Source organism: Xenopus laevis, chromosome 8L (assembly GCF_017654675.1).
Source record: "Xenopus laevis strain J_2021 chromosome 8L, Xenopus_laevis_v10.1, whole genome shotgun sequence".
NCBI classification, from domain to species: domain Eukaryota; kingdom Metazoa; phylum Chordata; class Amphibia; order Anura; family Pipidae; genus Xenopus; species Xenopus laevis.
Window position 1 is genome coordinate 130,074,938 of NC_054385.1, and position 131,622 is coordinate 130,206,559.

General features: G+C 39.0%; 3 protein-coding genes across 7 annotated transcripts; all 3 read right to left on the reverse strand.

The window, feature by feature from the left end:
* Nucleotides 1-1,986: 1,986 nt before the first annotated feature.
* Nucleotides 1,987-24,293, reverse strand: XB5897271.L (type I TM-receptor XFL1.5 L homeolog). Of its 3 annotated transcripts, none has more exons than XM_041573691.1 (15): nucleotides 24,133-24,293; nucleotides 22,899-22,916; nucleotides 21,069-21,329; nucleotides 17,164-17,424; nucleotides 14,310-14,591; nucleotides 12,436-12,717; nucleotides 9,508-9,798; nucleotides 8,524-8,793; nucleotides 7,333-7,644; nucleotides 7,062-7,202; nucleotides 5,272-5,299; nucleotides 4,509-4,579; nucleotides 3,630-3,701; nucleotides 3,170-3,195; nucleotides 1,987-2,426 (listed from the first exon to the last, which is right to left on the reverse strand). In XM_041573691.1, exons 1-15 carry the CDS (start codon nucleotides 24,161-24,163, stop codon nucleotides 2,334-2,336), a joined length of 2,439 nt encoding a protein of 812 aa, XP_041429625.1. In that variant the 5' UTR covers nucleotides 24,164-24,293; the 3' UTR covers nucleotides 1,987-2,333. The 3 variants fall into 3 exon arrangements, with proteins under 3 accessions (XP_041429625.1, XP_041429624.1, XP_018086498.2); XM_041573690.1 differs by having other exon boundaries at nucleotides 22,899-22,919; XM_018231009.2 differs by lacking the exon at nucleotides 12,436-12,717 and having other exon boundaries at nucleotides 22,899-22,919.
* A 15,305-nt stretch (nucleotides 24,294-39,598) lies between these two features.
* On the reverse strand, nucleotides 39,599-89,025 carry LOC100174808. Its single transcript, XM_041574000.1, has 17 exons — nucleotides 88,917-89,025; nucleotides 84,309-84,332; nucleotides 83,378-83,638; nucleotides 78,035-78,295; nucleotides 76,822-77,112; nucleotides 76,243-76,533; nucleotides 75,761-76,051; nucleotides 72,160-72,282; nucleotides 71,418-71,445; nucleotides 70,917-71,002; nucleotides 68,485-68,547; nucleotides 66,664-66,689; nucleotides 65,431-65,536; nucleotides 45,610-45,867; nucleotides 44,017-44,307; nucleotides 43,468-43,842; nucleotides 39,599-40,202 (listed from the first exon to the last, which is right to left on the reverse strand). Exons 1-17 carry the CDS (start codon nucleotides 88,975-88,977, stop codon nucleotides 39,844-39,846), a joined length of 3,195 nt encoding a protein of 1,064 aa, XP_041429934.1. The 5' UTR covers nucleotides 88,978-89,025; the 3' UTR covers nucleotides 39,599-39,843.
* A 1,280-nt stretch (nucleotides 89,026-90,305) lies between these two features.
* On the reverse strand, nucleotides 90,306-121,503 carry LOC121397242 (Fc receptor-like B). Of its 3 annotated transcripts, none has more exons than XM_041573709.1 (9): nucleotides 121,240-121,503; nucleotides 117,647-117,664; nucleotides 116,447-116,713; nucleotides 113,403-113,663; nucleotides 109,420-109,701; nucleotides 103,860-103,958; nucleotides 100,380-100,520; nucleotides 95,840-96,118; nucleotides 90,306-91,298 (listed from the first exon to the last, which is right to left on the reverse strand). In XM_041573709.1, exons 1-9 carry the CDS (start codon nucleotides 121,271-121,273, stop codon nucleotides 91,294-91,296), a joined length of 1,386 nt encoding a protein of 461 aa, XP_041429643.1. In that variant the 5' UTR covers nucleotides 121,274-121,503; the 3' UTR covers nucleotides 90,306-91,293. The 3 variants fall into 3 exon arrangements, with proteins under 3 accessions (XP_041429643.1, XP_041429642.1, XP_041429644.1); XM_041573708.1 differs by having other exon boundaries at nucleotides 117,647-117,667; XM_041573710.1 differs by lacking the exon at nucleotides 103,860-103,958 and having other exon boundaries at nucleotides 117,647-117,667.
* Between the last annotated feature and the right edge of the window lie 10,119 nt (nucleotides 121,504-131,622).

Genomic DNA, 131,622 nt, shown 5'->3' on the forward strand with positions numbered 1-131,622 from the left:
TGTTTGCCCAGTGTGTTCTTCAAACAACTGCCACCTAGCTGTGTGAGCTTTTTCACATTCTGTCTAAATATCAATAATAATACCGTCTCCAGAAACACCACCTGAGTGACGTTTTCCAAGCAGCAATAATATATTCCGTATCCACTGCTGTAGTGTATACGTTGCCCTTGCAGGCATTGTTTGCCCAGTCTTTAACCAAGTGCCACCTAGCTGTGTGAGCTTTTTCACATTCCGTGTCCAGAAACATCACCTGAGTGACGTAGTGTGATTTCTGCCCTTTACAGCACAAAACGCAGCGCTGTGTCAACAATGTATTTTTCAGATACATTTTTGCCCTTGATCCCCCTCTGGCATGCCACTGTCCAGGTTGTTGCACCCTTTAAACAACTTTAAAATCATTTTTCTGGCCAGAAATGTCTTTTCTAGCTTTTAAAATTCGCCTTCCCATTAAAGTCTATGGGGTTTGCGACGTTCGCGAACCATTCGCATTTTTGACGCAAGTTCGCGAATATGTTCACGAACATTTTTTCCGCCGTTCGCTACATCCCTATTACTTGTGAGAGTTGCATAAATAGAGGTGTGAAGTTTTGTGAAACCGCTAAGGTAACGATGTTAGAACCAAAAAGAAAAGATCCACAGCACACCCTGGCTTCTCCTATTACGATGGTCCATTGCACTGTAGGAGGGAATGGCACCCTCCAATATACTAATAGGCAAAAATTAACCGCACACACGACACGATGCAAGTTGAAAAACTCCTGCGTGTTTATTGAGTTGTAATGTTGTACAATAAACAAGGGTTTCCCCACTTGCATTATGTCCTGTGTGCCGGTTATTTTTGCCTATAAAGTTGTTAGAAGAGCATTGTATGTAGCATACAGGTGATGTTGAAGTCCCCTTCCTCTGTTTAGGGATGTTTTCTCCACCTTAACATGAAAAAGCCTCTGTAATACCTCGTTCAGACTAACTGTCTTCCCTGTCCAAAATGTGAACACTGAATAGTGTATATTTGAATAGTTACACTGCACCATTGTGATTGGATTAGTGGAAGAGTTTATATGCCGAGGATTCCCACACCAGTCAGTTGAACTGAAGAAGCTGCTCGGATGAGTAGTGAAACATCTTCAATGATTAATCAGCAAGTCCAGTTGCTCTAGATTTACTTCTACTAGATATACCACGATCTGGATGAATGAAAACCTTCATAGATACCCAGTATGTACTGCACATCTTGCCCTCAGTTTCAGCAAATTCTATCTGCAGTTAAGTGACCCTCTTCAAATTAAATAAGCACCTTACTGGCTCCCGTGTCACCTCCCTGTTTACCTGGCCTTTAATATTTGGCTGACAATTGGGCAGATATTTATCAGGCATGTTTGAAACTCTTGTAGGGTAAGATAGGATGATGGGGTCTCCATAGGCCCTTAGTCTGATCCAAGATGATCAGGTCAGCAATATTTTCCCCAGCACATGGGTGGCCAAACTAGGCAGAAATCTGTTCATTTTGTAACCTTGTCAAATGAGTATAACTCAAGGGTCATGGTCAGCTTTACTGGTGTTGTAGGTACCACTCCTCTTACCCTCTAACTAAAATATAGCGTGTGGTTGTGGTTCTTTCTTCCTGCTTGTATTCATTCACAGAGTATAGACTCGCATGTTGCATATCTGAGTTATCTGAATATATATATATATATATATATATATATATATATATATATATATATATATATATATATATATATATATATATATAAAGGAGTTTCAACAAATACACGAAAGAGGAAACCACTGCTTCCTGTTCAATGTCAGACAATGTTATTTCAATAACCACAAATGGAATCAGGTTTCTGTTAAAGGGCCCCTATAGCTTCATATGTAATAATGTTTGGAATCATGTAATGTAAATATTATATAGTATGAATTAAGAAACACTGAAAATGGTCATTATTTTATGTTGTCTGTGACGGTACAGTAACTACAATTGCGGCACAAATAAGAAAACTTTATTATAATATCAGAGGAGACAGTTCACATGCCTACATGTTGGAGTTCTGATTTCATTAGAAAAAGACATGATATGGGTACTCAAGTACAGTATTCAACATTCTTCTTCCAGCTAAAGGAACTTAACAACATTTTTAGTTTTTAATTAGGATACTGGTGGTTCCTATCCCTGTAGTAATAATGTGTCTGACTTATTGGCACCATTAGCAACAACTTCAAAGAAGTGTCTTCTTGTGAACTAATGAGTAACTGTTCAGTAAGTGTCCATAGACAAGTATTCACAAATACGTCACTATTTAATAATCCATTCATAGACTTCATTACTGACGTTACTTGGCATTGAAGTTCTCATAGACGATAGACTTGGGTCCCCCTTGAATGGCAGAACTCTTCACAACAGCGTATGTAACAGAGCCTTCACCCTAAATAAATCACAAAGAAATAGCATAGGCATCAACAGCATAAAATCACCAATCAATTAATCATCCATACTCCACACAGTCAGGCAGGGAGAGTCAGGGCAGGAAGAGGCTTGTCCTGTTTGATGATTTAATCTATGGTTACTTACTCTGTACCTACTGCACATCTTGCCCTCAGTCTAAGCAAATTCTATCTGTACTTAAGTGACGCCCTCCAAACTAAATAAGATGATTATTGGCTCACGTGTCACCCCCATGTTTACCTGGTCTTCAATATTTTGCTGAGAACTGGACAGATATTTATCAGGCTTGATAATATCAGATCAGCCCTATTTTCCTCAGCACATGGCTGGGCCAAATCTGTTCATTTTGTAACCTTGCCAAATGCATATAACTCAAGGGTCATGGTCACCTTTACTGGTGGTGTAGGTACCACAAAGAACTATCATAGACATCAACAGCACAAAATGACCAAACAATTAATCGTCAATAATACAAGGAAGGAAGAGTTGGAGGACGCTTGTCTTATTTGATTTAACTTGCAGACCTGATACTGATGAAAAGTAAAGGCAACACTGTAGGATTTACTTTTTTGGGTTAAAAAAATAGTAGCTATCCCCTAAGTCCTTTCAATAAACAAGGAAGACAAAGCTAGTAGCCAATCAATCTCACTCTTCCTTTATTAGTTCCTTGACTTAAAGACCCGCCTATGCTTCCATATTCATTTTCAAGATTTAAAGACTCACTTGTTCACTGGTGGGAACAGATGGACCTGAAAAATACAAATGGCATGGTTTAGTTTCTCTACACATACAGTATATTACAGTTTCAGCTTGTTCCTATAAGCAATTTGTAATGTTATAAGTTTTAGAGAATGTTGTGCTTCTGTAGGGGGTAAATAAGCAAATTTGTCTTCTTCCTTTCTCTCACAAAGACTAACCCTGTCCTATTTTATGGCTCAGATTAAAGGTATCCAAATGCACAGACTTTCAGCATGAACTGAAGTCAAACAGCAAGAAAGCCCAAACCTGCGACATGGACCACGTTCTTTTCGGCTGCGTATTTTATCGAGAAGAAAAACGCAGAATCTATGACCTATGGGTAAGCAGAGCAAACAAATTCCTAAAGTTCCTTTACTGATGCACTGTATGTATAGGGGCAATGGTGCTTCCTAAACACGCTGTAATGTATTAGACTGGTACTGACCTTTTGGAGTGGGTTTGATATCTATGTAGGTGTAACACACATCCTTTTCATTTGCAGGGTCTTCCATTGGTGCTAAAATATAATACAGACTGTTACATAATTTGACTAAACCAAGTTTTCAAGAAAACACTTGCAAGTTTTATTCTGCAAATGTGCTACGTTTCGGGGTCAGACCCCTTTGTCAAGCATGCAAGGGTATAGCCCTACATTTGCTTGCCTTGAGTGCCAGTGTTTTCTTGGATCATTTGTTGTGGAGGGTGCCGCTCCCTCCAACACTGTACACCAGGCGCTGAATATCCGAAGGCCTGGGTGTGCGAGCGGGCTACATTACTAAACCAAGTTTATCATAACTGTTGTGTGCCCGAAGTTGCCCCCTATCTAACAATTCAACTGCCAACAGGAGACACTTTTCAGCCTCTGCTTGAACCTGGGGATCTTGATATATATGAGCAATACCCACTGGTTGGGCCACATTTCTCTATTTCTGTGTTTCTATACTGTCACGGAGATGTTTGTCTGTATCTAACCAGCCATTAAACTGAAAATAGTCACTTTATTTTGGACTCAAAAAAGTCAGCAACGTTTTTAGCTCAACTAGTATTCTGTGTAAAGGAATAACAGGTTTCTTTTCCTTGCTATCTACTCGGCCCCAGCCCCCTCCCCTCATCCACTTGCATCCCCTCGCCAGCTCACATATATATATATATATATATATATATATATATATATATATATATATATATATATATATATATATATATACACCCACTTCCTGGCTGCTCTTCTACCTAAGCCTACATTTCCCCCCAGTTGCGGGGGTTTGCCTCCTCTGCTTCCTCTATTATTACCCCACTCATTAGACATACTGTATTCACTGACCATCAATGTACTGGTTCTGCTCCCAACTGGAATCTCTGTCCATTTCCTGGTGTCTTGCTGTTTCTTGTTGTCTTGAAAAAATTGATATATTTGAAATTTAATTTGTTTTATCACAACCAGTGCTAAACCCAAAGGAATAGTTTACTCCCTACTGTATGGATGTTGACGAATATATCATAAAGTATCTTTTAAAGCAACAAATCATGGGGTAGAGATGACATGAAAAACTAGTCCAAGCAAAGCTTTGATTTTCGGATGGTTGCCAAGCAACCTTTTTTTAAGGTTTGTCTGTTGCCATAAGAGTCATCACTGTCAAGGCTGTTATAGGGAGTCCAATAAATTGAGCAGCCTAAAAGAATATTTTGACCTTCTTGCTCCAGTTTATTTCAAAGCAATATCTTGTCCCCAAGATATTGGGGTATCATAAAGGACTTAGTCCACTTGCCAGTGGCTAGGGACCTAAGGATTCCAGTTGTGGCCTTGGATATTTCTAATATGGTTTCCAGAAATAATTTGAAGAAACTTGAGTCCTGTTCTTTGGTTGGGTCAGAACATTCAGCTCTATGGGTCTTAGTATAAAAGTGAATTAAATCCTACTTAACTAACCAAGTATTTAGTATATACTGTGCATACATGGCACCAAAATCTACAATACTCAACCCCTAAACCCCATCTCCCCAGCCACCCCCTCTAATTGCTCTTTAGTAGATAAGTAGAGTAGGCAAAAAACAATGATAATGAATGAAAATATGCATTTACTCACCTAGCTGGAGTATTACTACATGAACCACCTGAAAGAGCAATAAAATGTAATTGTACCTTTCTAGGAGCTCACAACAGTATTCAGGCAACAAATGAGTTCCAGAATGATCACAACATCGAAAAGCATAGATTCACATTGTCTTAAATCTCCTTATTACCATACAAATATAAAAATTAAAGGGAAACAGTGCCACATTCCAATTCAGGGTTAACCCCAAATGTTTTCTAGCCTAAATGCCCAGGAAAACATGTGTTGGTGAGGTTATTCCTCTTAAAAACATTATTTGTGTGCATAATTGTGTATATATGAATTAGAGTAAGGTCACCATGGTTGTACTAATGAGAAAAACGTATCTATTCCTCCCTATGAAACAGAACCCCAAAGTAGAAAAATTGATGAAGATGAAAATGTTAGAACCTTCAGGATTGTTGACACTATTACATTCAAGCTAGGTACAGTAGTGCAACTCAAGGAATTTAGTACTGGATAGTTCAGGAATTTACCAATCAGTTAAATTCTGATGAAATAAGACAATAGAATATACTTCAGAAAAGTAGTCCATATAATTAGCGAGAGATTATTATTACTTATATTTTTCCTTTACAAGTGGTAATAAGAGGCATGAAAGTGGTGATAACGTCGTATAAAATTAGAACTACCAGGAATACCCAGTTAGAGTCGTGCAGTGGGTCGGGTACCCCCGGAATACCTGCAATGGACTAGGCCAGAATATACCTCATGTGCCTACAGTGGGTACCCAATCCACTGCAGTGGGGTGGGCTACAGATGACCATTCCAAGGATAACAAGTGAAAATCGAAGTTTCCTAATAAAAAAAGCCATTGGAGTGGCATCATTTCCAGATGGGTTTGGCATGGGTCAGTATGTAGACATGGTCAGCTGGTAATCCATGAGGTTGAAAAGTTGGTTAATCGGGTCTATGTCAGGCTGAGGGTTGGGTTGGGCATGGGTCTAAAAAACAGACCTGCACAGTCTCTACACCCAGTTACTTTTTATCTGAATTACTGCTAACATCACTGAGGCATTTCTCTCTGTGGTACCTTTAGCTTTTATACTTTTACTTATGGGATGATATCATGGTTTTACCACTTTTAATATATTTAATGTGCTTATATTGTTTTGCTGGTCATTATAGTCATCCATTTATATCCAATTGGCTAGTACATATAGATACTGTACGTTTGTTCTTTCTAGACATTGGGTCAGTTGACCCACTACAGTCTACTAAATATCTTCCAGCACCATTGAACCATTTGCTGTTACGTTTTTGCCATGGATTTGGCATAACATGCAAGAGTCATGCGATTTTTACTTCATCTTTAGTAGGGGGAAGGACCATTCAATGTATAAACCATTCATGGTTTTAAAGTGTTATGGGTTCCATACCTTACATGAAAGCTAAATGTAACACTGAGCTAGACACAAGCTAGACATGACCTAGACAAGTGGATCAAAGCACTTGAGAAGCACTGACTATCCAAACATTTTTTGTTAAGGAGATATCTCCTGCTGATCTACAATCTAATTGGAATGGCTGAAATATATCTCCAGCAATCACAGTCAAATAAGCATTCATGGGATATATCCAGAAACCTAAAGGAATCGCTAGAGCTCCATCTATACTTGTGCAGGGATATTACACATTGTTTCTGGAATATTATCTAGATGTTTAGCTCAAATGATCTAACATGTCCCACTAAATCACTTCATTTACATAACATAGATCATTGTCCCTTCTTTTTTACATCTTGGATAATGATTGACTATTACCTGGGCTTGGTGGGCAAAAGTGGCAGAAGAAGAAAGATAAGGAAGTTGCATTACTGAACTTGTAGAGAAGAAGAGCCATGACAACGACGAGTATCGGCAATGCCAAAGTGATTCCTATGCCCATCACTGCATAGCTCCTCTCTATGAAAAAAAAGTACACAACGTTAGTAATTAGGTCAGGTAGCCTGTAACATGTTTTAGATGTAATGCAACGGAATAGTAGATGAGAGTAAATTATATGTAAAAAGTCATGTAACTCAGTTGGCCCCACCTGTAATAGTTATGGTGACGATGTGGCTTTTTGCGATGAATGTCTTGTTGTGAGGCAGCTGGTTACTGGCCTGACACTGGTATATCCCTGCATGATGCTGCTGCACAGGATCTACACAGAGTATCTTCTCGGATTCATACTCAACCTGATACAATCCCGAGACATGAAAATTTTCTACTTTCTCATTATTGTAAAACCAGAGGAATGATGGATTGGTGCCCTTTGCCACAGAACAGGTCAAACACAGGCTGTGTTCCATCATGACCTCAAGAACATCTATTCCAGGACTAATGGTGGCATTTTCCACCGGTTCTGTTAAAAAAACAATACTGTTATTTTGACAAGCAATCAGTATGTAGAGTATAGAATTACGTTTTTCCTGTATTTTGTTTTAATGCACACAGATGTGTTTATTGACCCCATTTGTTCAACATATGTGGGGGATAAGACATGACTTCCCCCGTTTTGCCTGTGGCATCACCAAACTCGGTTACAGGCAGCGGAGTTACTTGTTTGGAATCCCCAGAGTAGTCTGGGAAAAAGAGGAGGATACAGTAAGAGCCTGGATTTGGAGTCAAATTCAAGGGTTGCCAAGGAGCAGCTACTGAGTCCCAAAAGGTAGTGCTCTAAATGCTCTTGGGAAGGAACATGCCATTTGAACTGAACTGTGTCTTGTGTTATCCCTTCCGGAGTTGATTGGGACTGTGATTATAAAAGTCCTGTGTTAGTTAGACAGTCAGTGGGATATCTACTAGTGAATTAGACAGGTCCCCACATGTCCCCAGTGCAGGAGTGTTTTGTGTACTGTGTGTTTCATTCTTTTACAGTTTCTATATAAACTGTAAAACTCTAAGTTGGTTACAATTGTGTGGTCTATTTTCCTAGTGGAACTCCTCTGAGGTGTAATTCCTCACTGTCCACTAGATGGAGGCACTGCACTGTAAAACACAGTTCCCAGTATCTTTCATGCAAAGAGGCTTAGGTCACCTGATCGCCATAGCAATTGCACCAAAATAGAGAGTGTACCAACAAAGGGTTACACATACTTGCCCCAAAGCACGCTTCTTGTACTTCCATTTAGTTGTGCCAAGCAGGCATTACAGTAAGATATAGTCCTGCTTTTAATTACAGTATCTCTCAATTTATACAGTTGTCATGAATTACTGTATGCAGGTGGTTGGAGGCCCTTACCCATCACAAACAAAGTGACTCCTTCACTCTTAGGACTGAAGACATTATTCTGCACTACACAGATAAAGGGACCAGCCATGGTGAGAGAAGTGATGGTCACATTGAATTGTGCTGCTGCTTTCTGGTCTCCTTTGATGCTTCCTAAGAAATCCTCCATGTGATAAAACTGATATTCCTTGGGGAAGAAGCGACTCTTGGACTCACAGAGAAGAACCACTATATCACCCACAGCAACTTCTTTAAGACTTACTGTCAGCAGGGGTAGTCTGACTGTAACGAAGGAAGAGAAGACTGAGATGTGATATCTAATATTATGATATTTTATATATATATATATAGGGATGTAGCGAACTGCCGTTTATGTGTTCGCGAACGCCGTTCGCGAACACCGGCAAAAAATGCGAACAGTTCGCGAACTGTTCGCGAACTTCGAACATCCGAAAATCGTTCGATTCGAACGATCGAAGGATTTTAATCGTTCGATCGAACGATTTAAGCTATTCGATCGAATGATTTCATTCAATCCAATGGCTTTGATCGTTCGATTCGAACGAAAATCCTTCGATTTTAGCGATCGAATGGTCGAATGGTCGAACGATTTTTGACGCGAACGCCTATTGGCGAACGTCGCGCGACGTTTGCGAACATTCGGCGGACGCGAACAGTCGAAGTTCGCGCGAACTAGTTCGCCGGCGAACAGTTCGCTACATCCCTATATATATATATATATATATATATATATATATATATACTGTATATATATATTACAGCTGTAAATAAAAATATAACTGCTTGAAAAGTAAGATAAAATAAAATGTAACAGCAATGCAATACTTTATTTAATAAGGTTACAATTTGCAGGGCTAGGAGAGTAGCTAAAGCACTTTAGGAGTTAATTTACTAATTAAAATCAGCACAGTAATCAGCAAAGTTAGTTAGGTATAAAATATATCAGAGACGATAACAAAAAGTCAATTTTCTTACCACTGACAGATATCTTGATTTTTGTGCTTCTGATGGAATCCTGAGTATATTCTCTAGTAACAATGCATTGATATTCCTCACTGTAATCTTCAGGTACAGCTTCCACCACAAAATGTTGCTCTTTAGAACGTGCCGTCTTCCCTTCACAGTGCAATTCATTGTGTTTACACCATGAAAATGTCAATGAATCAGCCACTTTGTCCACAGAACAAAATACCTCCAACTTCTCTCCTGCATAAATCTGCCCTTGGGGTGGTTCAAGTCTCACTGTGACCTTGGAAGCTTGTTGAGCTAGATAAAAAGCATAAACATATAGAAGTGATATAGACGTTCTATAATAATGAGACTATTTGTAGAATCATTTGTTGATTTAGTATGATCGCTTGTCTGGATATCTATTAACAATACAATGAAGAGTATAAGCCACATTGCAGAATCAGTTCCAACATCATTTGACAGGTTGACTTTGGTTTATAATTCTTTCTACAGGAGCTGGTAATAGTCATAAAGAAATTGCAGTTTACTGTAACGCTCTGAAACTCTCTGAGACATGGCACGTCTTAATATATTACATGTTCCTTGGTTCTTCTAGAAAATGGTTGTTTGTTGTATGGGACCTGTTATCCAGAATGCTCGGGACCCGGGGGTTTCCAGATAATGGATCTTTCTGTAATTTGGTTCTTTATACCTTAAGTCTACTAGTAAATCAAATAAATATTAAATTAAACCCAATAGGCTGGTTTTGCTTCCAATAAGGATTAATTATATCTTAGTTGGGATCAAGTACAAGTGACTGTTTTATTATTACAGAGAAAAAGGAAATCATTTTTACAAATTTAGATTATTTGGATAAAATGGAGTCTATGGGGGATGGGCTTTTGTAATTTGGAGCTTTCTGGAAAAACAGGTTTCCTGATAACAGATCCCATACCTGTACTCAACTACCAACAGAGATATGCAATAGTATGCTTACACATGCCAAAAGAACTGTAAACAAAATGAGACTCCTATAATTAATATGGTCACATGACAAAGGGTTATATGACTATATGAGCCTCATGATTGGCCATTTATTATGAAGCTAGGTTCCAAAAATGTGTTCTACCTAAAAATCAGGGCTGCAGAGGTGTTTTGCATATTATATATATGGGCAGGAGGTTGTATTGTAGTATTAATCTGCACAAAGGTGGAAATGTGATACATTTTCTTTAGTCCAAGACACACACATGTCTTATAGATGATTCATAAAGCGTTTTACAATGCTGTAAAGAAAATGCAAAGACTAAGTACAAGAAGGGTCACACAACTTCAGAAATATCCAGCAAAGTACAATCTTAGGGGTTTCATTTTTCACGTATGCTGTTAATAAATAGAAGTTGTTTAAATTCTTGATTTATGGAATTTCTCTTTAAAGGGATACTGTCATGGGAAAAACTGTTTTCTTTTTCAAAATGCATCAGAAATCCATTTCTCAAAAGAACAAACAGTTTTTTTTTTATTTAATTTTGAAATCTGACATGGGGCTAGACATATTGTCAGTTTCCCAGCTGCCCCCAGTCATGTGCCTTGTGCTTTCATAAACTTCAGTCACTCTTTACTGCTATACTGCAAGTTGGAGGGATATCACCCCCCCAGCAGCCTAACAACAGAACAATTGGAAGGTAACCAGATAGCAACTCCCTATCACAAGATAACAGCTGCCTGGTAGAGCTAAGAACAGCGCTCAATAGTAAAAACCAGGTACCACTGAGACACATTCAGTTACACTGAGTAAGAGAAACATCAGGCTGCCAAAAATCAGTTCAAACCTAAAGTGCTGGCTCTTTCTGAAATCACATGACCAGGCAAAATGACCTGAGATGCACCTACACACCAATATTACAACTAAATACACTTGTTGGTTCAGGAATGAAATTTTATATTGTAGACTGAATTATTTGCAGTGTAAACCGTGTCATTTAGAAATAAAAACGACATCATAAAAATCATGTCAGAATCCCTTTAAGGATCACTTATCTCGAAAGCCTAATTAGTCATGGAAAAAAAGGTGCAATAAGAGTTTATTGTTTAATTCAAAGTTCCAAAATGGAGAGACGTGTCCACAATTAATAATACATTGTATTTATGCCCAGACAAATAAATATCTTATAGCTGATTCATAAAGAGTTCACAATACTGTAAAGGAAATACAAAGACTAAATACATAAAAAAAAACAAATATTCAGCAAATTACATTCTTTTTCCATGGATGTTGTTAATAAAGAGAAGATGAATTAAAAAAAGTAAATTGTCCATTCTTGTGTTCAAGAACTTGCGCTCATAGACACTCACATGGGAAAGGGTGCAATGTTCAAAAGCATATTTGTCACAGTCTTTTTGCACCCTTCCAAAATATTTATATATGAGCCCTATAGAGATTCTAAAATGTTTTGGGCAGAAATTTTACTGTATCAGAAATACTATAATAATATAATGCAGTTCTCTTCAGTCGAGCTTGTTCTACATTTTAAGTGATTATAATCAAATAATAATATTCTTCAGAGATTTTTTAAAAATTATCTGTATTATAAATCCTCCATAGGTTCATGGGGGTTCCTCCAAAAATGGCATTGTTTAAAATAAATAGAGTTCACTCTATAATAATTTGTCTCCAATTAAGGGGCCAGTTATTGATCAGTGTTGAGTGATTTGAATTTTTTAAGTTTTTGTTTTATGCTAATTGCACAGTACATTTCCAAAATGTGGAAGACCTAACTCCATCAGTAGCTTAATTCATTCTGTGTTAACCTACAGTATATTGTTAAAGTGCTATTCTGTGTTAACTTACGGTATATTGTTAAAGTGCTATTAGGGTTAGTGTTAGTGCTTTGCAGTTTTAACACTCATTATGAGCTTTGCTTTTTGGATCAGGTGCAAAGTTTTGCTCACCTGCCACCTGGATATTGATCTCATTGCTCCTCTTCTGCACAGTATTGCTTTTTGTTCTAACCTCACAGCTATATTTCCCAGAATTCCCCAGCTCAACAGAGGAGACGCCGTATTGTTTGGATAAACTGAATCCCATCACATTGTGGCCATTTCTGTAGAAAGCAAACTGCAGCTCTGTAGTCTCTCTGTGTGGGCTGAGCTTTGTGTCACATGTTATGCTCATGTGATCTCCTTCTGTCAGGGGATTTTTATTCACTTTCATCACTGGTCTGGAGAACAGCTCTAGAACCAGAACAGTGTTGTCAAATAGCAATGTTTATTGATGTTACAGTGTTTAGAAAAGCATGATATATCCCTTATTTCTAATTAATTTCTTCATACTACCACTGGGTGGAGGAAGCAATTAAACTGAAAAGCAGATTTCACTGAAACTAGCCCTCTTAGCATTCTCTACATACAGTAAATTCCCCTAATAAAAGAAAATAGCTTCCATAGACTTCTTCACAGGATGACCCGGGAAAGAAAAAGGCAGTTAAAGGAGAAGGAAAGGCTTGGTGCACTTGGGGGTGCCAAATGTTAGGCTTGTATTGACTTACCTGAAACCCCAGGGCTAGTGCTCCTATCAGCAGAAAACTGCACCGGCCCAGGGTTATACCAGTGAGCACCACGGAGCGACCCTCTTCCGACTTCCTCTTTCTTCAAATTTCTCGGGGAAAACGCATGCGCAGTTGTATAAAATAGCAGACTTTTTCCGGCTTCTACTGCTCATGCACAGCCACGCAAAGAAAGAAGAAGCCTGAAGAAGATCGATCGGTGGTGCTCACTGGTATAACCCCGGGCCGGTGCAGTTTTCTGCTGATAGGAGCACCAGCCCTGGGATTTCAGGTAAGTCAATACAAGCACTTGGGGGTACCTAACATTTGGCACCCCCAAGTGCACCAAACCTTTCCTTCTCCTTTAAGAGAGACCTCGTTGTTGTGTTTATAACATTGGTACTTGGAACTGGTACGCTCCAAGCCTTTGCTCTAAGAAGTAAGCCTGGCACACTTTGATGTGAAAAACCAAGGCAGACTTTTATTTAGCAGCTTCTCACAGGTTCATAGGGGCAGACTGGAGGCAACTGACCAGCAATTCAATTACCCTAAAAGTCTTCTAAGAGGATCCTCTCTAATCCTCACATGGACACACAGCATTCTTCTTATGAAGCTTACCCCTGTTATGTGGAATTATGACACTGTACTAGTAGAGCCATTGAGGGGGCCTCTACTCCAAGTAAAGATGTACATGTACTTCTTTGTGGTGTACAGCATACAGTGCCTAACTTTCTCACTACAGCCCATAGGTTCTCTACTAACCTCCAACTGAGTGCTCCAATTCCCTAATCGACTAGAGTTCTACCCTCAAATACTCAATGCTCGTTGGGACTCAAGCTGTTCTTGTTTGCTACCATATCTACCTCTCACTTCTACAGTGATCTGGTAACAATCTTCTCTCTCTATCTCTATATAATCCTAGCAAGGGCCTGGTACCCACCTGATCTCACTTGTCTGTTGATGATGTTAGGCCAAAGTAGTGTGTGGCCCTTGCACTTCCTTATATACAGTAGGCTCCTGAAGGTAATCCCACCTCTAAGCCAACTGGACTGTCTGTTTGAACTCAATATAGCCTGAACTATTTACATTTTGAAATGAAATTATTTCACCTCCTTACATATTTACAGTTAGGCACACCCATGCCACTCCCATCCAAACAAAAACATGCATCTTAAAAGGGTTTTAAGTATGCTTAAATTTTGAATTAAATGAGGAATTATATTAACAACAGTTACATTTCCTTTTAAATCAACTAGCCTATAAGTGTGAAGCTTTGCTTACCTGTCACCTGGATATTGATCTCGTTGCTCCTCTTCTCCACAGTCTGTTTTTTTGTTCTAACCTCACAGGTATATTTCCCAGAATCCCCCAGCTGAACAGAGGAGACATCGTATTCATTGGAAAAACTGAATCCCTGCACATTGTGCCCATTTCTGTAGAAAACAAACTGCAGCTCTGTAGTCGCTCTGCGTGGGCTGAGCTTTGTGTCACATGTTATGGTCATGTGATCTCCTTCTGTTGGGTGATTTAGATTCACTTCCATCACTGGTTTGGAGAACAGCTCTAGAACCAGAACAATGTTTAAAATAATGCAAGTTTAGAATAATAAGTGCAATTTTGGACACAAGTTACTGTTTTTCAACTATATCACAGCATATTTTTCTATAAATCCAGTGTAATTGCGGCCATTGAGTTGTGATGCAATTGCACCCAATGCATCAGAACATATCCAATTGCATTCAGGTTTTATTGCAAATTGGTTATACATTGCATTATAGTTGCATAAGTCTTGATGGATGGGTGCATAAACAACTAAGTGCAGAAGTGCATATAAATTAAAATACCTTAATACATTACATCAATATGCAATCTGTAGTCTGTCCATTTTTGAGCACCCACAGTTGAGGGTGCATTGGTAAATGGACCCCTTAGTTTTCATGAAACTGACAGTTTACACATAAAATATCGATATTCAACAGCAGTGATGTTGTATTGGCTAGGTGCTTGGATTCAGACAAATACAAATCCTGCAGAAAAAGACTCAGAATCAGTTGAATCCCAAACCAAAACCAGGATTTGGCACATCTCTATATGTAATTAATAAATAATTCAAGCAACTGTAGGGGACAAGAGGAATCCTTCCTCTGTTTTTCTGCCTGTGAAATCATCCAGCCCAGTTACATGCTGGAGAGCAATCCGATTGGCTGGGCACCCCACTGCATCCTTGAGAGAGAGGGTGTGCCTGATTTTGGAGCCAAATGTGCGGGGGTCTACCAGAGAGCTGAACAGAGCCAGCACGAGTAGCTGTAAGACTGTCAAGTATGGAGAAGCTGTTAAATCTGTTGAATCTGTGGAGGTACAGATTGAGCCCAGACTGTTCCCTGCCAAGCTGCTAGAGACTCAGAAGGAGAAAGGTGCCACTGGTGAGATTGATCCTGCTGCAGAGATGCCTATAATCTCCAGTGTGATTACTTCTGAGAGCACCCCGGTGAGTGAGACACCCAATACTAGCAAGGATACAAGCGTGGGGCCCCAAAGTGAAGACAAGTCTTGTATATTTACCTGCTACATGGGAGCTGCTGCTAAATTCCAAAGGGAGAGGTTTTTTTTTTTAAATGGTAGCACTACCTGGGAAATTAGAGCTCTGGGGAAGTGACATTTCAGCTGAACTGTGTGGTTATTAACCCCTTCTGGAGGATTTGATATTAAAAAAGGACTGTGCTGGAGCAACAGTTAAGTACCTTATAGTGATTTAGGTAGTGTCCCACGTGTCCCCAGTGTAGGAGTGCATGGTGTATTAGTTTGCCCAAGTTTTACTGCAGTTTATATAAAGTTTATATTTGTTTCATTTGCAAACTGTGTCTGTTTTATTATTCCTAATGGAATCCCCCTGCGGTGTTTTCCTCAGTGTTCACTAGGTGGAGGCACTGCACTGTAATTCCCAGTTCCCAGTACTTTTTATATGCAAAGGGGACTCGGGGCCCCTGGATTGCCAAGGGTAAGTTGTTATTAGAAGAGGCAGTAACCAAATTAGGGTTATACAACTTTAAAAATACATAATACAAAGTTCAAAATGTGTCTGTCCACTGTGTCATTACTGATGTAATGCTCTGCATTTCTAATTATTACTATCAAAAACAATGTCTACTAGAAAATCGTGTAAACATTAAATAAATCCAATAGGCTGTTTTTGCTTCCAATAAGGATTAATTATATCTTAGTTGGGATCAAGTACAAGGTTCTGTTTTATTATTAAACAGAAAAAGGAAATCATTTTTTAAAAATTGGATTATTTTGGTAAAACTGAGACAATCTTTCCTTAGTTCGGAGCTTCCTGGATAAAGGGTTTCCGGATCACGGATGCTATACCTGTATATGATCAAGCATTCAGTTCAAATTCTGTGGCTTATGTGACCAATTATAACTCCAGTGGCTTAACTATAGAGGAAGTAGAGGATGGACTTGGGAACATGAGGGTCCTAGGGTTCAGAGCTGTGGGAGGGAGCAGCTTTGGACCCCTCAAATATTTTTGTGCATTGGGCTCCACCAAAGTATTTTTTACTTTTTTTGTGTGTGTGGGGGGGAGGTCAGCAATCTCTTATTATGCCAATACATACCTGCACTGCATCTTCTCTTGGAAGGGACATTAGTCCTGCAGTAATGCTGACCATAAATATATATATAGCATTGTGCCATGGTGATGGATCCAAATATTTACATTCAAAAGGAAAAAATATACAAAATACTGATGTTTTGGTTCTATGTCCCAGTACAATTACACTGCCCTTTCCCAGCCCGCTCTCCTCTATGCTGGAGGGGATATGGCAATTTGGACACCCTTCATGTATTTTCAGGTTTTGCCCAGTTATCAAAATTTGCAAAGCAGGCTGTTATTATTAAACTTTTTCATAACGATTCCTTCTTACCAGATCAACCTCTAAACAGAATTTGAGGCACAAACTCTGGTTAACCCTATCCTCACAGCTGACACACTTAGCAATGGCGTGAGCAGATTTCTAACTTACAATCAGGGTCAAGCAGAAACAATGGAGCAATAGGAAGAGATGACAAAAACAAAAGAAACAAAACAACAACGTGAAGAGTGAGAACTACCCAAAAATGTCATCCAAGTTACCTCTTACAAAAATATATTCTTCACTAGCATAATTATAATATATGACACCGTCCTTCACTTGTCGGGTGCATCTGTACAAACCACTCGTTGCCATGTTTGCTCTTCCAACCAGAAAATCGGCATCAGAGGGAGAGGATCCTATAACCTTATTGTCCTTGTACAACACAGCGTCTCTGGCAGAATACCCAGGATACCCTGCACAGGACACATATAATTCATCCCCTTCAAATACAAACGCTGGTACTTTCAGTGCGAGCCAACCTGAAAGCAAAAGACACATTGCAAATGCTGGATTGTCATGTACATTGTGGACCTTACTTTTAGAAAACACTGAATTACATTTCATTTGGAGCGTTTGAAAGGTTTTCAATTCAATAACATGTAGGGGGTTATTTATCAAAATATGAATTCTTCAGATTTTTTAAATAGACCAAACTGGAATCCATGATTTGCCCTTATTTATTATTCAAAAAGTACAAATTAATCGGTTCAGGGTAAAACCAGAAAAAGTCGTCCAAAAAATCACTTTGCACTATTCTTTTGGGCTTCATCCCTAAATTGTATGATTTTTTCCTGTTTTTGAAATGATCAGATTTTCAGGCTAAACCCAATGCAGACTTCCAAAATAGGATAAGGACATCTCCCATTGACTTATATACAACTTCGGCAGGTCTGAGACTTTTTGCAGCCTCGGGGTATAATAAATCTCCAAAAATTTGAATTCTTTTTCCACTAAAAATTTTCAATATTTTATACTAAAAAATGTTTTGAGTTTTTAGCATTCAGACTTTAAATAACCCCCTAAATAAAACTGCCTTCTAATAAAGCATGAAAATAAAATCCTCAACCAAACATTTCTTTTCCATTTGCAACAATCACACTCGTGCTGTGAGTCACTGACAGATTTCTTATGTGATTTCTCAACACGATGCAGCAATATTGAAATGTATTGCTTTTTTTGGACAAAAAAATTCCAGTTTTCATTTTCTCATTCTTCCAAAGAGTAGCTCAATGAGGTGGTGGTATTGACTGTATATTAAAGGGATACTGTCATGGGAAATTTTTTTTTCAAAATGAATCAGTTAATAGTGCTGCTCCAACAGAATTCTGCACTGAAATCCATTTCTCAAAAAGAGCAAACAGATTTTTTTATATTCAATTTTGAAATCTGACATGGGGCTAGACATTTTGTCAATTTCCCAGCTGCCCCAAGTCAAGTGACTTGTGCTCTGATAAACTTCAATCACTCTTTACTGCTGTACTGCAAGTTAGAGTGATATCACCCCCTCCCTTTTTCCCCAAGAAGGAGAAAATCAGTTCAAACGTAATACCTAGGGGCCCATTTACTAACAATCTAATTTCGTTTTTTTACCAGGAATCTCTAAAAATTTTTGGTTTTCCTATTTTTTTTAAAACCGTTAAAAAAACCTCTAGTACAGAACTTTGCTGAATTAAAGTTGTTGAGGTCCTATAGAAGTCAATGGGAGCTGCCCTGATCCTATTGGACCATTTAAATCAAATCTGACTTTTAGAGGCCCATTTATCAAAGGTCAAATTTCGAATTTATGTGATTTTTTTAAAAAATTTGAATATACTCATAATGACACTGGGAGGTTATTTAAGAGAAAATTTGAATGTCTAATATTAGTGAAGTATAAGGCACACTTCCACTATATTCACAAAATAAAGTCTATATTCACCTCACTGTTTTTGCATGATATGTGGCTGCTGATTCATGTTCACATGAGTTTTACTGGTTAAAGGGATACTGTCATGGGAAAATTCTTTTTTTTAAAAATGAATCAGTTAATAGTGCTGCTCCAGCAGACTTCTGCACCGAAATCCATTTCTCAAAAGAGCAAACAGGTTTTTTATATTCAATTTTGAAATCTGACATGGGGTTAGACATTTTGTTAATTTCCCAGCTGCCCCTGGTCATGTGACTTGTGCCTGCACTTTAGGAGAGAAATGCTTTCTGGCAGGCTGCTGGTTTTCCTTCTCAATGTAACTGAAGGAGTCTCAGTGGGACATGGGTTTTTACTATTGAGTGTTGTTCTTAGATCTACCAGGCAGCTTTTATCTTGTCTTAGGGAGCTGTTATCTGGTTACATTCCCATTGTTCTTTTGTTTGGCTGCTGGGGGGGAAGGGAGGGGCGATATCACTCCAACTTGCAGTACAGCAGTAAAGAGAGACTGAAATTTATCAGAGCACAAGTCACATGACTTGGGGCAGCTGGGAAATTGACAAAATGTCTAGCCCCATGTCAGATTTCAAAATTGAATATAAAAAAATCTGTTTGCTCTTTTGAGAAATGGATTTCAGTGCAGAATTCTGCTGGAGCAGCACTATTAACTGATTCATTTTGAAAAAATGTTTTTTCCCATGACAGTATCCCTTTAAGGTTCTGTGTGATGTAACCTTTCCTGATTGGACAAGGCTTTGTGTGTTGTATCCTATTCTGATTGGTCATCACCCTTACAAAAAGTTTGTACAGGGGTGGGATGATTAGCCTATGAGTAAGTGCCTATTTGGCACAAAATGCGTTACACATGTCCTAATAAACCTTTTTTTTCTTTCATAAATATTCTTGCTGCTGCTGCAGTGAGTCCTTTTCACCTATTTTGAGATTTTCAAAGAAAAAGTGTTTCAAAAAGGTGGTGTATCCTTTTTAAAAAGCTCTTTCATTTGTTATGGCTGTAAGCTTAGCTTATAAAAGTGTCTTCCTTATCCTCAAAGAACAGACCTACGTCCATGAAAACAGTCCTATCTGCTTATGGCTGCACTATTCTCATGGGTGGGGGGTGGTATTAAGGTAGCTCCCCTTCCACCTCCTACCATTTGCCTAACTTATACAACATTCAGTTTATGAAATTTGCATTGGATGAAAAAAACTAGAAAGATGCAGAGCAAAGCCTCCGCTCAGGCAGACCCTGGACACACATGCTTTTTAAATGGGAAAAAAAGGGGAACAATTTTCCCTTTTAATAACTGCCCCCCATGTCTACTTATGATAGGTGGACCTGGAAAGAAAAGAGACTAAGGTAAGAAAAATGAGAGAGGAAAAAGAACGTAGTTGAGGAGAAAAAGAAACCTCCACATAATTGGGATGGTTCATATGGAAATATTACCCCTTCATTAAACTGTTTCTTTACCTTTTTACTTTTGTTAAATTATCAGTTTATCTGCTGTTATTTATTCATAGTGATGGGCGAATAAATTCGCCAGGCACAAATTTGAGGCGAATTCCCGTGTTTCGCCGCCGGTGAATAAATTCGTGAATCTCTCGTGAAAATTCTTCAGTGAAAATTCGCCTGCGGCAAATTCAATTTTTCACTATTTTTTCGTGAAAACGTTCAAATTGGTCAATTTTTTTGCAAAAAGGTTCGAATTGCTTGATTTTGCATGAAAACATCCAAATTTCACAAATTTTTTGTGAAAACGTCCAAATTTCAAAATTTTTTTGTGAAAACGTCCAAATTTCACAAATTTTTCGTCAAAATGGGCGAATATCATGAATTTTTAGTGAACTTTCCTTTTTCACGATTTTTCACGAATTTTGAGGGGAAATTCGCAATTTTTTTGGCGAAGCGAAACGGGAGAGATTCGCCCATGACTATTCATTGATGAGAAAACGGAATACATTGGGCCAGATTCAATTCAGTGAGAAAAAGTTATCTCCTGGTTTATCACAAGAAAAGTCTTGGACAAAATTTAATTCGATGAGTAAAAACTTTTCACCTTAGACTTCAATAGAGTTTTCACATGATAAACAGTGAAATACATTTTTCTGAATTGAATTGCATCTCAAATTGGATCTTGTCCATGTGTTTTCATGTGATAAACCTTTTTCTCACTGAATTGAATCTGGCCCAATGGATCCTATAAACAAGAAGACAACACTTACCGTGACTGACTTGGAGTCTGACAGCTTCACTCTTATTGCCTTTACTGATTTGGCACTGATACCTTCCTCCATATTTCACTATGGGGTTGTCAATTTTAAAACTCTTTTGATACATACGGATGAAATTGTTGTCTTTGTACCAATAATAGCTCTGGTCTCTTGGTTCAGGGGGATCCACATTGCAGGTGAGAGTTACAGATTCCTTGGTGAATACAGTGGCCCAATTTGGATCAAAGCTCACAAAGGGTATAGAGGAATCTCCTGAATAAGGAACAAAAAAGGTCTACAGTATGCCTCTGCACAATCTCAATTTACTTCTATAACACAGACCGTAGAGGCTGATTTACTAAAAGGCTAAGTGACTCTACAGGCCCACATTTGTGGAGAGGCCACAATGGCCCGGGCCTAGGGCAGCACGATTTTAGGTGGCGGCATGCTGCCCAGCCGCAATCCAAGGGAGCACTGGGGACTCCTGTACACATCATCCCCAGTGCTCCATTGCATGCGCACGCAGGGGCAGGGGCGGTGTGAGCGTGGGAGTCGGCACTAGGACCCAGTGGCTTCAGGGCACCACAGCCCGAAATCCAGGGCCTTGGCCGTCGCTAGAGAAAATTATCCCATCTGCTGGGACACCGGCAATTTAGTAACAGGCGTAAAGGACAATTCGCTAGTATTAGAGTACATCGCTAGCAAATTTTCCTGTCCTATCGAGAGGCAAATTTTCGTTCAGGCGAACGACCGTTACTCCACAAATTCACTAAAGTGCAAATTCTACAGAACAGAACCTCTTAGACCTGGCGAACTGATAAGATGAAGCAACATCCTCCCCAATCTTATGTCAGTGACATCATATCCTGTATGCCCGAAAGTCATAAAAGTTCTAAACAACGCTGGCGTTTTTTCATATTTTAAAGCGGCATTATCTTTAAAAGATGTAACTATTATTTTTTACACTTTGAGGGGCATGCCACATTTGTTTTAGGGTGAGCTCAGGTCTAGGACATTAGAGGATCTCTTTTGTCTTTATTTTGCTTCCTTGGACACGTGTAATAATAAGTGGCCACTTCAAGCATTTGCATCTCTGCCCTATTCAAATTGACCTTAGCGTAAGAGTTCTAACAAAGTTTCAATCATCATGAAATGCTCGCGTTGACGAAATTTACTTTAGCGAAACTTCACCAGGGGTCCACTGCGGAGACACAACTTTGCATTTTAGTGAACTGCCATAGTGGCGCGAAGTGTAGCGAAGCCTTCGCAGGTGAATATTTGCCCTTTAGTGAATTGCTTCTACATATAAACATTTTAGTGAAATCAATGGCAGTTTGAAAGACAAAAAATCTTTGGTCCAGGGCTGTTAATTACAGAACATACAAGGCATCATGGGAATTGGAGAATTGGCTGGAGGCAAACTGACTAGTGCTACATTGTCTGAATAGTCACATATTGGGAACCAGCAGTGCAGCAAATGATAAAAGACAAAAAAAAAAAACCTGCTTTAGAAATTACTGAGCTGAATAGAGATTACATTTAAAAATAGCTCTACAAATCATTGAACAACTGTCATTTATGCATATTGAATAGTGATTAAGAATGAAATGGGCAATATATATACAGTATATGCTAAAACATTTTTTTTGAGCTAACACCAATTTCAAAGAGAATCTGAAAAATGAGAACATTTTGGCATGAATACATCCATCTTATTGTGGGGCATTTATTATAAAAACCCACACGCTGCAATGGCTGTTCAGCACAGGCTGTTCCCGGAGTAAATAAGAAGCACAAGGAATCCACACAACTCGATTAGAAGACATTTCTGACAGCACTTACCTTGATTTTCTGTAATACCTGCTGTGAAATGAAACAAAGAAAAACATATCTGTACCACATAATTTATAAATCAATACTATAATAATTTTCCCACAAAAAAGGCTACAGATCAAAAAAAAACAGTGGGGTAACAGTCACCCTGCTAAAGTTCCAGGGTTACCCAGGGCACGAATAAGCACTCACCCCAAATCTCCCCCTAACTGACCTTCAGACTGGGCCCCCTTAGCTCATAACAAGGTTACAGATATATAGAAACATTGGGGTAACGGTCACCCTGCTATAGTTCCAGGGGTACCCAGGGTACAAATAATCACTCACCCCAAATCTCTCCCTAACTGACCTTCAGACTGGGCCCCCTTAGCTCATAACAAGGTTACAGATATATAGAAACATTGGGGTGTCACCCTGCTATAGTTCCAGGGGTACCCAGGGTACAAATAAACACTCACCCCAAACCTTATCCTAACTGACATTTTTTGTGCTAACACCAATTTCAAAGAGAATCTGAAAAATGAGAACATTTTGGCATGAATACATCCATCTTATTGTGGGGTATTTATTATAAAAACCCACACGCTGCAATGGCTGTTCAGCACAGGCTGTTACCTGAGTAAATAAGAAGCACAGGCTGTTACCTGAGTAAACTGACCTTCAGACTGGACCCCCTTAGCTCATAACAAGGTTACAGATATATAGAAACATTGGGGTAACAGTCACCCTGCTATAGTTCCAGGGGTACCCAGGGTACAAAAAACACTCACCCCAAATCTCCCCCTAACTGACCTTCAGACTGGGCCCCTTAGCTCAAAACAAGGTTATAGATATATAGAAACATTAGGGTAACAGTCACCCTGCTATAGTTCCAGGGGTACCCAGGGTACAAATAAACACTCACCCCAAATCTCCCTCTAACTGACCTTCAGACTGGGCCCCCTTAGCTCATAACAAGGTTACAGATATATAGAAACATTGGGGTGTCTCCCTGCTATAGTTCCAGGGGTACCCAGGGTACAAATAAACACTAAATCACCCCAAATCTCCCCCTAACTAGCCTTCAGGCTGGGCTTCCTTAGCTCATAACAAAAGATATATGGAAATATTGGGGTAAAAGTCACCCTGCTATAGTTTCAGGGGTACCCAGGGCAGTAAAATGCACTTGATCTATATTAGGGATTTCCAAGAAACAGAAGACAATTGAGATGATAAATATAAAAAGAAATAAAAGAGAACTCACAGAGCAGGATGAGTATGAGGAGAGGAGACATGGTGTCTGTATCAGTGTATATGAGAGTGGGGGGCGACTGTACATCAGGAGACACATGCAAAACTCATTTTCACTTCCCCTTTCCTTTAGCTCAGAACAAATTGCTGCACATCTGTGTTTCATGTTTTTCATTTTCAGTTTAATGTCAATCAGTATAATGTCACTTAATCTGGGCAAATAAAGAGCAAATGCTGTCAAGCCGTCCTTTGTGCTCCATTATTCTGAGTGACAGCAGTTCAGTAGTGGATATGGTTCCCAATATATTTACATTTCTATTAGTTATTCTATTGAAGAGAATAAAGCAGAGTAAGCATAATTCCAAGAATAATGAAAATAATAATAATAATCATCGTCATCATCATAATAATATGCAAATAATGCAAATTCAAGCTTTTAACTCTATTTTAACTAGCAGTTAGGCAGGTTAAAATAGAGTTTAGAAGGTTAAACTTGAACTTTTTTCAACTTAACTTATTATGTATAAACATTAGGTTCCAGCCATTTGGAAATTCAAGATACAAAGGTTTATTGCGTTAAAACTCATGGACGAGATTCAATTTGAGATGCAATTCAATTCAGAAAAACGTATCTCACGGTTTATCGTGGGAAAACTCAATTGAAGTCTATGGGGAAAAAACTGGAACTGAATTTGGAGAAATGTTTTTTCTCCTCAAATTGAATCCTGACCATGAGTTTTCACCATATAATAAACCAGGAGATAATGTTTTCTCACTGAATTGAATCTGGCCCTATGGGTCCTATCAATAAAGACAACGACAGGACTCCTCAGGCTCAGGGCGTTTGTGAATCTTCTCACGTTCTCCCCCTTCCTTCCTCTTTCCTCCACAGAATGTTTTCATCAGTTCTTTGCAAAGAATAAGTCAATGAACTTTGTCTCTAATAAAGCTGCTCAGCAGGAGGAACTGTGTGTGTTGGCGGTGTTGGGGAACCCCTACTCCCTGTTATAAACCACAACTGTACAACTGCTCATAAATAAAGGTAGAAAAGTACAGTGTTTGTGCCCAGCAGACAATGCAGATAACCCTGATGAATAAAATGCAAAAACATTAAATTAAATGCAACATCAAATGACACGTAAAAAACACTAGTTATTGGTATGAAAATATCACCTCATTTACACTAATAGTTTCCTTTTCTAAATGATTAAAACCAATTGTTCTACAATAGAAGGGGAAATTAACTGAGAAGTATATTTTTCAATGTAAAACAAAACAAAAAATATATATGTATATTAATATATATATAGTTGGAACTCCTGGAACTATAGCAGGGTGCGCTAAGGGGGCCCAGTCTGAAGGCCAGTTAGGGTGAGATTTGGGGTGAGTGCTTATTTGTGCCCTGGGTAACCCTGGAACTATAGCAGGGTGACTGTTACCCCAATGTTTCTATATATCTGTAACCTTGTTATGAGCTAAGGGGGCCCAGTCTGAAGGTCAGTTAGGGGAAGATTTGGGGTGAGTGTTTATTTGTACCCTGGGTACCCCTGGAACTATAGCAGGGTGACACCCCAATGTTTCTATATATCTGTAACCTTGTTATGAGCTAAGGGGGCCCAGTCTGAAGGTCAGTTAGGGGAAGATTTGGGGTGAGTGTTTATTTGTACCCTGGGTACCCCTGGAACTATAGCAGGGTGACTGTTACCCCAATGTTTCTATATATTTGTAACCTTGTTATGAGCTAAGGGGGCCCAGTCTGAAGGTCAGTTAGGGGGAGATTTGGGGTGAGTGTTTATTTGTACCCTGGGTACCCCTGGAACTATAGCAGGGTGACTGTTACCCAATGTTTCTATATATCTGTAACCTTGTTATGAGCTAAGGGGGCCCAGTCTGAAGGCCAGTTAGGGTGAGATTTGGGGTGAGTGCTTATTTGTACCCTGGGTACCCCTGGAACTATAGCAGGGTGACTGTTACCCCAATGTTTCTATATATCTGTAACCTTTTTATGAGCTAAGGGGGCCCAGTCTGAAGGTCAGTTAGGGGCAGATTTGGGGTGAGTGTTTATTTGTACCCTGGGTACCCCTGGAACTATAGCAGGGTGACACCCCAATGTTTCTATATATCTGTAACCTTGTTATGAGCTAAGGGGGCCCAGTCTGAAGGTTAGAGGGAGATTTGGGGTGAGTGCTTATTTGTACCCTGGGTACCCCTGGAACTATAGCAGGGTGACTGTTACCCCAATGTTTCTATATATCTGTAACCTTGTTATGAGCTAAGGGGGCCCAGTCTGAAGGTCAGTTAGGGGGAGATTTGGGTGGAGTGTTTATTTGTGCCCTGTGTACCCCTGGAACTATAGCAGGGTAACACCCCAATATTTCTATATATCTGTAACCTTGTTATGAGCTAAGGGGGCCCAGTCTGAAGGCCAGTTAGGGTGAGATTTGGGGTGAGTGCTTATTTGTACCCTGGGTACCCCTGGAACTGTAGCAGGGTCACTGTTACCCCAATGTTTCTATTGTTTCTATATATCTGTAACCTTGTTATGAGCTAAGGGGTCCAGCCTGAAGGCCAGATAGGGGGAAATTTGGGTGAGTGATTATTTGTGTCATGAATATAAAACTAGGCTTTGGATGATAAATATCTCATTTGACCAATGGAAATAAAAACATAGTTCACTGAAAATCTCTGAAATAAAAGAACGCCACACAATGGCCAATGTAAACAAATTTTATTACTTTTTTTAAACCCCAAAAGTATTAAATAGAGTTAGGTGTAATATTTACCATTGACAGTCTTAGCTCTAGTCAGCAGAAAATGATCAGTGTTTGCATTCAGATGGAGCAAACTTTATTTTGATAAGTCACTCAGTGAAATAACTTATTATCACCCTCTTTTCCTTTGGAGTAAATACAGTCCCAGTGTGCATTGTGACATCACAATCAGTTTGGAACCATCTGTGAGATTGAGTCCATCTACTTATTTATTCCTAGAGAATAAATGTAATCAAATTCTAGTTTTTCCATTTATTAAAATGGAAAAACTAGAATTTGATTAAATTCATATATAAATGTAATAAATATATTCATATTGAAGTTTTCTGAGCTTGTTTTGTGGGTACATTTCTATTTTGTAAAATTGTACGGTGCTGTGTATCAAGGTAGAGCTTTATAAATAAAGTTATACATACACTCATAGACACAAAGAAATGAATGTGCCTGTTCGTTAAATTACTTTTTCTCATTAAATTTCCCTGTACAGGAATCCCTTGGTACATGTTCCAGTGGAAACCACTACAAGACAGTGTGGAGCAAGTAATTCTGATACTAATGTTGCCACTAAAGTGCTGAAGTCTAGGGTGGGAGGGTTCTGCATAGCAGAAAGAAAAATCCGTCTATTTTATATACATAGATAATGATATATCAGTAAAGATTTTATTGTGTAACAACAAGGGACCTCAATGCCCAGAAAGCTGGCTTTTGAATATTATTATATAGTTAGTCTTTAAAGGAGAAGGAAAGCTACAGGGGCAGTTTATTGCCAATAGATTAGCCACAATAGTGCAAGCTAGAATGCTATATTTACTTTGTAGAATGCTTAACCACACCTGAGTAAACAGCTCGAGAAACTTTCTCTGTTTTTTTAGGATAGGAGCTGCCAAATTGGCTTGGTGTGACATCACTTCCTGCCTGAGTCTCTCCCTGCTCACACATAGCTCTGGGCTCAGATTACAGCAGGGAGGAGGGAGAGGAGCAAACTGAGCATGCTCAAGCCCTAGCCCTGGAGGTTTAAGCTGAAAACAGGAAGTCTGATACAGAAGCCCATAAGTACACAATAGAAGAAAAGAAATGTGGTGTTTCTTTTGACAGAGCAGCATTACTTTGAGCGTTTAATGGTGTATTCATCTAGACCTTTCTGATAAAGCTTACTTAATTTAAACCATTCCTTCTCCTTTAAAAGTATTGTAGTTACCGTATATACCCGACTATAAGCCGAGTTTTTCAGCATCCAAAAAGTGCTGAAAAAGTCTACCTCGGCTTATACTCGGGTCAGCGGTACCCGACCCGAGTAGCTGAGATTGCAGTCACTTTTTTTTTTTAAATTTCTTTCTTTATTTTTTTTTCTCACACAAAAAAAAAAGAACAAATTAGACATTACACAAAATGAGGGGGGAAGGGGTACAGAAAATAAATACAGGGGGGCGTTGGGAGGGTGGTGTATTAATCATATATCCCACAGTTCATAGCCACTTCGACATTTGTTCCATATATGTTCTCCATACATAGTTTCTTTTGCTTACTGCTACTTTATTCCCCTCTTATTTTTCAATTTTGATCTAATGATTCTCTGAATCTGTACCATGGGGTCCAAATCTTCCAGTAAGTTACACTGTTACTATGATATATATACGTTAACTCCTCTAGCTGTCTTATTTCTTCTACTGATCTCATCCATTCATTGAATGAAGGCGGTTCCTTTGGATTTCCAATGTTTTGGGATTAAAGATTTGGCTACTTGAATAAGATAAAAGGTAAGTATATCATCTAGTATTTTATGGTTCTCCAGATTTACATTTAGTAACATTGTTACTTGGTCTTCTATCTGTACATTGACTGATGTGATTATTTTTACGCTTTCTAAGATTTGTTCCCAGTAATCCTTCAATTTTGGGCAGGTTAACCACATATGTAAGTGATTTCCAACTTTATCGTTGCATCTCCAGCACCCGTAATGCTTTTGTGGGTATATTTTATTTAGCCTTGCTGGGGTTAGATGCCACCTTATGATTATTTTATAGATTGCTTCTTTCATTTTTGAGGCCCTGGCCTTTTTGTTACCTTGCTTAAAAATATTCACCCACATTTGTTCTGGTATATTAACTCCCAGTTCTTTCTCCCAGGAACGGCAGAACGATGGTAATTTATATTCACCTGAATTGAGAAGGATGTCGTATACCTTTGAGAGAGGTTTAATCAGGTCTGGGTCAGTTTCTATTATCTCTTCCCATTAGATTGCAGTCACTTTTAATCATTCCTATACCAACAGTTCACTTGGGGAGAGACTGCAATATCCCACAATGCCCTCTGTTGGTTATATGAAAGAATAACAGTGCGCCCTCTGTTGGTTATATGAAAGAATAACAGTGACTGCAAAATCACACAGCGCCATCTGTTGGTTGTATGAAAGAATAACAGTGACTGCAATATCACACATGCCATCTGTTGGTTATATGAAAGAATAACAGTGACTGCAATATCACACAGCGCCATCTGTTGGTTGTATGAAAGAATAACAGTGACTGCAATATCACACAGCGCCCTCTGTTGGTTATATGAAAGAATAACAGTGACTGCAATATCACACAGCACCCTCTGTTGGTTATATGAAAGAATAACAGTGACTGCAAAATCACACAGCGCCATCTGTTGGTTATATGAAAGAATAACAGTGACTGCAATATCACACAGCGCCCTATGTTGGCTATATGAAAGATTAACAGTGACTGCAATATCACACAGCACCCTCTGTTGGTTATATGAAAGAATAACAGTGCGCCCTCTGTTGGTTATATGAAAGAATAACAGTGACTGCAATATCACACAGCACCCTCTGTTGGTTATATGAAAGAATAACAGTGACTGCAATATCACACAGCACCCTCTGTTGGTTATATGAAAGAATAACAGTGACTGCAATATCACACAGCACCCTCTGTTGGTTATATGAAAGAATAACAGTGCACCCTCTGTTGGTTATATGAAAGAATAGCAGTGACTGCAATATCACACAGCGCCATCTGTTGGTTATATGAAAGATTAACAGTGTCTGCAATATCACACAGCGCCCTCTGTTGGTTATATGAAAAAATAACAGTGACTGCAATATCACACAGCGCCCTCTGTTGGTTATATGAAAGAATAACAGTGATGGCAATATCACACAGCGCCCTCTGTTGGTTATACAAAAGATTAACAGTGATGGCAATATCACACAGCACCCTCTGTTGGTTATATGAAAGAATAACAGTGACTGCAATATCACACAGCACCCTCTGTTGGTTATATGAAAGATTAACAGTGATGGCAATATCACACAGCGCCCTCTGTTGGTTATACGAAAGAATAACAGTGATGGCAATATCAAACAGCACCCTCTGCACATGGTAGTGGGACAGTGGGACAATGCACACAGTAATCCGTTTGCCAATTCTCCTTCACCATCAACTTTGCAAAGAAGTCCGGTTGATCGCTGGGGGGGTCGCTTTGGCAGAATGTGCGCTGCTGGGAGACAGGGCTGTAGTTGTGTCTAGGCTTATACTAGAGTCAATAAGTTTTCCCAGTTTTCGTAGGTAAAATTAGGTACCTCGGCTTATACTCGGGTCGGCTTATACTCGAGCATATACGGTATGTGATTCATTAATTTTATTTTAATCTTAGTGCAAAAAGTGAATTCATCTGATCCACTGGCTAACACAGTACAGTACAATTCTTTTCTTAAGCCTATGCGATGAACCCCTTTAGTCTCAATGGTTTCTGCCATTGCTTACTGCACGTTTTATTTAATGGCAGCTTCCCTTTTTTATATGGCAGCTGTGAATATGTTGTTATCAGGAAATCATACTGTTTACTTCTTCTTTAGTTGTAAACAGTTGTCCTTCACTTCTTTATTTTCAGGCTGCTATATAATTAGAGAGAACAGGGTGAACTGGAAAGTGCTTATTATTCTATAAAGAGGGTCAACTGATACAACTCTCTACTGGGTTATGGTTTGACAATGTAGTCGTGATTTAGCCTGGAGTCATTTGGCATTGAAGTTCTCATAGATGGAAGCATCATGTTCTCCATGATTTTTGGAAGTTCTAGAGGATTTACACTTTACAGCAGCATAAGTAACGGAACCTTCATCCTAAAAAAAATACAAGATAACTTGAGACCCATAGAAACATATTGATTATACACACATATTTCTTCTACACTGAACACAGGAGGCCTCATTAATTATTGATCAGAGGTCTACAACTTTTTTTTACCCATGAGCAACATTAAGACGTAAAAGGAGTTAGGGAGCAACACAAGCATAACATTTTTTTATTGGGGTGCCAAATAAGGGCTGTGATTGGCCAACTGATTAGCGGATTTCCCCAACGGTGAATGTTTTCGCTTAACAGCCGGAAAAATTTGGCATTGAAAAATTTTTTTGCGTCAAAAAAATTGTTACTCTTCAAAATTGACGCACGTCAAAATTATTTGGACACCCATTGACTTTAATGCATTTGGACAAAAGAGTCGAGCGTGTAAAATTTAATCAAAATTATTCGGACGCCCATCAACATGCATTTGAACAATAGTGTCGCATGTTCAAAAATTATAGCTCGTGTCAAAATTGTTGCGCGTCAAAATAATTTTGATGCCCATTGACTCAATGAGTTTGACCGGTTCTCAAATTTTTTCGAAGTTTTGTGAATTTCTCAGCAAAGCGAAACGAGATTCGCCCATCATGTGTAAAATTTAGTCAAAATTATTCACACGCCCATCGTCTTTAATTTATTTGTATAAAAATTGTCGCTTGTGTCAAAATTGTTGCGCGTCAACATAATTTTGATGGGTTTGTGAATGTTTCGCCATTTCGCAAATGAGATTTGCCCATCACTTGCCACAGCCAAACTGGCTCCCCAGAGTCCAATCCAATGCCTCTCTTAATCAGGCCAAATATTGTTATTTTATAGAAAAGGAAAGGACCCCAAATGCACTCTTATTTACACTTCAAGGGTATTTATATAGACGTGTAAAATACTTACAGTTTTTTGGGCTGGAAAAGAAGAAGCTAAAAGAAAAATGGTAGAGGTTACATTTACAGAATGTTTCTTGCTTAGCAGTAATGCATCTACTCATCTCTATTCAAGGGCCACAACACAGTATCCTTTAGGATTATTCTTAGAATATGTACCCATGCGAATATTAATGTGCTTTATCTCAATATTCAGGGAATGCCTCAGAAATGCATTGTCACCTGGTTTCAGCAGGACTACCAAGCCATGACCGCTGGCTATTTGTAAGTTATTTGAAGATTTGCTAACATTATACATTCATTCATTGGTCGTGAACCAGATAACAAGAAAGATCCCATTGGGCCCTGGTTCTGCTGGGTCTTGCTCTGCTGCACACGATTGCTATACACAAGAACAAGATTGCAGTGCATTCAACTGAAGGTTCAACTAAGTATTTTGCTTGTATGAGTGTAAGTAAAGTAATGCTTTGTTTCAGTCTATCTATTTTCTGCAGTGATGTTTTTGGCTTACTTGTGGGTAAGGTAATCTTTTGTATGCAGTGATTGTACAAGCATGTATAGGGTTAATGTGCTCATGGTTCATTTCTGCAGTGATTTTACTGTCATATCTAAGGGTTAATATGCTCATTATCTTTTTACTGCAATTATCTTGCTGGCACAGTTGGGCAGTGATCTCACTGGCATATCTCGGGTCAATGGAGAACTCATTGTTCATTTCTGCAGTGCTCCTACTTGCAAAATATGTTTATTATACATTTTCTGAAGAGATCCTACATAACATGGTACATAATAACGCCGCGTCCGATTCCTCCCGTGTCGTCTCTCTTAATGCGCCATTCTTCTGGGTTGCACGCTCGGCTACTTCCGGATTTTATCCGCAAAGTGCAGAACATGGCATCATCAATGGCGTGAAATTCAAATATTTAAAGGGCTATTTGTATAGTTTCATTGCCCAACGTAAAAGGAATTTTCTTAAACTTCCTGGGTGTGTTTCTACTGAGTTATTCTATTGTTACTGATCCTACCTGTCCCTGGTTCTCGTCCTGTCTGCTGCCTGTCCTGATTATTGCCCGGTTTTTTACATCTCTTTCGGATTCTGATTTTATACTGTGATTCTGATGTGTTTGACCTGGCCTGTGACCCCGACCATCCCTAAGTCTCATGTATCTGTATCATATTGTTTGTTACAGATCCAGCCTGACTTTTGAATACGTTCCTTGTTTCCCATTCCACAACACTACACTTGGTTCCCTTGCTCGCTCAGAACTCTCTTCTTAGTTCTCCCACAATAAGACCTGGCAGCATCTGAGTAGCGGAGAGCTCCACCCAAAGCCAAAGGCGACTGCTACAGGCAGAAGAGTGGGCCGAGACCGGAACCTAGGGGCTTGTTCTGGGTTATGGATACCCTGCATTACAAAACAGCATATCCATGTAATTATAGTTACAGGGAGTCACCTAAAAATGTATTTAAAATTTTGGGGCCCAAAGCTTTTAGGTCCCATATTTTGTTAAGAAGGCTTTGCTCATATGTGTATAACAGGGGTTGGTAGTAGCAGCAGCTGGAGAGGGGCAGTGGGACATGAACTTATGTGCTTGATAGGTCCGTTGGGTATGGTTCTATGGTGGGCCCAGGTAACACACTATGACATTGAACTGTACCCCAGTATGATTTAGAATTGTGAGAACTGTATGAGTTTCTAAGGAAGGCTTGGCAAGATACACTTACAATAATATAGAATCTTTTAACATTGTTCACAGACTTAGAAAGTAAAACAAATAAGATAGGGCTAAAAATCTAAAGGGGAAATAATCATACATCCATGTCTAAATATTTCTATTCTGTTAATGCAACTAAATCATAAATGGAGAAATATTTGACTTTTCCTATTCCATTTCTAAAAAAATATCACATTACAGCAGCCTTTACTACAGGGGCACAATATTCTGGAATACGACAGGTTTCTGTGTGGGCCCTGGACACCAACAGATACAAAGAGACATAGTAAAGTCCAATGTGATGGCTTTGAGATCTGGGTAGATAAAGAATAAAGGGCATAACGGAAATGATGATTATCATTGCTTATGGGTATTGGATCAGCAAAGAGGGTGGCCCAAACCCAAATATTCACAAAAGTTTAGTTCTTACTATCAATACTATGCAGCCTTCAGCCTTGAGCATGAACCAATAGAACAACCTAACTTGTATTATTTAAGCCATGTGACCAATATGAATTGCCAGATATATTGTGAGATGACATACCTGTTTGTTTATGGTTAATATCTAAGTAAGCATAACACACGTCTTTTCCATGAGTGGCATCTTGGGTTACTACTAAAAGAAATAAAAAGCATTACGTGGGTAGGGAGTAATGCTGCAGTAAGTTATAGGGCATCTCGAATATGGAATAAAAATGGCAGCAATAATTCCAAGGATTACCCTTGTAATTCCCAGATTTAAGGGCCTCAGGCTTCCAAATTTACCTGGCAAAGAATCCATCCCTATGATCGAGTCTTAGAATATATACCCTACCCACAGATATCAGACTGGTTGACTGACTGGACAATGGACATTACACGTATTTTAGAACAAACTCACCGTTGCCATTCACTGGCTGTTCTGTGCTGGGTGTAACATCAGTTGATGTTTGGCTATTATTTACTTGCTGTCTTGGACCAGCCCTGTTAAATCACATTGAACTAGTCAGTAATGTTTAGTTTATGTATTTGGATGCGGTATAAACTGGAATTTAAACTTCTATTTGGTTGCTACAGTTTCACTGATCCTAGCAATCAGGCAGATGTTTGGACACCAGTAAGTATAATAAATAGGTAAGGGCCTTAATTAAATAATTAATAAAAACATAAAAATAAAGTTTAATAATCAATCTGCTTTCTGGCTGGGGGTGTCGCTGACCTTAATACGAGACAATATTACATTCCAAGGATGACAAACGGAGAGGCAATTTTTTAAAATGTAAAGTTACTTAAAATATTTCATTCATTAATATTTAAATAAGCAATCTGTAGTAACTCACCTATACTGGGCTTTAGTCACTGGGCCACCTGAAAACAAATGACATCAGTATTTTAAGTCCTTTCATTATTATTTAACAAGAGTGAAAAATACACAACTGCTTTGAGTTCCAGATACAGTGGAACCTCACAGTCATAGGTAGGAAGGAGGGTAAAGAGGTAACAAGAGTATAATATTCTGAAAGTAAAATGTAAACAGTAGGAAAGATGGAGACAGTAGCACAATATGTTGAGTGTCGGACATGACTGAGACCCAAGAACAAGATGGAAACAGCAGGGTAAGATGTCTCAAGAACCATAACATGACAAAAGTAGGACAAAATAGAGATAGTGGAGCAAAGCAAAGATATTAGTACTAGATGGCAACAGCAAGGTGAGATGGAGGCTATAGGCATACCAATACACTAGAGCAAGATGAAGATAGAGGGAAAGTAAAATTAGAATAAGATGGAAACAGTAGGACAAGATGAAGACAATAGAACAAGATAGTAAATAGGGTATAATATAGATAGGGCAAGACTGAGGCAGTATTGTAATGGTGTAGTGCCAAGTGTCATGTAAACAATGGCAGTTTACAACATTCATAAAATATTGAGAAAAATATTCCAGTTTTCCAAGTAGTTGCTAAATTTATGACATATTCAACAGCTAACAGCTAGAATAATTCGGCTCTACCTGAGCTTCTTTGGAAAAAGCAACAGTTGAAGAAGAAGGAAGACATCTTGCTCCTGTATTTGAAGGCAACCAGGGCAGTAACAAAAAGTAAGACAAGGAAAGCCAGTGTGATTGCTGATCCCATCACTGCATAGCTCTTCCCTTTGGAAAAAGAACAAGATACAATTAGTGTTGTACAAGTAATACCAGTATCCCAAACATTTTTGAAATATCCTTTCCTGATAAGGTAAGTCACCTTTAAAGGACAAGGCAAGTCTAAAATAGAATAAGGCTAGAAATGCTTTATTTTGTATACTAAACATAAGCATGAACTTACTGTACCATAAAGCCTAATCTAACAAATGATTTATGCTTTCAAAGTTGGCCACAGGGGGCTGTCATCTTGTAACTTTGTTTTACATCTTTGCCTGACTCTGATCTTGCACATGCTCAGTGTGGTCTGGGCTGCTTAGGGATCATCATAAACAAAGCTGCTTGAGTTCTGCATGGCTGGTAAGTAAGGTGGGGGCTCCCCCTGCTGTTCATAAGTATAATTGTTTGACAATCTGACAATTCCTATCCACAGCAGTAGATGAAGGGAGAATTTCACTGCATACAGTCAGGTTTCTTATAAAAACGGTACACATTTTTTAATTAAAGTATATTGGAGATAGGTTTCTTTTTCATTAAAGAAAGTAAAAATGGGATTTTATTTTGTTGCCTTTCCTTGTCCTTTAAAATGAACTTCTAGGATGATGTAGGTAGTGGCTTTCTCAGACAGGTTGCAGCCGGTTCATATTTGCCTTTGTTTTACAAATACCATTTTGTGTTTGCTACTGGTCCCACTGGTCCCTAGCAACCAGGTAGTGGTTTCATAGGCATGACTAGAGAGAATCCAGAAAACTAAACTCATCTAGTCCATGAACTTGTGGCCTAGATCAGTGACGCTAAAAAAGTGGTAGTTTTTTTTAGATTTGAGGCTAGTGCAACAGCTAGGGGAGGATTTATAAATTTTTGAATAAGAGTTTAAAAAAACAAAGAAAAAATAAAAAACAATCACAGTTAAACTTAATTTCTTTGGACTAACATCTTTCTGAAGCTAAAAGAGATGAACTTTATTACTTGGGGATTATTCTTAACATGTTGCATTATTACACTGAAACGATTTGTTAGGAAACACAGTATTGTCCTACTTAAAATGCAATGCTTTTTATAATTTAATGTGCTATAGAAACCTTATAGGGATACTACCATTACATGATTATTTCCATTATTATAATAAAAAATTATATTTTAATTATATCTTATAATAATGTGTTGCAATGTATTATAATACACCTTCTTTTAACAAATAGAAGTGCTTTATCCATTAAGTTTTGAAAGACCTCAATATATTGTTTTCTCAATCACTTTACAAAAAAACTTGATTTATTTATGTAATAGAAAACATTTTGATCATTTAAAAATCACATTTTGCTTTCATTTTTTTGAGCTTGGAAAAACTATTTTTTTAAAATATCAAAATGATAAAAAACTCGACATGTTGAAAACGGAATAATAGGTGTTTCAATTGATAAAATTAAATTAAATTACATTTTTGACATTTGGTTTTCAAATCTAGAAAAATTGGAGTTCAGAAAACTCAAATTTTTTACAGCGATAGTTTTGTCATGTCAAAAACTAGGATTCAAATTGTAATAAATTTGCGCCCAAGGTAATCAAAGAATAGTTCTATCAAGTTCATAATTCACAATTGTAAAAAAAAACTTGGGAGCAATATGAATGCCAGTTATTGGGTAGTTACTAAGAGGGACAGAGGGACAAGAGGGACAAATTTGTAATTGTGTAGTTTGAGGGGCAGATTTATCAAAGGTCGAGGTGAACTTTTGAATTAAAAAACTCGAATTTCAAGCTATTTTTAGGGAATAATCCAAATTCAATTTGAATTCAAAATTCAAATATCTCAATTTATCATGTTCTGTCTCTTCAAAAATACAACTTTGACCATTCCCCATCTAAAACCAGCCGAATTGCTATTTTAGCCTATGGGGGACCTCCTAGAACCTATTTGGAGTCAATTGGTGGACTGGAAAAAACTTTGAATCAAATTGAATTGAATGCCATATTACTTCAATTCGTACAATTCGAATTCAGCCGAATACGTACCTATTAGGTGGTTGGTCTTTTTGAATTCGAATTTAGAATTTTTTCAATTCGAAATTTGACCCTTGATAAAAATGCCCCTTAGTGTTTTTTTTAACCATGAAAATACTGACTTTTTTAAAAACCCATGAAGAAAAAAAAAGAATTAAAGAAAATACGAATTTCAAGTTATTTACTGAACAATCTGAATATAAAAATAGTGAATGGATAAAAACGCAGAACGAATTCAAATAAAATATGAAAACCCATTTTTTCCAAGCATTTTCATGCTTATAAGCAAAAAACCCTGATAACCTCTAAAATCTCGAAGCAATACACTTAGGGGCAGATTTATCAAGGGTTGAATATCGGTTCATGGGAGTTATTTTAAACTCCCACGAACTTGAAATTCGACCAACTGCAATTTATTTGAAAATATCAAATTTTTAATATTTGGGTGAATAGGACCGACTCGCAAACTTGAATCAAATTTGAATCAAATTGAGTTTTTTCTCCCCTACAGGCTAAAACAGCAATTTGGCAGATTTAAAGTAGTGAATAGTCTAATTTGAGTTCTTAAAGGGCTAGTGTATGATAGTTACATAGTTAAATTGGGTTGAAAAAAGACAAAGTCTATCAAGTTCAACCTCTCCAAATGAAAACCCAGCCCCATACACACACCCCTCCCTACTTTCACATAAATGATATATACCCATATCTGTACTAACTATAGAGTTTAGTATCACAATAGCCTTTGTATTATGTCTGTCCGAGAAATCATCCAAGCCATTTTTATAGTCATTAACTGAATCAGCATCACAACATCACCCGGCAGTGCATTCCCCAACCTCACTGTCCTGACTGTGAAGAACCCCCTACGTTGCTTCAAATGAAAGTTCTTTTCTTCTAGTCTGAAGGGGAGGCCTCTGGTACGGTGATCCATTTTATGGGTAAAAAGGTCCCCTGCTATTTGTCTATAATGTCCTCTAATGTACTTGTAAAGTCTAATCATGTCCCCTCGCAAGCGCCTTTTTCCACAGAAAACAACCCCAACCTTGACAGTCTCCCCTCATAATTTAAGTCTTCCCTCCCTCTAACCATTTTAGCTGCACGTCTGTGCACTCTCTCCAGCTCATTCATATATGATAAATTTAGAAAATTAAATTTGAATTCAAAAAGAAACTTAAATCTATTTTTAACAATTCCCTAGTCGAATTTGACAGTTTTAGCCATAAAAAAACTCAAAAATTTAAATTTTCACTTTGACCCTTAGATAAATCTGCCCCATAAAGTAAAACAAATTATGATTTTAACTGTTTATGACTGTGGATGGGAGACATTTTTCACCAGCTTTCTCTGCAGATTAACGTCCATTGACTCTAATGTATTGGGAAAAAAGTTGTGTGATTTTAAAAAAGATGCACAAAAAAATGCCCATAGACTTTAATGTGTTTAATAAATGTTCACCGTATTGATGACGCAAAATGGGACAAATTTGCCTATAACCTTTCTAGCTGCAAAAGTTTCACTGCCTCCCTCAGTAGGCAATCTCTTAATCTGACAGTTCTTAATCTGACGACATGTAAAACATGACTGACATGGAAGTTCCATTTTGGAAAGTGTTGATAGCTGCCATACACAGAACCCACCTGAGATGTTTATTGTGACGATATTGCTGTGAACAGAGAAGATCCTGTTGGATGAAAGTTGGTTGCTGACCTGACACCTGTATGTCCCAGCATGGTGAAGCTGTGCTGACTCTATACAAAGCAATTTCCCAGACTCCCAGATCTGGTACAGTTCTGATGCGTGTTCAATTGTCTCATTATTATAAATCCAAAGGAAAAGGGGACTAGTGCCTTTTGCTACAGAACAGGTTAAGCACAGATTGTCTTCCACTGTCACTGCAAGTTCATCTTCCCCAGGGGTAATTCTGGCATCTGCCACTGGTTCTGTTAGAACATTAAGGCTGTAATATTCCCTGAGATATAGAACTACATGGGCAGGAAGAAGAAATGCAAATCCTAGGAACAACTTTATAATGTGAAACGGTGCTACATCTGCACAAAATGTGAGTAAATAAATAAACAACGAACATATGCAAATGCAGTCAACATCCAAAAAGCTCAAGATTTATGCAGCAACTTTTGGTTTTATGGCTGGAAGAATCTAGGTTAAAGCACTCACCCATCACAGACAAAACAACTCCCTCACTGAGCTGCATTTTTCTGGAGACCTCATTTCGCAAGGCACAGTAGTAGGGTCCAGTCATGGTGATGGAGGTGACAGTCACATGAAACGCTGCCTGCTCCTTATTTTTGGCTTTACCTTTCCCTATCAAATCATTCACGTGATAGAATTCATAATCAACTGGGAAAGATCCACTTCTGGACTCACAGAGAAGATCCACAGAATCCCCCACAGCTACTTTACCAGGTCTAAGTTTTAGCTCCGGCTTGCCTATCTTAACTTTAACAGAGAACAAAAACAATTGTTCATGTCTCAGAAATAATGTAATACTACACGCACAAGACCAGTGTCTAGAACAAAAGCATCAGAACAGAATGAGATCAAAGATTTTACCTGCAGAGCTACCACAAATTAATCAATAGAATTAGTAACAAAAAAGTTAAAAAAAAATGGACATTATTGGGATATCTTAAGCTCTATATGCCTACCAAAATTGTGCCCTTAGATATCTGTAAAGCTGGCCATAGAGGCAAGGATACTATTGTACGAAACAAAGGTTCGTACAATTTTCCCATGATAGTATCCGTTTAAATTCAAATCATTGGGTATCCTTTAACACGCCTATCAGTGTATCAATGAAATCGCCATCACAAAGGTTCTTCAAGGCAATCCAGAAGTAACTAATTAATTAATCACAATGTGCATTCGTATAAAATTGTGTTAATATCATACACTTGTGGGGGTGTATAACTAGGCCCCATTAATATTAATAAACACGTCGTTTTCAAGGCCATAGTTACAGCAGACTATGTTTAATAAAGGCTGTTGGTAATGTTATTAATGGTTAATTAGATTTTAATTGACAAAACTCGGCAATAAAATTAGCTCATCAGTAGCTGTAACTATGGATTTTTGTGAACCTTCCCAAAGGGTTGGGAAAAAAAATAGTTTTGGGCTTTTTTAAAGAAAAATTTAATCAAACTGGAAACCCAAGACTGCTTCATGATAGGGATTATAGATTCTGAGTCTGATTTATTAAAAACCAGGTTTGATAGTTTTTGCTATTTTAGGATCATGATTTTTTTACCATTAATAATCAAGCTTTAACATTTACAAAAATTACCCTGGATGAATAATGATGGGCAAATTTATTTGCCAGGCGAAAATTTGCGGCGAATTCCCACAATTCACCGCCGGCGAATAAATTTGCGAAACTGGCAAAAAAATTTACGCCCATCACTATGGATGAACCATCAGTTTCCAGGGCCAGCATGGTTAGTACCACCTACTTAATTCTCTCTTACTGGACTCAACTGGCTCAATTGGGCTCAATTCTCTTTCCTCCTTCTTGTTTTCCTTTCTCACCTTCCTACTATTGTATTGCTGTACTGTATGCATGTAAATTGAAAACCATGAAATAAAAAAAATGCAAAAGTTCACAGGAAGTGTGTTGTCAGCATTCAAACAAGTCTATTTTTCCTTATTAAGACAGTTGAGACTTTTCAGCTTGACTGAAAATTAACTGAAATGAATTTTCATTTGTTCCTAAGTTTTATCTAACATTTATTACATTGATTTGAACTACATATATTGATTTTTCAATACATATTTGAAATCTTTTCTTCTAATTTAAAAGAAAATAACAAAACACTATTAAAGAATGTGCAAAAACTCAACAGGAATATTGCTCTTTAAATTAACTTTTATTATTGGCATTGCTATTGGCAATGCTAATTAACTTTTCAGTTGGCCCTAACAACTGGTTACCATCCTAAGAGTTCCAGGTAAAAAAATCTGACTGTTTAAAAAAACACAAAAAATTACCAATGAAAATGAATTGCAAATCACATTAGAATAATATAAATATTTATATCTACTATCTACTGTACTTAGAACGGTATTTATTCAAAATCAAGTTGCATTTTTTATCTCAAAATTTTAAAACAGATTTATCAAACATTTTTAAAAACAGATTTAACTAAAAATAATTCCAAAAATATAAATATAATCATTTGGCAACTAAAATTTAGAGCTTCTATAGAAGTCAGTGGGAGGTGTATTTTCAAACAGACAAAAAAACCTTATTGAAAACATACAAACAACCAATTTTTGTTCATGATCGACTTCTCCTGTGGCATTATCCAACTGTGTTTTAAAGAAAGATGTGAGCTTTATATAAATATAAAAAATATATTTATATTTAAATATAAAAAAATTGTAGAAAAAAAGTCAATTGAATGTAATTTTCTTTCTCAGTTCAGTTTAATAAGCTGATCTCAAAAAGTGATAAATCTTTCCCCAAGTGTTCCCCCAAGAAGGTATTATATTATAATAAATAATTATTTATACTGTATAATGGTAGTAAATGCATCATAGGAAAAAGCATTATATTTTGAGGCAGAAAATATCTCTACTAAGGGACAAATTTATCAAAGTGAAACCACAGTAAAATTCTATCACTCTCTGTTGCTTCCTAGGGGATTTTGAGAAACATACTGTATTAAACAAATGGTGAACTTAAAGTTGACCCTTTCATATATTTGCCTCTAAAGATCCCATAAGAATGAAGAAAGTGGGAATTTTATTGTAGTCAGCTCTAATTTCACACTTTGATACATCTGCCACTTGGTATAAAACTAACTAGATGAGAATGAAAAACACGGTTGTCTTTTTGAGAAATAAATGTCTTTTTGAAGATATCAGGGTTTGCTTCAAACTGCTGATCTAAACACAATAGCCAACATTAGAATCCTGAACGTCATCAGTTAAACATTGGTTCCCCCTAAACATGCAAGAATTCAGTAGGCTGCAGGTAGGAAAAGCAGATTTGGAATGGGTGTGGATTAGTAGGATTAGTAGGTCAGCATGTTTGTAGGTTGCCAGATGGGTTGGTCAAAAAATAAGCTTCTTTTATTTCTTTTTCACCATCCACTGCACATTCATGGCATAATTTTAGTGATATGATAATTCTAGAGGGTAAAAAAAGTCAGGTTGTTGATGAAACTATGTCTACTATGCTGAGTTAAGAGAAGAATAATATACTTTGTTGTACTACGGGTAAAGTGCCTGTTCCATGCCTGAGAGGTGCAGATAGCCAAGAGGCATGTTGGTCTGAGAATTAAAATTATATTACAGAGGAAGTGGAAATTGCCAGGGAGGAAGTTTAAGGTCAGTAGGAGTCAAAGTTCATATTACTTCTTCATAAACAAAGAAAGGCTAGACAACTTCAAAACAGTAGCATGAAAATTAAGCTCAATTTATATGAGATTCAATGGTAGGGAGGGAAAGAGATTTCCACACCAATATACCAAGGGTTTCTTTATTGCAAGAGCAGTCAGGTTGTAAAATTCCAAAATGGATTTCAGAATAAGAAAGTTTTTCTTTTAAGTAAGGGAAGTTAAGTTATGGGGTTCCCTACAAATAGATTAAAATTATTTAGATGAAAAGAAAATTCGATCAACCATCTGCATAGGAAGGATTTATTTACTCTAATGCAGACAGGTTTTTGAAGACCTTGAAAATGGGGTAATGAATGATGCCAAACATTCTACCAAGAAATAAATCAGAAGTAACCGATCCAGGACATTAGATGTAAGAAAAGGTTGCATTTGATGGAATAGATTTGTACCTCGGACAGAGATGGAGATGTTGGTGCTGCTGATGGAATCCCGAGTAGCAGCTCTAGTAACGGTGCACTGATATTCTCCTCCATAATCTTCAGCAACACTTTCTACCACAAACCGTTGCTCTGAAGCTGAAGACTCTTTGGTGTCACAGCTGAGACTGGATTGTTTACACCAGGAATAACTCAATAATCCCATTCCCTTTTCCACTGAGCAGAGAATCTCCAACTTCTCCCCGGCAACAACCTGTCCTCCTGCCGACTCAAGCCTCACACTCACACCAGAAAGCTTCTGTGCTGAATGAAGTAAAAATAAAATATACAAATAAAAGTCATTATATGCCAAACATGGATATCTGCAGAACAAAACGTGAATAGTTATATATGACGATATTTAATCCTTTAAGTAATAATGTTGGAAGAGCATATGGAATATACTTGGAATACCTGGCAGTTCATGACTTTACTCACCTTTTATCTGGATACTTTTTGGGTCACTCTTCTTCTTTACACTCCCAGATTGAGCACTTATTTCACAAGCATATGTCCCAGAATGCTCCAGCTGGGCTGAGGAGACTCTATATTGGTTGGATAAACCGAATCCCTGCACATTGTGCCCATTTCTGTAGAAAGCAAATTGCAGCTCTATAGTCGCTCTGTGTGGGCTGAGCTTTGTGTCACATGTTATGGTCATGCGATTTCCTTCATTAATCTGACTCGGGTTACCTGAATTTACAGATGTTACTGGCTTTGAGAAGAGCTCTAGAAAAGGAAAGAGACAATTTAAATAATAAATTGTAGCTAAAGATGGTCATTGATTTCAGACACCTGATAATCCAGATTGAAATTATTTGATTAAAGCCATTAGAATTGCTAGACAACAATCATACAAAAGTTATGTCCCAGAAATACTGTACATTGTAGGTCACCCATGGATATCATCAGATACATGCAATACATACAGAGATGTTATCGTTATCCAACAGAAATGTTCTAATTGACTAAATGATCAATCGCCACAGTATGAATATTATCAGGACCATAATTTGAATCCCATATACGGTCCAAAATTGTACAAAACAAAGTTATATATGAACTGCTTTGGCCAGCTTTTTGGCCCGTGGCTGCTTTACTTCAATACAATCTCCCCCAATCTCCCCTCCTCTGAGTTCTGTAGTGTCAGGGAAAGTGTGTGTTGTCATGGAGGTCAGCTTTAGGAATGAAAAGATAAATTAACCTGAAGTGTCTCTTATCTTGAAGTAAAGCAGCCACGGGCCGGCCCGCCATGTTGAGGAATTCATGCAGGCTGAAGTGGGGTGCACAAGGTAAGGCATAGTCCACTAGGTACAGAGTAGGGCTAATGTTCTAGTGCTCAAAAAGGTAAAGTCTGAGGAGCAGAGGAGTGAAGGGTTTTGAATGTTAGTAGAAGGGTTAGTAGAAGGGTTTTACATACTATACTTTGCTGAACAGGCAGCCATGCTAGGAATTTTAGTTTGGGTTGAGCAGGTTCCCTTTTAGGAGAGAGCAGAAGGATAATGGTAGCAGAGTTTAAGAATGATTGGATGAGAGATAGATTGGAGTCAGGAAGACCAGTTAGGAGGAGATTGCAATAGTCTAAATGGGATAAGATTTCGGGCATGGATTAGTGTTTTGGCTGTTGTTTGTGTTTGGCGTATCTTGGCTATATTGCATATTATTAATATGATTATAGAAGGAGAAGGTCTGATCTAAGATGACCCCAAGCAGTGTGGTAAGTTAACAGGGTTAACTTGTTTTTTCCCTCTTTTTTAAGTGCCCCATACATGTTCCTCATAAGTTAAGAAGGTGAGACTGGATCCATGAAACCTGCTTAGATTGCAGACATGGTCATATTGCAGAGGCATAACATATTTTCATCTTGCTTCAATTTATTTTAAATTGTTCCCTTTGGTAAAAAGCTAAGAAAATGAGAGAGGGCCATTACCTTATAGACAAAATCAATAGGTTTTTAAAACATGAATAAGAATAAACTCATTTATTCCCTGAAATAAAAATGTTTATGATAGGAACCAATAAAGTTTTTACCATTTACGAGAATATTCACACTGCTTCTTTTCTCATAATAAATGCCAGTGTGCTTTACTGATCTATAACATGTGTAGACACCTCTCGTTGCCATGGTTACTCTTCCAATATGGAAACTCCCAGAGTTCGAGGAACTTATAGACTGATCTCCTTTGTACAGATGGGCATCCCCAGCTTCATAATCAGGATACCCGGCACAGGAAAAATATAAATTGTCCCCTTCTAACACAAATGGGGGAACTTTCAGGGCGAGGTAATCTGGAAATACATTTAGAGAATAATATTTTTCAGACTGAAATGTGTTCATCATATACATATTACCTAATATACTGCACATAGATGATTAGCTAGAGAGACAGAAGGACAGAAAGATGAAAATTTACACAGCACACCATTCTAGCACATTGTGATGCATGATGTTCCCCCTACTGGTCATAACTACTTTTGTTGATGCACATTTATCGGAAATCCACAGTGTTGTGTCCATGCCATCCAGTATCAAAATGTGTAATCCTCTAATGAAAGTATTGTCACATATTTTCAGGGATTCCATTGTCCAGTAGTCCTTCTCTCCTTTTTGAATTGGTCACTAGCTAAGCATGGACAACCAACCCAATGGGTGCTGGAACCTGGAGCTCTAACAAACTCTATTCAGAGAAGGAGCTTGACTAATGAACCTTCTGTTTCTTATGAAGTAATTCCCTAGGTCCCTAAATTGGCCCCAGATCTACAATTTCTGGTGTGAAGGCCTATTGGAACAGGAACCTAAGGGACGTCTAAAACTACAAGTGTGAGGTTCTTCCATGACAGTGACTCATTATGACATCAAGGGGCAAATTTATCAACATTCAAATATGAGCTTTTAGCACAATTCAACATTTTCACAGTAAACAAAAGTGATTTCAAATTTCAGTTTCCAAAATTTCCAAATATTTGAGATTTAGAAAACACAGAAAAAACGTGAAAATTCAAATCTACAAATTGCCAACTAAAAGCTGTGGAGCATCGATGGGTGAATTTCTCCCATTTCACTTCACCGAAAAATTAGCGAATTTCCCGCAAAATTCAATCCAAAATCCAATTTTGGACGCGCGTCCAAAAAGTTGCTTGTGTCAATTTTGACACTGGCGTTAAAGTCAGTGGGCATCTGAATAGTGTTGATGTGTCGCCCATGGGTGGATTTTCATTAAGGTTTGGGGAGGCTAAGCCTCCCCAAACCTCCCTGTTGCATTAAAAAAATAAATTACAAGAAATTTATTTTTAAAAAATCTTACTGAGTTCAGTGATTTACACTGTGTGTTCCAAAGAGGGTTTTGATCCAGCTCTTATTTGGAAGGTTGCCTGCCTGCCTTTCTCATAAATAATAGGTTCCATAAATCACAGGCATAGTGGGGCAGGCTGAGAGGCAGAACATACGCCACGTTCTGAAGCCAAGTGAATGATGACGTCACGGATCTCAGACGTTGGCGGCTCTCAGAAATTCCTAAACGCGTTAAGTTCCCTTTGGAGTTCAGGTGAAGTAGTAATGTGGCCTTCTGAGCTGATCCTTTCACTTTTGTCTCTTGCAAAATCGTCTGACAGTGTCAGGTATGTGTCAAAATCTGCATGGATTATATTTTATGGTGCACTAGGGTAGGATAGGTGCAAGAAAAGGTGGAAGTAACAAAATTAAAGTGTTAAGCTATTGCACACTAAAATGTAAGTATAACCAATTATATGTGATGGGGAAATTAAGTATTTTCATAGCTTGCACAATATGGTTGTTTTTATTTGTATCTTATTTCTAACAATTACCCACCATCTTGCAGAAATGCAGTAATCAGTTCCTTTAAGGTATATCAAGCTTCCCATTCCAGCCAGGGCTGCTCCTGCCATGAGGCAAGGTCACACATTTCAATTAGAAGAAAAGAGGTTCCAGTTAAATATTGGGAAGGGGTTTGTTACAGTGAGAGCTGTGAAGATGTGGAATTGTCTCCCTGAATCAGTGGTACAGGCTGATACATTAGATAGGTACAAGGAAGGGTCGGATGCTTTATTCACCAGTAGCTCCTCCCAGCAGACAGGAGGGAGCCAATGAGATTAGAGGAGGGAAAGGGGTGTTACAGGGAGAGCTGGGAAGTGAATCAGGGGTACAGGCTGATACATTAGATAGGTATAAGAAGGGGTTGGATGCTTTATTCACCAGTAGCTCCTCCCAGCAGACAGGAGGGAGCCAATGAGATTAGAGGAGGGAAAGGGGTGTTACAGGGAGAGCTGGGAAGTGAATCAGTGGTACAGGCTGATACATTAGATAGGTATAAGAAGGGGTTGGATGGTGTTTAGCAAGTGAGGGAATACAGGGATATGGGAGATAGCTCATAGTACAAGTTGATCCAGGGACTGGTCCCATTGTCATTTTGGAGTCAGGAAGGAATTTTTCCCCCTCTGAGGCAAATTAGAGAGGCTTCAGATGGGGTTTTTGCCTTCCTCTGGATCAACTGGCAGCTAGGCAGATTAGAAAGAAAAAAAACAACCTAAAAGGGTGAACTTGATGGACTTTGATGGGTGTGTCTTTTTTTCAACCTTACTTACTATGTTACTGTGTAACCTTGCCTCAGCCAGTAGCTAGCAGCCAGTTACAAGAAGCGGCAAAAAGACGTCTCTTGTAACTTTAAGAGCCGAACTTCTGGGTTTTAACCCAAAAATTTGGCTACGCTAGTGTAGAGACCCGCTCCTGATTTTTAAGCGCAGAGCGGGAGAGGGGGGCCGGCAGCAGCCCAGGATCGCCTCTGCTTCCAGCTGTCAACTCTCCTGATATCAGACAATGAAAAGCATAATACAAGACACATGGATCATGGGGCAAACATTGGCTCCAAACAGTGCCAGACCAAGAGAAAAGTATGCCAATGTAATCTGGCATTCAGACACCCCCTCTACAACAGTGACCAGACAGGGGTGGGGGGTTGGCAGTGTGAGTAGAAGTCCAGATCACCGCCCACTTGTTACTGTAAAAAGTGGAACCGGCAATTTTCCAGGGCCCTTAACTAGAGAGTAGGCTGACAGAAAATGTTTGTGTCTTGTGCTCCCCCAGAATTCTGCCCTAGGCATGTACCTCTTCTCCTTACCCCTAGTTCCAGCCCTGGCACCAAACAACTCTTTTGAACAATATAGCGGCAAGGTCTGTCACTTTGGACGGAAGCCAATATTCTAATCAAATTTCACAATGGAAGATAAGTAAAAGCTTTTAACAGAGAGATAAATAAAAACACAATAATTGCACCTGCAAAGGTAACCTGCTTTCTAGTTGCTAGGGAAGTGACCAAAGACAACTAGAGAGCTTTTTCACTTGCAGGCTAGGAAGGAAAACAATTAAAAAAAAAAAAGATCAAATGAAAAGACGCTTAAAATAATCATTCTGGAACTAACAAAAAGTGAACTTCCCTTCATGTTATGTGAATGGTCAAATTACACAGTAATAAGCCATTCACTTGGTAGTTTTTAATGGTAACTAAACCCAAAATAAACTTAGCATTGGTGCTTCTATGGGCATTTTTGCATTTTACAATCTTTTCCTGTTGTTAGTGGTTTTTGAGATCTTCAGATCGATAATATTAGCATTTTCAGACTGATATCAGTCAGTTTCTCAACATATACATAGAAAGTGCATCGGCAGCTTGAGTCAAGTCCCAGACACTTAGGGGTATATTTATGAAAGAGGGAAGTTAGAGATCACCACAGTCCTCTCAAGTGAAATTCAGCTACGCTCCATTCATTTCTATGAGTTGTTTAAAGGAATATTTATCAAAGGATGAACTTTCACTTTTACCCTTTAATAAATACTCTTTTACAAATCCCATAGAAATGAAAGTAGAGTGGTGGAATGTCACACTAGTGGATTGTGGTGTTCTCTAACTTCACTCTTTGATAAATATACCCCTAAGAGAGCTTCATAGAGAGCTGCCGAGCTGAAGCCAGTTGTTAGCATTTCAGCTACTTAAAACTGCTTAAATCTCAGAAACAAATCAAAATAGAAAATGGAAGTAAATTTAAAAAGCAGTCAGAGGACCACTCTATGTTTACGTCAGTTCCTTTTTGCATGATTTAAGCCCATGTATGGCCACTTTTAGCCTCTCCAAATGAAAAACAATCACCCTCCGCCTATGGTGTCGCCCATCACTACTGTCGAGTTCATGTAGAAGTCAATGAGAGGTGTATTTCCAAAAGTTTCAAATTTTAAAAATTCGAGATTTCAAGATTGATTTGAAATTTGGCAGATTCTTGAAAATAAGCAGTAGAAGGAGATTTCACTGTGTTTTTAGTTGCTTTCCAATTCACACCAGAGGTGACACACTCTCACACCAAAATTGCAACCAATTGGCCCAGTCTCACACATGCAGTTGCATATCATTTAAATAATAGGGTGCAGTTGTGGCATGTGCTGTTATTATGCTGTCAAAATGTTTAAAAATGCCTTAGGAAAAAACTGAATAAAAAGAAAAACTTTGCTTTATACTCACCGCGACTAACTGTCAGTTTAGCAGCTTCACTCAGATAACTTCTACGGGTCTTACATTTATATTCCCCACTATGACTCTTTTGGGCAGTGTCTATTGTATATTTCTGTTGACCTGAACCGATCAAGCTGCCATCTTTATACCAGGAATAACCCAGGTCTCCTTGTGCAGAGGAATCTACATTACAAGTCATAGTTACAGATTCATATGTGAATATTGTGGCCCAGTTTGGTGAGAAGCTCACTATGGGTCTGACAGCCGCTCCTGTAATGAAACAAATAACAACTGGTTTTGTTTGTAACAAATATAGATGATATATACACACAAAGCTCCAAGCTACAGATGGAGCAAACTTAACTGTTGAACAGAAGAGGCCTGAATAGAAAGGTGAGTAATAAAAAGGAGCAATAACAACACATTTGTAGCCTTAGAGGGCATGTGTTTTTTTGGATGGGGTCAGTGACCCCCAAAATGCACCTAAACTCTACTGGACGCTTGAGCCTTCTCTTTCAAAAATAGGTTTTCATTATTTTTTTCTTTTCTTTTTAAATATAAAAGTGTTATTAGTGTGTTGGTTTACACTAACGCTTTGGTAGGAATTAGGAACTTACAAACAAATTTCTAAATGTTTTAGAAATTCGAAGGAAACAAGTTCAACGGTTGGGAAATAGATTTATTAAATGTAGGCATTATAACTAAGAAGATTATACATGTATGATAAAAATCCACTGGAGAGCCTTGTATTGATACAAAGACTTTTTTATAAGTGCATGGCACAACATGTCTCCTCTGATGAAACTTTATGATTTATTACTGGATGTGGACTGGACGCTCCAATGAATGTTTGTGACTGCTGAGAGGAGAGACAGACTATGGAAATTCTTTTTTGTGCCCTTCCTCCATTGCCATTTATGCCATGCAATGGTTTCCAAATTCCTACATATTTTAGAACTGATTCTCCTATTCCCATGGCACCTGCATTCTAAAAAAAAGATATTGTTTTCCTATTAGAAACTATCTAGCCAAGAGGTGTCTCTATATGCATAGAGTCAAACCAAACCTCATTGTTTTATATGAAACATAATGTTTTCCTATGATTATTTAGCAATGCTGTTCTCATTAATTAGCCACTCATTAAAAATGTAATATACTAATAAAAACATTTAGGGGCAGATGTATCTAAGGGGACAAGGTGGGCTGAGTTTTGGTGCCTAATTCCCTTTTAAACCTTAAAGTCAGGCCCAGGTTAAGAAGGGGCAGGTTCAGGTGGGTCTTCTTAGACAGTTGAGTTGAGTTCCAAATCATTCTTCTCAAATGGAATTTGTCCCCTGCCCCCTTAGGGTAAGGCCAGACGAGGAGATTCGGGGAGATTTTGTCGTCTGGCGACTTATCGCCACGTCTTTTGCGCGACTATCTCCCCGAACTGCCTCAGCGTTTTTTCCCCATAGGCTACAGCGCAAATCGCCTACGCTAATGCACACGCAGCGATGCGTTTTCAATAGTCACCCAAAGTTGCCTCACGTCAGGCGACAAAATCTCCCCGAATCTCCTCGTCTGGCCTTACCCTTAGGCAGCAGTTTGGGTTCTGTTCAGAGAAGTTTAGATAAGACTTTTAACTTGTCTTGTGTGTTGGGATTTACCTGCTCTGATTTTGAGGATATTAGTAGCAGATCTCAATAAAGCAATACTGGGCCATTGTATTACATAGTAACATAGTAAGTTAGGTTGAAAGACAATCATCCATCAAGTTCAACCTTTTTACTCTATTTTAACCTGCCTAACTGCGAGTTTACCCAGAGGAAGGCAAAAAACCAATGGAAGCCTCTCCTCAGAGGGGCAAAAATTCCTTCCTGACTCCAAAATGGCAATGGGACCATTCCCTGGATCAACTTGTACTATGAGCTATCTCCCATATCCCTGTATTCCCTCACTTGCTAAACACCATCCAACCCCTTCTTATACCTATCTAATGTATCAGCCTGTACCACTGATTCAGGGAGAGAATTCTACATCTTCACAGCTCTCACTGTAACAAACCCCTTCCCAATATTTAGGCGGAACCTCTTTTCTTCTAATCGGAATGGGTGACCTTGTGTCAGCTGGAAAGACCTAGTGGTAAATAAATCATTAGAGAGATTATTATATGATCCCCTTATATATTTATACATAGTTATCATATCTCCCCTTAAGCGCCTCTTCTCCAGCGTGAACATCCCCAATTTGGCCAGTCTTTCCTCATAGCTAAGATTTTCCCTTTACCAGCTTAGTTGCCCTTCTCTGTACCCTCTCTAATACAATAATGTCCTGTTTGAGTGATGGAGACCAAAACTGTACGGCATATTCTAGATGGGGCCTTACCAGTGCTCTATACAGTGGGACCCCCTCCTCCCGTGACTCTCTGCCCCATTTAATACAACTCAAGAACTTATTTGCCCTTGATGCTGCTGACTGGCATTGCTTGTATTAATGCCAGAAATTATAGTATTCTAAATCGAAGGACTTGCTTCCATCTCTTCTACTGAATTTTGTTTTCTATTTTTTCTCTCTTTTAGTAAAATTTTCCCCACGTTGAGTATTAGTACACAACGCTTTTTTCTCTTTGTATTCCTCAAAGTTTGTAAACTAATGATTAGCAGTGGGGCGTCATAAAAACGTGAAGTTAGCATTGAAACAATATGAAAATCAGCAATATTTTTACTGCTGGGGGATTTAAACCAGTTTTTTTGGAATACAATGTGATAACTTTCTCATGTTACCACAATCTACTTCCCCTGCAGAAAATTGAGGAACTTAGGCATCTAGAAGAAAGAAAAATGTCATATTTAAGCACTTTCCCAACATTTTCACATAATTCCCTTGTGTGTGTGGGGGGGGGGGGAATTCTTATTGCTTATTTGCAATATACCCACATTTCTAAATTTAGAATATCCATAGAATCCGTACTGATGATACAGAATATTTCCCATTTTCCATTTCTTCTTTGTAATGGCAATAAAGTAGGATAGAAGATATGTTTTTTTACATTAATATAAAAGCACTGAACATTTTGTAATGTAAGTTGCTTGTCTTATATTATATAAAATATAGATTTTGGATGGACATCCTCTTCAATGGCACACCAGGGCATTATAACGACTGCAGGATTCTCATAAGGAACCACAATGCCCATAGTAACCTCAAGTGCTGGTAACCACTTCCTATTCTGGCCCTGGCCCATTGTATTGTACACTGAGAGAACAATGATAGGAAACACTGACTTCCTCATTTATATATAGAAGTTCTGATGATAATATACAGGCAGAATATTGCTGATTCAATAGAATTTCTGAGGATCTACAATGATTATTTTTGTGTAGGTCTTGTGTAGACTTGCAAATTACAAAACCAAAGCTGTTTGTTCCCAGTAGTCAATGCAATTAATTCTTATATATATATATATATATATATATATATATATATATATATATATATATATATATATATATATATATATATATATATATATATATATATATATATAAAATGTACAGAACATTAAGTAAAGGAAAAGTCTTAAGACATTATAGAAGTACTATTACTACTTCACCTCCTTCATATTAAAAAGAAAGGGCTCTGTCAGTAGCCTGTTAATGAAAAAGCATTATATTCTGTTCTAGAAGTAAATTTCTCCTCCATCATGTTGTTTGTTGTCTATTAATGTTTAATGTATTTCATGTTGTATTGTATACGGTATAAAACTCCTGTAATATGATTCCGGGGATATCTAATAATGACTGCCTGATGTAATGTAGGTGGGTTGGTAGCTACTGATGGGCGAATCTGAAATCTGAAAGTTCACAAAAAAAACTTGAAATTCGAACGTTTTCGCAAACAATTTGAAATTTGAACGTTTTCACGACAAAATCGAGCAATTCAAAAGTTTTCACTAAAATAGAGCAATTTGAAGATTCTCACTAAAACATCAAGCATTTCTAATGTTTTCACAAAAAAATCTAGCAATTCAAACCTTTTCATGAAAAAAGTCTAGCAATTCGAACATTTCACGAAAAAAATTGTGAAAATTGGAAACAGACGTGGGAGATTTTTCGCTGGCGGCGAAACCTGGGAATTTGCTGCGAATTCATGCCAGGCAAATTAATTCGCCCATCACTACTGGTAGCCTTGCTGTGTACAAAGCCTTCACGGGCGAAAGACGTTATATACAGGTATAGGATCCCTTATCTGGAAACCCGATATCCAGAAAGCTCTGAATTACGGAATGGCTGTCTCCAATAGACTCCATTTTATCCAAATAATCCAAATTTTTAAAAATGATTTCCTTTTTCTCTGTAATAATAAAACAGTAGCTTGTACTTGATCCCAACTAAGATATAATTAATCCTTATTGGAAACAAAACCAGCCTATTTGGGTTTATTTAATGTTTAAGTGAATTTCTAGTAGACTTAATGCATGAAGACCCAAATTACAGAAAGATCCATTATCCGGAAAACCCCAGGTCCCGAGCCTTATATACCGTATATACCCGAGTATAAGCCGAGTTTTTCAGCATCCAAAATGTGCTGAAAAAGTCTACCTCAGCTTATACTCAGGTCAGCGGGCAGTAGCTGAGATTGCAGTCACTTTTAATCATTCCTATACTAACAGTTCACTTGGGGAGAGACTGCAATATCCCACAATGCCCTCTGTTGGTTATATGAAAGAATAACAGTGACTGCAATATCACACAGAGCCCTCTGTTGGTTATATGAAAGAATAACAGTGACTGCAATATCACACAGAGCCCTCTGTTGGTTATATGAAAGAATAACAGTGACTGCAATATCACACAGCACCCTCTGTTGGTTATATGAAAGAATAACAGTGATGGCAATATCACACAGCGCCCTCTGTTGGTTATATGAAAGAATAACAGTGACTGCAATATCACACAGCACCCTCTGTTGGTTATATGAAAGAATAACAGTGACTGCAATATCACACAGCACCCTCTGTTGGTTATATGAAAGAATAACAGTGATGGCAATATCACACAGCACCCTCTGTTGGTTATATGAAAGAATAACAGTGACTGCAATATCACACAGCGCCCTCTGTTGGTTATATGAAAGAATAACAGTGACTGCAATATCACACAGCGCCCTCTGTTGGTTATATGAAAGAATAACAGTGACTGCAATATCACACAGCACCCTCTGTTGGTTATATGAAAGAATAACTATGCGCCTCTGTTGGTTATATGAAAGAATAACAGTGACTGCAATATCACCCAGCACCCTCTGTTGGTTTTATAAAAGAATAACAGTGCGCCCTCTGTTGGTTATATGAAAGAATAACAGTGACTGCAATATCACACAGCGCCATCTGTTGGTTATATGAAGGATTAACAGTGATGGCAATATCACACAGCGCCATCTGTTGGTTATATGAAGGATTAACAGTGATGGCAATATCACACAGCGCCATCTGTTGGTTATATGAAAGATTAACAGTGACTGCAATATCACACAGCACCCTCTGCACATGGTAGTGGGACAGTGGGACAATGCACACAGTAATCTGTTTGGCAATTCTCTGTCACCATCAACTTTGCAAAGAAGTCCAGTTGATCGCTGGGGGGGTCTCTTTGGCAGAATGTGTGCTGCTGGGAGACAGGGCTGTAGTTGTGTCTAGGCTTATACTAGAGTCAATAAGTTTTCCCAGTTTTCGTAGGTAAAATTAGGTACCTCGGCTTATACAGTACTTGGATGGGCTTATACTCAAGTATATACGGTACTTAGAATTATTGGCTCCAACGCTTATCATTCAAACAAAGATCACACTTTTCCCGTCACCGCTTTATATACCCTGTGTATAAAAGTTGATGTTGTTGTTGAGGGTTGTTTGGTCGGATGCTAGGATCTGAGAGGGTTTAACTTGTTTTATTTTTTGCTACTAAGCAAGATCCCTTACCACTAAAACCAGCTCAATGCATCATTTATTTTTAATTGTTTTTACCGTATATACTCGAGTATAAGCCGAGTTTTTCAGCCCCCAAAATATGCTGAAAAACTCTACCTCGGCTTATACTCGGGTGAAGCGCAAAAATGGTCGCCAGCATCTAAGAATAGTCACCGGCGTCTAAGAATAGTCGCCGACGTCCAAGAATAGTCTCCAAGAATATTCGCCGGCGTCCAAGAATGGTCGCCAGCATCCAAAAACGAGACGCCGGCACCTCCAATGGGAGCAGAAACCCTCAATTTTTTGATTGAAACTTACCAGAAGCTGCTGCATTTCTCACCCTAGACTTATACGCGAGTCAATAAGCTTTCCCAGTTTTTGGAGGTAAAATTAGGTACCTCGGCTTATACTCAGGATGGCTTATACTCGAGTATAGGTAACATGAACTAAGTGCTCTATCTTTTTTAAACTGATGAATTAAATATTATGTTTTAATTGCTTTACAGCATTTGACTGCTGCTGAATATGAATTCTCTAGGGATCTATTGAGATGAATTATTAAGGCACTTTATTCACTTTAAGCACTTTATATTTAAGTAATCATGAATTTATAAGCATTTATTATTAGAATAACGAGACACACATGATGAAATTAAATGAATTTATTGCAACTGATATACAATGAACTGTTTGACAATCACTCATTCATTTTGTACTTACCAAATACATTTATTTAATTTTCTCTAATATCATTATCACGGTATATAGATGGTGCGACGCACTGTAACTCTTCTGATAGTTCTCTTTTTGTACACATTTATTAATGGAGTTGTCAGCATTATCAGTTGATACTTTTCTTAAAATTTGGCAGTGATGTTTTGCTTGGAGGTGCTTGGTGGATAAACAGCTGTTTCTAATCTTGCCGTGTACATGACAATGTGTTTCCCTTCTGTTTTACAGGGCTCCAGCCAAGTGCACTCCACCTTAATAAAGAGTTAAAAAAACCACAACATCTCAACTCAAGTCCTTTTGTCAGTAGCGTGAGGATCCAGTGCCTGTGCAGGCTGTTGCAACAAGGTGAGTAACATATCTATATTTTTATTTCTGTTTAGTTTCATAGGTAGCACCATACATTAAAACAATGCATTAATAGAACAAACATGGATTAGTACAATAACATAGTTGAAATAAACACAAAAAATACAATTTTATTCAAGATCAAGTGCTTACTGTTTAGACCAGTGTTCCCCAACCAGTATCTCATGAGCAACATGCTGCTCTCCAACCCCTTGGATGTTGCTCCAAGTGGCCTCAAAGCAGGTGTTTATTTTTTAATAAGTTTTGGTTTATAAGTTTATAAGTTTTGGTTGTATAAAAACCAGGTGAACTGCCCAACAGAGCCTCAATGTAGGCTGACAATCCACATAGGACCTACCAAATGGCCAATCACAACACTTATTTGGAACTCCAAGAACATTTTTCATGCTAGTGTTGCTCCCCAACTTCTTTTACTTCTAAATATTGCTTACAGGTTCAAAAGGTTGGGGATCCCTGGTTTAGAGAGTAGAGGAAGGAAATGGAGCTTCCACTGGGGAACTTTGGAACCGATATCATCTGACATCAATGATCACTATCTATAGTTAGGGTGTTATTTTTCAAAGTCCGAATGCAAATATCTTGAAAAATATAAGGGTTTTTTTCACTAGAAAACTCGAATTTGTAGAGGACATTTTTTTTTTTTTTCGATTTATTATACCCGGAGGCTGCAAAAAGTCTGAATCCAAAATAATCGACCTCCAGCCTGTAGTGGTCCTGTAGTGGTCCTGTAGAAGTCAATGGCAGGGGACCCCTTTCAGATTTGAAGATATCAGGGTCTATGCTGAGTTTTGTACAAAAAGCCAAAACATTTGTATTTTGGGCATTTTGAGTTTTTCAAGTGTTTTTACAAACCTATTTTTGAGGTTTTTAATGAAAAATAAGGTCAAATCGTAGAGGGGATTGTGGTCTGACTTTTTTTTTTTAAACTATGAGAAAATTCAGATTTTTGTTAAAAAAAAAGGCAAATCTTTTGCATGGACTTACACCACCACCTAGAGGCATTACACAACGTGTAAGTTTATATGAAACTAACATATTTCTGAGCTTTTTCTTCTCTCAGTGCGGTGGTCAGTATGGTCTGTATTTCTCTGTTTAGTTATTGGTTTATAAGTAGAGAGTAAGCAGCATGATCAATGTGAGGTTATAATTGTCACATAAATCGAAATTTTTTAAACATTCAGGGGCACATTTACTATTGGTCGAATATCGAGGGTTAATTAAAATCCTTCGACTTCGAATATTGAAGTCGAAGGATATCGAAGGATATACCGCAATTCGTTTGTTCTAACGATCGTAGGAAAAATCGTTCGAACGATTCAAAGGATTTTAATTCATCAATCAAACGATTTTCCTTCGATAAAAAAATACTTAGTAAGCCTATGGGGACCTTCCCAATAGGCTAACATTGTACCTCGGTAGGTTTAAGGTGGCGAAGTAGGTGGTCAAAGTTTTTTTTATCCAACGGTCGAATAGTCAAACGATTTTTAGTTCAAATCATTTGATTCGAAGTCGAAGTAGCCAATTTGATGGTCGAAGTAGCCAAAAAAATACTTCGAAATTCAAGTATTTTTTTATTCTAATCCTTCACTCGAAGTAAGTACTGAACACAAAGATCTAAGGCAGCGGTCCCCAACCTTTTTAACTCGTGAGCCACATTTAAATGTAAAAAAGAGTTGGAGAGCAACACAAGCATGCAAAAGTCCATGAGGATGTCATAAGGGGCCATAAGGGATGTGATTGGCTATGCCCCTATATGGACTGGTAGCCTACAGGAGACTCAGTTTGGCAGTACATCTGGTGTTTATACAACCAAAACTTGCCTCCAAGCCAGGAATTCAAAAATATCACCTGCTTTGAGGCCACTGGGAGCAACATCCAAGGGGTTCGTGAGCAACATGTTACTCATGAGCTACTGGTTGGGGACCACTGATCTAAGGAGTCATTTACAAGTGCAAGATACAACAACTACAACTTGGCCTCAAGATCATCTACGCTGTGGATCCCATGTATTAACAAACAAATGTAATTTTTACCCCCACAAATGAATAATATGTGTTTTTCCGGGGGGGCGTGGCCTGCAGCTGAGTATGGTGGACGTGTGAGTGTGCGGCTCCTGATCCAACCGATCCAAAACAGTGCTAATCCCTCATTTTGGCTATGGGTAAACACGGCAAACTTAAAGATTCTACCTCAGAGACATCTAAGACCCCAAGAACGACTGAGGCGCAACGTTCGCTGAAGCAATTCTTTACTTCTGCAGATTTGGAAGCTGCGTCGCATAAATCCAAGATGGCGCTGAGACGCCCGCGCAGTCCACTAGAAGACTCCGACAGCGAGTCCGTGAGTACTGATACTGCCACGCTCTCTTACCTTAAATCGCTCCCGACTAAAAGGGATTTTGAACACTTGGTCTCACAAATTAAAAAGACTGTACGCGAGGAAGTGGCAGATCTTAAGCTTGAAATGGCTACATTACATTCGCGTGTCGCAGATGCTGAAACGCGCCAAGACACTGTGGAAACTGCTACTAACTCCCTGATTCAGTCACAGTCTACTCAAAACAAACTGCTCTACTCCCTGCAGAAGCGGATAGACGATTTAGACAATCGGGGTCGTCGTTGTAATCTACGCATTAGAGGCCTCCCGGAACAAGTTGATGGAGTAAGCCTCCAGGCTACTGCAATGAAAATTTTCAATCTTATCCTTGAGAAACCAGATACGCATATGGTAGAGTTTGAGAGGATACATAGAGCTTTGCGGCCTAAAGGATTGCCGACGGATCGGCCTAGAGATGTAATTTGTTGCCTGACTCGTTTTCCTGTGAAGGAGGAAATTTTGCAAAAGGCGAGGAAAATGCAAACCATTCCCTTCCAGGAAGCGCAATTGTTAATTCTCCAGGATTTATCCTGGTCTACTCTACAGCACCGACGACTACTGCGACCCCTTATAACTGCACTTAAGGACAATAACATCCTATTCCGATGGGGTTATCCGTTCAGTCTACATGTAACCCACAATGGCCAATCCTTTGCTCTCACTGGGCCGGATGATTTGGCTCCTTTTCTTGCAGGCCTGGGGCTCTCTGATGTTACTTTGCCGGAATGGATAAAGTTTTGCTATCTGCCGAAACTGCCGTTATTGCCTGCTCGAGAACCATGGACCGAGGCGACTACACCCAAGGAACAACGTAAGAAGTCCAAAGTCACCCCGGCCAAAGATTTACCACCAGAGGGATGAGTATATTCAACATGTACTATACTGCCTACCAGCTCTTTGACTTATTTGTTATTGGCAACGTATTGTCAACTTTGACGGAAGAATTCAGTTGGATCTGTTTTTTCTTTGTTTTTTTTTTGTTTTTTTTTTAATTATAATTTTTTACTCTTTTCTCCGTCACCTTCCTACTCTGCATTTCGATTGGATTTTGCTGGACGGTATGGTACTGTTCTTTTTCATATATGGTTCTACACTGTTTTTGGATCGGGTATATGGGGAGCAGCCCTTTCGGCATACTGAGCTCTCCACCCCCCCAGGGGATTGGGTGACTATTGGGGAAGACACTGGCTGTTAACCCTTCTAGTCCCTATTACATCTCACCTTTTTGGTGATTTTTTCTAGGCCCCATTTTGCGATGTCTATCGCACAGTTTAATGTGTATTTTGATTTTTCTGTGGCATGTTTCGCATTGTTTGGTTTTTTTTGTCGTTTTTTCTTTTTTCTTTACTATTACTATTATTTGTTTTTGGCAAGGCTATATAAGTCACTATGCATTTACAGTCTGCTTCAATGGGTGATATTACTGTAACTTCTTTAAACGTTAATGGCTTCAATATTCCTGAGAAAAGGCGTAAAATCCTACATGCAATGTACAAAGGCAAAACTGATATTGTTCTCTTACAGGAGACACATTTTAAGGGGGCTGACTGTGCTCCTATTAAATATGGCGGCTATTCCAGGTGGTTTTATAGTAATAATGCCTCTCAAAAAAGCAAAGGAGTAGCTATTGGTTTGCACAAAAATTTAGATTTCCAATTGATGGATGTGTTGAGGGATGTTGAAGGCAGATATATTTTTGTGAAAGGATCTATTCACCATACCCTATGTACTATTGGGAGTGTATATGCTCCTAATAAATCGCAACCTTCATTTGTTAGGAAGATGCTGTCCGCTTTGGACTCTTTTGGTGCAGGATGTTTGATTCTTGGAGGGGATTTCAACCTTACTTTGCAACCTAGGTTGGACTCGTCCAAGGGAACATCTTCACTCCCGTATTCCGCCATCAATTTGACACATAAGGCTCTTCGACGAACCCAACTGATTGATACTTGGAGATATCTGTATCCCAAGGATCGTAATTTTACCTTCTACTCTCATGCTAAGGCTGTATATACTAGAATTGACTATATTTTTCTTTCCCAATACCACCTGGAATGGCTGTCGTCAGCTTCGATACAAGATATTTTGTGGTCAGACCATGGGGCTACTTCAATAACTCTGAGATTTCCGCATAAAACAGATTTCTGAATGGAGATGGAAACTTAATGAATCTCTGCTTAATGATCCGGATTGTATGTCTGAGTTGACTGAAGCCTCTGTGGCTTATAGTGCAGCTCTTCAATCTGACACGACTTCTTCTCCCATGTCGAAATGGCAGGCCTTTAAATGTCTAGCTAGAGGTATCTTTATTAAACACGGTTCCAGACTAAAGAAACTGAGGTCTCAACAACTTGCCCAATTGTTTGACCAAATACACTCACTTGAGGAGTTGCATAAGCAATCTCTTGATGAGGAACGTTTGAAGACTTTAACCGAATGTAAACTTAAACTACATTCTTTGCTGAATTATAAGATTCAGGGTACTTTAAGTAAAGTTAAACAAAAATATTATGAATATGGAAATAAGGTTGGGAAGATGCTGGCTCAAGCTTTGAAGCAGAAACACACCATTTCCCATATTCATAAAATTAAGGATGATAAAGGCCTTGTCCATCTTTTACCTAAACAGATAGCGGCAGCGTTTCGTGCTTATTATCAGAAATTGTATAATATTAATCCATCTATCTCTTCTCAGGCTAGAGATCATCTTCGGATAAATATTCGTAAATATTTATCTGATAATAAACTCCCCTCGATTCCGTCTGTGCACTTAGAGGCATTGGAATCCCCTATTTCTAGATTGGAAATTTTGGATGTTATTAAACAACTCCCCTCTCATAAAGCCCAGGTCCTGATGGATTCCCGGCTGGGTTTTACAAACAATGTCTTACCCAAGTAACGCCTCTCCTGGAAGCGCTATTTAACGGCTTAGATATTAATGCTCCTCCTAACCAAGAATTTTTACTGGCGCATATTGCTGTTCTTCCCAAACCAGGTAAAGATGATACTAATTGTAGTAGCTATCGTCCCATCTCTCTCCTCAATCAAGATTTGAAATTGTTCACCAAAATTCTGGCCCAGCGTTTACGACCAATTCTCCCTATGATTGTCCATCGAGATCAGGTAGGCTTTGTTTTCAATCGAGAAGCCAAGGAAAACACTTATAAAGTTCTCAATTGGATTGAATGGCTTCGAGTGCAAGGCAGGCCTTCTCTGCTTCTCTCGACAGATGCAGAGAAGGCCTTTGATAGAGTTAGTTGGGACTTTCTAGACTTGGCATTAGACAGTTTGGAGTTCGGGCCTAAGTTCAAGGGTAAAATTATGGCTTCCTATACTGCTCCGTCTGCGCAGGTTCGAGTCAATGGGATTCTTTCTCCCCCATTTGAGATAAGGAATGGGACGAGACAGGGTTGCCCTCTCTCCCCACTTATTTATGTGATAACAATGGAGTTTTTATTATCCGCTGTCAGACGCAATCCGGATATTTTAGGGGTAACGATTGGATGCGATACCTATAAAGTTGCGGCATTTGCGGATGACCTCTTATTCGCTATTTCACAACCTCTGATTACCCTACCTAATCTTCTGCGAGAACTGAAGGAATTTGGGTCACTGTCCAATTATAAAATCAATATGGATAAGTCAGAGGCTCTAATTTTAAATATGCAGTTACCACTGCAACAACAATTGACATCTAACTTTCCCTTTAAATTTCCACCTGTGTGTATAAAGTATTTGGGCATCCGGATTTCGCCTGACAGCCAACAACTTTATAATTTAAATTATAAGCCCCTATTAGAAGAGACTCGGAAAACTCTACAACTTTGGGGAACTAAACATTTTACGTGGCTGGGTAGAATTAACACTGTAAAAATGACGGTTCTGCCTAAGTTTCTTTATCTTTTCCAGACTCTCCCTATCCATCTTCCTCCTAATTTTTTTAAAGAGTTTAACGATATGATCAGAGATTACATTAATAGGGGGAAGAGGGGTAGAGTGAAGACTCTAACTCTTCATAAAACAAGACAGAATGGAGGGCTTGGTTATCCTGATCTGGAGGCGTACTATCAGGCCAGTATTTTATCGAGAATTCGAACATTTACGGACCCAAATTCTGTTGTACACTGGAGGCAATTGGAGGATTCTTGGGTAGATCATACCCTTCACTCCCTACCATGGGCAAAAGATATTAGCCACTCTCTTAAGGGGATACGTCCTCATGTATTAATAACTCCTACCCTCTTAACTTGGAAACAGCTTATCCGCCAACTTCAGCTAACGGTATTTCCCTCACCACTTTTGCCTTTGTATAACAATCCGGAGTTCCCACCTAGTCTTCAAGACAATGGTTTTAAACAGGCCTTTGGCATTTTGAAGCCTAGTTTAAGGCATTTATTGTTAACTCAGCCGGGTGTATCGTCCCAAGTAGTACAGAACCAGGAGTTGTGGTCCCTACAGGATTTCTGGAGATTTCGGCAGCTTTCTCATTGGTTGGTAGACTTAAAACTATGTGGAGTAGTGGCCAGGGACCTGACTACCTTTGAATCCCTTTGTGCTAGAGAGGGGAACATTCTGCATCAGGTTTCTATATTTTATAAATTACTAAATAGTTTGAAATGCAAAGACCACCCATCTTATGCACGTCAATGGGAGGTGGAATTGGAAACGACTTTTACTGATGGTGAATGGGCCTCTATTTACCGAACTAATTCCCGCTGCTCTATTAGTAATAAGTATCAGGAATACTCCTTTAAATTACTTTCCCGGTGGTATAGAACTCCGGTGAGGCTGAAACAGATGGGTTTGTGTTCAGATGATTTATGTTGGCGGTGCAGTCGGGAACCAGGAACTCTGTCCCATATCTGGCTGAGTTGTCCTGTATTGAATTCATACTGGAAAAATGTTCTGTCTGACTGTAAGACCATAACTGGGATCCAACTGCCTAAATCTCCATCAACCCTTTTATTATTTCATGATATTAAGTCTTTCGGCCCTTCTCGGTCAAAATTAGTGATGCAGCTTTTGTTGGCAGCTAAATCCCTTATTCCGTTACATTGGAGGAGTCTCCTGCCTCCTACTAGAGAGGAGTGGTATAAAGTGGTGAGTGAAATCTATCGTATGGAAGAATTGACGGCATATGTCAATAATACCCAAGGGAAATTTGCGGACACTTGGTTTTTATGGATGCAATTTATAGCAAATGCAGGGGAAGCAACTGCGCCTTGATACCCTGAAGCTTGATAGCGATGCTGTGTTTAGTGGATTATTTTATTTATAGACGTACTGCCTTGCCTTACTTATTTCTTTGGTTCCTTCTTCTTTTTTTTTTTTTTATTATTCCTTTTTTTTTTTTGTGTACAATTTCTCATTTGTGTATTCTGCTTCTATATTTTGTAATGTGTATCATCGGCAACCTTTGCATATATTGTTTCTTTGTTTATTATTTCAATGTGATTCATGTAGCAAAAGCTTCTATATTTGTTTTGAATATTTTATTTTAATAAACACGTTTTGAATATGAAAAAATATGTGTTTTTCCTTTTTTTAAAAAAAAAAACCTTTAAAAATTTGTGTGTAAAAACCTCTAATACAAAACGTCACCAGGGAAAGTCGTTGAGGACCTATAGAAGTCACTGAGAGCTGCAGTTATCTTTTTGGACCGTTTTAAATTGATTTGGACTTTTAGAAGTTTGCGGATTTTATTCAATAGGGATTGTCTGAAAATTCCCATTTTTAAAGGTTTTCAAGGTATTCGATCAGAGTCATTTTTCCATTCTTATTTTTTTATTTGGATCTTTTAATAAACGTTATGACAATGATAAGTTTTTAAATTATTGTTCTGTTACTTGATAAGAACTGGTTACTGGGTTGTGACTGTGAAAATGTAGTAGTGATTGCGCTGCAATTTTACAAGTTATGAGGCACTGAAGTTCTCGTAGATGGAAGAATCAGGTTCTTCATGATGCTGGAAAGCTATGGTGGATTTATTCTTTTCAGCAGTGTAAGAAACAGAAACTTCATCCTGAATAAAATACAAAACAATAAGACTTGACACCAGCCCCAACAAAATGTATAGAACACACACGGTCTCATTTATAAAACTTTAAGCAAAGGGCAGAATACAGCACCAAATCACCATGTTATTGCTCTTTGCACCTTCTTTTTCTATAAAGAAAATCATGTTTTTTTCCCTCTAAAACTCTAAAAAAATTTTTCAATTTATCAACTATAAAAGACTTCGGCAAGTACAAGTCAAGATCCTATAGGAGTCAACGGGGGCTGTACTGAACCTATTGGACCTATTTAGTTGTAGAGGTTTTCTGATTTATTTTTCTTAGTTATTGTCTTAAAAAATCTAATTTCTAGAGCTTTTCATATTTTTCAGTGCATCCTTTTTTCCTCTTTGAGCTTTTTAGATATGGATCTTTTAATAATTTGGGATTTGCGGCATTAGAGAAAATGAGTTTATTCATGATTTCAAAAAAAAAAACCTCCAACACTATTAAAATTAGAATGTTGATAAATGGGCCTCCACATGAAAAGCGTGCCAGGTTTTAAGTAGAGATAAATATCATGTTCCTTTTTTACATTGAATCCCCTAAACCCAATTAAGAATTGCAAACGTAGTGCTCCAGGTGGTCAGAAAAGGTGCATCCAGAGTGGGTGATAAGGTGGTGGCACAAGGGCCTCGACTATGGAGTTTTACACTGGGGAGCCCTACTTGGTTTGGAATTCTAGGCCTCACAAGTTTCAGTCATTACTATTAAGCATGTTAAAGGACCAGTAACATAAAAAAACATTTTTTAAAAATTCCTGAGTATACCACGAAAACAAAACACCAAGACAAATTAAACTTTAAAATCGCACAGCCTTTATAAAGAAATAACTTACCGAAACGCTGCTTGCGCTCCACTTCAGAAAAGGCGACATGGCGACGATCCATCGAGCATCGCATGATCGATCACCGGATCGCCTTTTCTGAAGAGTAGCGCAAGCAGAGTTTTCCGTAAGGTATTCTTTAATAAAGGCTGTGCAAATTTTTTATTTATTTCTGGTCCATTAAATACTTTGATTACACAGAAAAGGATCTGAGGTGTGCTCACATATAAACCATCAAGAATATTAATATAAACTTGTTGAAATACTCACAATATTATTCTTTGGAAAAGAAGAAGCTGAAAGAAAAGTTTAAGAAGTCACATAATAAAACAGTTGTCTAGTTAAGGCTTGCTATACATGATTTTTGTCCATGCTAATATTTATTTACTATATTTCTATAGAGGCTTAGGGGCAAATTCACTAAGTGCCGAAGCACCTAACGCTAGCGTCAATTCGCTAGCGTTGGGCATTTTCGTTACTTCACAAATTTACTAACGAACGCTGGCGTAAATTCGCTAGTGTTACTTCGCACACTTACGCCTGGCGAATTTTCGCTACGGAAGTAACTACGCAAATTCACTAACGCGCGCAGTGTACTGAACCCTACCTTTTACGCTAGACTTCCTTCGCCACCTCAGACCAGGTGAAGCGCAATAGAGTAGATAGGGATTGCTTCAAAAAAAGTTCAAAGTCCCAAAAAACGCTGGCGTTTTTTCTATATTATGGGTGATAGGCTGAAAAAGATCGAAAAAATTTTTGGGGCTCCCCTCCTTCCCCCCTAAATTTCCTGACTCATGGCAACTTAACTATACAGTGGGCACATGTGTAGGGCAAAAAAAAAATTTATTTGATGTTTTGAAGGTTTCCCAGGCATTTGTAGTGATTCTACATATTCCTCCATTGAAATTTGAATTTGGCGCCGTATGCAAATTAACCATCGCTAGCGTAACTTTGCTTCTCTTAGCGAATCAATGCTAGCGCAACTTCACAACCTTACGCTACCCCTGTGCGCAACTTCGGATTTTAGTGAATTTGCGGAGCGCTGGCGCAACTACGCCTGGCGAAGTGTGGCGAAGTTACGCCTGGCGCAACTACGAATCTTAGTGAATTTGCCCCTATGTCTCTGTAATTCCATATCTATTGTCTACAGTGAATTTACTGGCATATCTGGGGTTCCTGTGCACATAATCCGTGCTTATTGTCCATTTTCTGTAGTGATCATATACCTTATTTGGGTAATTATGGTTAAAGGTAGGGTTAAAGATGTGTCCTAAAATGTTGAATGTTTTTGGGCCCTAAGCTCCACTTTTTCTTAAGGGGATAAGGAAGGTTGAACTAGATACCAATAGAACTTAAGGTGGCCATACACAGGAAGATCCTCTCGTTTGGCAATGCCACCAAACGAGTGGATCTCTCCCCGATATGCCCACATTGAGTTGGGCGATATCAGACTGATCCGATCGTGGGCTCCAGAGCCCAATGATCGGATCAGAATGGAGGCAATACTGGTGGTCCGCATCAACGATCGCCGACATCTGACCCATATCTATTGGGCAGGCCTTCGGAGGGCCCCAAACACGGGCCAATAAGTTGCCAACTCGGTCTGTTGGCAGCTTTTATCGGCCCGTGTATTGGGGCCTTTACTGGGTAACACATTCATAGAAGCTAGATAAATAAGAGGGAAATAATTATACATCCATTACTATAACTTTAATGAAAATAATTACTAAATGTAGAAATAGCAGACATTTAACATTATTTTCCCCAGGAAAAAATGTTGAATTACAGTGCCTTTACTACAGGGTGCACAATTATCTCAAATACTAAAGGCTTTCTGGGGGGACCCCAGACAAATAGACACTCCAGCCCAATATGTATTGAGCTAAGGATCTAGATAGATAAAGGGTAATTTACATAAATATATGAAAGTTATACATTGGCTTTGGGTATTAGATCAACAAAGAGTGTGGCCAAGGCTCACATTTTCAACAGACATCACCAAAACTTATTAGGTTGCTTAATATTCATAAACTAACATTCTTTAAGTCATGTGATCATTGAGGATTGCCAAATATAGGGAAGATGACATACCTGTATATTTACTGTAGTAATCGTTGCACACATCTGTTCCATGAGTGGCATCTTGAATAATGACTAAAAGAAATAAAAGAGTTACAAAGGCATGTAGAGGTGTCCACACATCAGAACTTGCCCCCATTGCTCCCTATAAGGTTACCTAATAGCACATGCACCCTCACGTGATTCTATTCTTAAATCAAAAAGGAAAGAGAAAGAAAATACTCCAAGAAAGTTGTTATAACTTTATAATGTCTTTATTCTAATGACATTTAATAATGTTAGGTTAATTTGTGTCACATATGAGTTTCAGATTACATATGTAGCGCTATAGTAAATTGAGTGCACCTTACTCTACTATAATCTCCACTCCCAGTACATATGCTCCGAATGAGACCTTAAAATCTTAGGGAGTGAGCCTTTGCAGCGATGTGGAAGCAGGGTGTAGTGCAACTGTAACTGTATTCAGTTTGCAAATAATTGTGCGCCAGTGGTTCTTATAACTTAACCATAGAACAGATTTATTAGACACAATATACAGTACAATCCTCAGTGGGTTGTACAATCAGCACATACAGGATCAACATTGGATAGGCAATACTCACAGCACTTTTTGATCAATATGATTCTCCTCGTGAACAAGAATAATGCATGCAGCTTTGAGGAGGTACACCCAGCTTTCAGCCTTTTCCCTAAGTAGAACCTGAGGGGAATACTCTCTACCCTAGGTCTGTACACTTAGTCCCTACTTCTGGGCAATTAGTACCCGGGATCTTAATCCTCGGAGGAGCCTCAAGCTGCTCAACTAAATATCCTGACTGTCTGTCACTCCTAGAGTGACCTATAAAGGTGAGTAGCCTATTCTTACTAGACCTGACCTGTCTAGGTTCCACTCGAGCTATGCCTGCCTGCTCAGGCTAGAGCCAGCACAAGATGGAGACTGAAAGCATGGCTTCAGAGCCTTTTATACTCTAGCACAATGCCATCTACTGGTCACTGTGAGAAACAACTAGGGCATAGCTTAAAGGAAACTGCCTGCTAAATAATACTGGGGATGGCAATTTTACACATTCCTACACATATATTTATATAGTTTCTGTGTGTCCATTGTCTCAGTTGTCTTTCAGTTACACGTATATCCAAGCAGCAGGGCGGTAAATGTTAAAGCAACAGTAAAAACAAAAACAATTAAAATACTTTAACTAATTAAATTATAATGTTATGTTGCCCTGCACTGATAAAACTGTCTATTGGCCTCAAAAACACTACTGTATTTTATGTGAACAATCTGCTGTGTAGCCATGGGGGCAGCCATTCAAATGAGAAAAGGTTCAGTTACATAGCTGATATGCTCTATAGAATACAATGGTGTTCTACAGAGTTTATCTTTTATTCAACCATAGCCATTTAGCCCTAATTAAATTTCCTCCATTGCTACACAACAGTTTGATGACATTATGTACACAATTATAATGTTTATGACATAAACAGATTAGTTTTACCAATGGAAGGTGACAGTACATTATATAGTGAATAAAGTATCCCCTCTTAAAAATAAAAGGATATTATAAGTTACAGAGGAGTTTCATGACCATATAAAAACACAAGGCCGTAGGCCTTGTGTTTTTATACAGGTCATGCAACTCCGACGTAACTTCTAATATCCTCATATTTTACAACTGGGGGTACTTTATTTATTATAAAACACACATTTCAATGAGTCATGTGACAGACATGACATCAGAACTCACAATGTATAACTGATGACATCAGAACCCACCATTTATAAGGATATAATTTACAAGATATTCATGGCTTTTGTCTATTATATTTTAATTATTAAACACTTCATTTTTTGGTGTTACAGTTCATTTAATGAGCCATTCAAATCTTGCTGGACAGTGGCTCTAACCCTATCAGTATTCATAAAATCCCTTCCATAAAGGAAGGGAGAACTGTTGTTGCATACAAAGGAAGGAAATAGAAATAAAAACACAGTATAATAAGTACAGGTACGGGATCTGTTATCTGAAAACCCATTATCCAAAAAATTCCAAATTACAGAAATGCCATCCCCCATAGACTCCATTTTATCCAAATAATCCAAATATTTTAGCTTGTACTTGATCCAATCTTAGATATAATTAATCCTTATTGGAAGCAAAACCAGCCTTTTGGGTTTATTTCATATTTCCATGGTTTTATAGTAGATTTAAGGTATGAAGATCCAAATTATGGATCTGGAAAGCCCCAGGTCCTGAGGGTTCTGTACAATAGGTCCCATACCTGTACTATAAATAGGCAAAAGTTGCAGCTACCTTTTTAGGGCCAATGTCAAACTTTCTTTGCTAAGATGACAGTAGAATACACAATTGTTGTTAGATAAATATAAAACCTTTGTATCCTGCCAAAAGTAGTTGTTTAAATATAGTTTAGAATAAACTCACTATAGTCATACACTGGCTGTTCTGCACTGGGTTTCATATGTTCAAGTGTTGTGTAATGGTCATCAGCTTGTTGTCTTGGTCCAGTCCTATTAAATCAGGAACAACAATTCTGAATATGATTTAGACAGTAGAGGTATAAACTGGAATTTAAACTGCTATATGGCTACTACAGTTTCACTGATCCTAGTAACCAGGCAGGGATTTGTACATTAAAAAGGAAAATTAATAAGCTTGGGTCTTAATTAGCAATGGAAATATAAGAAAAAGGAAGATCAAAGAGCAGATTAATCAAAATGTGTGATTAGCGTTCACCACAAAAAAACCTCACACACACTGTTTTCAGTCCTACAGGGTTTTTAGAAGTTTATTTATCAAATAGTAAACTCTTTAACTTTAGCTTTCATTCATTAATAAGAATGATTTTAAAAATTCCATAGTATTACATGTCAGTTTTGATATTATTTTATTTATTAGTACTTAAATGTGTCTGCAATAACTCACCCGCACTGGTCTTTAGTTACAGAGCCACCTGAAAACATATGACAACAGCATTATAAGTCCTTTTTTTTTTTTTTTGTCAACAGTTATAGACAGGAAAGAAGGTAGGTCAGAATGATAACTGAAGTGCAAGATCGAGACAATGATGGAAAGAAAATAACCAGATGGAAACTGTAGGACAAGATGGAGATGCACAGTAGGACAAGATGGAGATGTAGAACAAGATTTTGACAGTAGGGCATGATAGAGATAGCAGGACAAGATGGAGATGTAGGAAAAGAAGAGGGATAGGAGAAGATGTAGGCATAGGACAAGAAGACAGTAGGACAAATGGAGACAGTAGGACAAGATGGAGATGTACTGTAGGAGAAGATGGAGGCATAGGACAAGAAGACAGTGAGACAAGATGAAGACAGTAGGGCAAGATGGATATGTAGAACAAGGTGAAGACAGTAGGAGAAGATGGAGACTGTAGGACAAGACATATAATACAACTATGGAAATATTTATAGAACCAACAGAACCAATGTAAAGATGGATTTGTAATACAATAAGTCAGTTCTTGGTCAATGTTATGACATATTAATAACATTACTTTACTGCAACGATTTTCATAGATGTAAATTGTATCATTGTTTATGCTGTAAGGGCAAATAAAAAAATCTTTGGAGGGCCACATGTGTCTCACAGGGAGGCTTCCAACTGAACAGTACTACAGTTGACAGCTAGAACAGTGTTGTGTTACCTGAGCTTTTTGTGGAATGGCAACAGATGTTGCTCCTGTATTTGAAGGCAACAATGGCAGTAACAAAAAGTAGAACCAGGAAAGACACTGTGCTTACTATTCCCAACACTGCATAGCTCTTCTCTTTAGGGAGAAAGAATAAACATGGTTAGTGTCATTTAATTAATTCAGGTTTCCCAAACATTTCCAATATATTCTTCCCTGATTGGCCAATTCGCTTCTGAATTAAATTTTAGGATGATGAAAAAGATGACAAGGTATTCTGAGGCAGGTTGCAGCTGGTTAATTATTTGCATTAATTATTTAACTTTTTGTTCTCCATGTCTTGAACTTCTACTGGTCTCACTTAAGTTCACTTAAGCTCACTTAAGCTCAAATGTATCACATTTTTTAATTAAAACAAAGTTGCCCTAACTTCTATCCATGAATTTAGCTCTTTTATCAAATAATCAGCTTGAAAAAGTTGAAAAAAGTTGAGAAAAGCCTTGACAAAATCAAGTGAAAATTGAAATCTTTGATTGTTGTTGTTGGCCGAGAACCCTGAATTTTTCTGATTTTTGTACAAAACCCAACTCAGATCAAATTGTAAAAGGGACATCTGCCATTGACTTCTACATGACTTAAAAAGTTTATAGATTAAGTATTTTTTAGAATCGGATTGTCATCAGCTTTGGGGTTTATAAATCTTGAAAAATTCAAGTTAATTTATTCCTCTGAAAATTCAATTTTCCCCTCTAAAAAACCAGAATAAATCCAGGCTTCATAAATAGCCCTCTTACTCTAGCAACCAGACAGTGGCTTCATACAAAGACATGATATCCACTGCTCTCACCATTTATCAATATAATAAAGACATTAAGACCTTTTGTCATCATGTTTTATTGTCAACTCGAAATTTTCAGGACCTACTAAAAATGACAATATATAAATGTCAATAGAAAAAAAGACTTATGAGAAGGATATGATGGATCATCCACAGTGATGAGTGAAATATTCTGCCTGGTTTCACTGCAAAAAAGATGCCCATAGACTCCAATGGGTGAAAAAATTGGTGCGCGTCAAAAAATTTCTTGGCCATAGAATTCAATGCATTCAGCGAAGCGGGTCAGAATCGCCCATCACTAATCATCCACAATATTGGAAATGTATATTAAAAACCCAATAATCTCTCCAGCTGTTCTCGCAATTATTTGCAACATCTCTAACAAAATTCTTTGTAACCCTTCTATAGAATGTAACAAGAATATGGGGAGGACTGTCCTTCCTCAGCCTCTGCAAAAAATACAGACGTTTTTGCACTTTGCTGATAAGTGAGGAGGAATTCCAAGCAGGTTCCAAGTGACATAGTCTGAGATATTAATTGCAAGGAATTTAATATTACTGATGCTCTCAACAACAGAACCATTTATATGGAGAGCCCTTTCAACTGGATGGGACTTCCTGAAATCAACAATCATCTCATCCATTTTATCATCTTTAAGAGACATATTATGTTCAGCACACCAGGTTGCCAGCTGTCTAACCTCCTCTCTATATGCAGATTTATTTTTCTCACTAATCGGTCCTTTTACTATCATGTCATCTGCAAATTGAATAACATGGTTGGAAAAGAACTGAGGAAACCAGGTATGAGCCAGAGTTTGATTGTATTGAAAGTTTTTATTGCCCATCTTAACTGACTGTGGCTGTCAAAATTCACTTGCACAATGATATATTTAAACCAAGTTTAAATTTTTGTGACCAACTTACTAACATTCGGATTTCTATTTTTTACACAATCTTAATTTTTTTCTCTAAAAATTCATGTATTTTTTTAATTTCTCTCAAGCTCAAGCTTGGGGTCACATTTTAGTGGTTTTCAGGGTTTTGTAAACCACAATTAAATTCTATACATCTAAAACAATGAATGCCATGAAAGTTATTAAAAGATCCAAGTACAAAAAGTAAAATCCGCAAAACACTAATTTTTCTGTATGAATGAAAAATTTGTATGACAATGATCTCAGAAAATCTCTAAAACCATGAACAAAAGACTGATCTTTGCAGGAAAAGAAAGGGAACTTCCATTGACTTCTACATGAACTTGACAGCTTTTACTTGCCTTATTATTGTATTTGTAGATTTTATAAGTTTTACACTTGATAAATAATGAGAAAATCATGGATTAAGTATTTATAAAAATATATATATAAAAATAAATAGGTGTTCATTTGAATTAAAAATCACGATTTGGAGAAATAAACATTTTTTGAACTTTGAACATAAATCGTCCCCTTGCTATCCAGATGTCACCATGAATGATGGAAGGCTGTAGAAATAGCATTGTCACTGGACTGATTTGGGTGGTAAGCAAATTGGAGTGAATCCAATAATTTACTTCATTTTGGGCTTATGATAATGTCACTTGATAAAGTTTTAAAGCATCCATAGGGAAGACTGTTGAGTTGCTGCTGAAGCTGTTTCAGATTGGCTTGGGTACAAGATAAAAATTGATGTTGTAGATGAGATGGGTTTAATTCTGCCTGCCTAGTCAATTTCAGGTCTCTAACTGATGTGGTAGTCACTGTCCAAGTGCAATGTGACTTTAGAAAATCTAAATGCCATATAAGACCATTTCAATGGCAAATTAGTGAGTGATTTGCTTACTCCTGGATTAATAAAGTGCTTTTACAATATCCAAAATGGTCTCAATAGTCCTTACAGGATTATGTCCTTCTTCTGTCTTGTTATAATTGGTGGAAAAGTAGGAATGATCATTGCCCAAGACATATGAAACTCAGGAAATCCTTAGGGATATACTAACCCATGCCAGATGCTTGGATATGTCTTTTTCAGCATAACTAATTAGAACCTGCTTCTTCCACAATCTACGCCCTTTCTCATCTTTGCCTAGCTGGTTAGATATTAATTAATAAGAATAATATACCTTTCACTAGAAATAAAAAGTGTATTTGCCATACCCAGTGGAGCAGACAGCCAAGTACCATTCACAAATGCTGGTCAGGAAATTAAATTACATTACTGGGGAGAAGTGGAATTTGTCATGAGGAACTAAAAGGTCAGTAGCAGTAATCAAGATTTATATTACTTCTTTACAAAAAGATAATACTTGGCATCTAGAAAACATCAACATGAAGATGGCATGAAAATAAAGCTTTCTTTAAGTGATTCATTTGTAGGTAGGAAATGAAATTCCACAATAGTAGATAAAGGTTTTCTTTATTGTAAGTCAGGTAATGGAATTCCCTACCAAAAGGTATAAGGATTCGGATTGAATTGGTGGAGGAGAATATGTTTTTTATCAGCACCAGAAGGTTTTCTTTATTATAAGGAAAGTCCAGCTATGGAATTACCACAAGGAAATCTGAATGAGTGATTTATGGATGAGAAAGAAAGGAGATTCACTATCCCCATAGGATTTATTTACCCCTGGTATATTATGTTTCTTCAAAAAGTGGAAATGAATGATACACGGGTTCAAAATGGGTTGACAACCTTTCTACCAAGGATGAAATCAGTAAGTGAACTAACTGAAGTAACTGATCAAGGAAGTAATACAATATGTAGCAAAAAGGAGGAACTTGATGGACTAGATTTTTACCTTGGACAGAGATGGAGATGTTGGCACTTTGGATGGAATCCTGAGTATCAGCTCTGGTAACGGTGCACTGATATTCTCCTCCATAATCTTCAGAAACACTTTCTACCACAAACCGTTGCTCCAAAACTGTAGCCTCTTTGGTGTCACAGCTGAGATTGTATTGTTTACACCAGGAATAACTCAATAATCCCATTCCCTTTTCCACTGAGCAGAGAATCTCCAACTTCTCCCCAGCAATAACCTGCTCTCCTGTTGGCTCAAGACTCACACTCACACCAGAAAGCTTCTGTGCTGAACAGATAAAATGAAAAAACAGAATTAAAGATCATTATATTCCAAACATGGATATCTGCCAAATAATACTTGAATAATTAAAAGCAAGAACATTCTACCATATAAGCTGATAATAAAGAAAAAGAGTTAGGGATATTTTTCCCATAGGAAGAATACTCAGATATTTGGCAGTTCAACACTTTACTTACCCTTTATCTGGATACTTTTTGGGTCACTCTCCTTCTTCACACTCCCAGATTGAGCTTTTATTTCACAAGTATATTTCCCAGAATGCTTCAGCTGAGCTGAAGGGACTCCATATTGTTTGGATAAACTGAATCCCTGCACATTGTGCCCATTTCTGTAGAAAGCAAACTGTAGCTCTGTAGTCTCTCTGTGTGGGTTGAGCTTTGTGTCACACTTTATCATAAGTGGATCCCCTTCAATAATCTGACTCGTGCTATCTGAATTAATGGATATTTTTGGCTTTTGGAAGAGCTCTAGAAAAAGAAAGAGACAATTTAAATAAAATAATCTGCAATAACCTGTTCTCCTGTTGGCTCAAGACTCACACACCCACACCAGAAAGCTTCTGTGCTGAACGGATAAAATGAAAAAACAAAATTAAAGATCATTATATTCCAAACATAGATATCTGCCAAACAATACTTGAATAATTAAAAGCAACAACATTCTACCCTTTAAGTTAATAATAAAGGAAAAGAGTTAGGGACGTTTTTCCCAAAGAAAGAATACCCAGATATTTGGCAGTTGAAAACTTTACTTACCCTTTATCTGGATACTTTTTGGATCACTCTTCTTCTTCACACTCCCAGATTGAGCTTTTATTTCACAGGTATAATTCCCAGAATGTTCCAGCTGAGCTGAGGGGACTCCATATTGGTTGGATAAACTGAATCCCTGCACATTGTGCCCATTTCTGTAGAAAACAAACTGTAGCTCTGTAGTCGCTCTGTGAGGGTTGAGCTTGGTGTCACACTTTATCATAAGTGGATCCCCTTCATTAATCTCACTCGTGCTATCTGAATTAATGGATATTTTTGGCTTTGGGAAGAGCTCTAGAAAAGGAAAGAGGCAATTTAAATAAAAATCCATGGCTAATGATGGTAATTGATTTAAGGCTCATTAACATTTGTGTCCCTGGGGTTGTTGTTCTTTGAATGGAGCACCAGATCATCAGGAGGAGCAGCTCAGCCCTGTCCTTACTGCCTGTGCTAGAGTAAAGAAAGCCAGGATTTTTAATATCCTTCAAAAAGGAGGATAATTAATGTTAAACATATGTACCTCCCACCTTCTGCTTCTCTTGAATCCTTCACTAACTAAAGCAATAAGTGCTAGTTCCAAGAGCCATGCCACAGGTGATTGCAGCAAAGTTAAAAAAATAAATGACCTTTTTTGCACTTGGCTCACTGTGCTTGGCTTCACAAATGAGGCCTAACTTGTATTTACTAATTTCAGACATGGTGCAAAGTGCAAACATCTTGTAATTTGTTAGTTTTGTACCCATGATGCACTGGGCCCATCATCAATGGCAAAGACCAATATGAGCCCAAAATGTTGCTTCTCTTTGTAAATCATAGTCACATTGAAGTATAGCATGGGTGTTCTCTGACATGTTCTTTCTTCTGACCTGTCAGGATTATAAAAATGTGCTTGGATACAGAACAATACAAGAACCCTGGGCTTGATGCCTGGAGAAAGGGCTTGAGCAATAGGTGGATACCTCTACGGCAGGCATGAGCAAGGAAAGGGACATTGGGTCCAATCTGCCTGGATTTGTTGTGGACATGGTCAGGTTGCAGAAGAATGTTGGGTTATTAAACTTGTTTAAAGTGGATTTTGCAAGGGGTTCTTTAGTAAATAGACAGAGCTGAATCACAAGAGAAGAATGTTGCCTTGTGGAAAAAAACTATAGATGTAAAATGTAATTATTTTTAAATCAAATCCCCACAAGAAATTGCTAGTATAATAACCTTTTACCGTTTACAGGAATTATCATGGACAAACTGCTCTCTCGATTATAAAAGCCATTGTGTTTCACTGATCTATAGCATCTGTAAGTGCCATTCATTGCCATGGTTACTCTTCCAATGTGGAAATTTCCAGAGTGCGAGGAACTTATAGACTGATCTCCTTTGTACAGTTCAGCATCTCCAACCTCATACCCAGGATACCCGGCACAGTTAAAATATAAATCGTCCCCTTCAAACACAAAAATGGGAACCTTTAGGGCAATGTAATCTGTAAATAAAAATAAACATAATTGTTCATCAAACACTGACTATTACCAAAACCCAATAGCAAACATGGGGTACTGTAATAAAGGCTGTAAAGCTTCTACCCCCTTTAAAATGTATATTAAACAGCACATACTTTTACCAGAAACATTTAATTATAATGAGATATAAGGTCTAATTAAGAAAGCACCACACAGTGCAAGTAGCATTGTACAAGTTGCTGCAGGTCTCTAGGTCTCTATGTTGCATATTACTGCACTGACTATTGACCCTCCCTAAGGAAGCTGGAGAGTCTGTGAAACGCGTAGGAAAAGACAATGTGGCACCAATTGCTACTCCCTGAACACCACCATATCTCCAAACAGCAGATCCTTCTGATAAGTGTTGACCTTTGCCTTGGAATGTGATGTGCTTTTGATGCTGAACTGTTTTAATAAATGAACTGCGGAACACTAAACAAATATGGCATGCAAGCTGAACATTGACTGTTTGTAAGTACATGCCCAAAAGGGAAGCCTGATTCATGTGTGCACCTTGGGTGGATCCGATTAACTTTTTTCTGAACACATTATTGTAGCTAGATTGCCCTTAACAGACAACACAAAACAGTATTGCCCTATGTGCGCTTCCTTCTCTTTTAGAAATTTTACAGCACTGACTATGTTGGTCAGTGGTGTATTAGTGACTGGTTGGAGGAAAATAGGTGTTCTACCCTCCCACTCACTACCTGCCCCTTACCTTGCACATCATTCAGCCCAGGGCACAATGCTCTGTAAATGAGCACCAATAGGCACATTCATGTGTCCCTTTGCACTCCTGCACTTGTGCCCCCAATGACCCTTATAATGTACCCCCTACTGTAAATTATAAGAATGTTAGAAGTCAGTGAAGACTTGGCTGTATCACTCATGTAGGGATCCATAGGGTTAATTCCCCTCTGTTCCTTAATACAAGTACCACATGGTGGGAAATCCCCTGCCTGGCCAGCTATGGGTTGCACCTAGAGTGAAGAGAGGGGGAAGGAGCCCTTGTTCATGTGCAGTGTGTTGAGATGACCAGAATGTGCCACTGCTGCACAAGTGCTTCATATAGAGCCATGCATTCAGGCACAGGAGTTAGTTGGGGGTGCAAGGAAAACAGAAACGCCTGCAAAGATGTAGGGGTAGAGATTAGTGGAGCTCTAGAAGGGCTGGGGTATGGGAGTCCTAAACCTGTGAGCTTGACCAGGAGGGTTTTGAGCGCCAATGCATAGGAGGACATTTTGTGTGCTCACACTATGGAGAGTGCTAGGAGCTGTGTCATGAGGAGTAAAGGGGGTTTGCTGTGCTCACACTGAGGATAGTGTTGGGAGCTGTACCTTGAAAATTCAAAGCTGGCTTGGCTGAAGGATTTCATCGCTCTGGATGCCTGTTCCAGCCTTGTGTGAGGCTGCCCACCTGAGTGAGTCCGCGGGTGAGTTGTTACATAGTTATCATTAAATCAGGTTGAAAAAAGACAAAGTCCATCAAGTTCAACCCCTCCAAATGAAAACCCAACATTCATACACACACCCCTCCATACTTTTTAAACACATTCTATATACCCATATCTATAATAACTATAGAGTTTAGTATCACAATAGCCTTTGATATTATGTCTGTCCAAGAAATCATCCAAGTCCCTCTTATAGGGGTACATTTATCAAAGAGTGAAGTTAATAGTGAAGTTCCGCCAGTAGAGTGAAATTACACCACTTCCCATTCATTTCTATGGGGTTTTTAAAGGCGTATTTATCAAAGGGGGAAATTTCACTTTCACCCATTGATAAATACGCCTTTCAAAATCCCATAGAAATGAATAGAGAGCTGCGGAATTTCACTCTAGTGGCGGAACTTCACTCTTTGATAAATTTACCCCTTCGCCATTAACTGAATCAGCATCACAACATCACCCGGCAGTGCATTCCCCAACCTCACTGTCCTCACTGTGATGAACCCCAACCTCTGTTTCATATGAAAGTTATTTTCTTCTAGTCTGAAGGGGAGGCCTTTGGTGCAGTGATTCTCTTTATGGGTAAAAAGGTCCCCTGCTATTTGTCTTTAATGTCCTCTAATGTACTTGTAAAGTCTAATCATGTCCCCTCGCAAGCGCCTTTTTTCCAGAGAAAACAACCCCAACCTTAACAGTCTACCCTCATAATTTAACTCTTTCCTCCCTCTAACCAATTTAGTTGCACTTAGTCTCTGCACTCTCTCCAGCTCATTTATATCCCTCTTAAGGACTGGAGTCCAAAACTGCCCCCATATTCCAGATGAGGCCTCACCAGGGACCTATAAAGAGACATAATTATGTTTTCATCCCTTGAGTTAATGCCCTTTTTTATGCTAGACAGAACTTTAGTGGCCACAGAATGACACTGCTGTTTTGGGAGAGAAGTTGGCTAGAGGTTTGGAGGAGATTTTAAACTAGGTGTGGGGAGGGTTCAGTAAAAGATTCAGTGGTAGACAGGTTAGATGAGCTAGTGGGCAAAGAAAGGGAAAATGGGGGAGGAGATTTGGCTGGGGGTACTGTTAAGGGTAGGGAGGACCACATGTCAAATGTTCAATATGGTACCAGAATTAAATGTATGTTTACAAATGCAATGAGTCTGACTGGTAAAATGGGAGAGCTGGAGCTGCTGGAGGGAAAATATGATGTGATTGGTGTGGCCGGAACATGGCTGAATGAGTCACATGACTGGACAGTAAATATCAGTGGCTATACTTTGTTTCGGAGGGACAGAGGCAATAGAAAAGGAGGAGGGGTATGTCTGTTTTTAGGCAGGATTTAAAAGTTAATATAAAGGAGGAGGTTATATTAGAAAATGAGGGGACAGAAGTATTATGGGTGGAGTTCTTCACCAATTGTAAAGAGTCCAGCAAATTAATTGTAGGCCTAATGTAAGTGACAAGGAGGAGGCGAAGCTCCTGATACAAATAGAAAAGGCTACTAGTTTGGGTAAAGTAATGATAATGGGGGATTTTAATTACCCAGATATTTACTGGAGCAACAGTACTGCTAGATCAGTTAATGGAAACAAGTTTATAAACTGTTACATGACAATTTTATGATACAGGTTGTTGAGGAGCCAACCAGAAAAAATGCTATTCTGGATCTAGTGATCTCTAATGAGCCAGAATTTATAGCAAATATGCAAGTCATTGAACCCCTGGGTAATAGTGACCATAATGTTTTATCATTTAATGTCTGGTGCAAAAAATATACTGGGGCAACAAAAACCATGAATTTCAGAAAAGCTAATTTTAGTGCCTTGAGGGCTGCCCTACAGAGTATTGATTGGGGCATTAGGTTTTCAGCTAAAAACACAGAACAGAAATGGTTGTCATTTAAAATTATATTAAATCATTACTGTTCTCAATTTATTCCCTTAAGAAGTAAATGTAGAAGCTCTAAGAATCCTATGTGGCTTAATACAGAAGTAAAGAAGTTAATAGGAAAGAAGAGAGAGGCAAATCTGTTAGGACAGAAGATTCATTTAATATATAAACACTGTAATAAATGTTGTAAATCAGAAATCTGGAAGGCAAAGAAAGGAAATGAAGAGTTAATTGTGGTGGAGGCGAAAACTAACCATAAAAAGTTTTTTTTAAATATATTAATAGTAAAAAGATGCAGGTTGAGAGTGTTGCTCCATTAAATAATGGTACCAGTGTATACCATAGAGGTGTCTGTGTTCCCAGGCTCACTTTATAGCTGCACTAATGGCTCAGCTCAATCTAGTCAGTGACTGACTCAGGATATGATTCATAAAGCTTTAATAAAAATTAATGTAAACAAGACTCCAGGGCCTGATGGCATACACCCCCGGGTTCTAAGAGAGCTTAATTCAGTTTTAGACCAGCCCCTTTTCTCAGATTCACTTTCATCTGGTATGGTGCCTATGGTTAGGAGAAAAGCTGATGTTATTCCTATATTTAAAAAGGGATTACGATCTCAGCCTGGCAATTATATAAAGACTGGGATGATGTATTTACAAAGAATTTTGTCACAATGTGAAACTGGAAACAAAAAACAATCTAGAATCAAATTTTATTATAATATGAATCTTCCTGGGAATGACAATTATGGCCCATCTAGAAACTTTTAACCAAGAGAACAATGTCTTCTTCTATGATCTATATTCTCTTTTCCCAGTCATATTCCTTTCTGTAACTCTTCTCTAGAACTACACATGTTTGTGCCTTCTCTTCCCTATATTAATTTCTACCCTCCCCACCCAGAGTTGTTCCCCATTTCTTTCTTTCCTGTGCAGTTCTTTTTGGTAGACACGACTCTGCTGAAGGAGAAGACGCATAAGAAACTGGAATACTTATACATATATATCTTAACCACCGTTAGGGGAAAGAAGTAAGAAGGAGAGAGGAACCAGATAGAACAGATGGGATAGAATCAAGATGGACCAAGTGGAAGCAGAGAACTGGAAGTAAAGTATAGTAATAGCAGTTGAAAGAAGCAATTTGGATTTTACACAGCACATTATACATTCCATGTATAAAGCATTAGAAAGGTCTACATCAGAGATAGAAATAATATCCAAATGAGAATTAAAGTTATATCAAAATACCAAACGAAATCTGTTACTTCTATACAATTCCATTAACTGACAGATAAGTTACTGAAAGCTCTTTTTTTCTGAAACAAAAAGGGCCATTTTTGGAGGTCAAAGACCTGAAGCTTTTCCTACAAAGACATTGCCGACTGTATTATTCAGAACTGTATTGGTTACCCGAACCCTAATTGTAGCACCATTCAGACATACAAGTTAGGGATAATGGGCACAATTCTATCTTTTGACTCTGCTCTTTAGCAGATCTACAGTAGGTTGGAGAATCATTTTTATCAGTATTTAATAAAAGAAGTATAAGAAAGGAGTATTAGCAGTAATGGAGTAATTTAATAGAAATGTCTAATTAAGCCAAATAGAAGGATTTTATTATTGCAACAGATTTTACTATTAAAATCATTAATAAGACCTTAGATAGGAAGAAAGTCATATTTAACAAAAAAAAAACCTTCTGAAAGCAAAAAACCTGCACTTTCAACTTACCTTTAGTAACTATCAGTGGAATAGCTACACTCAGGTCATTCTTATTGGTCTTACATTGGTATTTCCCACCATCACTCTCTTGGGCAGTGACTATTGTAAACTTATTTTGCTTTATACTCATCAGTGTCCCATCTTTATACCAGGAATAACCCAGGTCTCCTTGTGCAGAGGAATCTACATTACAAGTCATAGTTACAGATTCATTTTGGAATACTTTGATCCAGTTTGGGGAGAAGCTCACTATGGCTCTTTCGGGTGCTCCTGTAATGCAACAAATTATTGGTTATATTTGAAAATAAAATATTGTGTAGCAAATAAACATGATAAAGAACACATTAAAAAGTTCACAATTATACATGGAACAGGATGAACTGTAGTATTTGCTACAAACAGCCACTTCCATCGAATTATATGTTGAATTAATTCTCCCTAGACCCAAATTTATAAACCAGTTGCCCCTAGGCTGGCTCTGCTCATTTCTCCCCCTTCCCTGTCCACATCCCCCTCCCATCTGGGTCTCTCTCCCTATCTCTGTCGCCCTCCCTGTCCCCTTCCCCATCGCCCTCCCCATTCATGTCGCCATTCCCAGTCTGGATTCGAATATGGCTAGATGGCATGCCACCCCTAAAATTCTGCTGTCCTAGGCCTGGGCCTTTGTGGCCTGCCCCCCCCCCATCAGGGCCTGATTCTCCCAGGTGCATCATATCCATCTCCAATTTATTTTTTATAATTTATTTATTTACTTTACAGGTTAAATATACTCTAGGACACAGATGGGACAAATCATTCTCAGTAAACAATTTCGTAGAAAACCTTGGAGTTTCATGTATAGCAAGAAGATCACGTTATCATAGGGTGAGTGTCAGCAGACTGATGCACAATTAATCTATAAACACATCAACATATATTTATAATGAAAATATTTCATCACCTGCATTTTCTGTAGTCATGACTGCTAAGGATAGAAAAGGAAAATACAATATTTTACACCGCTTTTTTTGGAGTATTACAATTCAGTATAACATTTAATGATATTCAGCATTTTATAAAGTAACCACAGAACCTCCCACCAACTGATTATGTTTCTAGTAAGGGGAGAAAGAGAGGACAAATAGACAATTGTTACATAGATAGCCCCCAGATAGTTACTAGTGCAGATACAGAAGAAAATATATCACATTAGGTGCTTGGAATACAAGGAGGCATTTTGGTCTGAAATGTGTGAAAATATTCAGTGACTTTTGAATATTAATATAACACACTATCCATTTATCACCTTCAAAACAGTTCATAAACAGTGCTGAGCGGCTGAAATGTGTATGATACTTTATCCCCTTAAAATACATAACACAAGGGAATAATACATCCCATTATAAATGGTAGTAAATGATGTAATTTTTGACACATGACAGATGATTTTTTTTTTAAAACGTATTAAAATAAACAATATGTCCCCCCTGTAGTAAAACATTAATAAAAGAATGACTAGTACAGGCGCTGGGAGTGAGGTCACCACCTGGGGAGGGGAGCTCTGCCAAGGTAACAAGAACCTACTAGGAATAACTCTCTTTTGGACCTTGTAATAACTAATAATACTGAACTCATCTCTAACATTTGTGTGGGTGAGGGGCATTTAGGGAATAGTGATCATAACGTGGTCTCCTTTGAGATTCTGTACAGAAGCTATTCTATAAAGGAGTAACTAAAACACTAAATTTAAGATGTGCAAACTTTGACAGTATAAGGGCATCTCTGCAACATATTAAGTGGGAAATACTTTTCACAGGGTTAAACACAGAACAAAAATGGGAAGTCTTTAAAATGCTGCTTAATAAATAGACTTGTCAGTATATTCCACTTGTAAGCAAGGAACGTCGTTGCAAAGCTAAACCTTTTTGGTTCAATAGAAGTGTTGGTGTTGAGGTGGGTAAGAAAAGACGTGCTTTTAAGGCTTTCAAGTTAGCAGGGACAGCTGAATCATTTATAAGGTACAAGGAGGCCAATAAACCATGCAAAGAAGCTATAAGGCAAGCTACAATTGTTATAGAAAAGGATATTGCAGCAAGCAGTAAAAAAAATCCAAAATTGTTTTTTAAATATGTTAATAGTAAAAAAAATTAAGCAGGAAGGGGTGGGACCCTTACTATCAGAGGGGGGTCAGCTGGTTGATGAAAACAAAACAAAAGCGCAGATTCTGAACTTATATTTTTCATCTGTCTACACAAATGAGGAACCAGTAAGTGAAGTTTTCTTTCTTAATAGTCCCAATTCTAGTAATACAACTAATGATGCATGGTTCACACATGAAGAAATTCAAAAGAGACTAGAACATCTTAAGATTAACAAAAGTCTGGGCCAGATGGTATTCATCCCAGGGTACTTAGCGAGCTTAGCTCTGTGATTGCCAAACCTCTTTATTTATATTCATTAAGATCTGGCATAGTGCTGAGAGACTGGCGAATTGCTAATGTGGTGCCTCTATTCAAAAAAGGATCCCGTTCTCAGCCTCAAAACTATGGGCCAGTTAGTCTGACGTCAGTGGTAGGAAAGCTTTTAATAAAGGATAAGATACTGGACTTCATAGCAAATCATAATACTATGAGTTTGTGCCAGCATGGTTTTATGCGTAATAGATCTTGCCAGACTAACTTAATTTCTTTTTATGAGAAGGTAAGTAGAGACCAGGATTCTGGGATGGCAGTGGATGTGATTTACTTAGACTCTTTGCTAAAGCATTTGATACAGTGCCACACAAAAGGTTACTGGTTAAATGAAGGAATGTTGGCCTGGAACATAGTATTTGTACCTGGATTGAGAACTGGCAAAAAGATAGACTACAAAGAGTGGTGGTAAATGGAACATTTTCTAATTGGACCAGTGTTGTTAGTGGAGTACCGCAGGGCTCTGTACTAGGTCCCTTGCTTTTCAACTTGTTTATTAATGACCTGGAGGTGGCCATTGAAAGTACTGTTTCTATTTTTGCAGATGATACTAAATTGTGCAGAACTATAGGTTCCATGCAGGATGCTGCCACTTTGCACAGTGATTTGTCTAAGTTGGAAAACTGGGCAGCAAACTGGAAAATGAGGTTCAATGTTGATAAATGCAGGTTATGCACTTTGGCAAAAATAATATATATGCAAGTTATACACTTAATGGCAGTGTACAAGTACATTAGAGGACATTATAGACAAATAGCAGGGGTCCTTTTTACCCATAAAGAGAATCACGTACCAGAGGCCTCCCCTTTACACTAGAAGAAAAGAACTTTCATTTGAAGCAACGTAGGGGGTTCTTCACAGTCAGGACAGTGAGGTTGGGGAATGCACTGCCGGGTGATGTTGTGATGCTGATTCAGTAAATGCCTTTAAGAATTGGCTTGGATGATTTTTTGGACAGACATAATACAAAGGCTATTGTGATACTAAGCTCTATAGTTAGTATAGGTATGGGTATATAGAATTTAATTAAAAGTAGAGAGGGGTGTGTGTATGGATGCTGGGTTTTCATTTGGAGGGGTTGAACTTGATGGACTTTGTCTTTTTTGAACCCAATTTAACTATGTAACTATGTAACTATGTAACTATGTAACAGGAAACAACAAGTAAATTATGAAGTAGTTGCTGAGAAAGAGAGATTTGGAAACCCCCCTGAGGAGAACCAAGTTTGATATATAAATATATATAGAGTGTGGAAGATTGTGACACTCCCAGGGTTTTTTTTTTTTATTTGTGAAAATAAAAAATCTTTGTTTGGCTCAACATTTTGAACCCACGCGGGGTTCTTCATCAGGAAGATGCATGCTCCTGACGAAGAACCCCACGGGTTTGAAACATTGAGCCAAATAAAGATTTTTTTTAGCAAATCAAAATGTGGGGTGCAAGTCTAATAATCCCATTCTAATATTGGGTTGTTTTTTTTTTGCATGAAACAAACGAAAGTGAAAAAAAAAACATGGAGAAATTCTAATCATTATCTTATATTTTTGTGCCAAGAAAGTGTATTTTTCTAATGGAAATAAATTACATAGTGAAATTTTAGTGCAAATTTGTGGAAATATTAACCACTGATGAAAGCTCAAATTTTGACACAAATCTATACCAAATAAAGTTTGCTCATATCTACCCCAAGGTTATAACCAGGGGTGCTTCGCCAATGAGGTAAGTTGAGGCTGTCGCCTCAGGCGGCAGCGCCCCACTAGGTACAAGGGGCAGCAAAAATGCTGCTCCTGGTACTTTAAGAGCGAATTTCCAGGGGAGGGGGGGCAGCAGCAACTGCTGCTGCCTCAGGCGGCGGAGGGGCCAGGATCGCCCCTGGTTATAACTATCTATTTACTGAAGTTTCTTACTTTTACCTTCTTCTCAACTTATTTTGTAAATAGAGAAGACATTTTCTGAAGTCTCAGTTAGGCAATATCTGGCAATTATAATAACTGGTGCAAAGTTTTTAGTAGCCAGTGGCATGAAATATTTGCTTTCAATATCACATCGTATTTGATTATTAATACACGGCTCATTGGTTGGAAATCATGGGATCATCATGTGTGTAACTTTATGCTTCCAAACATCAGACATGTAAATGATAACTGCTACTTGGTTGCTATTAGGGATGGGTGAATTTGTACCATTTTGCTTCGGCAAAAACTCCCATTAAAATCTATGGGCGTCAAAAAATTCTTTGACGATCAACGATCTTTTTGAAGCATATCATTTTTTTTAAAGGCGCGACACCATTCAAGTCTATGGGCATCATTTCTGTTGCGAAACAAGGCAAAAAATATTGCCCATCCCTAGTTGCTATGGGTCACTAGATGTGGAGAAAATATTCGCCTTTAGTATTATGTTACCTCCTCAAAATCATGTAAATATTATAATTCCAGGAACTAAAATCGGTCACATTTTGGAATCCAAGTACAGTCAGTGCATCATTACTTGGAGCTGTTGGATTTAGGAGTTGTAATTAAAGGGAATGTATGGCGTAAATGAAAATTTAATAGAAGCTTCCTCATCTCTTCATGCAGCAGTTGGGTCTCAGATATTCACTGACCGTTAGATCAAATATATCTCAAATAACTGACAAACAAAATGTAACAAAATAACTGCCTTTTGCACAAATTCTGCATGTAGAGAGACATGATGTCTGGTGAGTTTAATAGAGTGAGCTCTAATACATCTTCTAGGAAAAAGGAGCCCCCCTATAAGATATATTGGATCTAACTGTCAGTGAATATGTGACACCCAACTCCTGCATGAAGACAGAATGAAGAGAAACAGATGCTGAGAGAGGAATAGTGAAGATAAACTTGATTATTTCAGAAACAGTACAGAATATTTAATTGATTGTATTTAGAAAGTTTCTTATTTCAGTATGCTGATGCTTATATTAAATTTTCATTGTCGTGATAGTTCCCTTTTAATATCAAGACATGTTAGAACTTTTGCCGAATCAGTAAATGGGCTCAGTAGATGATAAAGATTATTTTCAATAGGTCAACATTCCTTCTATTGAATAAAGTACAAAAATAACAGTAGTTACTTACAGAGCAAAATCAGGAGCCCCAGAAGAGACATGGTACCAGCAGGCATCACACACCAAGTCATGTTTTTTAAGCAAAAGATGCAGGAACTTTGTTTTAACTTCTCATATTGAACTTCTGTATTTAACAAATTCTGCTGAAGACATGGAGTGACACTGAGACTTCCGGCTCTTATCTTACAGCAATGTGTCACATCAGCACTAATGTGCCATTTCCAGTAACCCGCAGTAACAGTTCTGGTTTATTATTTTACCTGTTAGTGTTTGTAATTCAAAATTTCATCACCCTCAGTTTTTTCTTACGTTTCCTTTTTCTTATTTAAACTGGACCTAGAACTCCTATTGAACATAAATACTAATGGTAGAGCAAAGCCTTAAATATTATTCTATTACTTGCATTAATGACAACACCCCAAAGAAATAATATTTGGTTCCTCATAGCCAGATTGCTGGAAATATATTTGGTATTAATCTTGGGAGGGAATAAAAGTGACATATAATGCACTCCACTATTATTTGTATGCGTGTGTTCCAGACTAACATCTTTGTTGTTTTTTCTTACGTTGTTAAACCGGTCATACATGACGTGATCCGCTCATCTTGCAAAGTTGCACAAGGAGCAGATCTTGGTTTAATCTGGAAGCATCACCAATCCAGTCCTTACCAAACAGGGTCTTAAAACCAATCAGATAAATATATATTCAGCTTGTCGTGAGATATCAGTTGGGCAGGACAATTTGTGGACCCCAAACACAGGCCAATAAGCTGCCAACTTTGTCTTCAGGGCCAAAGTCGGAATCTTTTATCTGCCTATGTGTGGCCAGTGTTAGACAGGTGAAATCACTGGCTTCAAAGTGATTTATCATCAATTTTCCCAGGTAAAACCAGTTGAGAGTTTAGAATTAATTACAAGACTGAGCTGTTGGTAGCAGGACTTATTGGACATATTTTTGCCTATAGTTTCAATGACTTTGTAACTACTTTTTAACTAAGAACTCTCTATGATTTTTATTATTTATTGCACTAAACAAGGAAATTTAATCACTTTCCCTTTCCAACCTTCTGTTCTTCCAGTTAAGCTTAGGCTTTGTTATTCAGAATATCAAGGATGAGTGGTCATTCCTTAATGCTCATGCTTTCTTAAATAGAACATTGGCATGCACCAGCCCAACTTGTCTTTACCATCTTTACCATAGGGCCGATAAATAGAACTGGGCCCCATTGTGGTCTATGTCCATCACCTCTCCCTCTTAAAAAATGTGTTATTGGCACATTTGTGACCAATATGAATTATTAGAGCATGATGTTTGCAGTAAGTATTTAACACAAATTGTATAGACTGAATTTGTGTGACCCTAGAGGAGTGTCGTTGAACTAGAACTCTCATAGTGAATTGAATAGTTAACAGGAACTTTATTTAATACAGAATAAAGATAGTAATACCAAGTTAGTCTGTAAAATAGTAGATGACAATAATTACAGTTATAACATACTTCCATCAAGCTTAACTCCATTAAACCATATCAATCCAATAGAATACAGTATGAACCAGGCTAGATTCAGAGACACCCAATGAATGCAATCCAAAAGTACAGAGATTATCCTGGGTCCCTTTCCTAATTTAGGGCACTATTGACTGGGAGATACTAACTCCACTTTTTCTCTTAAATTCGGGGCACTGAGCTGCTCTCTCTAACTAACCCTGCCTAAGTTACAACCCCTGGGGTGAACTATAACCAATGACTCCAATTTTTTATAGACACTTTGCCATCATGCAATTGGATCTCACAGTTGTCTGTTATATACCTGACCAGCTATTGAAGGAAAATATCGAGCACGAATCAAGAACCACAAAATAGTGCTACTGCTTTCCTTGCCCTTTTACTGAAGCTGCAACACTTGTCACAATCTGGCTTTTGAAACCCCACTTTGGTCACACAAAATGTAAGCCTATAGGTAAATGGAGTGCTTTGCTTGGGGTCCCCTAGACAGAAGGCACTGTAGGTTTACATTTTTACCTGCCCTCAAACTTGCTGTGTGAGTGACAACTCCCAATAACTCCACGGAGAACAAGTAAAGGCAAAATTATACTAAAAGGAATTTGGATAAAAAGGCCCCTGAGTAACAGTTCAGACATAAAGTAAATGATCCTAAACAAATTGCTGAATATGATTATTTTACATATTCTTGTAGAGTACAAGGAAACATTTTATTACAGTATCTCAAAGAAAAACAATTTGAAATTAAAACAAAAACAAAGGAAAGTAGAATGAGTCCTGAGTCTCCCAGGAGGACATGGAAGAAGCCAAACAGCCAAAGGGTTCTTTGTGGAGATGTGGAGATTGTGCGAGTATTCATCTCTTTGCTTCTAAACACACTTCTCATCCTGCACCAAACAAAAGACATAGGCAAATACAATAGTTAAATGGACATAGATGCTTATTTAACTGATCAGTGAGACCTTTAAGCAATGGGGAACTAGATTAGATCCCATCCAGGGGGCAAATTTACTAAAGCGCGAAGCAGCTAATGCTAGCGCAAATTCGCCAGTGTGACGTCATTTCATTACTTCGCCAATTTACTAATGGGTGCTGCCGTAAATTCACTAGTGAAGTGGACCTACTCTAGCGTTACTTTGCACCCTTACGCCAGACGAAGTTGCGCTACTGCAAAGGCACATAACTATGCTAATTTACTAACTTGCGCATTTTACTGAACGTTACCTCTTGCGCCAGACTTGCCTTCGCCACCAGACAAAGTGCAATAGAGTAGATAGGACTTGCTTCAAAAAACATTTACATTTTTTCTAAGTCCCAAAAAACACTGGTTGAACTGGAATGTGGATGTGTGTGTCTTTTCAACCTACATAACTATGTTAAATTATGTTTATCTGATAATCCAGCTTCTTATGCAGCACCATGAACTGAGACCTTCACAGGGTTGGTTCCTCTGCCAACTTTCCTCCACCCCAACCTGTCATTCTTCTCATTATCTGGAAGTGGCATCACTATGTGATAGGGGCTGTGTTTTGTGGGGGGGGGGTCATCTTTTATTTTTTCCTGGATCCTACCACCCATTATGTCCAATGTAGACATGTGAAGTCAGACCACGAAAGGGTCAGGAAATCAGGGCTTTTCTCCATAAAACCTGATAACTTTGTTGCTATTCTGTGGTTAGCCATGGGTCCCCTAAGTCAGTGCAGGACTGATTTTTTATTTGCTGTATTATAAAGGTATCAGTGTTTATATGCTGAGTGCATTGCCTCCTTGACCCCGTTGCTCTGATGCCTATGGACCAGTTCCTCAACTCATCCTATTGCTAGGCACCCTACCCATTGCAGGCACTCCTGCTGAGATCTACTCTGATTCATTTATATGAACCTTGGCCTCTGCCTGACTTTACTGCTTCACACCATGCCCTCAACTGATTCCTGGTGTTGGACTTTGTACTGCATTAACCTTTGCTATGTTTAACCTCTATTTCAAACATGATGTTGACCAATGACCTCTGAGTCTCCCCTGTGGTCCTTGATTGTGACAGAACAAAGTGGTCACTGGTCATGATAATTGGGCTGGAGACAGAAATTGCAGAAATTGCAGATTTGATTTTAATCCTTTATTCGATCTAACAGAGGACCAGGCTAAATGTTAGGCCTCAAAGGGACCTTAAGCAAAATATGTCCAAGAACCACTCCTATAAAGAGCCAAATTAATATTATGTTTTCTTTTGATGTTGGAACAGCCTGCTTATAAACCTTCTAATGCTTTACAAACAATAAAGTATTAAACGTGAGACTATGAAACAGATTTAACAATGTGAAAAAATTCCATAGAATTTCTTGACATCATGATTAGATTAGATTAAATTGATAACCAATATCTACCGGAAACCCGCTGATGGTAACAATCTTTTACACGCAAACAGTTTCCATCCACCATCACTCATTAGAGCTCTACCCTATTCTCAATTAACCAGGGTCAAATGCATTACTTCTGAACCAGACAAACTCCAGGCTTCATTACAACCTATAGCAGATAGATTTTGTGAGCGGGGATATACCGTTTATACTTGAGTATAAACCGACCCGAGTATAAGCCGAGGTACCTAATTTTACCTACTAAAACTGGGAAAACGTATTGACTCAAGTATAAGCCTAGACACAACTACAGCCCTGTCTCCCAGCAGCGCACATTCCGCCAAATCGACCCCCCCAGTGATCAACCGGACTTCTTTGCAAAGTTGATGGTGACAGAGAATTGCCAAACAGATTACTGTGTGCATTGTCCCACTACCATGTGCAGAGGGTGCTGTGTGATATTGCAGTCACTGTTAATCTTTCATATAACCAACAGAGGGTGCTGTGTGATATTGCCATCACTGTTAATCCTTCATATAACCAACAGAGGGTGCTGTGTGATATTGCAGTCACTGTTATTCTTTCATATAACCAACAGAGGGCGCACTGTTATTCTTTCATATAACCAACAGATGGCGCGGTGTAATATTGCAGTCACTGTTATTCTTTCATATAACAAACAGAGGGCGCTGTGTGATATTGCAGTCACTGTTAATCTTTCATATAACCAACAGAGGGCGCTGTGTGATATTGCAGTCACTGTTAATCTTTCATATAACCAACAGAGGGTGCTGTGTGATATTGCCATCACTGTTAATCCTTCATATAACCAACAGAGGGTGCTGTGTGATATTGCAGTCACTGTTATTCTTTCATATAACCAACAGAGGGCGCACTGTTATTCTTTCATATAACCAACAGATGGCGCGGTGTAATATTGCAGTCACTGTTATTCTTTCATATAACAAACAGAGGGCGCTGTGTGATATTGCAGTCTCTCCCCAAGCGAACTGTTGGTATAGGAATGATTAAAAGTGACTGCAATCTCAGCTACTGCCCGCTGACTCGAGTATAAGCCGAGGTAGACTTTTTCAGCACATTTTGGATGATGAAAAAACTTGGCTTATACTCGAGTATATACGGTACCCAAGAGTTGGTTGATCAGGCAATATCTCAGGTAAACACAGAAACTGTTAAGCAGAAATTGAATGATGATAGAAAAGGATTCATGAGCAAATTTACCACAGCTAGTCATTTCATTAAACATGTGGTGCACAAACATTGGCATTATTTACGAGCAGATGCCATTCTGGGTCCAAACTGTATAAATCTTCCTATTTTTGCTTTCACAAAAGGTAGGAACTTAAGAGATTTCCTGATCATGGCTGACAACAAATCCCATTATTTGACCTCACACTTCTTTTCTAATCCACAACCTGGAAATTATGAATGTTATAACTGCTCTGTATGTAGTAGTATGAAACAGGGGACATCATTTTCTTACCCATGGACCTCACAGAGGTTTGATATCAAACACAGGATCTCTTGCCAAAATAACCAATCTAATATATATAATTATTTGCCCATTTGGATTGTATCATGTAAGGAAGACCATACAGTAACTAAAAGATAGATTTCTTAAACACAGGAACGTAATAAAAATTGGGAAAGAAACTACCCCTTTGGAACTACAATGTAATGAACAAAAACACACTATTTCATCTCTATGCATTATGGGCATTGACCAGGGGATGGCTACTAGTGGTGGGTGGATAGAAACACATTACTGCTGAGAAGGGAAGCTGAATCGATTTTTTGCCTGAATACTGTGACTATCATAGGATTTAATGACCAGCATAATTTGTCCTGCTTTTTACAGAGTAGATAATGAAAGTTGGCCTATAATTGCGCAGCCTCCAGATGCACAATAAGACTGTCATTCTCCTTTGGGTATTTATGACTGCACTCTCAGGTTGAATGAATACATTCTTTTTTTAATAGATTCATATATGTTTATTTTTATTTTCCTATAGATCACTGATGACCAGAGAAACCATCATTATGGATTCTCCTGATTGCTGTCATAATTTTTGTTCTTTTTACCGGGCCTGTCTAGCCTTTTCATGTTGAAAAATGTAATTTTTTATGTTGACCCTCATTCAACGGGCTTATTAAATTGTTGGTTATTGTAATATGATAATGGGGTTTTGACAGTTGCTCAGGAGTTATATTCTTTTGTACAATAGGCTCTATGTAACCTTCAAGATAGCAATCTTGCTGCTTCAGAAGGCTAGATTGAGGACTGACATGCGCATTAGACACTAGGCGCAGATGTCTTGGAATGCATTTCGTTCTGATCTTTATGGAGTACAGGCTGGTCTCCTGGCTTCATAGAAGGAGACAGTGAAGCTTCATTCAGTGCTGACATATTAGAACACATTGCGTTCCAAGTTATACCCCAGAATGCAATTACTGGTTTTCTGGTTCTTCAGAAAATGATGTCAAATGAAAGTGATGTCAAACGCATTTTAGTTTCGCTTGCTATAGCGAGACAAACACAAGGACATTTGGTTATAAATATGAAATGTACATACTATTTGTTCTGCCTTTTTTGTTTAATTTTCTACTTTTTTACCCCTGATGGAGACCTCGTAATTTGTAATGTGAGTGTGCACCTTCTAACCTTCTGTTACTGCAGGTCTATATAAATACACCAGTAAATCCTCAAAGTAATGCTGCTCTGAGTCCTCTATCAAAAGAAACACAGCATTTTTTTCCTTCTATTCTGTATACATGGGCTTCTGTATCAGGCTTCCTTCTTTCAGCTTAAACCGCCCGGGCTAGGGCTTGAGCATGCTCAGTTTGCTCCTCTGTCAGTGGAGTTGTAGGTGCCATCTTGCAGGCGCAGTTGAAGCCAGATTCAAAGGACAGTCCAGGGCTACTACAGGGGGGAGACCTGGGCTAATTCCATGAGGCATGAACATTGTGATCATTCTAAGGTGTTTTCCAAATCTTGGTCTACGCTGTTTTCTTTTATGGAAATAATGTAGGAAATAAAGTATAATGCTCACCCTGTATCTGGATATGTAAAATGTTACTCCTCTTCCTCACACTGCCGGTTGGAGTTTGTTCCTCACAGGTATAATTCCCAGAATCCTCCAGCTGAGCTGAGGGGACTCCATATTGGTTGGATAAACTGAATTGCACATTGCGTCCATTTCTGTAGAAAGCAAACTGCAGCTCTATAGTCTCTTTGCGTGGGCTGAGCTTTGTGTCACATGTTACAGTCAGTACTTTTCCTTGCTTTGATTGACTTTCAGTTACTTTTGCCACTGGTTTGGAGAATAGCTCTGAAAATAAAAATAATACACATGATATTTTTTACTGTACATTCCATGAGCAAACTCTCTCTTTATGGTTCCATTTACCTTGCCATGTTCTTAGAGGTTTCAAATTACGACCCCCTGTGCAAATAGGAGGGGTTATAGAAGTTATTAAAGGGCAAGTAACACTTAAAATTTTTAAGTAAAAAATCCATTCCTCTCCCCTCCAATAATACTGCTATCCTGGAGAAAGTTAACTGTCTTTAATATCTAATACATAAATAAAGCAACAAAATCTCACTTCCGGTTTGTTGTAAAATGGCGACGTGGCGACCTGCACTTACGTGCGCGCTCCAATGTCCTTCTAGCCGGCTTCTTTCTAAAACCAGAAGTTACTGGTGTTGCTGCTGTTCAGCTGGTTACTTTTTATTAGCTTGTCTCATTCTCTATCAAGCTTGGTAGCTGCTCAAAACAGCAGCTGACCCAGAAACTTCCGTCAGCGTGTCGATATGTGGTGCTGTGGCGGAGCCTTCTCTGTGTGAGTCCGTGTGGGGAACGAGGTGGCTGGGAAAGAAGAGGGGAGGGGGGAGTGAGCAGCTACCAAGCTCGACTTTGTTGCTTTATTTATGTATTAGAAATTAAAGAGAGTTAACTTTCTCCAGGATAGCAGTATTATTGGAGGGGGGAGGAATGGATTTTTTACTTAAAAATTTGTAGTGTTCCTTGCCCTTTAAATGAGCTTCGGGTCAGCCTGAGACATCTGTGCTACCCCAGCAGTTAATTGTTTTATTATGTTTAAAATGTATATGTTTAATGGCTAAATTTTATCTGCACACTCATGTATACTGAAGCAACAGAGTAAATAAAACCAATGGAGGAAAGCACAGAGCTTCATTTCTTTCTTTCATTGTTTGCAAAGCCAAAACCAGGAAGGAAGAAGCTCCAGCAAATAAACCGCAAACCATTTATTACAGGTAGTGGTTTGTGTAACCAGTACCAGGTTGTGTGGAGCTTGAATTCCTTTTTGGTTTTGCTGACTTAGCAGAGTTGCAGCACAGAAGAACCACAAGGAAATAAGACACACACATGTTTGATCACATTGTACAGTCCACCAACACATTTATTTTTTGAACTTTCTGTGGTGTTGTGGCTTGTAGATGTCACTGTGCTCAAGACTTATACTGTGCATATTTTCTATATGGTGTTAGAGTTGCTTATTATTGTTTAATGGCTGCATGAGCCTGCTAATAAAGCACTGTTATACTCTACTCATCCTCGGCTACCAAAAACATAAATTGGCAGCGAGATGTCTCTTCTACCTCTGCAGCAGCCTGCACCTTTTCTCCCAAACCCTGGTGAGCCTACCATACCTTTTACTGCTGGGATCTGTATGTTTGAAAATTACATTATTGCTGCTGACCAAGGGGATATTTCTGCTGCTAGAAAACTTTACTTATTCACTGCCTGGGAGCAGAGGGACAGCGTATATTCTATACATTACCATTACCTGATGATACTTACGAAACTGCTCTTACTGCTATAAAGAACTTTTTTGTGCCAAGAATAAATGTGGTTGCTGAAAAATATAAATTCTGCCAACGTGGACAACATAAATTCGAATCCACAGAACAATTGTAGCAGCTTTGAGAGAGCTGGTTGTTACCTGTGAGTTTGGGAATCTAACAGATGAAATACTAAGAGACCATAGGCGGAGGGTGACCTTTTTGTTTGGGGAGGCTAATGGTGTCACATGAACAGTTTCTTCACCAGCAATTTTATACTGGTGGAGAAACAGCTGATTGAGTTGCATATTATGTAAAAATGTTGTAATTCACATTGCTTAGCACATGGGCCAAGTTCCGGCAGAGAAACCGCCCTTCTGTTCAGATCTGCTTTCTGGTGTGTCTGCACACTGCTTCAGCCTGGGTGCTGACACATGGGGGCAGATTCACTAAAGGGAGAAGTGGCCAATTCGCCAGTAATCTCATCCACACGGACATCACCAATTCACTAACAGGCGTAGAGGACAATTCGCTAGCAAATGAGACCGTTGCTAGTGTTTGTTCTCACCCTATCGCCAGACGACTTTTGCTTCTGGGGAATGGTCATTTATCCGCAAAATCACTAAGATATGAATTTTACTGAACGTTACCCCTTTCGCCAGAGTTCACTTCGCCACCTTAGACCAGACGAACTGATAAAACAAAGCTACATCTTCCTCAATCTTATATCAGTGACATCATATCCTGTTTGCTGGTAATTAAAGTTGTAAAGAACGCTGGCGACTTTTCTTTTTTTAGAGCAGGATTGCCTTCAGAAGTCCGAACTATTAAAGATTTATGTGTGAGCAATTTTTTAAAACTAATTTGAGGGGCATGCTATATTTGTTTAAGGGTGGGCACATTAGTTTATTTACATGAAGCAGGATTTTACATATGACCTGTTTTATGCAATATATTTTTATAGAGACCTAAATTGTTTGGTCGGTATAGTTTTCCTTTAATGTTACATCTCACATCCGTAATTCTTTCATTGCAGAATAGTTTGGGGAAGGCTCTTTCCAGTTTCAGCACAACAATGACCCTATGTAAAAAGCCAGATCCGTTCAAATGGATTTGCTGAGCAGGGAATGGGAGAATCTGACTGCACAGTCCTGACCCAACTGCACCCCTGTGGGATGAACTGGAACCCTGGCTGTGAGCCAGGCTTCCTCCTTAATATCACGGCCCAACCTCGCGAATGCATTTGTGGCTGAATGGACACAAATCCCACCAATAATATTCCAACACCTAGCCAATTTGTTAGGCACCACCCCAGTAATTATAATTGCTAGCCTCAGACCCTATGCCAGAGCTCCTATTTGTAGGGATGTAATGAAAATAAAAAGGTGCAAATTCTCTTTGTGGTGCCAATGTGTTAGACTACCCCCCCACACACACACAGGGGCGTAACTACCAGGGGAGCAGGGGGTGCAAATGGGCCAGGGCCTGCACCCCCGCAGGCCCCCCCCCCCCCGGAAGATCGTGCGTGCTGCAGCCGGCTGGAGTCGGCTGCAGCGGCACTGAAAAAACGCGCACACGAGGGTGGGGGCGGGCCCATCTGCACGGCTCGCACCAGGGCCCGCCCCCACCAAGTTACGTTACTGCACACACACAAACTTTACATCACTGCTAACCTTCCTGGGACAATGCTTCTGCCTGCTGAAAAGTGCACCAGCCCAGGGTGCTGTTCCTGTGCGCCACCATCTTGCCGATGTCCCAGAGCAGGCCCGGACTGGCAACCTGTGGGTTCTGGCAAATGCCAGAGGGGCTGCTGTATGGTTCCATAGAAACTTACCATATAGTGGGCTGGAAAGGGGCTATTTGGGCTGATAGGGGGCTGTTTGGGCCTCTGTGTACTTGGAATGGCAGGGCCTATTTTGACTCCCAGTCCACGCCTGTCCCAGAGATCCTTTGCACTCTCTGGATAGAGTGCATGCACACTAAGCTGTGACTCTAAAGTTTAGGTCTGATCTTTACTGTGTGTGTGTAGTCCCAGTCTGGGATTGCTGGGGCATTGGTGGTAGTGTGCAGCAAATCACTGGGGCATTGGCAGTTGTGTGCAGCAGGTATACCACAATGGGGAATCTAAAGTAACTTATGATGTTCATTGGGGTGGTTTCTAACACATTCACACCCCCCAGAGAATTCTCTTTATTTGTCCTTTAGGAACGAATTTTGGAATCTTGTCATGTACTATTGCATACTTAATGACGATTGCTCACATTTTAACTTGTATGTTTAAAGTGCATTATTTTTGTGTATTATTTTAGTGCAATTATGACTTTTACTTAAAGACATGCACATTTTTCCCATTAACTGACTTGCAAAACAAATGCAATAATACATACATGTCAAAAGCAAAGAGATTTTCATTATATACGTTAACTCAAGTACTCTTATTACATTCTCCCGAATATTCAGCCAGTTTTAGGTCTGCATTTATTCTTGGCAAAACACAGAACAATTAATTGTTAACAGTAATTGTATAATAGTAGATGGAGACATTGAGGCATTCAATCATCAGTTCAACATTTTTGTTGAATTAAGCCCAACTCTCTGCTAGTTGAACTTGAGAAAGATGAAAAAAAAAACGGTAGCCTTATACAGGGGAAAAATCTCTTCCTGACTCCAAGGGGGTAATGAGACCAGCCCCTGGCTTAAACTACAATAAATAGTTGTAACAAGCATTTTCAGAGTGTGCTTAGTGTCACTTCTGGTGCACAAAATCTAGGACGATGTTTTGTTACCTGATCTTATTGAGGAATTGTGACGGTTCAAGAAGGATGAGACAACTCTGTTTCTGAACTCGTAGACAAGTAAAGCCACAATAATAACAAGTATCAGCAAAGCCAAAGTGACTCCTATACCAATTGGTGCATAGCTCCTCTCTAGTAAAAGAAAGTAAATCATATTGTTAGTCAGTTTATGGCAGGATAGGTAACCCATAGTTTATTTTAGTTAGAATACAAAGGGGTTTTATTCAATAAAAAGCAGAGAAACGAACCATCGAATTTAGATATAATACAGTATGTGACAATGAGGTCCAAGTAGAATTGCCACCTGTATGGATTTGACCTGGACAGCCCGGTTGATGTCAATCAGGGGCAGTCAAGATCTCTCCTGATTGACATGGCAATCAGCCAATCCTGCTGCCTCACCCACGTGATGTAACACGTCCCACCCACAACGTCACTGATCTGCCCCTGTGATGTCACCCTCTGCCCAGATCATGAGCCGCACAAAGGTGGCAACCCTAGGTCCAAGTAATATACCAAAGTCTGAAAATCCTGCTTTTTTTGTACCTTTCTTCAGTCACTACAGAGGTAGGAATAACAGTACAATAAAGGGAACAGTTTGGATATGGAGCATAACAAAGTAGTGCAATGGTTATTAATTTATGTGCCTACTGAGATGATAATCACAGCAAAGTTTCAGGATTTTTCACTTTCTCCTTTCAGTTTCTTTTCAGAATGTTCCCTGTAACTTTGTGACTGGCTGACACCGCATGACATTATATAGCTGCTAGGCTGGTTTTATTTAGACAAAAAGGTTGAACTGGAATGTGGATGTGTGTGTCTTTTCAACCTACATAACTAGGTTAAATTATGTTTATCTGATAATCCAGCATCTAATTGCTCTATGCGGATATCGGTTATGCAGCACCATGAACTGAGACCTGCACGGGGCTGGTTCCTCTGCCAACTTTCCTCCACCCCAACCTGTCATTCTTCTCATTATCTGGAAATGGCATCACTATGTGATAGGGGCTGTGTTTTGTGGGGGGGTCATCTTTTATTTTTTCCTGGATCCTACCACCCATTATGTCCAATGTAGACATGTGAAGTCAGATCACGAAAGGGTCAGGAAATCAGGGCTTTTCTCCATAAAACCTGATAGCTTTGTTGCTATTCTGTGGTTAGCCATGGGTCCCCTAAGTCAGTGCAGGACTGATTTTTTATTTGCTGTATTATAAAGGTATCAGTGTTTATATGCTGAGTGCATTGCCTGCTTGACCCCGTTGCTGTGATGCCTATGGACCAGTTCCTCAACTCATCCTATTGCTAGGCACCCTACCCATTGTAGGCACTCCTGCTGAGATCTACTCTGATTCATTTATATGAACCTTGGCCTCTGCCTGACTTTACTGCTTCACACCATGCCCTCAACTGATTCCTGGTGTTGGACTTTGTACTGCATTAACCTTTGCTATGTTTAACCTCTATTTCAAACATGATGACCAATGACCTCTGAGTCTCCCCTGTGGTCCTTGATTGTGACAGAACAAAGTGGTCACTGGTCATGATAATTGGGCTGGAGACAGAAATTGCAGAAATTGCAGATTTGATTTTAATCCTTTATTCGGTCTAACAGAGGACCAGGCTAAATGTTAGGCCTCAAAGGGACCTTAAGCAAAATATGTCCAATAACCACTCCTATAAAGAGCCAAATTAATATTATGTTTTCTTTTGATGTTGGAACAGCCTGCTTATAAACCTTCTAAAGCTTTACAAACAATAAAGTATTAAACGTGAGACTATGAAACAGATTTAACTATGTGAAAAAATTCCATAGACTTTCTTGACATCATGATTAGATTTGAGACAGGTAAATTGATAACCAATATCTACCGGAAACCCGCTGATGGTAACAATCTTTTACACGCAAACAGTTTCCATCCTCCATCACTGTTTAGAGCTCTACCCTATTCTCAATTAACCAGGGTCAAATGCATCACTTCTGAACCAGACAAACTCCAGGCTTCATTACAACCTATAGCAGATAGATTTTGTGAGTCTGGATATACCCAAGAGTTGGTTGATCAGGCAATATCTCAGGTAAACACAGAAACTATTAAGCAGAAATTGAATGATGATAGAAAAGTATTCAAGGAGCAAATTTACCACATATTTAATTTCATTTAAACATGTGGTGCACAAACATTGGCATCATTTACGAGCAGATGCCATTCTGGGTCCAAACTGTATAAATCCTCCTATTTTTGTTTTCAGAAGAGGTAGGAATTTAGGAGATTTCCTGATCATGGCTGACAATAAATCCCATTATTTGACCTCACACTACTATTCTAATCCACAACCTGGAAATTATGAATGTTATAACTGCTCTGTATGTAATAGTATGAAACAGGGGACATCATTTTCTCACCCATGGACCTCACAGAGGTTTGATATCAAATACGGGATCTTTTGCCAAACTACCCATGTAATATATATAATTATTTGCCCATTTTGATTGTATTATGTAAGGAAGACCATACAGTAACTAAAAGATAGATTTCTTAAACACAGGAACGTAATAAAAATTGGGAAAGAAACTACCCCTTTGGAACTACACTGTAATGAACAAAAACACACTATTTCATCTCTATGCATTATGGGCATTGACCAGGTGATGGCTACTAGTGGTGGGTGGATAGAAACACATTACTGCTGAGAAGGGAAGCTGAATGAATTTTCTGCCTGAATACTGTGACTATCGTAGGATTTAATGACCAGCATAATTTATCCTGCTTTTTACAGACTAGATAATGAAAGTTCTGTGGCCTATAATTGCGCAGCTTGCAGATGCACAATAAGACTGTCATTCTCCTTTGGGTATGTATGTGTCACGGCCGGCACCCAATACCAGAACAAGTGCCAAGCACCCTGGTCTCGGCTCGGCTTCACCAGTAGTGTGACCACCATTGGGCTTCGGGAGGAGCCCTCAGCTTACTTGGGTGCCACCTGGACTTAACGAGGGGTGCAAGGCGAGATGTTCTAGCTGGCAAAGGGGCACGGCTAGTAGCAGAGTCTTTTTGGACCAATGGTCACGGTACAAAGGATTAGGCAGAATCATAGTCAGGCAGGCAGGGCGAGGCAGGCAGATAGTAAGGATCGTCCAACAGGCAAAAGGGTCAAAACTGGGTGATCAATCAAGGGGTTAAACAGAAGAGTAGTCGTAAGCAGGCAAGGTCAGGATCCAGAAGTCAGAATAGTCAAAATAGTCAGGCAGGGGTCAAAACGGGAATCAAACAGGTTCAGAACTAGACCACCAGGGTTAGTTATTTTTCTTACATTACACCCCTCTCTAGGGGGGGCCACTGGACCCCCAGGCTTACCAGGAAATTTGGAGTGAAATTGCTTCCTGAGGCGGTCAGTTGATGTCTTCAACTGAGACCCAAGAGTTCTCCTCAGGGCCATAGCCCTTCCATTTAAAGTACTGGAGCTTACCCCTAACCAGGCGAGAATCAAGGAACTCCTGGATCTCAAATTCAGGCTGACCCTCGACCAACACTGGGAGAGGAACAGATGACTGCTGGATTTGTGAAGCTGGTTTGAGAAGGGAGACATGAAAGTAATCAGAAATTTTAAAATTAACAGGTAGCTTAAGATGAACAGAGGAAGGGTTAATTATAGCGGGTATGGGATATGGAACAATGAATTTAGGACCCAGTTTGAGAGAGGGCACCTTCAACTTGATATTCTTGGTAGATAACCAGACCAAATTCCCTACTTTATACTGGGGTGCCTCTCTACGAGATCTGTCAGCAGCTCTTTTTTGAGCTGATGTAGCTGCAGACAGACACTCATGTACTTGAGACCAAACCTTAGAAAATAACTCAACAGAGGAGTTGGCAGATGGTACAGGGGAACCAGACCCAGAGAAGAAAAAGCTTTGGGGTGCAGCCCATTGACAATAAAGAAAGGGGATTCCCCAGAGGAAGAATGAGTAGCATTATTGTATGCAAACTCTGCCCAAGGTAATAGTTCTGCCCAAGTGGACTGGTTGTCGGACACATAACACCTGAGGTACTGCTCCAGAGACTGGTTCACCCTTTCAGTTTGGCCGTTGGTTTGGGAATGATAAGCAGTGGAAAAAGATAACTCAATCCCCACCAAAGAACAGAAAGCACACCAAAACTTTGAGACAAACTGAACCCCCCTGTCAGAAACAATATTTTCAGGAAAACCATGTAACTTAAAAATGTGATTAACAAACAAATCAGCCAAGGTTTTAGCAGAAGGGAGGTGTGGAAGGGGAACAAAATGGCTCATCTTGCTAAACCTATCCACCACCACCCAGATCACAGTTTTCCCCTGAGAAGGGGGCAAATTAACAATGAAGTCCATCGAAAGATGGGACTAAGGTTTTTCTGGAATGGGTAAGGGAATTAACAAACCCTGGGAAGAATTTCGAGAAGCCTTGGATCTTTGGCAGACTGGACAGGAATTAACAAAGGCCTTAGCATCCTGTTTGAATGATGGCCCCCAAACATGACGGGATAACAGGGACACTGTCTTCGAAATGCCTGGATGCCCTGCCATCTTAGAATCATGAACCTCTCTCAATACTTGTTCCCTTAATTCCTGAGGTACAAACCATCTCCCCAAAGGGGTATCCGTAGGAGCAGATGTTTGAAGAGGAAGCAATAGAGAAGAAAGGTCAGATTCAAGGGTTGCTATGATCATTTCCCTGGGAATAATGGGAGTACACTAACTAGAGTCAGAAGAAATGGATTTGAAACTCCTAGAGAGTGCATCCGCCTTAGTCCCAGGCCTGAAAATCAGAGAAAAATGAAACCTTGTGAAAAATAGAGCCCACCTAGCCTGCCTAGGATTAAGGTGTTTAGCAGACTCTATGTATAGTAAATTCTTGTGGTCAGTATAGACCGTCACCGGATGTTTTGCACCCTCTAGGAGGTGCAGCCATTCCTCAAAGGCCCATTTGACTGCCAACAATTCCCTGTTACCTATATCATAATTCACCTCTGCGGGTGAAAACTTCCTGGAGAAGAAAGCACAGGGATGTAACTTGTTGGTAGTCGGGTGCCTTTGAGAAAGGACTGCCCCAGCTCCCACCTCAGAGGCTTTAACCTCCACAATAAAAGGCAGTGCAGTATTGGGGTATCTGAGAATGGGGGCTGAACTGAATTCCTTTTTTAGGAAGTCAAACGCTTGAACAGCCTCAGGGGGCCACATGCTGGGGTCAGCGCCCTTTTTAGTCAGATTAGTGATGGGGGCTACAATGAGGGAAAATTTTTTGATAAACTGCCGATAATAATTAGCAAAACCTAGAAATCTTTGGGTTGCACGTAACGAAAGGGGTTGGGTCCAATCCAGGACTACTCTCACCTTGCATGGATCCATTTCTAGACCCTTGCTGGAAATGTTAAACCCCAAAAACTGAACAGAAGAAACCCCAAAAGTACATTTCTCTAGTTTCGCATAAAGATTATTTCCCCTTAGCCTTTGTAAGACTTCACAAACATGATTTTGATGTTCTTTCATGTTGGAGGAAAAAATAAGAATATTGTCTAGGTAGACCACTACGAAGATCCCCAGCAGATCCCGGAAGATGTCATTGACAAACTCCTCGAACACTGCGGGGGCATTACAAAGACCGAAAAGCATAACAAGATACTTGTAGTGGCCATCCCTGGTGTTAAATGCAGTCTTCCACTCATCACCCTCCCTGATTCTAATCAAGTTATAAGCCCCCCTAAGATCAAGCTTGGTAAAGACTTTTGCATTTTTTTAACCTGATCAAAAAGTTCAGAAATTAGAGGGAGAGGATAGCGATTTTTTATGGTAATCTTATTGAGCCCCCTATAATCAATACAGGGGCCAAGACCACCATCTTTTTTCCCAACGAAAAAGAAGCACGCCGCAGGGGAACTAGAAGGTCTGATGAAACCCGTTTCTAGGTTTTCCCTTATATACTACTTCATTGCTTGGGCTGCGGGCAAAGAAAGAGGGTAGGTTCTACCACGAGGAGGAGTGGAACCAGGAATAAGGTCAATTGGGCAGTCATACTGCCGATGTGGGGGTAGAGTTTCAGCAGCTTTTTTTGAAAATACATCAGCATACTCTGTGTATACGGCAGGTAAACCCTCAAGAGAAGTAGTTACCACTACTGAAGGAAAGCAAACCCCACCACACTTGGGACCCCATTGAACATGAGGTTATGCCTCTGGAGCCACGGTAATCCTAGAATTAGGGGAGAGGAAGCACCTTCAATGAGGTAAAAAGCTATCTCCTCACAGTGCAGTGAAACCACACCTGACCCTAAAGGTCTTTTATCCACTGCCCATATTCTCATGGGGGTAGTTAGAGAAACCAAATGAATTTTGTATTTGGCTGCAAAAGCAGCATCCAGAAAGTTTCTCTCCGCCCCAGAATCCACAAATGCGGACACCTTGACAGAGCCCGTAGGCCAGGTTAGTTTAACCAGAATCAAAACCTTGGAGGCTGATTGGGTAGAGGAAACGCCTGCACCCAAATGGAGCTCCCCTTCTCCATTTATGCTTCGGAGTTTCCCGGCCTCTTAGAACATTGGTTCAGAAAATGTCCCTTTTCACCACAGTACATGCAAAGACCCAGGGTACGCCTGCGTGCCTTTTCCTCAGGAGTCAGGTAGGACATGCCTAACTGCATAGGCTCCTTCAGAGGTAGAGGCACAGAGGTGTTAGGAGATTTTACATTGGTCACCACATTAGATCTTATATTAGTAACCCCCGAGAAGTTTGTACTCCTCTCACCCCTTCTCTCCCTTTTCCTTCTATCTACCTGGATGACGAGGGACATGAGATCGTCCAGGTTAGAAGGTAGGGGATAATCAACCAAACTATCTTTTACAGAATCAGATAACCCCAAACGGAATTGACTCTTTAGAGCCAAATCATTCCACCCAGTTTCCACTGCCCACCGGCGGAATTCGGTGCAGTACACCTCCGCATCCTTTCTCACTTGGCGCAACTTACGAATTGCGGTATCGGCAGACGATGCACGATCCGGGTCATCATAAAGAATGGCCATGCTGTTAAAGAAAGTGTCTAGGGAATAATGAGCAGGGTCTGAGGAAGGCAGCCTGAGGGCCCAAATTTGGTGGTCACCCAAAAGCAGGGTCATTATGAACCTTACTTTCTCCTCATCAGATTGGAAAGAATGAGGAAAGAAACTAAGGTACAGCTTACCTGCCTCTTTGAAGACAAAAAATTTAGTGCGATCCCCATTGAATTTCTCGGGGAACACAATTTTGGGTTCATGGGGTTTAGATGAGTTGCCCCAATTGGCAGAAGAACCCACAGGAGATGCAGGAACAGGATTAGGCAGCTGCTGCGAAGGCCCCAATTGGCGGGTCAGATTGTGGAACCCTTGAAGCAAGTAGTTCTGCTTTTGCTCTTGCTCCTCCATACGTTGCAGCAAGGTAGTGAGCAACATCTCAGTGGAAGTTTGAGGAGATGGTGTAGCAGAGGCAGCAGCAGCTTCGTGACCGTCATCCTCCATGGCCCATTGAGGCAGGCAGATAGCAAGGATCGTCCAACAGGCAAAAGGGTCAAAACTGGGTGATCAATCAAGGGGTTAAACAGAAGAGTAGTCGTAAGCAAGCAAGGTCAGGATCCAGAAGTCAGAATAGTCAAAATAGCCAGACAGGGGTAAAAACAGGAATCAAACAGGTTCAGAAGGAAGCAGACAAAATACCACAAGGCTCAGGAGCACCAGGAATACAATCCTATCACGGGCAATGAGAAAAAGCAGGAAGGTCCCTTTTAAACTTTCAAAATTCGCGCCAGCGCGCATGCGCCTACTAAACCCGGAAGTGCGTGCCGCGCGCTCACTAAGAAGAACCCGGCGCATGAGAAGAGGAGCGGTGTGGCAGGCGTCCCCGCCGCACCACTAGACCACCAGGGTTAGTTATTTTTCTTACAGTATGACTGCACTCTCAGGTTGAATGAATACATTTTTTTAATAGAGTCATATATGTTTATTTTTATTTTCCTATAGATCACTGATGACCAGAGAAACCATCAATATGGATTCTCCTGATATAATTTTTGTTCTTTTTACTGGGCCTGTCTAGCCTTTTCATGTTGAAAAATGAATTTTTTTTATGTTGACCCTCATTCAATGGGCTTATTAAATTGTTGGTCATTGTAATATGATAATGGGGTTTTGACAGTTGCTCAGGATATTCTTTTGTACAATAGGCTCTATGTAACCTTCAAGATAGCAATCTTCCTGTTATGCAAATTGCACTTCTGTAAACTAGATTGAGGACTGACATGCACTAGACATGCATTAGACACTAGGCGCAGATGTCTTGGAATGCATTTCATTCCAATCTTTGTCGCATAGAGTACAGGCTGGTCTCCTGGCTTCATAGGAGGAGACAGTGAAGCTTCATTCAGTGCTGACATATAAGAACACATTGCATTCCAAATTATACCCCAGAATGCAAACACTGGTTTTTTAGTTTCGCTTGCTATAGCGAGACAAACACAAGGATATTCGGCTATAAATATGAAATGTACATACTATTTGTTCTGCCTTTTTTGTTTAATTTTCTACTTTTTTACCCCTGATGGAGACCTCGTAATGTGAGTGTGCGCCTTCTAACCTTCTGTTACTGCAGGTGTATATAAAACACCAGTAAATCCTCAAAGTAATGCTGCTCTGAGTCCTCTATCATAAGAAACACAGCATTTCTTTCCTTCTATTGTTTACTCATGGGCTTCTGTATCAGACTTCCTGTTTTCAGCTTAAACCTCCAGGGCTAGGGCTTGAGCATGCTCAGTTTGCTCCTCTGTCAGTGGGGTTGTAGGTGCCATCTTGCAGGCGCAGTTGAAGCCAGATCCAAAGGACAGTCCAGGGCTACTACAGGGGGGGAGACCTGGGCTAATTCCATGAGGCATGAACATTGTGATCATTCTAAGGTGTTTTCCAAATGTTGGTCTAAGCTGTTTTCTTTTAAGGAAATAATGTAGGAAATAAAGTTAAGTATAATGCTCACCCTGTATCTGGATATGTGCCATATTGCTCCTCTTCCTCACACTGCCAGTTGGAGTTTGAACCTCACAGGTATAATTCCCAGAATCCTCCAGCTGAGCTGAGGGGACTCCATATTGGCTGGATAAACTGAATCCCTGCACATTGTGCCCATTTCTGTAGAAAGCAAACTGTAGCTCTGTAGTCTCTCTGTGTGGGCTGAGCTTTGTGTCACATGTTACAGTCAGTACTTTTCCTTGCTTTAAATGACTTTCATTTACTTTTGCCACTGGTTTGGAGAATAGCTCTGAAAATAAAAATAATACACATGATATTTTTTACTGTACATTCCATGAGCAAACCCTCTCTTTATGGTTCCATTTACCTTGCCATGTTCTTAGTGGTTTCAAATTGCGACCCCCTGTGCAAATAGGAGGGTTTATAGAAGTTATTAAGTGAGCTTGGGGTCAGCCTGAGACATCTGTGTTACCCCAGCAGTTAATTATTTTATTATGTTTTAAATGTATATGTTTAATGGCAAAATTTTATCTGCACACTCATGTATACTGAAGCAACAGAGTAAATAAAACCAGAGAAGGAAAGCAAAAAAGCTTCATTTATTTCTTTCATTGTTTGCAAAGCCAAAACCAGGAAGGAAGAAGCTCCAGCAAATAAACCGCAAACCATTTATTACAGGTAGTGGTTTGTGTAACCAGTACCAGGTTGTGTGGAGCTTGAATTCCTTTTTGGTTTTAGTTTTGCTGACTTAGCAGAGTTGCAGCAAGGAGGAACCAAAAGGAAATAAGACACACACATGTTTGATCACATTGTACAGTCCACCAACACATTTATTTTTCGAACTTTCTGTGGTGTTTATACAAATGGCTTGTAGATGTCACTGTGCTCAAGACTTATACTGTGCATACTTTCTATATGGTGTTAGAGTTGCTTACTGTTGCTTACTGTAGTTTAATGGCTGCATGAGCCTGCTAATGCTCGGCTACCAAAAACATAACAAATTGGCAGCAAGATGTCTCTTCTACCTCTGCAGCAGCCTGCACCTTTTCTCCCAAACCCTGGTGAGCCTACCATACCTTTTACTGCTGGGATCTGTATGTTTGAAAATTATATTATTGCTGCTGACCAAGGGGATATTTCTGCTGCTAGAAAGCTTTACTTATTCACTGCCTGGGAGCAGAGGGACAGCGTATATTCTATACATTACCATTACCTGATGATAGTTATGAAACTGCTCTTATTGCTATAAAGAACTTTTTTGTGCCAAGAATAAATGTGGTTGCTGAAAGATATAAATTCCGCCAACGTGGAGAGCGTTATGGTGAATCCACAGAACAATTTGTAGCAGCTTTGAGAGAGCTGGTTGTTACCTGTGAGTTTGGGAATCTGACAGATGAAATGCTAAGAGACCAAATAATGGAAAAAACAAACTCAACTCGCATTAGAAAGAGACTGCTCCTAGAGCAGAATTTAAACGTTGCAAAGGCTATTACAGTTGCTAGCCAAATTGAAACAGCAGTGGCAGAGGCTAAAACTCTCAGTCAGGGAACTGCTGGGAATGTACAGACTGTGAATTCAGCACTGTGGCCTAATAATGCACAGTCACAGGCTAAATACAGTGCTAAGGAAAGGGATTCATCTACACTTGCAACACCGTGCAGCAAATATAAATAAAAAATACTGCTTTCGCTGTGGTTCAACACAACCCACTGCAAATTATGTTACATGTCCTGCAAAAGCTGTACAGTGCCGCAAATGCAAAAAGATAGGACATTTTGCTAAGATCTGCCGATGTTCATGAAGTCACTACTACAAATGTCACAGTATAAGGTGTGGATAACCAGTGACTGTACATTTTGAATCAAATACTGCAAAATGTGACTTTTACATTGTGAATAAGGGAACTGCTATACCTGGAAGGGATCTCGTTGCTGCATTAAACCTACAATTAGTTGATGGTCTCATTAATATAGCACCAGTGCCTGCTACACAGCCAGTGTCTAAAATTTCACCACAAAGCAACACTTCACTGGGTTGTGCAAAGAACTTTGCACACAAAGTTAAGTTGAGACCAGATGTAAAACCAGTACGCCAGAAATTGAGGTGATTGTTCTACTCTATAAGGGAGACTGTCTCATAGGAACTAAAGAAACTGGTAGAGCAAGATGTGATTGAAAAATTAAAATCCTCTGAATGGGTTTCACCAATTGTTGTAACAATGAAGAAAACTGGAGGTATTCGATTTTATAGAAATTTCTTTTCTAATCTGGATCTTCAGAGTGCTTATCATCAATCAAGTATTAATGCATGAGGAAAGCAGAGACCTCACTGCATTTATCCCCCATGATGGTTTGTTTTGGTTCAAGCTTGTACCTTATGGACTGGCTTCAGCACCGAGTTGTTTTCAAAGACTGATGTCTTCTATACTCCATGACATACCTGGTGTAGAATGCTACTTGGATGAAATACTGTAATTGTCGACGCTCCAACTATGGATCTTCATGACAAGTACCTAAAAAATGTTCTGAAATGCATTGATTCTGCAGGACTGAAACTTAACCTTTCCAAATGCCACTTCAGACAAACTCAGCTGTCATTTCTGGGTCATATCATTTCACAAGATGGATTACAGCCTGACCCTTACTGTGTCAACGATGTTACACAAGCATCTACTCCATCTGATTTCCAGACCTTACGAGCTTTCTTAGGTCTTACTTTATGGTATTCTAAGTTTATTCCCAACTATGCTTCAGTTGTGGAACCACTTAGTGCACTACGACGTGGAACGACTGGTGTGGTCAGAGTCTGCTCAACATAGCTTTGAAATAGTGAAACAGCTAATTGTGAACAGTCCAGCAGCTATATCCTTGATAGACTATTACAGTAAATGACCTGAAATTGCATTTGTTTCTCATATAACATCAGCTACAGTAATAACATTTCTGTCTACAGTCTTCAGCAGAGAAGGTAATCCAAAGGAGTTAATATCAGACAACGGACCACAGTTTGTCTCGTCTGAGTTTGTATCCTTTCTGAGAGAGAGGAATATTGTGCATAGGAAAAATTCAGTGTATTACCCACAAGCAAATGGAGAAATCAAGCAATTCAACAAAGTCTAAAAGAAGCACTACAGACAGCAAATCTTACTGGGAAATCTTGGAAAGTATTTACAACAGAGTTCCTACATAACTACAGAGCAACATGCCATGCAACAACCCAAGCATCTCCAGCTGAATTATTATATGGCAGACAGTTGCACACTAAGTTAAATGTTGCAGACATCAATCTTCCACAAAATACTGTGCCTACAAATTTGTCTACTGCTGACATTGTCAAATGTCAACAAACCAAATGGAAGGCTTATACTGACAGAAAATGTGGTGCCAGAGAAGTAAACTTTCAGCCTGCATCTTTAGTCAGAATTAAGAAACTAGGAATACTGAAACAAGGACAATCTAAATTTACTACACCACTTGAAGTGAGATGCCAGCGAGGACCATACACATATAAACTGTCTGATGGTCGTATGTGGAATGCAAGTCGTCTTGCTCCTGTTAGAAATGACTTTAGAGAAGCTCCATTTGATGAAGGACATTTTCCTACTCCTGATGCCAACTGTAATAGACCTGAAGAAAGTGAACCTATAAGGTGTACTGAGAGAATCAGAAAACTACCTGCATGGACCCAGGACTATGTGATGTGAATAATGTTCATTATACTTTTCATACTTTCTGTACAGCTTGTGGTGTTAGAGCTGCTTACTGTTGTGTAATGGCTGCATGAGCCTGCTAATAAAGCACTGTTATACTGTACTTATCCTCGGCTACCCAAAACATAACACTTTCTTTCATTGTTTTATTTTTCCAGTGGATCGGTGGAAAGAAATTAAAATACAGTATAATAAAGCCATTTTATCATCAAACAAAACAATGCTGTGAATGTTCAGAATTGCACCATACATATTCAGAATGGAAATGTTTCATATTTTACCTTTTACAGAAATATATTCTTCACTAGAATAACTATGATATATGACACCGTCCTTCACTAGTCGGGTGCATCTGTACAAACCACTCATTGTCATATTTGTTGTTCCAACCAGAAAATCAGCATCAGAAGGAGAGGATCCTATAACCTTACTGTTCTTGTACAACACAGCGTATCTGGCAGAATACCCAGGATACCCTGCACAGGACACATATAATTCATCCCCTTCAAATACAAATGGTGGTACTTTCAGTGTAAGCCAACCTGAAACCAAAAGAAAAATGATTAAAAGTGAAGGATTCTTGTGTAGAACATATGGGAGTCTATATATATATAATTACAGCAACTCAATTCTTGGGCTGGGCTTCCAAGCTTTTCACCATACCAGAGACCACCCCTTCAGACTAGAAGGAAAGAGGTTTCATTTGAAGCAACGTAGGGGGTTCTTCACAGTGAGGACAGTGAGGTTGTGGAATGCACTGCCGGGTGATGTTGTGATGCTGATTCAATTAATGACTATAAGAGGGACTTGGATGATTTCTTGGACAGACATAATATCAAAGGCTATTGTGATACTAAACTCTATAGTTAGTATAGATATGGGTATATAGAATTTAATTAAAAGTAGAGAGGTGTGTGTGTATGGGGCTGGGTTTTCATTTGGAGGGGTTGAACTTGATGGACTTTGTCTTTTTTCAACCCAATTTAACTATGTAACTATGTAACTATGTAACATGCAAAACCTGCTTTATTATTCAGGGCAAAGCTCTCAGCACGATCCAAAGTGCAAGCCCATCACAAGCTCCTTTTCAAATTGGCTTTACACATTCTCTCCACTGCTTACAAGCTCTAACCCCTCCATGGTTGAGCTCAAAACCTAATTTTCTGCTTTATGATTTGAGACCCTACGTTTAGCTTCTCAACAGCTGTTCAGAGCCCATTGAGCATGAGAATGCTTAAGAAAATCCAAGATGGGGAGTTTCATGCGACAACTTTGAAGACCTGGATCATTACTATAGTAAAGATGCTGAACCATTAGCCTGGTTCAATAAGTTAATTATATAAAATATGACATGTCTAGCCATACACATTTTTAGGTTTAGTTCACCTTCAACACATTGAAGCTGATATTGTACATGTAAAGTGTGGGCTGAGACTCTTCCTCTAGAGTGAGGTTCCAATTAAATGATTAGTCCCAATTTCCAACATGCTATGTTTTACCATTATCGTTGCGCTTTTGTGTAGCCCTTAGATTATAGTATTTATATGTCCATCAACTTAAATGTCCATATTTCTCCATTGTGCTTAAACTCCATTTGGGTCACTCCCTTTGGTCCCTCTCTCCTAATTCCCTGCCAGATGCCTGTTTACCTCAGAGGTGATAAAGTGCCAGAATGAGGCATGAAATGCATCAGGTGATTTTACACGTCATTGTACCTGTATGTTGAGTTTAAAAGCTTGAAAATAAAGTATTTTTTAATTTTTCAACCCATCTTAAAATTGCTTACAGAGTACTTTAATGAAGTATGCTTTTATTATAATTATCTATCTTGCCACAGTTGGGATTAATGATATTTGCACTATATAGTGTTAATTTTAACTTTCCTATCTCCTCCTTGGCCATTGGTAGTGCAGTGGCTTGAAAAGCTTCCCTCCCTATACATAACAATTCCACTTTCTTCCTCTACCCCCTCCCCCCCAAAGGGATGTGAAAAGGCAGCATGGTGGTCTTTTCACATGCCATTTTGAGAGCGGTGGAGTCAAAGAAGGCACGAGATTTGTGTTTTAGGCAACAGAATGGAGAAGGGAGCTTTTCAAACCTCTCCAGTACTACCAATGCTGGCTTTGAAGACATCTAAGGGGAACGTTGCTTGGTATTTGGTAAAAGGCCTATGATTGACAGCACAGCAGCCAATGAAAGTGAGGATAGAGTTGTTTATGCAAATGATCTGACTGCGACCTCAGAGCTGGCCAGAAGCAGGTAGGAGAGAAGCAGCTGCAAGTGGGTCCACCATAAAAATGGAAATATTTTAAAAACGGTATACAATTTTAAATTGCATTATATTTAGAGAATTACATAATGTAATGTAATGATTCACAAGTTCCCCTTTACTCCAGCCGAGGCCTTATTGGGGACCTATAAAGAGGCAAAATTATGTTTCATTTTTTTTATGCAAGACAGAACTTTATTTGCTTGGCTTTAGTAGCCACCAACTGACACTGCCTAGAGCTGCAAAGTCTGTTATCCATATAAACCCCAAAATACTTTAAAGGGCTTGTTCACCTTTTAGCATGATGTAGAGAGTGACATTCTGAGACAATCTGGTTTTCATTCATATTTGTGGTTATTGAGTAATTTAGCTTTTTATGCAGCAGCTCTTCATTTTGCAATTTCAGGAAATTCCCCTAGCAACCATGCACTCATTTGAATTAGAGACTGGAATATGAATAGGAGAGGCCGGAAGAGAAAGATGAATAATAAAATGTAGCAATAACACTTAACTTGTAGCTTTACTGAGCATTTGTTTTTGGAAGGGGTCAGTGACCCCCATTTAAAACTGAAAATATGTAAGCTTAGGATTGTGTGCAGTATATTAAAAATTAAAGATTTTATTCAACTACTTTATTAGACCCTTTTTTATGTGGTGACTCTCAGCTGCCAATTATAGAACCAGTTGTTCCTGACAGCTGCACATGTGCAAGCCCACCTGGCAAATAAAAGGGAAAAGTTGAACTTTGGTGATTTCAAACGTATTCCAGTATTTTATCTATTATACCCCACTCCCCCCAAATTCCTACCAATGATGTCAGACTAACAAGCCTATAGTTTTCAGTCATTAGCAATTCACCAGAGTCTCTGTACCATTTCAGGCAAAAAGAATCCAGTAAAGTGAAGCAAATTGGTTTGGCAGTGACACAGCTAAGCTCTTTGAGTACCCTGGGATGAATGCTGCCCAGTCCTGGACCTTTGCTTCATGTTGGGTCTTAGTCTTTTATAAAACATAACTAGAAGTATATATTATAGAAGAAATGTAAACAAAACTTACTGTGACTAACGTGCAGTCTGACTGGTTCACTTTTATCACTTTCTGCTGTTTGGCACTGATAGCTTCCCCCGTGCTCCTGTTTCGCATGGTCAATTTTAACACTCTTTGCTCCAGTATACAACGAGAGGATTTGGTTGTCCCTGTACCAGTAATAGATCTGGTCTATTGGCTCAGAGGTATCCACATTGCAGGTGAGAATTACAGATTCCTTGGTGAATACCGTGGCCCAATTCGGATAAAAGCTCACAAAGGGTTTGATGGAAGATCCTGAAACGTGAAACTAAAAACCTTACAACGAACCTTCCTTTATTATTAAAAAAACTTCATGAAATTCCTCTACTTTGAGCCTGAAGGTAGAAACTAACTAACTAATCCTCAACTTTACCCTATCAATCATCCCATGGGCTAAACAGATGGATCCCATAAAAGTGGCACCATACGAACATCACAATGATGTGTTTCCTCTACCTGACATGGATTCACATCCATCCTTAAAGATTCACATGAAAACCTTCATATAGGCAATTACATGGCACATCTCCATCTGAACACACTAGGCCAGGGGTCCCCAACCTTTTTTACCCGTGAGCCACATTTAAATGTAAAAAGAGTTGAGGAGCAACACAAGCATGAAAAATCCCTTGGAGTGCCAAATAAGGGCTGTGATTGGCTATTTGGTAGCCCCTATGTGGACTGGTAGCCTACAGGAGAGCAACATCCAAGGGGTTGGAGAGCAACATGTTACTCACGAGCTACTGGTTGGGGATCACTGCACTAGGCGATGGAGAATCTGTGTTTAAAATTTTAGCTTTAAAACAGTTTGTGCCCAGTTTTTACTGGACATTAGTGAGGGGCGAATTTATTCGCCAGGCGCTAATTCTCTGCGAATTTGCGCGATTCGCCGCCAGCAAATAAATTTTCGAAACGCCCGTGAAAATTTGCGTCCAAAATTCGCCAGCGACAAAATTTTTTTTTCATAAAAACGGACGCCAGCGTCAAAAACGAGACGCAGGCGCCGTTTTGCGAATTTTTCGCCGTTTTGCGAATTTCGCTAATTTTTTCCCATTTTTTCCCAATTCGCCCATCACTACTGGACATGGTAACAGCTCTATGCTAGATGCATTTACGATGGAAGGAGCATGGGTAACGATTTATAGCTCTACATACTTTACTAGTTGCTAGAAGAATTTCTTACCTTACCTTCATTTGATGTAATCACTGCTGTAAAAAGAAACAGAAATACTTAACATTACAGGGCTGTAGGGCAATACAATAAATTATATGTTTTCTGGTGTTTTATGAAACTATAAATTAGTCTATATTCCATGTTTCCACTAGAACACTAAAATGTTGCACCTCCCAGTGATTGTATTCAAATACCTGATACCCAGGGCTGGAGATCCCATCAAGAGAAATCTGCACCAGCCTAGGGAATTCTCAATGGGTACCATGGAGCAATCCATTACCTGTTTTTTTCTTTCTTTGCATGGTTGCGCAGTAGAGTGAAAAGTCAAAATTTAACAAAAAAACACCCCCATCTTTTTCACTTTATTGCTCATGCATCAGCCCTGGAATAGCAAACAAAGAAGGATCAGAAGAAAAGGATTGTTCCCTGGTGCTCATTGAGACGAACCCTAGGCTGATGCAGTTTTCTGCTGATGGAGAACTGATCCAGGGTATCAGGTAAGTGAATACAATCACTACTGGGGGGTGCCAACATTTTTGCAGCCCCAAATGCTTGTGACTTTCCTTCTCCCTTAATTTATAACATTGATGCTCCTGTGTTCCGTAAACAATACACTACAGACTCTGGGCTGGGCATTTTTATACTCTACACAATAACATTCAATATAGCAAATACTTAGAAGTAGGAACATTGTTCACCCCACCCAGGACCTGTTCACCAAAGATTTCACCGATCATCTGAAGAAGGATTTTTTAGGGGCTTTTGCCCTAGTTGTTAAAGGGATCCTGTCATCAGAAAACATGTTTTTTTCAAAACGCATCAGTTAATAGTGCTACTCCAGCAGAATTCTGCACTGAAATCCATTTCTCCAAAGAGCAAACAGAATTTTTTATATTCAATTTTGAAATCTGACATGGGGTTAGACATTTTGTCAATTTCCCAGCTGCCCCTGGTCATGTGACTTGTGCCTGCACTTTAGGAGAGAAATGCTTTCTGGCAGGCTGCTGTTTTTCCTTCTCAATGTAACTAAATGTGTCTCAGTGGGACCTGGGTTTTTACTATTGAGTGCTGTTCTTAGATCTACCAGGCAGCTGTTCTCTTGTGTTAGGGAGCTGCTATCTGGTTACCTTCCCTTTGTTCTTTTGTTTGGCTGCTGGGGGGGAAAAAGGGAGGGGGTGATATCACTCTAACTTGCAGTACAGCAGTAAATAGTGATTGAAGTTTATCAGAGCACAAGTCACATGACTTGGGGCAGCTGGGAAATTGACAATATGTCTAGCCCCATGTCAGATTTCAAAAATGAATATAAAAAAAATCTGTTTGCTCTTTTGATAAATGGATTTCAGCACAAATTCTGCTGGAGCAGCACTATTAACTGATTCATTTTGAAAAAAAATGTTTTTTTCCCATGACAGTATCCCTTTAATATTGAAATAGGCGGGCAAATGAGGACAACGCAGAAGTCACCTTCCAGCCTGCAGATGGCAGCATTAGGTAAACCTGTGACAGTAAGCCTGATGCCGAATGACTGTATAAGGGATAGATAGGGTTGCCACCAATCTTGTTTTTACCCAAATAGCCCAGTTTGCAGGAGGGCTGTCCTCATAAAAACTGCCCAGATTCCAAATTAGTAAATCTGGACAGGGGTTTAAAGTGAATGGTGCATCACTGGACCTGCCCCGACATCAACCAACAAAATAAAAGATGTAATGTCTTTATGACAAATTTGTTTGTATATTCCCCTTAGGGATGACATCACAAAGCAAAAACTTTACAGTTCAAAAGAAGTGTTAGCGTTGAGGTAGAAAAGAAAAAGCCTGTATTTAATGCATTCAAATGACATATAATAGATTTAAAAAAATGTTAAATATATAAATATAATAAACAAATTATGAAAGAAGTGTGGGACCCTCTATATCAGAGGAAGTAAAATTGGTTGATGAGAGCAGAAAAAAAATGTAATTTGTTATTTTACTTTCAATCTTTCAATACTACACAGAAGGTTACTGGTTAAATGAAGGAATGTTGGCCTGGAACATAGTATTTGTACCTGGATAGAGAACTGGCTAAAAGATAGACTACAAAGAGTGGTGGTAAATGGAACATTTTCTAATTGGACCAGTGTTGTTAGTGGAGTACCGCAGGGCTCTGTACTAGGTCCCTTGCTTTTCAACTTGTTTATTAATGACCTGGAGGTGGGCATTGAAAGTACTGTTTCTATTTTTGCAGATGAGACTAAATTGTGCAGAACTATAGGTTCCATTCAGGATGCTGCCACTTTGCACAGTGATCTGTCTAAACTGGAAAACTGGGCAGCAAACTGGAAAATGAGGTTCAATGTTGATAAATGCAGGTTATGTATTTGGGTAGAAATAAGATACCGTATATACTCGAGTATAAGCCGAGGTACCTAATTTTACCTACGAAAACTGGGAAAACTTATTGACTCGAGTATAAGCCTAGACACAACTACAGCCCTGTCTCAAAGCAGCGCACATTCTGCCAAAGCGACCCCCCAGTGATCAAACGGACTTCGGGTCTCAGCTACTCGGGTCAGGTACCGGTGACCCAAGTATAAGCCGAGGTAGACTTTTTCAGCACATTTTGGATGCTGAAAAACTCGACTTACGGTATATGAGTTATGCACTAAACATGCATCTTTAATTGAGAAGGTTCTGGGGATTTGTGTAGATAAGAAGACATGTAACTCTAGTCAGTGTCACACAGTGGCTGCTGAATTGGCAAATAAAAAAAAATTGGCATAAAATTGACAAAAAAACAAAATGCTGCCTGGCTGAAACGAATCTAAATCCTTAAAATCGTGTGACTTTTTGTTACAAAACAAGGAAGTAAAACGGTTTTTAACCTTGTGCATTGACTTAGGATTTGGATTTGGTTCAATATTTGGTTGAATCTTTCACAAAGGATTCAGGGTTCAGTCCAAAAAACACACACACACACACGGTAATCTGCTGGGTTTAACTGCAGTAGTGTATATATATATATATATATATAATAGAGATATAGGATCAGGGTCGGACTGGGGGGCACGAGGGCCAACCGGGGCTACTTTCGTAGGGCCACCTCAGGGTCCCCTGCTGCCACATTCCCCGTGCGTGCGCACAAACACGCACCTTGTATTTGCCATGACATACGCCCAGAGGATAAACCCAGGGAACCGGACTCCCGGTGCCCCACCGGCCCTGTCCAACCCTGCGTAGGATCTGTTATCCTGAAAGCTCTGAATTACAGGAAGGCCATCTTCCATAGACTATATTTTTTTCTGTGTAATAATAAAACAGTCGCTTGTACATGATCCCAACTAAAATATAATTAATCCGTATTACAGACAAAATAAGCCCATTGGGTTTATTAAATGACTTTTTAGCAGCATTAAGGTAAGGTGATCAAAATTACAGAAAGATCCCTTATCCAGACCCCCCCCCCCGGTCCCTATAACATTCGGGATGACAGCTTCCATACATGTATTGTCTTTTTTTTTCATCTCTAATTTATCTATGTAACAGAGTAAGTGAAGATACATATTTCTAACAAACAGATAATTTTGTCAGATTAATAAAATAATAAGAAATAAAACGTTACTCACAGAGGAAGAAGAAGAGAAATTGCAGAGGTGCCATACTGATTGTACGTGAGATTCTATGTAGGAACACAAACACGTCCCTATTCCCAGTATAGAACTGTACAACTGTTTCGTTTCCTTATAATCATGTAGTTAGGGCACAATGAATTAGTGCCAATAACAGGACGATCTCAGGTTACAAAGTACTGATGCATAAATATTAAATACTAAGAATCCTGTTTACCGACAAACATGTTGCTGCTGTTATTTCTACAGGAAATATTTGCCCTTCAGTGTTTACATTGGAGATACTGTATAAAAGAAAATGCATCAGAGAAGCTGCAGCACCTCTAGGGTTTAAGAGTTTATTGCTGTTACTAATTAACTGCCATGGGCGTCTTCTTAAAGGAACAGTAACACCAAAAAATGTAAGTGTTTTAAAGTAATGAAAATATAATGTACTGTTGCCGTACACTGGTAAAACGAATGTGTTTGCTTCAGAAACACTACTATAGTTCATATAAACAAGCTGCTGTGGAGCAATGGCAGAAATTGAAAAATGGCTATATGGCACAGGTTAACTAATGGATAACAGATAACACCATTAGACAGACAGAGCTTATCTGCTATCTGCTGTGTAACCTGAGCCTTTTCTCCTTTGAATGGCTGCCCCCATTGCTACACAGCAGCTTATTTATATAAACTATAGTAGTACTTATCTGTTATCTACTGTGTATCCTGTGCTTGAATGGCTGCCTCCATGGCTACACAGCAGCTTGTTTATATAAACTATAGTAGTACTTATCTGTTATCTACTGTGTATCCTGTGCTTGAATGGCTGCCCCCATGGCTACACAGCAGCTTGTTTATATAAACTATAGTAGTACTGATCTGTTATCTACTGTGTATCTTGTGCTTGAATGGCTGCCCCCATGGCTACACAGCAGCTTGTTTATATAAACTATAGTAGTACTGATCTGTTATCTACTGTCTATCCTGTGCTTGAATGGCTGCCCCATGGCTACACAGCAGCTTGTTTATATAAACTATAGTAGTACTTATCTGTTATCTACTGTGTATCCTGTGCTTGAATGGCTGCCCCCATGGCTACACAGCAGCTTGTTTATATAAACTATAGTAGTACTTATCTGTTATCTACTGTGTATCCTGTGCTTGAATGGCTGCCCCCATGACTATACAGCCGCTTGTTTATATAAACTATAGTAGTACTTATCTGTTATCTACTGTGTATCCTGTGCTTGAATGGCTGCCCCCATGGCTACACAGCAGCTTGTTTATATAAACTATAGTAGTGTTTCTTAAGCAAACACAGCAGTTTTACCAGTGCAGGGCAACACTGCATTATATTTTCATTACTTTTACACTTTTATTTTTTGACGTTACTGTTCCTTTAAAGTCCTGTAACTCTAGCCCTGTTCCAGAGCAGTTGGGAAGTTTGAAAGGTGTGTTAGGCACAGCCATTTCTTCCTTGAATTCCTTATGGTGTCACCTACAGCCAGGGCCGCCATCAGGGGGGGACAGGGGGGACAAGGGTACCGGGCCCGGGCATGAAGGGGGGCCCGGCAGCGCTGCATTTTTTGAAGATCCGGGCCCCCCTTACGAGCGCCCGAGCCGTACGTCTTGCCTGCCGAATGCGGAAGTGCCGAAAAGCCGAAGCCGATGCGCCGAAAAGACCCGAAGTCACGGAAAAAGCCGAAGTCCCGAAGTCACGAAGCGCCGAAAAGACCCGAAATCACGAAAACAGCCGAAGCCGAAGTCCTGAAGCAGCGCAAAGATCCGAAGTCACGAAAACAGCCGAAATTGAAGTCCTGAAGCGGTGAAAAGACCCGAAGTCACGAAAGGAGGCGAAGTTGAAGTCCTGAAGCCATGAGTTCAATCCTACTGAACACCAGTTTGTGTTTTTTTTTTTTTTTTAATCCCCTGGCGACCAATGTATTATTTTAATATTCTATAGGCCCCTGCCGCCAATCTTTTTTTTAAAACTTTTTTTTTGGGGCCCCAATTTTTTTCTTAACTCGTAAGGGGCCCCTTGCCACCATTGTTTTTTTTTGTTTTGTTTTTTAAAAAAAAATTTTTTTTTTCAAATTTTTTTTTGGGGCCCCAATTCGTTTTTAACTTATAAGGGGGCCCCTGCCGCCAATGTTTTTTTTCAAAAAAAAATTAATTTTTTTTTCAAATTTTTTTTGGGGCCCCAATTTGTTTTTAACTTATAAGGGGGCCCCTGCCACCAATGTTTGTTTATTTTTTAGTTTTTTTTAAAAAATTTTTGTTGGGGCCCCAAGTTTTTTTTAACTTATAAGGGGGCCCTGACCATCAATAGCTTTTTACAACTTGTGTGGGGGGGGGGTTACTTTTTTAGCGCTGATGTCTGTGTGGTCTTTTAACTGCGATGTGGAGTGGGCGGGATATGGGGCGGAGCTTGGTCATCAGTGTGGGCGGGGCCCAGGGGCCCCCATAAATTTTGTTGTATGGGGCCCCGTGATTTCTAATGGCGGCCCTGCCTACAGCTCACGGACTTCACTATTCACATGCTCAGTTTCCCCTGCTGTACTGTCTTACCTGCACTTACAGGGATTGTTTACCTTTAATTTAACTCTTAGTATGCTGTAGTGAGAATTTCCAGTTGCTTTTCAATTTTTATTTTTTCTGGGTTTTGAGTTTAGTTTTTATTCAGCAGCTCTCCATTTTGCATTTGCAGCAATTGTTCCCCTAGCAACCAATGCCTTGATTTGAATAAGAGACTGGAATATGAATAGGAGAGGCCTGAATAAGAAAGAGAAGGAATAAAAAGTAGCAATAATAATACATTTGTAGCCTTACAGAGCATTTGTTTTTTTTTACATGGGGTCAGTGACCCCAAAAGAGAAAATAAAGGCCAGCTGAAAAGTTGCTTATAATTAGTTATTCTATAAAGTGCAGGTATGGGACCTACTATGCAGGTATTGTTGCCACCTCACCCCTTTAAAACAGAACACATATGGAATCCGCAGCCCGAATGGCTAATTAGCAATTCATTTAGATCCATGGCTGAACATAATCAGTCCAGTTTGCAGCATGCATCTAAATGAATTGCTAATTAGCCATAGCCATAAATGGGTAAGGTGGCGACCCTATATCTGGGTTTTTTTTTGATAACAGATCTTTCTGTAATTTGGATCTTCATACCTTAAGTCTTCTAGAAAATCATATAAACATTAAATAAACCCAATAGGCTGGTTTAGCTTCCAATGAGGATTAATTATATCTTAGTTGGGATCAAGTTTTATTATTACAGAGAAAAAGGAAATCATTTTTAAGAATTTGGATTATTTAGATGAAATGGAGCCTTTCCGTAATCCGAAGCTTTCAGAATAATGGGTTTCCAAATAACCAATCCCATATCTGTACTAAAAGTTAATGTTAAGGTCCTAGTGCTCTGACCAAGTCCCTGACCTACTCAACTCCTACCTCAAGTCTCCCAAACCTACTGTCTTGGGGTAACCTGACCATTTCATGGCAGTCTAGACCCTAACAAGACCCCCTAATGGCAGCCCCACCTCCAGTTACAAATGGATAAACTGTTGTTGTTTCCCCATCCCCAAGGGAATGAGCCCTAAAAGCCAAAATACTGTTATATTACACTCAATTGTATTTTATTAATTAAGTTTGATTGCTCTAGCTTTCTATGTTGTCCAGCTCTAGGAAGCTAATGTGGCCTATAACCCCTCTCAGGGTAGGGACCCCGCTGGCCCAGACCCCCTCCCCTGATCTGCCGCCCCCCCAAAAAACAAACTGCAGCAGTGCGCTTCGGACTTCGCGATTGCGCATACGATCCGGCGTTTGATCTTGTGTAGCTACGTTCACGCATTCACGTATGGGCCCGGAGTTCACGCATGTGCGCATGTCCATGGTGGTGGATCACACAAGAGGTTCTTCACAAGTTATCTTTTAGTTTGCTATACAATGTGTCATTCTAAGTAACTTTTCCATTGGCCTTCCTGTTTTCTTTCTTATAGTTTTCAAATTATTTGCCTTCTTCTGACTCTTTCCAACTGTCAAATAGGGGTCACTGACCCCATCTTAAAACAAATGCTCTGTAAGGCTACAAATGTATTGTTATTGCTACTTTTTTATTACTTATCATTCTATTCAGGCCTCTCCTATTCATATTTCTGTATCTTTGAAGGTAATTTGGACCGTAGCAACCAGATTGCTGAAATGGTGTGGAGAGCTACTATATTTGGGGGCCCATTTACTTATCTCGAGTGGGGCAGCTGGGAAATTGACAATATGTCTAGCCCCATGTCAGATTTCAAAATTGAATATAAAAAAATCAGTTTGCTCTTTTGAGAAATGGATTTCAGTGCAGAATTCTGCTGGCGTAGCACTATTAACTGATGCGTTTTGAAAAAAACATGTTTTCCGATGACAGGATCCCTTTTAGATCTTTCAAGATCATTTAAAATTAGAAGATTAATGTCAATCTAAAGTGCTCAGATGAGAACTCGGAGTAAATTTACACCTATTCATTTTTGGGGGTTTATCCCCTTCAATAGACGTCATTTTTTGAGCTGTATCAGAATTAAATTGTCATGTCTTTGTATCCCAGAATTCCATCATAGTGAGTGGACATTTTCCGAGTTGAGTCTGGAGCAACTTCCCCTTTGCATAAGAATAGATACAATAGTGCTGGTGTTTTAATGCAAATCAGTTGCAAGTTGCGTCGCTTCTGGAGAACACAACAACAATGTAATTTGCATCTTATTCACTGGAAACCAGTCTAATGCACCTACTAATGAAGCTGTTATGGAAACCTGGAATTGCCACCATGTCCAGGGCAGAGTTACAGGAAACTGCCAGTTTCCCTAGTGTCATTCAATAGACTTGTGCATCATTCATCAGAAGAGGCAGGATGGACACAATGGCGTTCATACATTACATAGAATATAATCATTATCTTAATTGATTTCCTAATTTATCATAATGAAACAGGAAAAAAGAGTCTAGATCTTTTTCTAACCGATAATGGGTTATTTATTGCATTTAAACCAAATACCATATATACTCGAGTATAAGCCGAGTTTTTCAGCGCAAAAACAGTCGCCGGCGTCTAAGAATAGTCGCCGGCGTCCAAGAATAGTCACCGGTGTCCAAGAATGGTCTCCAAGAATAGTCGCCGGCATCCAAGAATGGTCGTTGGCGTCCAAAAACGAGACGCCATCACCTACAATGGGAGCAGAAACCCTCAATTTTTTGATTGAATCTTACCAGAAGCAGCTGCATTTCTCACCCTAGGCTTATACTCGAGTAAATAAGCTTTCCTAGTTTTTGGAGGTAAAATAAGGTACCTCGGCTTATACACGGGTCGGCTTATACTCGAGTATATACGGTATGTAGGAAGGCAGATTCATCTCTTGTTGGTAATTTGCTTCTCTTCATCTCTTATGGGAATATCTGAATCTAGATCAAGGGATGGCTCTCCCACATAGACAAGAGGTGCAAATAACCCAAACATACTCCCCACAGAGTAATCAATATGCACAGTATTACAGATATTGGGTTTGCACACTCACAAAAAACTGCAACTGAAAATCTTTATATATTTTTTTTAATCAATACATTGCAACAATGGAATATCTCTTTTAACTTTATCAGGGGATAGTACCAATGTATTATCCCCCATATTATAGTACAGGTATAGGACCCGTTATCCAGAATGCTCGGGACCTGGGGTTTGCCGGATAACAGATCTTTCCGTAATTTGGGTCTTCATGCCTTAAGTCTACTAGAAATTAATTTAAACATAAATAAACCAAATAGGCAGGTTTTGCCTCCAAAAAGGATTAATTATATCTTAGTTTGTACAAGGCACTGTTTTATTATTACACAGAAAAAGGAAATCATTTTTTAAAATTTGTATTATTTGGATAAAATGGAGTCCATGGGAGACAGCCATTCCATAATTCAGAACTTTCTGGATATCGGGTTTCCGGATAAGGGATCCTATACCTGTACCAACGTATTATCCCAATAGTATTAACGTATATCTATATGTTTATTTTTAGTTTCATTCGTAGAACCATATGTTAAAACAATACATTCGTAGAACCATATATTAACCATATATTTAAGCAATACATAAATCGAACAGACAGGGATCAGTACAATAACATAGTAGAAATCAACGTAAAAATACAATTACATTCAGGTTTAATTGCTGACTGTTATGTGAAAAGATGAAGGTCCCTGCCCCATAGAGCTCACAATCTAAGTGGGTAGGTAACTGCTATTTGTTTTGTCTCTGGCAAGTGCTGATTGATCACCTACATGGTCTATTGTGAGAAGGCCTTGGGATCTAAACTCAGTAGGAATGTTACATTTAAGACTATTTCTGTTCCGGAACAATGTCTTCAACATGGCTTGATATAGTGGGATGAGTTTTGAGAAAGATAGCAGTGCCTGAAATGACTTGGCATGGAAGTTCTCATGGATGGAAGAGTTGGAGTCCCATCAGGCCCGGAGTGGCAATCTGTGGGTTCTGGCAAATGCCAGAGGGGCTGCTATAAGGTCCCATAGAAAGTCACTATTTAGAGGGCTGGTGGGAGATGTTTGGGCCTCTATGTGGACTGATTGGGCCTCTGTGTACCTAAAATGCCAGGGCCTATTTTTATAAACGAGTTCAATTGTCTCGTTTTGAATCAACTGAAAGAACAGATTCCTGGGCCGTGACTGTGAAAATGTAGTAGTGATTGCGCTACAATTGTGCATGAAGTTATGAGGCACTGAAGTTCTTGTAGATGGAAGAATCAGGTTCTTCATGGTGCTGGAAAGCTATTGTGGATTTATTCTTTTCAGCAGTGTAAGAAACAGAAACGTCATCCTGAATAAAATACAAAACAATAAGACTTGACACCAGCCCCAACAAAATAATTATGTATAGAACAAACAAGTTCTCAAGGGGTCTTACACTGGGGAGCCCTGTACTTACTACATATTTTTGGCACACAGAAACAATTAGGAAATATGGGATTCCCTTGTGCCTGACCATGATGCACAGCAGACTTTTAATCTCAGAGCTCAGCCTGTAAAGACCATTGCACCAGCCACAAAAACTCTGTGAATAGGCCCTAATGGGGTATAATTCTGCATCCCTCCACTTATCCACTTATGAAATTTACTAAAGGGGCGTAGTGGCCAACGTCATTTCGGCACTTCGCCAATTTACTAATCGTAGATAGGAGATAGACTGCCGCAACTTCGCACTCTTACGCCCGGCAAATTTTCGGTCTGGCAAAAGAACGTTACTACGCAAATTCACCAAGTTTTTTATTTTACTGACCGTTACCTCTATCGCCAGACTTGCCTTCGCCACCTCAGACCAGGCAAAGTGCAATAGAGTAGATAGGAGTTCCTCAAAAAAAAAGTTGAACATTTTTCTAAGTCCCAAAAAATGCTGGCGACTTTTCCTATTTAAAGGGTGATAGACTTAATTTTTTTTTTCGAGTACCCTCCTTCCCCCCTACATTTGCTAACATATGGCACCTAGAATATACTGTGGGCACATGTGTAGGGCATTATAATAACTTTATATAATTTTATTAAGGTTCCCTGGCCTTGTGTAGTGTAATGTATTTGCTGCAGCATATACGCCATTGTACTTTAACTGCACGCCGTATGCTAATTAGCCAGCGCTAGTGTAACTCCGAACTGCTGATCATAATTTTACTAGTGTAATTTTACCCTGTGCACTACTTTGGATCTTTGTGAATCAGCTTTGTCCAGGAGAATTTACGCCTGGCGAAGTGTTGCAATGTGCGCAAAGCCGGCGCTGGCGAATTTTCACTGGTTAGTGAATTTGCCCCCAAGAGTGTTGTTAGGTGAATAAACTGTTGCACACAACCTTCCCTATTGAACTGAATATTTAGCTTAGTCAACTATTTATTTATAATCTTAAAGAAATGGTTTAATTTAGGTCTCACAAGTTTCGGCCACAAGCAGCCAGGCTCCACAGAGTACTATTAATCACGCCAAATACTTTGTCCCCAAGTGTGTTCATATATAAACCATAAAGAATGTTAATATAGACCAGTTGAAATACTCACAAAATGATTCTTTGGGAAAGAAGATGCTGAAAGAAAAAGATTTAGAAGTCAAGTCGTCAAGCAGTTATTTAGCCAAAGTGCAGTTGCTCATCTCTATGAGGGTCACTATGCAATTTCTATTAGAATTTTGCTTAAAACATTTACCCATGCTACTATTTAATAATATTTTAAATATATATATATATATATCATTTTATAGTTCAAAGTCTATTTTCTACAGTGGTTTTACTGGCATATCTGGGATTAACATGCACATAATCCATGTCTGCAGTGATTTTACTGGCATGTCTGAGGTTAATATGTTCATTCTCCATTTTCTGTAGTGATCATATAGCATATCTGGATAATTATAGTTAAAGGTAGTGACAAAGAGGAAGTATCCTAAATGTTTTTGGGGCCCTAAGCTCCACTTTTGCCTAAAGGGATAAGGAACTTGCATTCTATAAATCATGTAACCAATAAGAATTGCCAAATATATGGCAACATGAAATACCTGTTGGTTTATGGTTAATATAGTAATCATAACAATCTTCTTTTCCATGAGTGACATCTTCGATATCTACTAAAAGAAGTAAAAGAGTTACACAGGCATGTAATAGTTTCAAAATATCAGAACTTGCCCCCATTGCTACCTGTGAGCCTCACCTAAAAACACATACACTGTCAGATAATTATATTCTGAAAATGTGAAGGAAAGAGGCAGGAAATTCTATTGAAAAATTGTCCCATTTGCCCATGTTCAAAGGACCCATACGTTTGCAGTGATTAAACTTACTAACGGTCATCATTCTAATGGCATTAAATAGTATTTTGTTAATTTGTGTCACATGAGAGTTTCAAATTACATATATTTATATAGTTTCAGTTTATTCATTGCCTGCCTCAGTTCTTTATCTTTTTATGTCAGCCACATGTAAATCCTAGCTGCAGGGCAGTAAATGTGAATAAGCCATTCAGATCTTGCTGGACAGTGGGTGTAACCCTATCAGTATTCATAAAATCCCTTCCATAAAACATGGCAGAACTGTTGTTACTTGCCAAAAAAGGAAACAGAAATAGAGACACACTATTACAAGTCCCATCAAATAGACTCCTGCATACATTAACAAAGTTGCAATTACTTTTGTAGCACGAGTGTAAAACTTTTTTTCTGATATGGCACGGTATATAAAATTATGTTTTCAGACAACCTTTGTATCCTGAGGAAAGTATTTGGCTAAATCTAATTTAGAATAAACTCACAATTGCCGTATACTGGTTGTTCTGCACGGGGTGTCACATCATTTGTCGTGTAATGGTCAGGAGCTTGTTGTCTCGGAGCAGTCCTATTAAATCATGATTAACCATTAATTCATTGTATGATTTAGACAGTAGCGGTATAAATTGGAATTTATTTTGATGTCTGTAATAACTTACCGGTCCAGATCTTTAGTTACTAAGCCACCTGAAAACAAATGACAGCAATATTTCAAGTCCTTAATTTACTATAAACAAGATGCAGGGGTGAAAAATAGACCACTGTCAAACCCTAAATATAGTGGGATCTTGCTGTTCAACAGTACAGGAAGGTGGAGACAGTAGGACAAGATAGAGAGGAGACAGTAGGACAAGATGGAGACAGCAGGGCAAGATGGAGAAAGTAGGACAAGATGGAGACAGAAAAACAAGATGGAAACAGTTGGACAAGATGGAAACAGAAGGACAAGATGGAGACAGAAGGAGAAGCTGGAAACAGTTGGACAAGATGGCGGCAGTAGGAGAAGATGGATACAGTAGGACAAGATGAAGACAGAAAGAAAAGATGGAGACAGAAAGAAAAGATGGAAACAGTAGGACAAGATGGAGACAGTAGGGCAAGATGGAAACTTTTGGACAAGATGGAGACAGAAAGACAAGATGGAAACAGAAGGACAAGATGGAGACAGAAGGAGAAGCTGGAAACAGTAGGACAACATGGAGATAGTAGGATAAGATGGAGACAGTAGGGTAAGATGAAGACAGAAAGACAAGATGGAGACAGAAAGAAAAGATGGAAACAGTAGGACAAGATGGAGACAGTAGGGCAAGATAGAAACTGTAGAACAAGATGGAGACAGAAAGACAAAATGGAAACAAAGGACAAAATGGAGACAGAAGGAGAAGCTGGAAACAGTAGGACAACATGGAGATAGTAGGATAAGATGGAGACAGTAGGACAAGATGAAGACAGAAAGACAAGATGGAGACAGAAAGAAAAGATGGAAACAGTAGGACAAGATGGAGACAGTAGGGCAAGATAGAAACTGTAGAACAAGATGGAGACAGA

Bases quoted from the DNA above. Each gene is read 5' to 3' on its own strand.
- XB5897271.L (XM_041573690.1), bottom strand. From the start codon at position 24,163: ATGTCTCCTCTCCTCATACTCATCCTGCTCT. The intron at 9,799-12,435 runs GTGAGCAAAACT...CTTTTTATCTAG, and splicing joins GATCAATATCCAGGTGGCAG to CTCAACAAGCTTCCAAGGTC. The intron at 4,580-5,271 runs GTGAGTAAATGC...AATTTTTTCAAG, and splicing joins TGTAGTAATACTCCAGCTAG to ACAACAAGAAACAGCAAGAC.
- LOC100174808 (XM_041574000.1), bottom strand. From the start codon at position 88,977: ATGACTTGGTGTGTGATGCCTGCTGGTACCATGTCTCTTCTGGGGCTC. The intron at 77,113-78,034 runs GTAAAAGGTTAT...TTCCTTTTCTAG, and splicing joins CATGATAATTCCTGTAAACG to AGCTCTTCCCAAAGCCAAAA. The intron at 71,003-71,417 runs GTGAGTTATTGC...CTGATTTAATAG, and splicing joins GTAACTAAAGACCAGTGCGG to GACTGGACCAAGACAACAAG.
- LOC121397242 (XM_041573708.1), bottom strand. From the start codon at position 121,273: ATGGCACCTCTGCAATTTCTCTTCTTCTTCCTCT. The intron at 103,959-109,419 runs GTGAGCATTATA...TTCTCAAACCAG, and splicing joins GGCACATATCCAGATACAGG to CTTCACAAATCCAGCAGTCA. The intron at 100,521-103,859 runs GTAAGCTCCAGT...TTCTTTTACTAG, and splicing joins TGATTCTCGCCTGGTTAGGG to AGAGGAGCTATGCACCAATT.